This window comes from Malaclemys terrapin, chromosome 13 (assembly GCF_027887155.1).
Source record: "Malaclemys terrapin pileata isolate rMalTer1 chromosome 13, rMalTer1.hap1, whole genome shotgun sequence".
Taxonomy (NCBI): Eukaryota; Metazoa; Chordata; order Testudines; family Emydidae; genus Malaclemys; species Malaclemys terrapin.
Window position 1 is genome coordinate 29246875 of NC_071517.1, and position 138152 is coordinate 29385026.

The following is a 138152-nucleotide window of genomic DNA, read 5'->3' on the forward strand; positions in this document are numbered from 1 at the left end:
AAGGCCTACTTACAGTTTTGCCTCTCGTTGTAATATAAGGCATCCCCCCGATAATAAGACCTCCCCGATAATAAGGCATCCACCGATAATAAGGCATTTTTCATTTCTGAAAAATAAGACATCCCCTGAAAATAAGACCTAGCGCATCTTTGGGAGCAAAAATTAATATAAGACACTGTCTTATTTTCGGGGAAACAGGGTAACACTGACCAGTCCTTGACCGCTTGTTACCTTAAATCCTCGCTTCAGTTGCAACACATACCTCACGTACTCATGTCAAGCACACAGCATTCACACTAGGCCTGCATGGCCTATAGTGTATTACAATATATATGATTTATATCCCACCAGTACCAGTCATCCCTTCCTCTCCACCACTCCTGGCTGACTCACCAAATCTGTTACCCAGGGGTTGCAGAAGCCAAAGCTGTGGTAAATTAACTGTTTCTTTCCAGGTGGTGTCAGGAATACATCAATGGGGACTAAGCTCCTCGAATTGACAAATGATTGATACAGACCAGAGTGCTTTTTAAAAAAAAATTAGGTTTTAAGCATATAAACAGACATATATGCTATAGCAGTAGGTTTAGAGAATTCCAAACATTATAGTTACCCAAAGTCTGAGATGGTTTCGAGTGATTAACAGTCAGCCTTCCGGGGGCCCTCCTTCTGTCCAGTTGCTGGGGAGTTTAGGTGTCAGGTCCTTGCCCGAAGAAAACCTCCCTTGGACTGTCCCAAAGTATATTTTTTGCTTAATTTTTTATAGCTAACTTAAACAAAGCACATAACTCATAGTGATGCCTAGTGGATCACCATAGGAACCCCTAGTGGGTCACTAATTCTTCTAGTTTTAGCAAATTTATTATTTTTTATTAAAGCATTTTTAGTTATAATAAAAGTTATATGTTAGGAGCACTTAAACCCAAGGTCAGCTGTTTAAACACACCTTTTATGGTACATTAACTTTTTGTCCTATTCTGATTAGCAAAACTGTAAAAACGCAGCTATAAATTATTCCTAGCTATGTAATATTTGGTTTTCCACTACCAATGGCTGGACACACAAAATAGCTAATTCCAGTAATGTCAAGTTTAATTCTCCCCACAACACCATGACTGCTTACTTTGCTTAAGAGCGTTTAAGTGAGGGACCTTATCAAAGGCGTTTTGAAAGTGTAAGTTTACTGTATCCACTGGATCATGCTTGTCTACATGTTTATTGACCCCATCAAAAAAATCTAATAGATTGGTGAGGCATCATTTCTCTTTATAAAAGACAAGTTGATTCTTCTCCAAAAAATCATGTTCATCTATGTGTCTGGTAACTCTGTTCTTTTATGGTTTTAACCAATTTCCCTGGTCCTGATGTTAGGCTTGCCTATGTGTAATGTCTGAGATTGCCTCTGGAGCCTTTTTAAAAAATTGGCATCATGGTAGCCGTTCTCCAGTCATCTGTTACAGAACCTGATTTCAATGATAGGTTCCATACGGCAGTTAGTAATTCTGCAATTTCATATTTTAGTTCCTTCAGAACTCTTGATCAGGAGTGTGATTTACTCAAAGTTGGTGGGCACAAACAAAGATCTCTGAAGTAATTGCCAGTTTTGAGAGAATGCAGTCTCCAAACTACACAGGGACCACAGATAGGCTGCAAGGAGCACATGAGTACGTAAATTGCAAAGGGTACTACCCCATTGTTATGCAGGCCTTTGTTAACCACAGAGGCTGATTTATGGATGCCAATGTGGACTGCTGCAGAGCACAGCTCTACCAGTCAGTATTATTTGCAGTACAACTGTATAGGGGGATTCAAACACTATGTTCTGGGTACTGGCTGGGCGTTGCCATGTTGGATGGATCAAGCCTCTCTACACCTGCTCTGCTTTCCCTACCCTGCCATACAGCATGCTCAAAATGGCATCGACACCAGAGACTTTTAATGGGTTTATTTCCCTAAAAGTATCAAATCCCACAACCATCATCAACGTGCCACCCAAGATTCTGGTCTGCCTGGTGCTCTCTCTCCCACCTGGTCCACTGGTGTCCTCCCTCCTCCCCTTTCCAAGAAAATGGCATTGTAGTATTTCAGAAAAAAAAAAAAAGATTGCAGATACAGAAAGAATAAAGGCAATAGAAAATGTCCTTTGGCTCACAATGTGATCAGCCACCTGCATATCTTCCAGATGTGTCCACTACCTTTTTATACAAGGCACTTCTGTGCCTATTGGAGACTGCTTCAGGGTAACATCCTCCTTGCTTCAGGGTAACAGCCTGTAGAGTTGCACCCATAGTTACTATCCTAACCCCTGCTCCCAAGGAAAAGCATAGAAAAAGGAAAGGACATGCAGGAAAGGAAAGGACATGCTGCAGAGGTCGTGCTGAAGAACATGCGACAAGGAGCCAAATTTGCATGTGTGCAAGTGATATGCTGAGGCATCTTTATCTTGATGCAACTTGCATCGACCAAAGTTTGTACTGTAAACATGGCCCTAGTATCAAATACTTCACTGAATTTATACTTGGTTAACTCGATTTAAAACTCTAACTTGACTTGATATTAAAACTTTTAAACAAAAAATGAAACTGGACAAAACTAGATAGAGTGGATGGGACAATGGAATTTAAATCAGTGTCAACTTAACAAAATCTAGCAAAATCATTAATATTCTTAGGCTAAGCCTGATTCTTAAATGAAATTCACAGTCATATGATTACTATAGCTTGAAATTCAGACATCTCTAGCTGAAAATGGTTAGAATAATGCATACAAAAGTTGGGGTACATGAACTACCAATTCTTCCTGGTTCAAAGCAAGAAAGTCACAAATAAACCATTGTCCTGGCTCAGTGCCCAGAGCCAAGTTGGGACATCACATTGACAACCACAGTCAGAGCAGTAGAAGTGTTTCTCTCTTGTGTGGATTCTCCTATGTCTAACAAGGTCTGAGCTCTGACTGAAGCTTTTCCTGCAGTCAGGGCAGTTATAGAATCTCGCTCTTGTATGTAGTATCTGATGTTTTATAAAGTATGAGCTCCAACTGAACCTTTTCCTGCTGTCAGAGCAGTTATAGGATTTCTGTCCTACGTGAAGTCTCTGGTGTGAATTGAGGTGTGAGCATTCACTGAAGCTTCTCTCGCAGTCAGAGCAGTTGAAGGGTTTTTCTCCTGGTTGGATTATATGATATCTGTTAAGATTTGAGCGCTGACTGAACCTTTTCCCACAGTCAAGGCAGTTAAAGGGCTTCTCGCCTGTGTGCGATCTCTGATGTTCAATAAGGTATCAACTCTGATTAAACTTTGTTCCGCAGTCAGAGCAGCTATTGGCAATGTTCCTTCTAATATTTTACATCCATGTGGGGAATGAATTTTGTTATATGCACCAATATGGAGGTGATGTGTGGTGGGGGTGGGGTCCGAGCGGTTCAGAGAGTGTGTGTGTGTGTGTGGGGTGGGGCTCAGGGCTACGGCAGAGAGTTGTGGTGCATGGGAGTGAGGGGTCTGGCTGGAGATGCGGGCTTTAGGGTGGGGCTGTGGATAAGGGGTTTGGGATGCAGGAGGGGGCTCAAGGCTAGGGCAGAGGGTTGGGGTGTAGGGGGTGAGGGCTCTGGCTGGGGTGCAGGCTTTGGTGTGGGGCCAGAGATGAGGGGTTTGGCATGCAGGCTGCCCCAAGGAAAAAGGACTCCCCCAGCCCTCTCTTGCCGCACCAGCCTGGGTCCAGGGGAGAGTGCCTCTCCGTCTCTCCCCATCCGCGATCGCTCTGGGGTGGAGGGAGAGGCACCTCTCAACCATCCACGATAGCTCCTGGGGTTGGGGCCGGGGGAGAGGGGCCTCTCCCCACCTGGGCAGCCCTTGATAGCCTGCTGCGCAGCCCTGCAGCTTAGAGGGAACTTAGGTTATAGGGTGTCTCTCTTGTATGTAGTATCTGATGTTTAATAAGGTATGAGTTTCGACTGAACCTTTTCCCGCAGTCAGAGCAGTTATAGGGTGTCTCTCTTGTATGTATTATCTGATGTTTAACAAGGTATGAGTGCCGAGTGAACCTTTTCCTGCAGTCAGAGCAGTTATACGGTTTCTTTCCTGTGTGGATTGTACGATGACTGTTAAGATTTGAGCGCCGACTGAAGCTTTTCCCACAGTCAGAGCAGTTGAAGGGGTTCTCACCTGTGTGGATTCTCCTATGTCTACCAAGGTCTGAGATCTGACTGAAGCTTTTCCTGCAGTCAGGGCAGTTATAGGGTTTCTCTCCTGTGTGGATTCTCCTATGTCTAACAAGGTCTGAGCTCTGACTGAAGCTTTTCCCACAGTCAGGGCAGATATAGGGTTTCTCTCTTGTATGTCGTCTCTGATGTTTAATAAGGTATGAGCTCCGACTGAAGCTTTTCCCACAGTCAGAGCAGTTGAAGAGCATCTCTCCTGTGTGGGTTCTCTGATGTTCAATAAGACTTGAGTGCTGATGGAAGCTTTTCCCGCAGTCACTGCAAGTGGAATGTCCCTCTTGATGGGGGATTTTCTGTTGATCAGTTTCTTTGTTTCTTTTCATCCCTCTGCTCCTGTGAGAGGCTTTACCCCGTCCCTCCCCTGGATGGTTTCCCTGCTGCCTTTCTGGCTTGCGCTGACTCTTACAGGTTTCTCGCTGCTCAGGACTCTGGGAAATATGCCCCTCAGATCTTCCCAATAACATCCCACATGGTACCACTTGCTCAGGACCTTCCTGCTGAAGACTTTCCTCACTGTTCTCATTCACCATCCCCTGCCCTGTGGGACAGAGAGATAATCCAGACAGGAGTCATTCTCTGTGCTGGAGGGAAAGAAAATTCTGAAAGGGGAACAGGAAAAGGGGGGAACACACCCAAATAACAGCTGGGGAGGTTGAAATATCATGAGCTGAGTTCATCCTCCTTCCTCAAAACCCTGCCCCAGAGGAGAGAATCCATCTTTCCTCCACATCCTCTCACTGGAGATGAAGACAGGCTGAAGGGTCACATACACTTGATTAAAATGCACAAGTGACATCTACTATGAGGACACAGTAATTGGTTTCTGAGTCAGTTTAGCTGATTCCTCACCTGTGTGGGTTGCGCTGATGATCTCCCCTTCCTCACAGCCCTGGAGAACCGAGACTCGCAGCTCCTCCCCTCGCTCCACCCAGGAGATCACATTAGGTTTGGAAATTGGAAATTCTGTTGGGAAACAATTAATCAAGTGTTGATTATGTTCATTAAGGTCAGTCCTATTACTACTTCCAGACCCAGTATCTCAGTCACCCACCCAGAGAGGCTCCTTCCCCATCTTACAGAGACTGGGCTATATATCATACAAGATCCCATGACACACTCATCTGGAGTAAAGGTGCATCACCTCTGCCTCGGGAATGCCCCAGCTTATTCCCCGGGGGAGCTGAGCGCTCTGCTACACTCTAGGGTACAACTAAATCTCCATTACGGAACGTTCCATTCCCCATATCCCAGGCCAGAACAGGAACACATTACTTAAAGCTCCTGTGAGGGCTTGTAGGTCTGAAACCGAGGCCCATAGGCAGTGCTCAGACTGCAGCTGCCACCTGGCAGATCACTTAGAACTTGCAGCAAAAGGATCTAGCAGAGTTCTAGCTCCTCAAGGGCTTTGTTCACAAAGCTTCTGACTGAGTGGCATGGCTAGCCCCACTCTTTGGCTTGGATGCACTATTTAATCCAGAAGGAGAGAGAGGAAGTTGTCTGAGGAACTAGGTGAATCCTTGGCTGGCTGCTTCAGACCCTGCCTATGCTCCAGAGTCCTGAACTCCTTACTGCCTGTGCCTGGGTGGGACCCTCCATCTGCCCACAATAGCTGCTGCTCCCGCAGCTGGCCATGGTGGTGTTTGGCTGTGCTGATCCTCCGGGGGGGAGGGAGTGGCTATTGCTGCAGCTGAGCTCTCCCTCTGCTGCCTTGGTTCTACTCTGCCAAGAGCAGCAGCAGCAGTCTCTTTCTGTTGTTTCCCATCCATCCTCTGGTGCCCATTTCCCCACCTCCTTCACCTTTGTCTGGGTGAGGTAGCTCAGTCACACCCCTCTTGGATGGACAGAATCTACCTTGGCTTGGCTGGAATGATTTAATTGGGGACGGTCCTGCTTTGAGCAGGGGATTGGACTAGATGACTTCCTGAGGTCTCTTCCAACCCTAATATTCTATGATTCTACGTTTCACATTTTCATATCTTCTGGGCCCATTCACCCAGACCCCTTCTCAGACCTAAGTTCCCTCTAAGCTGTGCGGCCACACAGCTGCCTATTAAGCCCTGCGCATGGGCTCAGGGCTGCAGAGGGGAGAGGCACCCCTCCTCGCCGGCCCCAACGCAGACCTTCCCCGGACTTGCCACGGCCAGGGGAGAGGAGCCCCTCCCTCGGCTAGCCCAGGCCTGCCGGAGTGAGGAGCCCCTCCCTCGGTCCAGCCCAGCCCTGCCAGAGCTGCTGCAACTGAGGATAGACACCTCTGCCCCCAAGCTGCTGCAGCGAGAGAGGGCTGGGAGGAGTCCTCTCTCCCCACCACAGCCCCGGGGCAGCCTGCACCCCAAATCCCTCATCCCTGGCCCCAATCCAGAGTCCACCCCCCTACACCCCAACCCTCTGCCCCAGCCCTGAGTCCCCTCCCGAACCCCAAACCCTTCATCCCCATCCCCACCCCAGAGCCCGCAGCCCCAGACAGAGCCCTCATCCCCCCACATCCCAATCCTCTGCCCCAGCCCTGAGCCCCCTCCCACACTCCAAACCCTTCGGCCTCACCCCCACCACATGAATTTTGTTATGTGCACCAATATGAAGGTTCTGTGTCACACATCACCTCTATATTGGTGCACATAACAAAATTCATTCTGCACATGGATGTAAAAAATTAGAGGGAGCAATGTCTCGGACCATCATTTAGTCCTTGGGAAGGTCCCCCTGTGACATTATATGATTAAATTATGACCATGTAAATCATTCTTGCTACCACTGTTATACAACTGCAACAAATCTTGTGCAAAGTATGTCATGTGAGGTGTCAATGGAAAAGTTATGATTTGCGGACTATGATTATCCTGTTTGTATGTGTATATCATTTTTGTATCTCAAGTTATAATATTGTCTATGTACTTCTATTTCAAATGTGTTTGCTCTTGTGGTAACACCCACAAGGTAGTTTACATCTAGTCTAGCCCGCACATTGTGAATAGAGTATTTAGGTTGATGGCCTATCAACAAAAAACATGGACCATGGAAAAAGCTCATCCACACCTGATGGACTTTCCTATGGACGTTTCAGACAAACTATGGGTAATGCCTGCCATGACTCATCGAAGCATGCAAGGGCATTTGACCAGTTCATGAGATACTAACTACCATCTTGTGCCTGTACTTTTCAACTCACTACACTGGGGGCTTTGCTTGAAACAATGAGTTTCACTCCACATGGCAGAAGCTACAAAAGGCCCTAGAAACATCTTCATTTTTCTGCTTTCCTGCTCTGATCTCTGGACTATGGACTTACACTAATGGGAGCATTCTAACCAAAGGACTAAATTTAGTGCCTTGCATGGTGTCAAGTATCAGGGGGTAGCCGTGTTAGTCTGTATCTACAAAAACAACAAGGAGTCTGGTGGCACCTTAAAGACTAACAGATTTATTTGGGCATAAGCTTTCGTGAGTAAAAACCTCACTTCTCACGAAAGCTTATGCCCAAATAAATCTGTTAGTCTTTAAGGTGCCACCAGACTCCTTGTTGTTTTTAACCAAAGGACTGAGGACCTTCCAATCTTTTGGAAGGAAGCAGAGACTTAAACAAGCCAGCAGTTTATGCCATCACTGCTTCAAACCTGATACAAGAACTTTGCAACGTGTGTATGTATTTGATTCCGTTAACCGATTTTAATTCTCACCTCTTTCTCATATAAATAAACCTTTAGATATTAGATACTAAAGCATTGGCAGCAATGTGATTATGTGTAAGATCTGAGTTATATATTGACCAGGGTACATGGCTGGTCCTTTGGGATCGGAAGAATCCTTTGATTGATGAAATTGGTTTTAAATAGCCACTCGTCATCATTAAGTCTAGCGTCGTTTGGGTGTTGAAACAAGGACTGGAATATCTAAGGAGGCTGCCTTTCTGACTTCTTGTTAGCCAGTGTGGTGAGACAGAAGTTTGTTTTTGTTGCTGGTGTGGTATATGTTATGGAAGAACCACCATCAGTTTTGTGGTGTGTCTCTCCTACTTCTTAGCAGTTCGTCCTGAATTTGGTATTCTCAGTTGTGACCCACGGAGGCACAGTTTTGGTAGAATCCATGGAACCAAGTCAATTAAACTTTGGATCAGAACCCCATGCTATTCAAAAATTTGAAATTTTATATTGAGAGTTTTGGTGGTTAAAGAGTAATTACAATGAGTAAGCAACGATCATATGAGGGGCCTGACAAAAAAACCCTAGAAGATTTGTGCTCCCGAAAAGCTTTATCCTTTAAGAAGAAAGCCACAGATCAAGAACTGAAAAATCTGCTAAAGGACTTTGACCAGAAAGAGGGTAACCAACACTGCCACCTTTTATGTAAATGCTGTTACTGTGAGCTCAGAAGGAGGTAACCATAAATTGTTCCAATGGTATGTATGTGGGTGGCAATAGGAAATTCCTAAAGAGTGTAAAAATCAATGGTAAAAGCTGTTTAGGGCAAGTTACAGCTTCTAACATCACTCTAGTTTAAGCAGATCTTGTCAAAGAGGAAGATTATTTACCAGATAAGAGTGTAAATATTGTAATCCTCTATGAGTTTAATGTGAGTGTGCCTTTAGCCAGAACCCTCCTGAAATGGAATGGTAGTAAACATGAAGTTATAGTTGGTGTAAGGAATTTATTGCCTACAGATCTTTTAACTTGGGATGACATTAAAGCTTTATTCAAATCAAGTTAATATCATGAACCAGTCACAGAAGAAGTATTAAGGTATGCCCTGTGCCTTACCTGCTACCAGTGTGGAGAGTTGTGACTAGGAAGGGAATGATCCTAAGCATGTGTCGATTGGTTTGTGGGTGCAGAAGCGGCAGAAGATAGAGAGACTCACCTGTGCCCTATTACATGTGCGGGCTTGTCTCGGATCCTGAGCCAACGGACGTGGTTGGCGGCCTGATGGAAGAGCCCCTGCAATGGCTTGTAAAACAGCGAGAACAGATGCAGAAGGCCCTGCAAGGCTTCCAGCAGTCTCACCAAGCCGAGAGACAGGCCTTACTAACCTGGCAGGCAGAAAAGCCTACAGGACTTTACGAGAGAGCATGTCAGTGTGCAGCAGCAACTACTGCAACAAATGATGAGTCGCACGGTAGGGGATGGCACCTGGCCACCAGGCTTGGGACTCTGTAAAATGGGCCCGGCAGATGACCTGGATGCCTTCCTCGGTACGTTCGAGCGGGTAGCCATGGGTGCCAGATGGGATAGGGCAACCTGGGCCCTATGGCTGGCTCCCTACCTGGTGGGAAAAGCTCAAGTGGCTTACATGGCCTTGTGTGAGGAATAGGCCCGGAACTATGAGATGGTGAGGGTGGCCATCCTAGACTGGATGGGCCTGTCGGTGGAGTAATACTTTGCTACAGGGCCTTCCAGAGAATATCCAACTCTGGGTCAGACAACATCAGTCAAGTATGGTCGATGCAGCAGTCAAGCTAACCGAGGAGTACACGGAGGCAGACGTTCCCCGAAGAGCTATGGGGACATCCAGCATAGCTATGGGGACATCCACCCCCTGACCTTGGGGCATGAAGAAAAACCCCAGGAGATGACACAGGTGATTGCCCAAAAGAGGAGGAGAGACTTCCCAGGACGAACCCCACTGGAAGGGGGTGGAGAGGCCGAGGAATGATGAACCTGGTGGTTCATAAGGGGGGAGATGTGTGACAGGGTGCTGGCTAGGAAACCCTAAGCCAGACCTCTGTCACACCAGCTCCAATCAGGAAAGTGAATTGGAGCTGGCTGAGTAAGCTCAGGCCTAAGTGGCAAATAGGGAAGAGCTGCCAGCCTCGTTAGCAAGGGGCTACATAAAGGCTGGCAGAAAGGAAGCCAGGGAGGACGAAAGGGAGGAGCCAGGGAGTTAGAGGCCAATCTCCCCTGCTGGCTGCAGAAGCTTGGGTTCCTGAGGCTGTAGGCCTGACGCTGTCTGTAGCTACAAGGTGGTGGGAACTTGTACTGTAAATAAAGAGCACGGGTGATTGCACTAAAGCAGATGTCTCTGGCTGGTTTGTTGGTGCAGAAGCGACAGAAGATAGAAAGGCCCACCTGCACTCTGTTACACTTGGAAACTTGCTGAAGACTTACAACATCGATATCCTCATATTGCAAGAGACCCATGTTGGCAACAACCAACAGGCTAGGCGCTACTGTATCTATGGATACAACCTAACAACTAGCCATTATCATCCTAAATATGGCTTGGCAATATACATCAGGGACACCATTACAGATTTTAATATTATCCCATCGAAGAGGAGACCACCTTTACCACAACTATCAAAGTAGGTGAGCTCCACATTACCAACATCTATAAAGCCCCTAGCACAAGATGGCCAAAACCAGCGCTACCCAGTATTCCTATTCCATGCATCTATTTAGATGATTTTAATAGTCACCACACTATGTGGGGCTATAAAACAAATGAAACTGATGGCAAAAATCACATGGACTGGATATCTGCACAAGACTTATAACTAATCTATGAACTAAAACAACAATCAGCATTCCATTCAAGCTGCTGGCAACATGGGTACAACCCAGACCTAATATTTGTGTCTAAAGACCAAAGTGGTAACACTCTCATCATAACACATGAAGTATGATCGGCATTTCCAAACAGTCAACACAGGCCTATAATGATCTACGTAGGCATTGAAATCCCTGTGTTCTTTCCAAAACAGGTACCATGATGGAATTTTGCTAAAGCTGATTGGAATGTGTATACACAAACTGTTGAGAAAACTGTTGCAAGGATTTCAGCAAGACCAGAATGCTATCAACAGTTTGCAGGACTCCTGAAAGTAGCAGGAAAGAAGAACATTCCCTGAGGCTTCTGGAAAAAGCACACTCCCTACTGGATGAGAGAGACTCATAGACTTTAAGATCAGAAGGGACCATTATGGACATCTAGTCTGACCTCCTGCACAATGAAGGCCACAGAATCTCACCCCACCCACTCCTGTAACAAACCCCTAACCTATGTTTGAGTTACTGAAGTCCTCAAATCATGGTTTAAAGACCTCAAGGTGCAGAGTTCCTCCAACAAGTGACCCGTGCCCCACGCTGCAGAGGAAGGCGAAAAACCTCCAGGGCCTCTGCCAATCTGCCCTGGAGGAAAATTCCTTCCGACCCCAAATATGGCGATCAGTTAAACCCTGAGAATGTGGGCAAGACTCACCAGCCAGGAGTTGCTCCAGCAATACAATCAGACCAGGAGCTCTCATACCGCAAAAGCCCTGCTACACTCCCTTGACACAGCAAGATGCCAGTGATGGCTTGAGTGTGTGCAAAACCAAGTTCAAATCATGGAGCCTGGACACTACTATGTCTTGGTGCCACTAATCCCACAGAGTACCGGCCACCAAAAATCCAGCCAAACTCAATAGCCTCCAAACTGGTGGAGAACACAAAATGACCACTTGATAAACACACAAGAAGAGAAGTGTATCAACAACTTTACCGAACACTTGCATCAATCCCTGAAATATGGCGTGAGGCATGAGGTGTGGTGCTCCTGTCATGCAGGTGGGCTGTGCTAGTAGTATAAGGGGCCTACCATCAATCAAACATAGGCCCTGCCCCCTGACCCCTCAGGCCCCACCCCGGGGTCAAGACGAACACATGACTGGAAACAAAAGGTGTCATGTGACCCCTCTAAGAACTCCTCCCACCACCCACTACCAATCAGGATGGGTTTTTCCCTGAAGGACCGCCCCAAGAGGAGATTTGACCAATCAGGGGGAGTTCCGGGGTGGGGTGACCCACTCAGAAGATGGTCATGTGACCCCTCTAAGATCTTCCCCCTACTGCCCTCTACCAATCAGATCACAGCACCACCCCGGGAAGTCCCAGTGCCGTGCAGAAGACACCATTTCGTTCCAAGAACGTGTGTTTTAGAAATCATGGAAAGGCTGAGAGGAAACATGGACTCCTTCCCCACACCCATGAGAACTTCAGACTTTGTTTTAGCTCTGAGGCCTTCAACCGCCTGTGGAGGAAGCGCTACATCAGCGACAGTTCCAAGGAGGAGGAGGGACTCGCCATGGGGAGCCCTTTGGCCCACCTCTTGATGGATACACGGGAACCCAACCCCGAAACCCAAGCACTCGCAAGGAAGACCAACAACCGTGATGGCCTCTCGTCGTCCACCCCCCTAGAGGAGGAAGGCAACCATGGCTCGCAGGAATCACCGATGGACAAGGTGAACAGAGTATCAGAGGGGTAGCCATGTTAGTCTGAATCTGTAAAAAGCAACAGAGGGTCCTGTGGCACCTTTAAGACTAACAGAAGTATTGGGAGCATAAGCTTTCGTGGGTAAGAACCTCACTTCTTCAGATGCAAGTAATGGAAATCTCCAGAGGCAGGTATAAATCAGTATGGAGATAATGAGGTTAGTTCAATCAGGGAGGGTGAGGTGCTCTGTTAACAGTTGAGGTGTGAACACCAAGGGAGGAGAAACTGCTTCTGTAGTTGGATAGCCATTCACAGTCTTTGTTTAATCCTGATCTGATGGTGTCAAATTTGCAAATGAACTGGAGCTCAGCAGTTTCTCTTTGGAGTCTGGTCCTGAAGTTTTTTTGCTGTAAGATGGCTACCTTTACATCTGCTATTGTGTGGCCAGGGAGGTTGAAGTGTTCTCCTACAGGTTTTTGTATATTACCATTCCTGATATCTGACTTGTGTCCATTTATCCTCTTGCGTAGTGACTGTCCAGTTTGGCCAATGTACATAGCAGAGGGGCATTGCTGGCATATGATGGCATATATAACATTGGTGGACGTGCAGGTGAATGAGCCGGTGATGTTGTAGCTGATCTGGTTAGGTCCTGTGATGGTGTCGCTGGTGTAGATATGTGGGCAGAGTTGGCATCGAGGTTTGTTGCATGGGTTGGTTCCTGAGTTAGAGTTGTTATGGTGCGGTGCGTGGTTGCTGGTGAGAATATGCTTAAGGTTGGCAGGTTGTCTGTGAGCGAGGACTGTCCTGCCTCCCAAGGTCTGTGAAAGTGAGGGATCATTGTCCAGGATGGGTTGTAGATCACTGATGATGCGTTGGAGAGGTTTAAGCTGAGGACTGTAGGCGATGGCCAGTGGGGTTCTGTTGGTTTCTCTTCTGGGCCTGTCTTGTAGCAGGAGGCTTCTGGGTACACGTCTGGCTCTGTTGATTTGTTTCTTTATTTCCTTGTGTGGGTATCGTAGTTTTGAGAATGCTTGGTGAAGATCTTGTAGGTGTTGGTCTCTGTCTGAGGGGTTGGAGCAGATGCGATTGTACCTCAGTGCTTGGCTGTAGACGATGGATCGTGTGGTGTGACCGGGGTGGAAGCTGGAGGCATGAAGGTAGGTGTAGCGGTCAGTGGGTTTTCGGTATAGGGTGGTGTTAATGTGGCCATCACTTATTTGTACGGTGGTGTCTAGGAAGTGGACCTCCCGTGTAGATTGGTCCAGGCTGAGGTTGATGGTGGGGTGAAAGTTGTTGAAATCATGCTGGAATTCTTCCAGGGTCTCCTTCCCATGGGTCCAGATGATGAAGATGTCATCAATATAGCATAGGTAGAGAAGGGGCATGAGTGGACGAGAGCTGAGGAAGCGTTGTTCCAGGTCAGCCATAAAAATGTTGGCATATTGTGAGGCCATGCGGGTGCGCATAGCGGTGCCATTGGTCTGGAGGTATATATTGTCACCAAATTTGAAATAATTGTGCGTGAGGATAAAGTCACAGAGCTCAGCAATAAGTTGTGTGGTGTCATCATCAGGGATACTGTTCCTGATAGCTTGTATTCCATCTGTGTGTGGGATGTTTGTGTAAAGAGCCTCTACATCCATGGTGGCTAGGATGGTGTTTTCTGGGAGGTCACCAATGCATTGTAGTTTTCTCAGGAAATCTGTGGTGTCACGGAGATAGTTGGTGAACAGAAAAGACGTCGCTCGATGATGCCTTTCTAGAGGCTCTGGAGTCCCCGGACAGCATTACATCAGACAGCGAAGACGAACCGGGCGCGCCTTGTTTTTGCTCACACTGATGCAACTCATTGATGAGGATGCTGAGGATGACGGCTATGTGGAGTTTAGGAGAAGGCTTCACATGGAACTAACTGAGCCAGTGCCACATCGTGAGCATAAAAAAGTCTATTGTACGTGTTGCTGTTTATGCTGTCCTTAATCACTGCCTTAGGGAGAAGCTTTTAGAAGATTGTAAGGGCTGTGTCATAGACGCGCCGGCCAACAGCACCATGACTATGTGAGTTGGACTTCAGAGGATATAAACTGCAAACTGCACCTATGTTCTGAACTGTGTTTGGAAAGCTTATTAAACGTTCTTATTGTCACAGGTTATGCTATGCAATGTCTGTGCTTAACTCAAGAACATTTAGCATAAGGGTGACCTTGGTAAATGCTGTGCAATTTGGTCGAGATCCTGACAGTGTTTTAAAGAAAATAACCAAACTGGAGGATGCCTGCTTAGAGCGTTATATTGACTGTCTGATCCACACAAAAAGTTACAGAACCCTGCTTAAGAAAAAGACTATTTGCAAGATATCTAAAAGGATTAAGTTAGAGAATGGTGAGGGGACAAACGTGATATAAAACTTGGTAGCTGTAAATAAAAATATCTATTGAAAAGGACCTGTGTTTCTGTTAGAAGGTCTGTGTGGCCCTTAAGTAAGATAAAAGTTTTGATGGAGCATCTTGGTTTGTTTGCAAGGGCTGTATGTCTTTTAAATAAAAAAATTAGTTTGTGAGAACCCAGCTATTGTGTCTTTGTGGAAAGAGCCCTATTTACAGCAAAAAGCTGAAATGCATGTAGTAAAATCCTGAGGGAAAAATAAAAAATGTGTTTAAAATAAAGCAAAAAAAAAAATCCTATATTGTGTATAAAACAGGGATGTTTGAGACATGTGTTTGACTACAATAGAGCTGACTCACCCTGTTGAGCTGATGGTTTAACCACACCCTCACTGAATAGCCAGGGTGACTCTATTGAGTCTATAGGTCTAGATGTGATTACCCACCCTTGTTTCCATCAGAGTTAAACGTATTAGTGATCAGTAATTAAGTTTGATGGAGGAACACCCACAGTAAGGGAGGTGGATAGGTGAGGATGGTGAGCTCTGATTAATATTAAATGAAATAAAACCTCAGGAGTTTGTAGAACACTAAAGGACAATTTAAACATAACCTCAGGAGTTTGTAGACGCTATTGGACAGTTTAAATAAAACCTCAGGAATTCGTTGACTGTCTTTCTAGTAACTCAAAGTCATTAAAAGTTTAAAATAATATATTTACATACATAAACCCAAAACTGAAATGTTTCAAGGGTTCACAAACCTCCACCATTCTTTTATAAAATAAGCATTTGCTGTAAGAACAATCAAACATTTAAAAGCTATGAAAAAAACCCTAAGAATCAAACATTTAAAAGCTATGGGTATTTGTAGAGTGTTTACTATGGATGTGCTATATCCATTTTATATCAAAACAAATAAAAACTTTAAGCATGAAACATGTTTAAACCCCCCCCCCCCCAAGACATTCATTGATATCTGCAAGATCCCCCCAGTCAGGAAAGGGTACAGTAACATTAAGGATTGTTGTGTATGGTGATTTACTGTTTAATACTGTAAGAAGGCCCTACAATGCTGTTTTTTCATTGAAACAGGAAAATGTATTTTAACTTAAAAAAAAAAAATCCCAGTTGTGCAGATGACAAAAGGGGGATGTTTGGAGAAGGGTGCCTAAAATTCTTAAGTATCTATTAATTAAGAGTTGTAGTGATCAAATCAACCTGCTAACTACAGACTTTAAAGTTTGTTTGAAACAAAGAGTTAGAATGGTATAAAAACCCTCAGCTTTTTGGAGACTGTCCTTTTTTTATCTTGAACAAAACAGCTGCTGGACTACGAGACTAGGTATGTTGCTTGTTTTTTAACTCTGGAAATATATAATGTTACTTTTTGCCCAGGCCGTCCTTACTAATAACACCGGTCTACAATTTTTGAGAAGTCGTCTGCTTCAGAGATAAAATGTGCTATTTATTATGTATTTTGATGTGCTGAATTCAAATATGACAATTAAAACAACTGATTGGCTACTGTTTCTAAGCTATTTAAGTTTTTACATTTTATGTCTATGTATATTGTGTATATAGTAGAGTTTTAATCATAACTTGTAAACCTAGCTCTTTTCACGTGTTTATGGTTGCTTTACATGATAATATTCCACCTATCTTGTTTATGTAACACTTTAAAAATCAGCAAAAGGGTTATATAAATAAAATTTATTATGAAACAAAAGGCAAAAAACTATTATGTACATAGTTTAGTCCTATTCAGTGTCTACTCGGCGCTTCTTGGATTGTCTCTTGTATTCATTAAATGGAGCATCTCTTGTCACTGTCCAGCAATAGTCTGCAAGCATTGATGGGCTCCATTTGCCTTGATAGCGTTTCTCCATTGTTGCAAGGTCCTGGTGAAATCGCTCGCCGTGCTCGTCGCTCACAGCTCCGCAGTTCGGTGGAAAAAAATCTAGATGAGAGTGCAAAAAATGTATCTTTAGTGACATGTTGCAACCAAGGCTTTTGTATGCCTTGAGGAGGTTTTCCACCAACAACCTGTAGTTGTCTGCCTTGTTGTTTCCGAGAAAATTTATTGGCACTAACTGGAAGGCTTTCCATGTCGTCTTTTCCTTGCCACGCAGTGCATAGAATCATAGAATATCAGAGTTGGATGGGACCTCAAGAGGTCATCTAGTCCAACCCCCTGCTCAAAGCAGGACCAATTCCCAGCTAAATCATCCCAGCCAGGGCTTTGTCAAGCCGGGCCTTAAAAACCTCCAAGGAAGGAGACTCCACCACCTCCCTAGGTAACGCATTCCAGTGTTTCACCACCCTCCTAGTGAAATAGTTTTTCCTGATATCCAACCTGGACCTCCCCCACTGAAACTTGAGACCATTGCTCCTTGTTCTGTCATCTGCCACCACTGAGAACAGCCGAGCTCCATCCTCTTTGGAACCCCCCTTCAGGTAGTTGAAGGCTGCTATCAAATCCCCCCTCATTCTTCTCTGGTCAAATGCATCATCTCGAAGAAGTTCACGAATCTGAGGACCAACAAAGACACCTTCCTTTATCTTAGCTTCACTTAACCTTGGAAATTTTCCACGGAGGTACTTGAAAGCTGCTTCTGTTTTGTCAATGGCCTTGACAAAGTTCTTCATCAGACCCAGCTTGATGTGTAAGGGTGGTAACAAAATCTTCCTTGATTCAACAAGTGGTGGATGCTGAACACTTTTCCTCCCAGGCTCCAATGACTGTCGGAGTGGCTAATCTTTCTTGATGTAGTGGAAATCTCTTGCACGACTATCCCATTCACAGAGAAAACAGCAGTACTTTGTGTATCCAGTCTGCAGACCAAGCAAGAGAGCAACAACCTTCAAATCGCCACAAAGCGGCCACTGATGTTGGTCATAGTTTATGCACCTCAAAAGTTGTTTCATGTTGTCATAGGTTTCTTTCATATGGACTGCATGACCAACTGGAATTGATGGCAAAACATTGCCATTATGCAGTAAAACAGCTTTAAGACTCGTCTTCGATGAATCAATGAACAGTCTCCACTCATCTGGATCGTGAACGATGTTGAGGGCTGCCATCACACCATCGATGTTGCTGCAGTCTACATGATCACCTTCCATGAAGAAGAATGGGACAAGATCCTTTTGACGGTCACGGAACATGGATACCCTAACATCACCTGCCAGGAGATTCCACTGCTGTAGTCTGGAGCCCAACAGCTCTGCCTTACTCTTGGGTAGTTCCAAATCCTTGACAAGGTCAGTCAGTTCACCTTGTGTTATGAGGTGTGGTTCAGAGGAGGAGGATGGGAGAAAATGTGGGTCCTGTGACATTGATGGTTCAGGACCAGAAGTTTCATCCTCTTCCTCTTCCTCGTCTGACTCAAGTGAGAATGATTCTGGTGCATCAGGAACCGGCAGTCCTTCTCCGTGGGGTACTGGGCATATAGCTGATGGAATGTTTGGATAATGTACAGTCCACTTTTTCTTCTTTGACACACCTTTCCCAACTGGAGGCACCATGCAGAAGTAACAATTGCTGGTATGATCTGTTGGCTCTCTCCAAATCATTGGCACTGCAAAAGGCATAGATTTCCTTTTCCTGTTCAACCACTGGCAAAGATTTGTTGCACAAGTGTTGCAGCATATGTGTGGGGCCCACCTCTTGTCCTGATCTCCAATTTTGCAGCCAAAATAAAGGTGATAGGCTTTCTTAACCATAGTGGTTATACTGCGCTTTTGTGATGCAAAAGTCACTTCACCACAAACATAGCAGAAGTTATCTGCACTGTTCACACAAGTACGAGGCATCTCTGCTCACTTTGGCTAAACAGAAATGTGTCCCTTTGCAAAATCAATCACTGACAAATAAGAGAGCATGACACTATGATTTCTAGAGCTGATATAGGGCAATTTGTTCAGCAGAGTGATGTAAGCTTCATTATGATTGCATCATCCATGACTTCTAGGAATAACCTGATGCAATTCATATCATGTATGACGCAATACCAGCTTCAGATTGCATCATTCATTGTTTTGCCTAAAAAGCAAGTACTGTCCAAATCCAATCATAGATTTATTCATATATCCAGTCAAAGATGTATTTTAGTCATTTCTGGTTTAAATTGAGATCCCTTCCCTTTATAACTCACTCATCCTCTGCCATTCCCAAGTCAAGGGTCGTATATACTGTCCCAATAGCATATCTTGAAAACTAGAGCCAATGAACAATTTTAACCATCATTTTCGTTCTCAGTGACCCAGAATTTGTAAAGTTTGACTACATTTATTTCAGAAGCATTTTGGCTGTAGAGCAGTGAATTGAGCACCGATTCTATAAAGGCCCTGTAAGGGTAACAGTTGTTGCTTTGGCTTATGAGGCTGTCTCCCAGCGTGACATTGAACTGACTGAAAATAGAGGCCACGGGGAATTCACCAGGCATCCCTGGCGAGTTCAGTTCCGTCTCCTTTTACAATCTTGCAATATAGGTACAGCAGTGTATTGTTTAAATCATATAATGTGCCATTCCCTGCTATTAAAAAGTCGATGATGGCAGCCTCCGTAACGGCTGATAGAGGCGGCACCTCGATGTAGATGATTTTCTTGATGCTGGTCTGCATAGGGGCTATTTGGAACAAGTCTACTTCAGATTTGGTGCACTCTTCAAACCCGCAGTGAACAAAAGCCATGTTGATTAAAATATCTCTCTTTTACCAGGCAGAGAGCATCTCCTATTTCATCCAGGCTTCCTCTTGGACTTTTGCTTATGGCTGGCCCTGTGTGTCAAAGCCCTTCTTTTAAAGGATTTTGGGGGATCCGTGTGTCGCAGGTATGACGCATTTCTCTTTCTCTTCCTCCTTTTAATGTACATCAGCCCTGATCCCTCCTGTGCAGTTGGATCACCCACCTTCTCCAAAACAGCACTAGCTATGTTATGAATGGTGGTTTTTACGTGGGGTTTAATAATCTATAGCTCCCTTCTCAAAAGCGGTACAGCTTTTTGAAAGAGGCTACAGAATATTCTGCCCATGCCAGTCCTGTACATCACGGGGCCCCATGATATCTAGGAAGGGCGTATCCAGCCTGGGCTTTGTAATAGTTCCTTTAGACAGTGGGGTCGCCATAATTTTTTAGGGTCACCATAGTGCTTTGTTTTTTAGAAACCTCTCTCTCTCCAAGGACGCAGGTGCAGCTTGTTGATCACCCTGCCGAAGTGAAATGAGATGCGTCTGTTCTGATCTGTCTTTATTTCAGCGGTGATGGTGTCGACGTAGTGTTTACTGACAGGGACGTAAGGAGGTCTATCATAGGTGATGGTGACAAACTCATTGTTCCTTCCTCGGACGGGGATGCAGCGTAACAGGAACGGAAAAGTTTAAATGGAAAAGTCCACAAACTGGTGTTCTACAATATCTGTATACAGATACAAGGAGTTGAAACCCCCTGTGATGTCTGCCGAGAAGGGGATTTTTTGGATGCTGTGCTTGGGGCCCAAACCCAGAATGTTAGCTAGCTCCCCGCCGGTAGAAAACACATAAGTAAAATCGGCAGATTTAAGTCCAACTTTTCTACCCACAGGGTCGCAGTTCATGACCACCTCAGTTGGTCCGGAATGACAAGCTACGGTAATGTTCATATGATCCAGTAATTTGGGTATGGATGAGTAATAATCTCGTTGTAGGATGAAACTCCACGCCACATCTCCAAAGGTGATTTCAAAAGGGGTGTCTTCGTTGATAGTGTTCCAGCTGTGTGGGTATTGTATTTCCACTAACCCCACCTCCCAGGGACCCGGAGATCCAAGTGCTTAATTAGCCATATTGTAAAGTTTGAGCTGTTGTTTTGGGGGAAAACCGCAGAGCTGGTGTTGCTGGGCAAAGTAATGTAAAACCCGCCATCGCTCATGTCTCTCTCTCTCTCTCTCTTTGCTGGAGGAATAGTTTTTGCTTGTGTCTAAATGTCACAGCTGTTAAACTTATCAGGCCACTCCAACCATTTCACCAGTAGCTGCTTTTTTCTCCCTTTTCCTTTCTCCACTAGAACTTTTTCAATCCTATAAATCCTGTCTTGTTTGGGCTTTACATTTTGTAATTTTTCAGGGTAAAAAGATCCAGTAACTGTCTCACCCTCATAATCTTTTAATAGGTATATAGGTCTCTGGCCCCTGGTTAAGGTTTCACCCACTATGAATATCTCACGGTAAATGTTTGTTCATAACCTTTTTCAAAAGCTCCTTTGGTTTTAGATAGTCTCATGTGGTTGCCTTTTCTAAAAGGAGCAACAACCTTGATTGAACTGCCCAAGAACACCACAGACTCAGGTCAGGGGACGGTGCTCAGCCAGGTTTATTGCCAACCAAGCATGGTAGTAGTGCCCCAGCTCAATGGTTACAGGTATACCAATACATGTATGCCCGTGACAACGGACCAGCTCAGTGAGTGGTGGGATTTTCTGCTCTCCCCTTGGCCAAAGATAGCCCTTCTATCACCCCTCTCTTATACACCGTTACAAACAAGTTACATATTGCCCCTCTCTCTTTGCAGGAGGAATCATTTTCCAGGTAAGTCTGGGGAGTGGCCAAACCAGTTCCTCAGGGACAAAGAGCAAGCTTATTCCTCAGTCAGGTGAAAACAAGGCTGATGGACCATTACCTGCTAAGTGGCCGTTCTTTGGCAAGAAATGGGGTGGGACAAAAATCTACATCCTAGCAAAGAAAAAGCATGGAGTTTCCATCCATACAGACTGCCTGTCGCCTTGCCCCCAGGTGGAAATGCTTCTCAAAGGGAGGACAGGACTATAAAAAGGGGAAACGCCCCAAGACACCCCCTCCCTGTCTGTCTCTGGCATTGCACCTAAGAAGACAAAACAGCTGTTGGACTCTGGGAGAGGGGTCCTGACCTAAAGAGTTTGGTCTGTAAGACTGCTGAAAGCATGTGATGAGAAATTTTGCTTGAACAGAATATAGTTTGTTAAGAGAGGAGTGTGTTGGGGTCACCCTGAAGTAATCTTTAAGGCTGGCAAAAGCCAGGGTGTGGCAGGCTAGCTGACTGTAACACATATAGATATAGGTGGGAGTGCTTACATGTTTTTGTAAAGAGAAATCATGCCTCACTAATCTATTAGAATTCTTGGAGGGGGTCAACAAGCAAGTGGACAAGGGAGATCCAGTGGATATAATGAACTTGGACTTTCAGAAAGTGCTTAACAAGGTCTCTCACCAAAGGCTCTGAAGCAAAGTAAGCAGTCATGGGATAAGAGGGAAGGTCCTCTCATGGATCAATAACTGGTTAAAAGACGGGAAACAATGGATAGGAATAAATGGTCAGTTTCAGAATGGAGAGAGGTAAATAGTGGTGTCCCAGAGGGCCATTCTTATAGTTTTGAGGTCTTATCCCTTCCTCCACTGACTGCTCTGATATGACCAGCAACTTGCTTTCCTCCATCTGACATGTCTCCTCCAAAATCTCTGTGAACTGACAAAGATCTCCTCAGGCCCCGCAAGTTGTTCTCTGCAATCAGATCTTTCGCGGCTGCCGATGGTGAACACTTCCTTCCAGATCTCCTATTGCACAATCCACATCTTGTGGCACAGGGGGTGGCAGTTCCCTGGGTGCACCAAAGGCTAGTTTTGGCTGGTGTCACCAAAGTCAGTGAGCCTCTCAGCCACATCACAAGAGAAGCTATACACACACACACTCACCCCAGTTCATTTCCTAGCACTTGTGTCCTGCCCAGATACAAAATGGCTGGACATTTTATCACCTATTGAGGAGGAGGAACCCTAGTGGGCCAGCCTGTATTCCACCTTGATTCCACGGCCCACCAGGAATATAAGTTGGTTGGGCTATTTCATGGAGCATAGACATGTTGTTGACACAATTTTCAGACTTCCCTGGCACTTGTTCATTCTGTGGGAGAAGGAGACCCTGGCATATGTGTATCTGGAGTGTGACAGGTGGCAGCCCCTTTTCCGCATCCTCTGTAACCCCTTGTGCAGGGAAAAGTGCAGCAAGAATCTCAACATTTTTATTTACTCCCTGCCCATCTCGGGGCCTCCTCATTGGCCAACGCCTCACCCTGGTCAAGAATGCCATATATTTATCCAGGAGGAGGACATTGGATGGGGTGTCTTTTGTGACGTGCGGTCAGTGACACGGCATCCTAACTGAGGCACATGTTATTCAAAACCATCTTGTTCAGTGTCTGGTAACCAACTCTCAATCCTGACAAAGCAATATTTTATAATTAAAAAAAAAACTGGAGGGGGAAAAAAAAAAAAAAACCTGTCCACAGGTCATATGAGAGAATGTGGAGAAACACTGGACACATGGGGCATGAATGTATAGATGGGTAAGTGAAATGGCCAAGAAACAGTGTTTAGCCCACTGAGTATTTTCAGTTCATACAGTATGCTTTTCCGGGATGATGGGTAAACATCTTCCCATGAAAAGACAAAAAAAAGGGGAATGTAGGCCTTGCTGGAGCCTTAGGCATAACTAACCATGTGAACCAATGGCTGGGAACCAGAATAGACCTGGCCTTGGCAGAATGGTAGCATACTAGGTGTCAGCTAAGCAAGTAAGCACATTCCTGACTAGTAAGGAGGGTATAAAAACCACACAGATCTCTCAAGTAACTACATAAACACATTGCTAAGAGATGGTAGAGGATCACACTGACCCCTTGTAAAAATAAGGAGGGGATGACATGATAACGCATAAGGATGTTTTGTTCAAACTAACTGGTACAAGGATAAGGATGGTAGCTATAGTTGGAGTGTGAGATGTATATTGTTTGCATCAACGTATAAAAGGAAAAGTCACAGGAGGGGATATTTGTGATAGCTCAGGGGACAGCATCTTGGTTTTCTAATTGAGCCGGTACCATTGTCGGGGGGTGGGGGGGGGGGAAGAGGAGAATAAAACACGTGTTACTGTACCTGTGCCCATTGAGCTGGGACACTAGTACAGTACTTCATCGCCAATAAACCTGGCCAAGTGTTTTAGCCACCGAACTGAGCCTGTGGTCTTTTTTTATGATCAAGACTGAGGTCTGCTGAATGGGCAAGCTGCCCTCTCTGCTAGTACAGCTTACTCAGAGCTCCAGAAACAGCAGCACTGAGCAGCCATAATAACACTCTGTGGCGCTAACAACAAATCATACATCACTGCAGACACTACGGGAAGCAAAGATTATTAATAACAGCCGCACCTGGAATCTCCAGTCTAAATCAGGAACACATTGTGCTATCAGTGGTGCTCGTATGGGCCCCCATGATCACAGTATCTGAGCATCTCACAGATTTAATACATTTATCCTTACATAGCACTGTGAAGTAGGGACATACTATAATACCCATTGCAGAGACAGGGGACTGAGGCACAGATAGTCTCAGTGACTTGCCCCAGGTTACACAGGAAGTCTGTGGCAGAGCAGGGAATTGAACGGAGGTCTCCTGAGACCAAGTGCAGTGTCTGAAAAGAAGAAGAGCTCTCCTCACTTTTATCTATTACAGTGATACACCCCACAGAACGCTTGCAGAGCATTAACTACTTCATAAGCCCTCACTCAGCCCCAGAACCCAGCCCCTCTCACTGGGAGGAACTGGCATTTCACAGAGATCAGCCATAGCCAGGACAGGACTCCAGGAACTGCACCCTCCTTCCCAGGGTTCAGCACACTGGCACAAAAGGTAGGCCTGGAGACACTAACAGCAGCCAGACCCAGCCCCAGAATTCTGGTACATGCCATTCCTGACTGGGCCCTTCCACTCACACCTTTGGCCAAGGCAGAACATGGACAAGATGGTGGTGAAGCACATTGAAACCTTGGTTGTGGAAAGAGTAGCACCATTGTTATGTCCCTGAATCTGCTGTCGCTTGGGAGGGGACGTGGAGGGGACAGTCTCTCATGCAGGAGCCAGGGATTATTGGGGCTGATCCCTCTGACATATGTGGGGCCAATGAAGAATTTTGAGCCAAACTCAACCCAGCTACTCCAGATCCCACACAGCTTCTGATAGCTGAGGAGACAGAAGTCCTTACCCAGAGAGATCACAGTCTCATAATTCTCCTGCATCACATCCCTGTAGAGGGCCCTCTGACCCGGGTCAAGCAGAGCCCATTCGTCCTCGGAGAAATACACAGCCACCTCCTCGAAGGTCACCGGCTCCGCTGCAGCCATTTCCTTTCCCTGTCTCTGGAGGGCATGGGATGATCTGCAGCAAGTCATGGATGTTCTGCAGCCTGTCAGGGTGAGAAGGGCAATTGGAAACATTTCAGGAAGGGCTTTAATCCTTTCCACACCCCTATTCCCCCCAGAATCTTTCCCTGTTGACAGACATTCTAGACTCTGATGTTTTGGGCAAATGCTTGAGTCTAGATATTACACAAACAACACACAAAAGTTAGATCCCAAATCCATATTCATTTTTCTCAATACGTGGCTTGAGTTTCCAAATTACTGCGCCTGCAACAATGGGATTCAGTTCTGAGTGTCCACTGTTTCTGATTAACAAGATGCTTATTCAGCTGCCTGAATATGGATTTAGGTGTCTAAATTTAGGCTCCTTTATTTAAAGCCCCTAGTCTTCATCAATCTATCTGTAGCATAGAGCTAGGCCCTCTAACCAGGACTAAAAAACCCAGACTTTTTAAACCCTCTTCACAACAGAGATTAGGTGAAGTCAATGGGACCATTCAGATGCTTAATATTAAACATGTGTGGTGAGTGTTTGCAGGATGAGATCCTAAGATCCATAGATTCAGGGCCAGCCCACAACATTTTGGCACCTGAGGCGGGGAGCTCAAATGACGCCCCCATGCCCACTTGCTTGGAACAAAACTTTGAAAGGACTCAATTCTGCCTTCTTCCTGTTCTACTCCTCTCATGGTACTGCTCTGCTACCTACCCCACTAAAGGAGAACTAACAACTTAAAATGCCTTGTTCAAAAATGTTAAGTAACACTTAACTTTCAAATACCAGAACAGCAAATGTAACTTTTCTTGTCTGCATAGTAAACACTGACATTTTTATCTTTTTGAATAATCAAAGTGGTGCTGTCCGTGCCTTCTTGGTTGCAAAGATTTGAACTGCTTCCTGCTGAAGGCCCACAGTCTGGGCCAGCTCATGCTCTATTGAGATGGTTGCAAGGATGACCAGCCTCTCCTGTGTCATTGTGGAGCATAGATGTGTTTTTATTAACTTCAGCTTGGAGAAGCTGCGTTCTCCACTGGCAACTGTTACAGGAAGTGTAGGAAGTATGCACAGAGCAACAAAAGCATTTGGAAAGAGGGTGGGGATCTTATCTGTGCACATATATTCCAGAACAGCCTTTGGAGTTGATCTTGCTGAAATGTATCTTGAAAGAGCTTTTAGTTCATCACCTAAATCACTCACATCAATATCGCGCCTGTCATTATGTGTCAACACTGTCTCTAGTGCCCTGCATTGCTGTATAGTGAGGAGTTTTGGAATATCATACAACATCCCAAATATATTGCTGTGTTCCTTGAAATGCATGAAATGTTCTTCAACTGACTGTATTGCACAATCTAGCACCTGGTTAAAGATTCAACTTTGAATTGTTGTTTGGGGTCTCTTATGGGATTATCCCGTGTCTCATAATCAAAATGTCGTCTTCTTCAGTGACTCTTGTATTCTTGAACGGGTGGGAAAATAGCTTCAGTGTGAAGTTCCTCTGCCTACTTCAGTGCACTCTTCAGAACGTTTTGAAATCCCTCATCAGACCAGTAAGACTGTAGGTATTACTTTGCTTTGTCCAGTTGTTCCACTGTTCCAGATATATCAAGGTCAACACGTTGGAGTCTCTTACTTACAACATTTATTTCAAACAGTATGTCATGCCACAACACTAAGCCACACGGAAATTTTACGTTATGTATGTTTCTGGTGATTCCATTTCCCTCTGCCACTGTTCTCCCATGAACAGTTCCTGTCATAGCATTATCCTCCATAATGGCAACTATGGCGCCATCTATCATCCCAATTTGGTGTTTCATAGGCTTTAACGCCTCCATTTGACTTTCCCATCACATGGCACTCAGTGGTTTCAGTGTCAGAGAGGATGGTCCCAGATGTTGCTTCAAAATTTGCCATCGATGAGTTGATGCAGAGAAAAATACATAGATGCTTCAAATTACATTAAAATATTCAGCAACCTCACTAGAAGCCTATGCTGCATCACCCACCACCAAGTTCAATGAATGAGAACTGCATGGGACAAAAAAAGGTCGAGGGTTTAACTTTTAGATCCGTGTCTGCACTCCTCTGTTCTTTCCTCTCATGTTGGCACCATTATCGTAGCCCTGACCTCTCATGTCAGCTATCGCAATTCCCATATCTTCCAGCATTTTAAGAAGCACATTTGTCATACCAACTCCTGCAGTATCATCGATGTTAATAAATTCTAAAAGATGCTCTCTGACAGTAACTATTGCAGGGACATTTTCACTAGGTTCTGGTGTTACAAAACACACCATTCAAGTCATTTGTTCAGTATGGCTCATGTCAGGTGTGTAGTTCAGAATAACAGAGTAATATCTTGCTGATTTCAGATCTGCCACAATCTTCTGTTTGACTTTTGTTGCCAGTAACTGTATGATCTCATTTTGAATTGTTTTTCAAAGGTAGTGGTGTGTGTACGTTTCTTAGGTGGTGACTTAGACTTAGATGCTCCTGGAGTACAGCCAAACTCAGCCATCAGCTCCACAATTTCAAGGAAGTTTCCATTGTTTGGCACATACAGCTGATCTGAAGTGCCGTGCAGTGCTAGGTTTTGGGTAGCAAGCATTCTCACAATGGCAATGAGTCTTTTCAGAACATTTTGCCAGTAAAGAGACTCTGATGCAATCTTCTCGTGATGCTGATCATATATGGTGACCTTTAACCTTAGTCTCATCTCAAGCTCTTTCCACCTATGGAATCCTCTCTGGTGATTTGCTGCCTTCCAAATCTGAGCTGGCTTTTGTAGGTGACAAATCTGAGGAACTGTCACAGATTGAAGTGTCACGAGAGGAGGTTTTGGAATTAGTTGATAAACTTAATATTAACAAGTCACCGGGACCAGATGGCATTCACCCAAGAGTTCTGAAAGAACTCAAATGTGAAGTTGCGGAACTGTTAACTAAGGTTTGTAATCTGTCCTTTAAATCGGCTTCTGTACCCAATGACTGGAAGTTAGCTAATGTAACGCCATTATTTAAAAAGGGCTCTAGAGGTGATCCCGGCAATTACAGACCGGTAAGTCTAACGTCTGTACTGGGCAAATTAGTCGAAACAATAGTTAAGAATAAAATTGTCCGACACATAGAAAAACATAAACTGTTGAGCAATAGTCAACATGGTTTCTGTAAAGGGAAATTGTGTCTTACTAATCTATTAGAATTCTTTGAAGGGGTCAGCAAACACGTGGACAAGGGGGATCCAGTGGACATCGTGTACTTAGATTTCCAGAAAGCCTTTGACAAGGTCCCTCACCAAAGGCTCTTATGTAAATTAAGCTGCCATGGGATAAAAGGGAAGGTCCTTTCATGGATTGAGAACTGGTTAAAAGACAGGGAACAAAGGGTAGGAATTAATGGTAAATTCTCAGAATGGAGAGGGGTAACTAGTGGTGTTCCCCAAGGGTCAGTCCTTGGACCGATCCTATTCAACTTATTCATAAATGATCTGGAGAAAGGGGTAAAAAGTGAGGTGACAAAGTTTGCAGATGATACTAAACTGCTAAAGATAGTTAAGTCCAAAGCAGACTGTGAAGAACTTCAAAAAGATCTCACAAAACTAAGTGATTGGGCAACAAAATGGCGAATGAAATTTAATGTGGATAAATGTCAAGTAATGCACATTGGAAAAAATAACCCCAACTATACATACAATATGATGGGGGCTAATTTAGCTACAACAAGTCAGGAAAAAGATCTTGGAGTCATCGTGGATAGTTCTCTGAAAATGTCCACGCAGTGTGCAGAGGCGGTCAAAAAAGCAAACAGGATGTTAGGAATCATTAAAAAGGGGATAGAGAATAAGACTGAGAATATATTATTGTCCTTATATAAATCGATGGTACGCCCTCATCTTGAATATTGCGTACAGATATGGTCTCCTCAATTCAAAACAGATATACTGGCACTAGAAAAGGTTCAGAAAAGGGCAACTAAAATGATTAAGGGTTTGGAATGGGTCTCATATTAGGAGAGATTAAAGAGGCTAGGACTCTTCAGCTTGGAAAAGAAGAGACTAAGGGGGGATATGATAGAGGTATATAAAATCATGAGTGATGTGGAGATCGTGGATAAGGAAAAGTTATTTACTTATTCCCATAATACAAGAACTAGAGTCATCAAATGAAATTAATAGGCAGCGGTTTAAAACAAATAAAAGGAAGTTCTTCACGCAGCGCACAGTCAACTTGTGGAACTCCTTACCTGAGGAGGTTGTGAAGGCTAGGACTATAACAGAGTTTAAAAGAGAATTGGATAAATTCATGGTGGTTAAGTCCATTAATGGCTATTAGCCAGGACGGGTAAGGAATGGTGTCCCTAGCCTCTGTCTGTCAGAGGGTGGAGATGGATGGCAGGAGAGAGATCACTTGATCATTGCCTGTTAGGTTCACTCCCTCTGGGGCACCTGGCATTGGCCACTGTTGGTAGACAGGATACTGGGCTAGATGGACCTTTGGTCTGACCCAGTACGGCCTTTCTTATGTTCTTATGTTCTTCTCATAGCATGCCAGATTTCTAGCCAGATTTTTCCAGTCCTTTGTTCCTGTAGAACCCAATGTGGCTGGAACATTAGACTGGAAGAGTTTGCAACAAAAACAGTATGCAGCATTCTGGGTTTTGGAGTACATAAACCATGGCCTCTCCACTTTGTCACCATTGGGAATTTCACGCCAGTAACATGTTGGATGGAAACTTCTATTTTCATTGTCTTTGGGGAACATTAAGTTTTTCACTCGCTGTGGCCGTGCAGTACAAGGAAGTCCCTCGGGCTACTGCTTAAGTGGGTCCACAGTCCTGGATCATCTAGACTTAAGGAACTAAACCCAGCAGCAGCTGTTTCTTGTGCCTCCACCACACTCTTCTCTGATCTACACTTTTCTTCAGGAATGTGCCTTTGAGATGGAGATATGGATGCTGCAGTAGCTGCCAGGTCACCTGCATTCTGACTAACTGGACGATCAGGCATCTCCTCACCACTCACATCCTCACTGGGGGCAGAAGGCTCACCATGAACATTTGTGTCTATGTATCTCAGGAGAGCTCCTTCCTGCTTAGATAGAAAAGCTTCCTTTGCTTGCTTTCTTTTTCTGAATGCTACCCCAGAGGGGCCTTTTCTTCTTTCACTCATGACTGCTGTTCTGTGCCATCTATAGTTGCTCTCAACACTCAATTGAAGGGGACAAATAAGCAGGCTGATAGCAGGGCCTGAGTGAGGGAAGATATCAGTGTCTTAAGGGTCTAACCGGCTCCTACTACTTCAGTTGACTGCCTGTTCTCCTCAAGTGGGTTCAGGGAAGCAGCAGGAAACAGGAAGCTCCCTGAGAAGCTGGTGTTAATCAGTCCAGGCTCCAAGGGGTGCTAGAGAGGTACATAAGAGGCTTCTCCTCCTCTCTCTCCCTGCAGCTCCCACTGCTTTCTATTATTCCCTCTCACCTTTTCTCCTGCCTGCCTGTTATGTCTCTTGTGCCCTCCTTCCTCCAGCACAGCACTCCACCATCTCTGTGTATCTAGAGCAGAGAGAATACATATGCATCAGCAGCAGACACAATTTTCTACACTCTGGGTCCTAGTAATGCCCCCCTACAGTTTGGCACCTGAGGCGCCGCCTCAGTTCGCCTCATGGTAAGGCCAGCCCTGTTCACAGTATCAGAAGGGATCGTTAGTCATGTAATCTGACCTACTATTTGTCACAAGCCATTACACTTAACCCAGTTACCAAACCTGTATTTCCCAAAAACATATTTTCTAGAAAGTCATCCAGTCTTGATTTGAAGACATCAAGAGATGGAGAATCCAGCACTTCCGTTGGTCATTTGTTTCACTGGCTAATCACCTTCACTATCAAACATTTGTGCCTACCCTCTAATCTGAATTTATCTGGCTTCTGCTTTCAGTTGTTTGTTCACAGTAAGCCTTTATCCACTATATCACGGGTTCTCAAACTTCATTGCACTGCGACCCGCTTCTGACAACAAAAATTACTACATGACCCCAAGAGGATGGATTGAAACCAGAGCTTGCCTGAGCACTGCCATCCCAGGTCGGGGGGCCAAAGCCTGAGCCCCACCGCCCCAGGCAGGGAGGAGGGCAAAGCCAAAGCCCAAAGGTGTCAGCTCCAGCCAGGGAACCTGTAACCACCATCCCTGAGCCCCCTCCCAGAGCCAATGCCCCATACCCCCTAATGCACCCCAAGCCGCAGCTCTGACCCCCTCCCAGAGCCAGCACCCCATACCTCCTCCTGCACCCCAACCCCCTGCCCCAACCTGGAGGTTCCTCTTGCACCCAAACTCCCCCCTAGAGTTTGCACCCCTCATCCCCTCCTGCACCCCAACCCCTGCCCCAGGCTCAGCCCAGAGCCCCCTCTCACACTGCGAACCCCTCGGCCCCAGTCCAGAGCCTGCACCCCCTCCTGAACCCCAACCCCCTGCCCCAGCCCAGTGAAAGTGAAGGAGGATGGGGAAAAGCGAGCGACGGAGAGAGGAGGGATGGAGTGAGCTGGGTCAGGCCTTGGGGAAGGGGTGGGGCCTCATGGAAGGGGCAGGGTAGATCCTGAGTTGCCCTTAGATTCAAAAAGTTATCTTGGGTGTAAAAAGGTTGGAGACTACTGCACTATACTATATTTTCAATTTTATGTAGCTAATTCAAATGTAGTGCCTTTAGGGGCCAGCATACCCTAAGAAAGGTTTAAAGGATTAACTGTTCCAAAGTAGCTAACAATGAGTACCTTAAAGTCACTGTGCATTAAACATTTCCTGTTAAATTTCAAGAAATTGTATTAATTTCATAGTTTACAGAATCTTTAAAAAAACTGCTGGCTATTTAATGAGTTCCATTTATTTGAAATATCACTTCTGATGAAAGTATTTCAAAGTTTTATATTGCTTAGGAAGGGACATTATTTCATGCAAATGTTTATGTATTTGTGGGTCCAATAAAAGATATTATCTAACTTTATGAAATATTGAAGATGAAAACATGCGTAGCATAACATAGAATTAAGTTGTAATTAGTAATTTACAAATCGTATGATTCTTATTCACTTGTATCCATAGAAAAGTTAGGAAGGAGGTACTTACTATTAACACTGTTAATAGTTTTTATGCTGTGATTTACTGAGATCTGTTGGACTCCTTTTCATCACTTTGGTTTAAATTGAAAAACAGTATTATTTCAGACAAATAACTTCCTGAAACTCAGGGCCGGCTGCAGGCACCTGCTCAACAAGCAGGTGCTTGGGGCGGCCATGGGGAAGGGGCGGCACGTCTGGCTCTTCGGGGGTAATTCGGTGGCGGGTCCCTCGGTCCCTTTCAGAGGGAAGGACCTGCCGCCAAAAATGCCACCAAAGAAGAAAGTGGCGCGGTGGAGCTACCGCTGAATTGCCGCCAATCACGATCGTGGCTTTTTTTTTTTTTTTTCGCTGCTTGGGGTGGCAAAAACCCTGGAGCCAGCCCTGCTGAAACTGTTTTCCAGTACTAAGAGCCTAAATACTTTATTGATGTAATTGGCCTAGTTGCCATCTTGGTAACAGGTAAAGGCCTTTTATGTAACCAAGGTGAATATCTGATTGATTTTTATAATTCACAGGAAATAAAAGGATTTGGAAAAACTTCAGGTAAATTTTCTTGGAGGTAAATTTGTGTTTGAATTGAGTGATGTCCCATGTGAAGAGCTATATTTGAAAGGTGTGCTTGAAGGGCTCAGGGATGTTTCATTGTTAACTACAAATATGTTCACATTTGTTATACTTTTTGCAGATGTGATCTTTTTGTCTAGGTTGTGTTTTTGTGTGTGAATTTATTTGGTTTAAGGAAAGGAGGGAGTTAACCCTTCTTGGATATGTAAGGTAATTTTTGATTTCTTAACTAAAAATGACAATAATATTCTGTCACTGGCTCGAAACTGGAGAAAATGATGATGACAATCTGATTGCTGTGCATCTAGAATTACTAACTTTGTAAAAGTAGGTAACTTAATTTTTCCTTTTTTTGTTGCTTTTAAAAGTGGCAAAGTAGTTTGTTCACTTAACGTGTCAAATACTTACAAAGCTTGTGGTATTTGCTTTTTTTTGTTTTTAGTTTGGAATTTTTTTTTTGTTAGATTAAATTTTATTATTGGAAGAACTGAATTTCAAAGCTACATAGGCACAAAGAGTCACCAGACCAACAACTCCTTTTGCCCCATATGATTACATAGTAAAAAAAATTAGTATGAGAGTAGAGTTACCAGCATTGTGTTAATCAAACAACCCTGGAGTTTAAACTCTTTAGGGGAAGGAATTGTCTTTTAGTAAGTGTGTGTACAGTATTCAACATAATAAGGGCCTGATCCCTGATTTGGACCCGTAGGTGCTACGGTACAATAAATAATAACTCCCTTATTTATTTTATTTGTGAGAGTGCCCAAAAAGATTCCAAAAGGTTTTCACAGCTGTTTTCTATAACTCAAATCCTGATTATTTGTATTTAAAACTTTATTTTAAAACAAATTATGATTCCAGCTGGAATCTTGCATGCCCAGTTTCTTTCTGGAGAAGGAGTTATTAGCACAAAGTTTATAAATCCTGAAAATAGGAGTTTTTAATGAACACCTTCAACCATAGTTATATAAATATCGCAGCATAAGATCAGTAATATAGTCCCCTCTCATTTTATGTGTTGGGGTAGATTGCATAGTGACTAATGAACCAGTGTTTCAAAAGATCGGGTGTCAAATTCTAGTGTGGTGATGATTAAAATGAATACACTGGTTTCATCTTAGTCTCTAGAGGACATTTGTCTGCTTCATAAAAAGCACTTTAATTTGTACCAAATTTAGCATGCATGTCGCTGACTATTGAGGAGAGGCCCACAATTTAATCAGGTTGTGATGATGTAGGTTTCAGGTTGCAATGATGTAGGTTGGATTTGAGTTGCATTGGCATAGCATTTACTGTGTGCTATGCTGATTCTAACTTACTATCATGTTCAAGAATTTCCCCCCTCTCCTGCAGGAAAAACAGAAGGGGGGAAGTAATAGACATGTGGGCCAGATTATCATAGATACATACAGTTCCTCAGATATATTTGCGTGTGCCTGGTTTATGCATTTAAATACTTCGGGTTTGTGGACAGTTGCCTTGTGTGTGCACATATGTGATGTCTGTGCTTTTGCTTCAGGTATTTGTACATGCGTGTGAGTTATACAAATGTCGGTTAGATACATGCAAATTTTTGGTACCTAGCTTTGAAAGTCTGGCTCTTTTTCCTTATGTCAGCATAATTATGATTTGTATTTCAGTATATTTATAAATATGTTGTTCCATTTTATAGCATACTGAAAATGTATTAAGAAATTAAACCTTTTTAGAAATATATATTATGTATTTATTGCATTTACTTCACTTGGAAATTACTTCCATTAGTTATCAACAATCCCAGATAAATTCATTGTAATTGATATTGTGACAGACCCAGACCAGTGGAGTACAGGAATCTGGTAGAGGGCAAATATACTGGTCACTGGATGAGTAGTTTTCTGTTCCCTGAGTGACCAGAGTAGGGGCTGCACTAGAGTAATCAGGAACCTGCTAGAACCAGTTAAGGCAGGTAGACTAATTAGGACACCTGGAGCCAATTAAGAAGGAGCTGCTAGAATCAATTAAGGCAGGCTAATCAGGGCACCTGGGTTTTAAAAGGAGCTCACTTCAGTTTGTGGTGTGAGTGTGAGGAACTGGGAGCAAGAGGCGCAAGGCGCTGAGAGCGAGAGGGTGTGCTGCTGGAGGACTGAGGAGCACAAGCGTTATCAGACACCAGGAGGAAGGTCCTGTGGTCAGAATAAGGAAGGTTTTGGAGGAGGCCATGGGGAAGTAGCCCAGGGTGTTGTAGCTGTCATGCAGCTGTTACAGGAGGCACTATAGACAGCTGCAGTCCATAAGGCCCTGGGCTGGAACCTGGAGTAGAGGGCGGGCATGGGTTCCCCCCAAACCTCCCAATTGACCTGGACCGTGGGTTCTTCCAGAGGGGAAGGTCTCTGGGCTGTTCCCCAACCCACATGGTGAATCTCTGAGGCAAGAAAATCTGCCAATAAGTGCAGGACCCACCAAGATAGAGGAGGAACTTTGTCACAATATGTACAGCTACACACATTTGGAATGGAGACATAAAATGGATAAAAAGTTAGACAAAACACTTTTTTTATATATAATGGAGATATCCTATCTCCTGGAACTGGAAGGGACCTTGAAAGGTCATTGAGTCCAGCACCCTGCCTTCACTAGCAGGACCAAGTACTGATTTTGCCCCAGATCCCTAAGTGGCCACCTCAAGGATTGAACTCACAACCCTGGGGTAACGTGTGAAGCCATGTGCCCTCCCCCACCCCAGGAGCTGCAGGGGCACGTTGGCCCCCTCCGGGAGCGGTGTAGGGCCTGGGTGGGCAGGGAGCTTGCCTTAGCCTCGCTGCACCTGCTGTCAACTGGGAGCCACCCGAGGTAAGTGCTGCCTGGTTGGAGGCCGCACCCTAATCCCCATCCCTGAGCCCCTTTCTGGAGCCAGCACCCTGTACCCCCTCCTGAACCTCAATACTGTGCCCCAGCCTGGAGCCCTTTCCTGCACCCAACTCCCGCCCAGACCCCACACACTTCACCCTCTCCTGCACCCCAACACTCTGCCCCAGGCTGGAGCCCTTCCTGCTCCAATCTCCCTCCTAGAGTTTGCACCCCTCACCACCCCTCCTGCACCCCAACCACCTGCCCCAGGCTCAGTCCAGAGCCCCCTCTCACACTGGGAACCCCTTGGCCCCAGCCCAGAGCCTGCACCCCCTCCCAAACCCCAATCCCGTCCCCCAGCTTGGCAAAAGTGAGTGAGGGTGTGGGAGAGTGAGCGATGGAGAGTGGGGGGGGGGATGGAGTGAGAGGGGCAGGGCTTTGGAGAAGGGGCAGGGCCTTGAAGAAGGGGCGGGGTAGATCCTGAGTTGCCCTTAGATTCAAAAAGTTATCTTGGGCACAAAAAGGTTGGAGACGACTGAACTAAAGGAATTAACATAGAGATTTTACCTTCAATTCCTGTTATTCTGTAATACATGGTGTGACACTAAAGAGGTGAAGTTAAAGCACATAAATTGCAGCACCTTAAATTTGAGAGACTTAAATATTTAATCTGTTCAGTTTAAATATAGCGGTAGTTTAAACAAATAAATATGTTGAAAGATTGAAAGCTGACTTGCTTACACTGCATAAGTATGTTCATGGAGAGAAACTAATGGATCCCCATGGACTCTTCAGTCTAGTGCAGCGGTTCTCAAACTGTGGGTTGGGACCCCAAAGTGGGTCTCAACCCCATTTTAATGGGGTCACCAGGACTGGCTTAAACTTGCTGGAACCCGGGGCTGGAGCCAAAGATGAATCCTGAGGTGGTGGGGCTCAGGTTACATGCTCCCTGGCTAGGGCTGACACCTTTGGGCTTTGGCTTTGCCCTCCTCCTCCCTGCCTGGGGCTCAGGCTTTGGCACCCCAACCTGGGGTGGCAGTGCTCAGGCAAGCTCGGGTTTCAATCCCTCCTCCTGGGTTGTGTAGTAATTTTTGTTGTCAGAAGGGGGTCGCAGTGCAATGAAGTTTGAGAACTCCTGGTCTAGTGGATAAAGGCTTACTGTGAACAAACAACTGAAAGCAGAAGCCAGATAAATTCAGATTAGAGGGTAGGCACAAATGTTTGATAGTGAAGGTGATTAGCCAGTGAAACAAATGACCAACGGAAGTGCTGGATTCTCCATCTCTTGATGTCTTCAAATCAAGACTGGATGACTTTCTAGAAAATATGTTTTTGGGAAATACAGGTTTGGTAACTGGGTTAAGTGTAATGGCTTGTGACAAATAGTAGGTCAGATTACATGACTAACGATCCCTTCTGATACTGTGAACAGGGCTGGCCTTACCATGAGGCGAACTGAGGCGGCGCCTCAGGTGCCAAACTGTAGGGGGGCATTACTAGGACCCAGAGTGTAGAAAATTGTGTCTGCTGCTGATGCATATGTATTCTCTCTGCTCTAGATACACAGAGATGGTGGAGTGCTGTGCTGGAGGAAGGAGGGCACAAGAGACATAACAGGCAGGCAGGAGAAAAGGTGAGAGGGAATAATAGAAAGCAGTGGGAGCTGCAGGGAGAGAGAGGAGGAGAAGCCTCTTATGTACCTCTCTAGCACCCCTTGGAGCCTGGACTGATTAACACCAGCTTCTCAGGGAGCTTCCTGTTTCCTGCTGCTTCCCTGAACCCACTTGAGGAGAACAGGCAGTCAACTGAAGTAGTAGGAGCCGGTTAGACCCTTAAGACACTGATATCTTCCCTCACTCAGGCCCTGCTATCAGCCTGCTTATTTGTCCCCTTCAATTGAGTGTTGAGAGCAACTATAGATGGCACAGAACAGCAGTCATGAGTGAAAGAAGAAAAGGCCCCTCTGGGGTAGCATTCAGAAAAAGAAAGCAAGCAAAGGAAGCTTTCCTATCTAAGCAGGAAGGAGCTCTCCTGAGATACATAGACACAAATGTTCATGGTGAGCCTTCTGCCCCCAGTGAGGATGTGAGTGGTGAGGAGATGCCTGATCGTCCAGTTAGTCAGAATGCAGGTGACCTGGCAGCTACTGCAGCATCCATATCTCCATCTCAAAGGCACATTCCTGAAGAAAAGTGTAGATCAGAGAAGAGTGTGGTGGAGGCGCAAGAAACAGCTGCTGCTGGGTTTAGTTCCTTAAGTCTAGATGATCCAGGACTGTGGACCCACTTAAGCAGCAGCCCGAGGGACTTCCTTGTACTGCACGGCCACAGCGAGTGAAAAACTTAATGTTCCCCAAAGACAATGAAAATAGAAGTTTCCATCCAACATGTTACTGGCGTGAAATTCCCAATGGTGACAAAGTGGAGAGGCCATGGCTTATGTACTCCAAAACCCAGAATGCTGCATACTGTTTTTGTTGCAAACTCTTCCAGTCTAATGTTCCAGCCACATTGGGTTCTACAGGAACAAAGGACTGGAAAAATCTGGCTAGAAATCTGGCATGCTATGAGAAGAACATAAGAACATAAGAAAGGCCGTACCGGGTCAGACCAAAGGTCCATCTAGCCCAGTATCCTGTCTACCAACAGTGCCAGGTGCCCCAGAGGGAGTGAACCTAACAGGCAATGATCAAGTGATCTCTCTCCTGCCATCCATCTCCACCCTCTGACAGACAGAGGCTAGGGACACCATTCCTTACCCGTCCTGGCTAATAGCCATTAATGGACTTAACCACCATGAATTTATCCAATTCTCTTTTAAACTCTGTTATAGTCCTAGCCTTCACAACCTCCTCAGGTAAGGAGTTCCACAAGTTGACTGTGCGCTGCGTGAAGAACTTCCTTTTATTTGTTTTAAACCGCTGCCTATTAATTTCATTTGATGACTCTAGTTCTTGTATTATGGGAATAAGTAAATAACTTTTCCTTATCCACGATCTCCACATCACTCATGATTTTATATACCTCTATCATATCCCCCCTTAGTCTCTTCTTTTCCAAGCTGAAGAGTCCTAGCCTCTTTAATCTCTCCTAATATGAGACCCATTCCAAACCCTTAATCATTTTAGTTGCCCTTTTCTGAACCTTTTCTAGTGCCAGTATATCTGTTTTGAATTGAGGAGACCATATCTGTACGCAATATTCAAGATGAGGGCGTACCATCGATTTATATAAGGACAATAATATATTCTCAGTCTTATTCTCTATCCCCTTTTTAATGATTCCTAACATCCTGTTTGCTTTTTTGACCGCCTCTGCACACTGCGTGGACATTTTCAGAGAACTATCCACGATGACTCCAAGATCTTTTTCCTGACTTGTTGTAGCTAAATTAGCCCCCATCATATTGTATGTATAGTTGGGGTTATTTTTTCCAATGTGCATTACTTGACATTTATCCACATTAAATTTCATTCGCCATTTTGTTGCCCAATCACTTAGTTTTGTGAGATCTTTTTGAAGTTCTTCACAGTCTGCTTTGGACTTAACTATCTTTAGCAGTTTAGTATCATCTGCAAACTTTGTCACCTCACTTTTTACCCCTTTCTCCAGATCATTTATGAATAAGTTGAATAGAGAACCCCTGATATAGTGGATAAAGGCTTACTGTGAACAAACAACTGAAAGCAGAAGCCAGATAAATTCAGATTAGAGGGTAGGCACAAATGTTTGATAGTGAAGATGATTAGCCAGTGAAACAAATGACCAACGGAAGTGCTGGATCTCTTGATGTCTTCAAATCAAGACTAGATGACTTTCTAGAAAATATGCTTTTGGGAAATACAGGTTTGGTAACTGGGTTAAGTGTAATGGCTTGTGACAAATAGTAGGTCAGACTACATGATTAATGATCCCTTCTGATACTGTGCAGTATCAGAGCTATCAAGATATTAATAATAATTTTTAATTTTGCATCTGAGTGAACATTATAGTCTGTGTCCTCAGTACTAAGAAAATGTGTGTTTACGGCCATGGACTAAGTAACATGCATTAGCTATTCCCCTGTAGAAACACAGGGGAAAAACCAAATCTGGTGATGTCAGCACTATGCCCCAAACCCAACCAATGCAAACAAGAATAATTCATTTTAAAATTCCTGGATTTTGGCAACACAGAAAAGTGAGCTTGTCAAAATGAAGAACATCACTGAAATGTGTCATAACCATAGATGTAGCATACATAAAAAGGTATGAAATTTAAATATGCAATTAGAAGTATAAACAAATGAGTAAAAAAACCTAATCAGATCAGCCATGCCATCAGGGGCTCGTTCACCTGCACATCTACCAATGTGATATATGCCATCATGTGCCAGCAATGCCCCTCTGCCATGTACATTGGCCAAACCGGGCAGTCTACGCAAAAGAATTAATGGACACAAATCTGACATCAGGAATCATAACATTCAAAAACCAGTAGGAGAACACTTTAACCTGTCTGGTCATTCAATGACAGACCTACGGGTGGCAATTTTGCAACAAAAAAGCTTTAAAAACAGACTCCAACGACAAACTGCTGAGCTTGAATTGATATGCAAATTAGATACAATCAACTTGGGCTTAAATAGAAACTGAGAATGGCTGAGCCATTACAAACATTGAATCTATCTCCCCATGCAAGTACTCTCACACTTCTTATCAAACTGTCTGTACTGGGCTATCTTGATTATCACTTCAAAAGTTTTTTTTCCTCTTACTTAATTGGCCTCTCAGAGTTGGTAAGACAACTCCCACCTTTTCATGCTCTCTGTATGTGTATATATATCTCCTCAATATATGTTCCATTCTATGCATCCGAAGAAGTGGGCTGTAGTCCACGAAAGCTTATGCTCAAATAAATTTGTTAGTCTCTAAGGTGCCACAAGTACTCCTGTTCTTTTTGCGGATACAGACTAACACAGCTGCTACTCTGAAACATTTATATGTGCAATAAAGTGTTTTCAGGATGGAGAGTTACTTACAGAAATAAGGATTTTTAATAAGTTTTCAATTACAAAAGGATTTTCAAAAACATCTAGGTGCTTTCATATTTAAAAATCTGGCCAGTAGTGAATATTTGGGAACCAAGATATACAGAAGTGATGACATGTGAAAAAGCACAAGGGTGCTGGGTAGAGAGGCAAAACAACAGCTGACAAAGGCAATCTGCATTGGAGGATTAAAGGAAACTGATGGGGAGTTCTGACACCAGCTCAGGAAATCTGTCAGCCTTGATACCACATGGTCCCAAAGAATAAACTTGTGTGGGAAGGAAAAGAACAAACATTTAGAATTAAAAACTAAGGTTGCCGTACAAACAGGAAGTGCTACACTAGAAACAGTGTGCAATGGGATTGCTGAAACTACCAGCACCAGAATATTTTCAAAGCCCTCTGCACAATGTTATTGAAGGTAAATGATGAAGTGCTAAAAGTAATAAAAATAACATTTTAAAAAGGTAAATGACTTAAAGGAGCGAAATGACATTACAAGAAAAAGGCAGACTAATTCAGGCAATGAGAACATTTGTGAACTATGAGGTTTTATGCAGACACAGAAACTGATAAGGGATTCTTTTAAACCCTAAAAACATGTCTGACAATTATAATGTTTGGAAGGGGCTGTATCTAAAATAGTCACTGAATCTAGTCCCCTTTATCAGGTGAATCCATCGTATCAGATAGGGAAGAGCTGCCTTGTCCAGGCAGTGGGTGACATTTGTGCCGTTCAGATCACAGCCCTGGGAAGCGGGCTCTGGGATGCCCCCTCCTGGAAGTGGGGAAAAAGCCTCGCTGTCCCTACCCTCCATTTCTGCAAACACTACAGATGGCTCCCCCCTCCCCTGATCTAGGGTCGCTTCTATGTCCTCTGCCCCTCCCCAGGGCCGGCTCCAGGCACCAGCTTACCAAGCAAGTGCTTGGGGCGGCCACTTCAGAGAGGGGCAGCACGTCCAGCTGTTTGGTGGCAATTCAGCAGACGGTCCCTCACTTTTGCTCGGAGCGAAGGACCTCCCGTTGAATTGCCGCCGCAGATCGCGATCGCGGCTTGTTTTGTTTTGTTTTGTTTTTGTTTGGCTGCTTGGAGCCGGCCCTGCCCCTCCCTACCCTGGGATTTCCCCTGTGCCACCGGCTGGCAGCAGGCCCTCTCAGAGGTCCGGAGAGGCCCGGGCCACTTCCAACTTCTGAGGTCCCTAGCCATAATAAAAATAAAAAATGATGATACATGAAAACAAAATAAGGCACCAAAAAAGACATAATTTTAATATTTTTTTATTTAACAAATGCTTTTCTAGCCTTTTTCTGTTCAAATGCACTAATTATTGAAGAAAAATCTAGCTTTCATGCAATGTCATAGTTGATATTAAGCATGGCGAGCCAATTCAAATGCTTTTGTCCCATAGTTGAACAGGGATAGTTCTTTACCTGCTTCAACACGTTGAAGGTGCGTTCACCTGAAGCCACTGATGCAGGCAAACTGACAAAAATACGCAATGCAATTGTGATATTAGGAAACACCCAAGAGAGTCCAAGTTTGAGTATTTCTTGAAGCAATTCCTTTGGCTTGCAATCCAATTTAAAGTTCGTGGAATATATTTGTTTGAGGAAGATGACCTCGTCACTGAGATCTTTTGAGATTTCTTTGTTGTACTGTTGCTGAAATTGTTCAGCTGCAGAAAGTAGATCTTCGTTATTCAGTCTGCTGAAATGCCAAAGAAACCGAAAAAGGGTACAAATTAGTCTCAGTAACTCAAGTCAATGTGTAAGACCTGATTGAATAAAGTCAATGATAACAAGGAAGACATTGACCCTATAAAGCTGCTTGGCATCAGATTCAGTAGGTAAGTTGTGATTGGTGGACAACTCAGATGAAATGCCAATATTCTGTGCTACTAATTTGGACTCAGTCAGGATTGCATCCCATTGTTCATGAATCTGCTGAATGTCACTGATAAGTCTTATCAATGTTCAATGTTATCCCTCTCAACATCAAGTGTAGCATTGTGTGCTTCAATTACCAGATTAGTTTGGTGGATCATTATAAGTAACTTCATCCACAAAGATGACATCAGAATGCATTCAAATTTGGACATGTGCTTCTGAATAGACTGAAGTTCAGTTCAAGCCTGTGCAGTGAGATTGAGATTCAAGCTCATTTAAAGCCTTTCTCGCTAAATTCAAATGCTGCACAACTGGTTGAACACCATCAATCCGTGCAGACCATGAACATCCCATGGAGTGAAATAGGAAGATATTGCTTCAAAATTTCCCACCTTTGTGGACTGCTACTGAAGAGACTGTACATTTGTTGAACAGTTCCAAAGTAATTGCCTCCTTGCATGATTCAGCACAGTCAACACCTACAAGGTTTACCGTGTGCTTTCCACAGCTGGAGAAAATACAGTTTGAATTATGCTCAAGCAGAACTACTTGTACACCTTTAAAAAAACAACAAGGAGTTAGTTAAAGACTAACAGATTTATTTGGGCATAAGCTTTCGTGGGTAAAAACCTTACTTCTTCAGATGCATAGAGTGAAAGTTACAGATGCAGACATTATATACTGACACATGGAGAGCAGGGAGTTACTTTGCAAGTGGAGAACTAGTGTTGACAGGGCCAATTCAATCAGGGTGGATGTAGTCCACTCCCAATACACCTTTTTACACCTTTGTACTTCCCAGCCATATTAGATCCATTGTCATAGGCTTAACCAATGCAGACTTGAAAATCTAACTTAAAACCTTCTAGAATTGTTAGTACTCAAGCAGCAATTTCTTTTCCAGTTTTTCTTGTGAAATTATCAAACAAAATAAACCTTTCTTCCACTGAAAATGTTGAGCTGTCTACAACCTTAACATACCGAATAACTATAGTAGTCTGTTCCTTGTGAGAACAATCTGGAGTGGCATCAACAATGCTTGAAAAATACTTGGCATTTTGACAGGGCCGGCTCCAGGGTTTTTGCAGCCCCAAGTGGCGGGGGGAAAAAAAAAAAGCCGCAATCGGCTCCACCGCACCGCTTTCTTCTTCAGCAGCAATTCGGTGGCAGGTCCTTCCCTCTGAGAGGGACCGAAGGACCCGCCGCTGAATTGCCGCTGAAGAGCCCGACATGCTGCCCCTTCCCCTTGGCCGCCCCAAGCACCTGCTTCCTGGGCTGGTGCCTGGAGCCGGCCCTGCATTTTGAATATCATCCAGAAATCTTGTTTGTACGAATGACCAACAGAGCTCAATAAACTCGTTTTGTATGCGTGTGGAGAGATAATGGACTTGCATGCACTTTTGACTCTCTTGTGATTCTCGAACATGTTTAACATGCTCTGATAAAAGTGGGTCATATTTGCTGAGGAGCTCAACTATGCCTAGAAAGTTTCCATTTGCATGATCACCAATACGTTGACTGGAACCAAAGAAAGCCTAGAAAGTTTCCATTTGCATGATCACCAATACGTTGACTGGAACCAAAGAAAGCCAATACCCACTCAGAAAGAAAAAGTATGATATTCAGGATGTGCTCAAGAAGTTTTTTCCAGTTATTAGTTTCTGTAGAGAGTTCAGTCAAGAGTAAATTCTTGAAGGGCCATAATCCATTTAATGTGGATGTAAGATCTTAACTGCAGTTTCTGCTAAAAACTTTTCATATAGGCCCAGAGTCCACAGCTTGGCCTGGGCCATGGGGGCTGGCTAACAGAGAACAATACATAGCTAAGAGAAAGCTGGGGTAAACAGATAACTGGTGTGTTTCAAGTCAGTGAGCGGAGTCAGCATAACTCCAAATGTAATTGGGCGTCCTTATCATGAGTTATAGACACATGAAGCACCGAGAAAGGCCTCACGGTTACTCCCTAATGCAGGGAGGAGATAGTGGTACAATACCCCTCAGATCCCAGACAGAGTTCGGGGAGAGGCTTAATATGTTTGACATGAGTTATGACACCCTCCCCTCACAAATGTATGACAATCCTAGCCCACAGAAATGCAAGGGTAAACTTATAAACTATTGTGTACTAATTACTGCTTTTTTGCTTAAATCTCCAGGAATGTACCTGTTGGTCAACTGGGAGAGCTGCTACCTCATTCCCCTGGACCCCAAAATTAGGATTTAACCTATACACTTTAATAGACATAGTTTGAGGGTAATTACCTGTGTGTCAGCAATATGTTAATTTGAGCCTTGGGCGGAGCCATTATATAATCTTTTAGACCATTGGCTTATTGTGCTTATCTTGTCTTGCTGCTAGAACCTATCCAAGGGCTTGGGAAAACCCATCCCCGTTACTTCTCTCCACCCAATGGGCACCTATATAATCTATTGTAATTAATTGTTCTGCAGTGTCTCTGAGCCTGATAAGCAAAGTGACACTCCACCAGCGCTGTGCGTAATAAGCTCCTTTGCTTGACTCTATACAGTGTGGATTTATGTTCCTTCAATTCTCAACTGAACTTTTAGCTGATGCTGCCCTACTGGCTGATTTGCATGCAACATAGTTTTCTTTCAGAGTAGCAGCCGTGTTAGTCTGTATCCGCAAAAAGAAGAACAGGAGTACTTGTGGCACCTCTAAGGTGCCACAAGTACTATAGTTTTCTTTGTGTGACGTTGAACTCTCATATAATGGTATTCAGCCTTTCAACTTCTTCCAACCTCTGTTGATGCTCCATCCTGATTGATCAGAGAGTACTGATGCATTTGCAGCACTTTTGTTCAAAATGAAGCAGGGTGCACAATACAGAGATTGTTCTTCCGCACTCCAGCATAACCAGTCTCTTGTGTAGGTCTCACCATTTGGAAGAGTTTTTGAATGTCAGCAGACAAGTAGGGAAAGCAAGATTATCAATATCTCATGGAATGTTACTTGGAACTAATTTGAAGAAAAGACTACATTTGGGCAGCATTGCTCATCAATAATTCCAATGTCAGTCACAGTCAAACCTGTAGTAATCATGAATTGCTCTTGCTGCGTAAGATCTGCATCTTCCTGTTGCTGCTGAGTTTCTTGATCGTACACAGGATCTTCTGCTGTATCTGTTACTGTTGGCACATCTCCTTCTTGACTACTGTCCTCATGTTCAGGTATTGGCATTGAAATATCACCTGTTGCAGTTGCGGAGTTTTCATTATCTGTAGCGTTGTTTGTTGGGTAAGGTGTGTTTTCCAGTGGTTTGAGAAATGAAGTTATTGGCTTTGAGCTCTTAGCTGCTGCTTCACTCTCTTGTTTTCGCCGTCTCTTGCTTGCACCACTTTCAAATGTCCTTTTCATAGTGATCTATCTGGTCAATATGTAGCCTATCCACACTTGAAATATTCTGCTGTAAATAAGTAGCTTATCTACGCTTGAAATCTTCCACTGTAAACATGTACACAAATGCTGAAAAGACTTAAAACGAAGGAATACTAATGAAGAACACAAAATGAAACAGACAGGTTATTATCCTTATCACTGAATCAAAACTCAAGCACGCAAGGTATAATATAACAGGCTGAGCTGAAGACAAAGGGATGACATATAAATAGTAAACACAGAAACGGATACAGACAGAGGAATAATGTCCAAAAATTTCAAACGTGTGTCCTGACGGAACTCACTGTACAAGATTGTCCTCACAAATTTTCACCTTGAATCTGGGCCCATAGACTACGAAAGCCTAGGATGATGGCCAAGCTACCAAGCTAGGCTCAACCAACCAACCAGTCACCTCTTTTAGCTACCATATAAAGATAATAATGAGGAATTCTCACACATAAATAATTCCTTAGTCAACTAGATGTAAAACTATAAAGACACTAAAATGTAACAAGTATCAGAAGGTAGCCGTGTTAGTCTGTATCCACAAAAACAACAAGGAGTCCGGTGGCACCTTAAAGATTAACAGATTTATTTGGCATAAGCTTTCGTGGGTAAAAAGCATCTTTCAACACTCACTTGATCCAGCACCAGCAACTAGTAGTGGTTTGTTTATATAATCAGCTGATCTGAGATATTTATGAACGTTTTTAACTCTTTAATATGACAAAATCTATATCAGTTAACAAAAAAATTATGTCTTTTATCAAATCACATCTCTTATTTGCTTAAATTTGCAGCTCTAAGCTGAGAGTGTGTGTCACATTTTGGACTGATAGGGATGTGCATAAAAAAAAGTTTTGAAACTTATCAAATGCCAAAAAAATTAACAAGTGTCTAAATTTGAGGCTCGCTTTGAGCTTGAGGCCCAGGCCAAATGGCCTTCCTGGCCCCCCACTCTAATTGGCCCCGGCTGGCAGTGCCTGTATCCTGTTCTTAACTCTGGTGCCTACCCCCTGCCCTGATGGGACTGAGCAGCCTCGGTTTGCATGAGGCTGCTGAGGAGCAGCAAAGCAGCAGATGGTGCCATTGCCCCGGCCCCAGCCCTTCCCCCGGGTCTCTCCCCTCACCTGCAGGCTCCGGCTCAGGGGCTGGTGTCGGCAGAGCCCGGGGCTGCCCCAGGGCACAGAGGGGCGCTAGGGAAGGGCTCTCCCCGCACACCCAGCTGGGGAGCAGCCGCGGCTCAGCCCGGGCTCCCGGCTCACAATGGAGGCGGCAGCAGCCTGTGACCCGGGTAGTTCAGCCCCGGATCTGCGGAGCAGCAAGAGCCAGAGCAACTTCCCCTCCCTTAGCAACGAGCAGCGCGCGCTAGCGCCCCAGGGTTAACCCCTCCGCTGCCAGAGACCCCCGGAGTGAATGAACCCGAGAGCGAATCCCCGAGAAACGGGCCTCTGGCACTGCTGGGGCGGCTTGTTCCAGGTATAGTGTAGGAAACTGTTCCCTGTAGGAATGTGCTACCTGTAGCAGTTACTGATAGGCAATGGTTTGTAAAAAACTGTTATTGTAAAAAACTGCTACCTGCTGTTCCTACAGGGAGCAGTTTCCCATACTACACCGGCAATGGGCAAAGTCCCCAGTCTCTTCCCGATGTGACCCGCAGAAGCCGCCCCAGCAGTGCCAGGGGCCCGTTTCTTGGGGATTCGCTCTCGGGTTCAGTCACTCCGGGGGTGTCACTGGGCTACGGATGGGGAGCAGGACGAGGATTGTGGCTGGTCTCTGGCAGCGGCGGGGTTAACCCTGCTAAGGGAGGGGAAGTTGCTCTGGTTCTTGCTGCTCCGCAGATCCGGGGCTGAACTACCCGGGTCACAGGCTGCTGCCGCCTCCATTGTGAGCCGGGAGCCCGGGCTGAGCCGCGGCTGCTCCCCAGCGGGATGTGTGCGGGGAGAGCCCTTCCCTAGCGCCCCTCTGTGCCCAGCCGGGGGGACTTTCTCCGGGGGCTGGAACCAGCCCCTGGGGCAGCCGCAGCCTCTGCCGACACCAGCCCCTGAGCCGCAGACTCCAGGTAAGGGGAGAGACCCGGGGGAAAGGGGATGGGACCAGGGCAACGGCACCATCGGCTGCTCCTGAGCAGCGTCCTGCGAACCGAGGCTGCTCAGTCCCACCTGCTAGTGCCCCGGTTCCCACCTTGCACAACGCAATCGAGGGGGTAAATCCAGGGCCAGCTCCAGGCACCAGCACAACAAGCAGGTGCTTGGGGCGGCCAACGGAAAGGGGTGGCACGTCGGTGTACAGTGGCTACAACGAAGGTTACTGGGCATGCTCAGTTCACCCAAAGTAGCAAAACGGGAGCGAGAGCACTTTGTGCTGATACACCTGCTCTTCGGTGGCAATTTGGCAGAAGAACGAAGTGGCGCGTTGGAGCTGCCACCGAAGTGCCGCCGATCGCAGCTTCCCTCCCCCCGGCTGCTTGGGGCAGCTATAACACTGGAGCCGGCCCTGGGTAAATCGGAGGGGTGGGTGAGACCGAGTCTGTGCAGGGGCCAGACTGACTGCACAGGGGGCAAGGGTGTGTCACAGCTCGAGGCAGGGCCAGAAGGGCAAAGGGGTCCAGGAGAGTTGGCTGTATTTTAAAGAATCCTTATTGCAGTTGCAGGAACAAACCATCCCGATGTATAGAAAGAATAGTAAATATGGCAGGCGACCAGCTTGGCTAAACAGTGAAATCCTTGCTGATCTTAAACGCAAAAAAGAAGCTTACAAGAAGTGGAAGATTGGACAAATGACCAGGGAGGAGTATAAAAATATTGCTCAGGCATGCAGGAGTGAAATCAGGAAGGCCAAATCACACTTGGAGTTGCAGCTAGCAAGAGATGTTAAGAGTAACAAGAAGGATTTCTTCAGGTATGTTAGCAACAAGAAGAAAGTCAAGGAAAGTGTGGGCCCCTTACTGAATGAGGGAGGCAACCTAGTGACTGAGGATGTGGAAAAAGCTAATGTACTCAATGCTTTTTTTGCCTCTGTCTTCACGCACAAGGTCAGCTCCCAGACTGCTGCACTGGGCAGCACAATATGGGGAGAAGGTGACCAGCCCTCCGTGGAGAAAGAAGTGGTTCGGGACGATTTAGAAAAACTGGACATGCACAAGTCCATGGGGCCGGATGCGCTACATCCGAGGGTGCTAAAGGAGTTGGCGGATGAGATTGCAGAGCCATTAGCCATGATTTTTGAAAACTCATGGTGATCGGGGGGAGGTCCCGGATGACTGGAAAAAGGCTAATGTAGTGCCCATCTTTAAAAAAGGGAAGAAGGAGGATCTAGGGAACTACAGGCCAGTCAGCCTCACCTCAGTCCCTGGAAAAATCATGGAGCAGGTCCTCAAGGAGTCAATTATGAAACACTTAGAGGAGAGGAAAGTGATCAGGAACAGTCAGCATGGATTCACCAAGGGGAAGTCGTGCCTGACTAACCTAATTGCCTTCTATGATGAGATAACTGGCTCTGTGGATGAGGGGAAAGCAGTGGATGTGTTATTCCTTGACTTTAGCAAAGCTTTTGATACGGTCTCCCACAGTATTCTTGCCGCCAAGTTAAGGAAGTATGGGCTGGATGAATGGACTGTAACGTGGATAGAAAGCTGGCTAGATCGTCGGGCTCAACGGGTAGTGATCAATGGCTCCATGTCTAGTTGGCAGCCGGTTTCAAGTGGAGTGCCCCAAGGGTTGGTCCTTGGCCGGTTTTGTTTAATATCTTTATTAATGATCTGGAGGATGGTGTGGACTGCACTCTCAGCAAGATGCAGATGACACTAAACTAGGAGGCGTGGTAGATACACTAGAGGGTAGGGATCGGATACAGAGGGACCTAGACAAATTAGAGGATTGGGCCAAAAAAAACCTGATGAGGTTTAACAAGGACAAGTGCAGAGTCCTGCACTTAGGATGGAAGAATCCCATGCACTGCTACAGACTAGGGACAGAATGGCTAGGTAGCAGTTCTGCAGAAAAGGACCTAGGGGTCACAGTGGACGAGAAGCTGGATATGAGTCAACTGTGTGCTCTTGTTGCCAAGAAGGCTAATGGCATTTTGGGCTGTATAAGTAGGGGCATTGCCAGCAGATCGAGGGACGTGATCGTTCCCCTTTATTCGACATTGGTGAGGCCTCATCTGGAATACTGTGTCCAGTTTTGGGCCCCACACTACAAGAAGGATGTGGAAAAATTGGAAAGAGTCCAGCGGAGGGCAACAAAAATGATTAGGGAGCTGGAGCACATGACTTATGAGGAGAGGCTGAGGGAACTGGGATTGTTTAGTCTCCAGAAGAGAAGAATGAGGGGGGATTTGATAGCAGCCTTCAACTACCTGAAGGGGGGTTCCAAAAAGGATGGAGCTCAGCTGTTCTCAGTGGTGGCAGATGACAGAACAAGGAGCAATGGTCTCAAGTTGCAGTGGGGGAGGTCCAGGTTGGATATTAGGAAACACTATTTCACTAGGAGGGTGGTGAAGCACTGGAATGCGTTACCTAGGGAGGTGGTGGAGTCTCCTTCCTTGGAGGTTTTTAAGGCACAGCTTGACAGAGCCCTGGCTGGGATGATTTAGTTGGGAATTGGTCCTGCTTTGAGCAGGGGGTTGGACTAGATGACCTCTTGAGGTCCCTTCCAACCCTGATATTCTATGATTCTATGATTCTGGGAGAGGGGCCAAGGGGCAAAATCAGGGCAAGGGGTATGCAGTGGGCAGTGGTTTCCCTACACCCCCCCTGAATTTTCCCAACACCCTTCCCCCCAGTTTTGTGAACTAGTTACATGCCAATTTAGTGACTGTTTGGAAATTGATATTGAAAGATTAATACACACTTTAAAAGCATATACATTGTATGATAAAATACATGTATCTGAAAAAGTATAATAGATTTGAAAAGTATGAACATAGACTAGCTTCCTTATACAGCTGTTGTTTCTTATGACAATGTCAGTGCATTCATTTCGATGATGTTGGCCAACCTAATAATTTCAAATGATGATTTGTAAGCAAAGTCTAAATGAGCTCTCCCTGATAGCTAGTGATGATATGGGGCTGGGGGGAAAGGCTTCAGGACCAGATTGTATTTACAGTCACATCTAATCTACCTAGGTATCCAGCAAACAGAGCTGTGTTGCCCAAGTGATAGATTTTGATTGGTGTTGGATTACAAATCACTTGAATGCGGGAGTGGGGGGATGAAATGTTGTTGTTCTTATTGTATGAGTAAAGGGCAGTAGAACTGTACTTAACCTGTGCTGATTGAGGGCATCAAGAGAGAGGGTGGGGACCTGTCCCTTCCACTGTTTAAAGACAGAACTGATTAGGCTCCATAGATAGTCTTTTGTTCTGTTCAGTGACCACTGCAGCTGAAATCACTGATAATCAGGTCTAAGTGCTTAGTCGTGCTTTGGGGACAGTGTTTCTGTGGAAGAGACAGCCCAGACTGCACTAGCAGCAAGGTTCCCCCACTGAGAGCTCAGCTGAAATCACTGAGAGCTGGGTGGAACCTCAAGAGACCAACTCGCAGAGGTCACAGTGGCAGGTGGCAGCAGAAGGTAACTGCGCAGGGCCATTGGCAACAGAGTGGTGGGGTGAATGGTGGCACAACAAACAGCAGTGGCCAGAGCAAACAGTGAGCAGCTGGAGGAATGAGCAAGATGCCTTCTTGCCCCCCACCTGGGAGGTGTACTCACGTGAAAGCACTTCTGAACTCTGAGTCTCCACTGACCAAGGACAACACCGGTGAGTGGGGTGCGGTGGAAGGAAAAGTGAGGGACACGTTAAATAAACATTTGTTTGTTGGACTATATTTTAGTGACTTTGCTCCAGAATGCTAGATTTGTGACTGGGAATGGAAACTTATATAAATATGTTTCCTAGTAGACCAAGATTTTTAAAATGCATTATTTGCCAAGATTGTTATCTCACATCATTGCTATCTTGAGAGGTCATTATGTTGGGGAGTTCCTGTAGTAAACATTTTTATTATTATAATTAATTTTTACATAAGAATGGTCATACTGGGTCAGACCAATGGGCCATGTAGCCCAGTATCCTGTCTTCCGACAGTGGTCAAGGCCAGGTGCTTCAGAGGGAATGAACAGAACAGGGAATCATCAAGTGATCCATCCCCTGTTGCCCATTCCCAGCTTCTGGCAAACAGGCTAGGGACACTCAGAGCATGGTGTTGCTTCCCTCCCCATCCTGGCTAATAGTCACTGATGGACCTATTCTCCAGGAATTTATCTAGTTCTTTTTTTAATCCTGTTATAGTTTTGGTCTTCACAGCATCCCCTGGCAAAGAGTTCTACGGTTTGACCTATGTTGTGTGAAGAAGTACTTCCTTTTGTTTTTTTAAAACCTGCTGCTTATTAGTTTCATTGGGTGACTGCTAGTTCTTGTTTTATGTGAAGGATTAAATAACATTTCCTTATTCACATTCTTCACACCAGTCAAAATTTTATAGACCTCTGTCATATCCCCCCTTAGTCGTCTCTTTTCTAAGCTGAAAATTCCCAGTCATTTTAAGCTCTCCTCCTGTTTCATATCCCTAATCATTTTAAAAAAAGAACAGGAGTACTTGTGGCACCTTAGAGACTAACAAATTTATTAGAGCATAAGCTTTCGTGGACAACAGCCCACTTCTTCGGATGCATATAGAATGGAACATATATTGAGGAGATATATATACACACATACAGAGAGCATGAACAGGTTGGAGTTGTCCATTCTATATGCATCCGAAGAAGTGGGCTGTAGTCCACGAAAGCTTATGCTCTAATAAATCTGTTAGTCTCTAAGGTGCCACAAGTACTCCTGTTCTTTTTGCGGATACAGACTAACACGGCTGCTACTCTGAAAACTAATCATTTTAGTTGCCCATCTCTATACCTTTTCCAATTCCAATATATCTTTTTTGGGATGGGGTGACCAGATCTGCACACTGTATTCAAGGTGTGCACATACCATGGATTTACATAGAAAATATCATATTGCCTCTGTCTTATTATAAAAAGAAGAACAGGAGTTCTTGTGGCACCTTAGAGACTAACAAATTTATTAGAGCATAAGCTTTCGTGGACTACAGCCCACTTCTTCGGATGCATATAGAATGGAACATATATTGAGGAGATATACATACACACATACAGAGAGCATAAACAGGTGGGAGTTGTCTTACCAACTCTGAGAGGCCAATTAATTAAGAGAAAAAAACCTTTTGAAGTGATAATCAAGCTAGCCCAGTACAGACTGTCTGAGCGGCGAACAGCAGAGGCTAACAGCGGGAGTTTGCCTGGGAGCTGTCCGAGAGGAGGTACGCTAAGTGCTGCATTAGGGGGGCTGTGTTGGTGAGTATCTGAGTGTCTGCTGCTGGGACAGTTGGTCAGTTTGACCGTGTGCTTGATTGCTTGCTTGTTTGTTTGAAAAGTGTGAATTGGGAGTGCTTTGTTCCAGCTGGGCCTTGAGTGGGCCTGACTGGTATATAAGGGCAGTCAGCAGCGAACCAGCTGAGCGGCGAACAGCAGAGGCTAACAGCGGGAGTTTGCCTGGGAGCTGTCCGAGAGGAGGTACGCTAAGTGCTGCATTAGGGGGGCTGTGTTGGTGAGTATCTGAGTGTCTGCTGCTGGGACAGTTGGTCAGTTTGACCGTGTGCTTGATTGCTTGCTTGTTTGTTTGAAAAGTGTGAATTGGGAGTGCTTTGTTCCAGCTGGGCCTTGAGTGGGCCTGACTGGTATATAAGGGCAGTCAGCAGCGAACCAGCTGAGCGGCGAACAGCAGAGGCTAACAGCGGGAGTTTGCCTGGGAGCTGTCCGAGAGGAGGTACGCTAAGTGCTGCATTAGGGGGGCTGTGTTGGTGAGTATCTGAGTGTCTGCTGCTGGGACAGTTGGTCAGTTTGACCGTGTGCTTGATTGCTTGCTTGTTTGTTTGAAAAGTGTGAATTGGGAGTGCTTTGTTCCAGCTGGGCCTTGAGTGGGCCTGACTGGTATATAAGGGCAGTCAGCAGCGAACCAGCTGAGCGGCGAACAGCAGAGGCTAACAGCGGGAGTTTGCCTGGGAGCTGTCCGAGAGGAGGTACGCTAAGTGCTGCATTAGGGGGGCTGTGTTGGTGAGTATCTGAGTGTCTGCTGCTGGGACAGTTGGTCAGTTTGACCGTGTGCTTGATTGCTTGCTTGTTTGTTTGAAAAGTGTGAATTGGGAGTGCTTTGTTCCAGCTGGGCCTTGAGTGGGCCTGACTGGTATATAAGGGCAGTCAGCAGCGAACCAGCTGAGCGGCGAACAGCAGAGGCTAACAGCGGGAGTTTGCCTGGGAGCTGTCCGAGAGGAGGTACGCTAAGTGCTGCATTAGGGGGGCTGTGTTGGTGAGTATCTGAGTGTCTGCTGCTGGGACAGTTGGTCAGTTTGACCGTGTGCTTGATTGCTTGCTTGTTTGTTTGAAAAGTGTGAATTGGGAGTGCTTTGTTCCAGCTGGGCCTTGAGTGGGCCTGACTGGTATATAAGGGCAGTCAGCAGCGAACCAGCTGAGCGGCGAACAGCAGAGGCTAACAGCGGGAGTTTGCCTGGGAGCTGTCCGAGAGGAGGTACGCTAAGTGCTGCATTAGGGGGGCTGTGTTGGTGAGTATCTGAGTGTCTGCTGCTGGGACAGTTGGTCAGTTTGACCGTGTGCTTGATTGCTTGCTTGTTTGTTTGAAAAGTGTGAATTGGGAGTGCTTTGTTCCAGCTGGGCCTTGAGTGGGCCTGACTGGTATATAAGGGCAGTCAGCAGCGAACCAGCTGAGCGGCGAACAGCAGAGGCTAACAGCGGGAGTTTGCCTGGGAGCTCGCTTGGGGAGAGAGCACTGAGGCTTTCATCTGCAGGTTTCTCCGAGTAGTTCCTGCAACAGTTGAGGAAGTTCTTAAGAGGACGGAGATATGGAAGGTGAGCGATCAGCTATTGTAACCTGCACAGGTTGTGCCATGTTTGTCTTTCTTCCGCAGGACAGAAGCGACTTTGTCTGCACAAAGTGCAAGCTGGTCTCCATATTGGAGGAGAAGGTTCGAGGGCTGGAGAAACAAGTATCAACTCTGCGTTGCATAAGGGAAAATGAAGATTTCCTGGACAGACGTCAGGAGATGCTTCTACGGCCACAATGTTCTGAAGATTCAGAGCAGGCGCAGCAGGGACAGAAGGATTGTGAGGAGGTTTGGCAGCATGTGACCTCCAGAAGAAGAAAGAGGAGCGTCCATGCACCAGCAATGGAGATACAGGTGAGGAATCGTTTCCATGTTCTCTCTACAGGTGCTAATGCGGAGAGTGGACTAGATGGCCCATCTGAGGGAAGGGAGCAGAAGGAGACTCCACCGATTGGAAGGCAAAAGATGCACTGTCCTAGGGATGGGGGTTCCACGACCACCACTCCCAAGAGGAGGAGGAGGGTGGTGGTGGTCGGGGACTCCCTCCTCAGGGGGACTGAGTCATCTATCTGCCGCCCTGACCGGGAAAACCGAGAGGTCTGCTGCTTGCCAGGAGCTAGGATACACGATGTGACGGAGAGACTGCCGAGACTCATCAAGCCCTCGGATCGCTACCCCTTCCTGCTTCTCCACGTGGGCACCAATGATACTGCCAAGAATGACCTTGAGCGGATCACTGCAGACTACGTGGCTCTGGGAAGAAGGATAAAGGAGTTTGAGGCGCAAGTGGTGTTCTCGTCCATCCTCCCTGTGCAAGGAAAAGGCCGGGGTAGAGACCGTCGAATCGTGGAAGTCAACGAATGGCTACGCAGGTGGTGTCGGAGAGAAGGCTTTGGATTCTTCGACCATGGGATGGTGTTCCAAGAAGAAGGAGTGCTAGGCAGAGACGGGCTCCACCTAACGAAGACAGGGAAGAGCATCTTCGCCAGCAGGCTGGCTAACCTAGTGAGGAGGGCTTTAAACTAGGTTTACCGGGGGAAGGAGACCAAAGCCCTGAGGTAAGTGGGGAAATGGGATCCTGGGAGGAAGCACAAGCAGGAGAGCGCAAGAGGGGAGGACTCCTGTCTCATGCTGAGAAAGAGGGACGATCGTTGAGTTATCTTAAGTGCCTATACACAAATGCAAGAAGCCTGGGAAACAAGCAGGGAGAACTGGAAGTCCTGGCACAGTCAGGGAACTATGATGTGATTGGAATAACAGAGACTTGGTGGGATAACTCACATGACTGGAGTACGGTCATGGATGGATATAAACTGTTCAGGAAGGACAGGCAGGGCAGAAAAGGTGGGGGAGTTGCGTTGTATGTAAGAGAGGAGTATGACTGCTCAGAGCTCCGGTATGATACTGCAGAAAAACCTGAGAGTCTCTGGATAAAGTTGAGAAGTGTGAGCAACAAGGGTGATGTCGTGGTTGGAGTCTGCTATAGACCACCAGACCAGGGGGATGAGGTGGACGAGGCTTTCTTCTGGCAACTAGCAGAAGTTGCTAGATCACAGGCCCTGGTTCTCATGGGAGACTTTAATCACCCTGATATCTGCTGGGAGAGCAATACAGCGGTGCACAGGCAATCCAGGAAATTTTTGGAAAGTGTAGGGGACAATTTCCTGGTGCAAGTGCTGGAGGAACCAACTAGGGGCAAAGCTTTTCTTGACCTGCTGCTCACAAACAGGGAAGAACTAGTAGGGGAAGCAAAAGTGGATGGGAACCTGGGAGGCAGTGACCATGAGATGGTCGAGTTCAGGATCCTGACACAAGGAAGAAAGGAGAGCAGCAGAATACGGACCCTGGACTTCAGAAAAGCAGACTTTGACTCCCTCAGGGAACAGATGGGCAGGATCCCCTGGGAGAATAACATGAAGGGCAAAGGGGTCCAGGAGAGCTGGCTGTATTTTAAAGAATCCTTATTGAGGTTGCAGGAACAAACCATCCCGATGTGTAGAAAGAATAGTAAATATGGCAGGCGACCAGCTTGGCTAAACAGTGAAATCCTTGCTGATCTTAAACGCAAAAAAGAGGCTTATAAGGAGTGGAAGATTGGACAAATGACCAGGGAGGAGTATAAAAATATTGCTCAGGCGTGCAGGAGTGAAATCAGGAAGGCCAAATCACACTTGGAGTTGCAGTTAGCAAGAGATGTTAAGAGTAACAAGAAGGGTTTCTTCAGGTATGTTAGCAACAAGAAGAAAATCAAGGAAAGTGTGGGCCCCTTACTGAATGAGGGAGGCAACCTAGTGACCCAGGATGTGGAAAAAGCTAATGTACTCAATGATTTTTTTGCCTCTGTCTTCACGCACAAGGTCAGCTCCCAGATTGCTGCACTGGGCAGTACAGCATGGGGAGAAGGTGACCAACCCTCTGTGGAGAAAGAAGTGGTTCGGGACTATTTAGAAAAACTGGACGTGCACAAGTCCATGGGGCCGGATGCGCTGCATCCGAGGGTGCTAAAGGAGTTGGCGGGTGAGATTGCAGAGCCATTAGCCATGATTTTTGAAAACTCATGGCGATCGGGGGAGGTCCCAGATGACTGGAAAAAGGCTAATGTAGTGCCCATCTTTAAAAAAGGGAAGAAGGAGGATCCGGGGAACTACAGGCCAGTCAGCCTCACCTCAGTCCCTGGAAAAATCATGGAGCAGGTCCTCAAGGAATCAATTATGAAACATTTAGAGGAGAGGAAAGTGATCAGGAACAGTCAGCATGGATTCACGAAGGGGAAGTCATGCCTGACTAACCTAATTGCCTTCTATGATGAGATAACTGGCTCTGTGGATGAGGGGAAAGCAGTGGATGTGTTATTTCTTGACTTTAGCAAAGCTTTTGATACTGTCTCCCACAGTATTCTTGCCACCAAGTTAAAGAAGTATGGGCTGGATGAATGGACTGTAAGGTGGATAGAAAGCTGGCTAGATCGTCGGGCTCAACGGGTAGTGATCAATGGCTCCATGTCTAGTTGGCAGCCGGTTTCAAGTGGAGTGCCCCAAGGGTCGGTCCTGGGGCCGGTTTTGTTTAATATCTTTATTAATGATCTGGAGGATGGTGTGGACTGCACTCTCAGCAAGTTTGCAGATGACACTAAACTAGGAGGCGTGGTAGATACACTAGAGGGTAGGGATCGGATACAGAGGGACCTAGACAAATTAGAGGATTGGGCAGAAAAAAACCTGATGAGGTTCAACAAGGACAAGTGCAGAGTCCTGCACTTGGGACGGAAGAATCCCATGCACTGCTACAGACTAGGGACCGAATGGCTAGGTAGCAGTTCTGCTGAAAAGGACCTAGGGGTCACAGTGGATAAGAAGCTGGATATGAGTCAACAGTGTGCTCTTGTTGCCAAGAAGGCTAACGGCATTTTGGGCTGTATAAGTAGGGGCATTGCCAGCAGATCGAGGAACGTGATCGTTCCCCTTTATTCGACATTGGTGAGGCCTCATCTGGAATACTGTGTCCAGTTTTGGTCCCCACACTACAAGAAGGATGTGGAAAAATTGGAAAGAGTCCAGCGGAGGGCAACAAAAATGATTAGGGGTCTGGAGCACATGACTTATGAGGAGAGGCTGAGAGAACTGGGATTGTTTAGTCTCCAGAAGAGAAGAATGAGGGGGGATTTGATAGCAGCCTTCAACTACCTGAAGGGGGGTTCCAAAGAGGATGGAGCTCGGCTGTTCTCAGTGGTGGCAGATGACAGAACAAGGAGCAATGGTCTCAAGTTGCAGTGGGGGAGGTCCAGGTTGGATATCAGGAAAAACTATTTCACTAGGAGGGTGGTGAAACACTGGAATGCGTTACCTAGGGAGGTGGTGGAGTCTCCTTCCTTGGAGGTTTTTAAGGCCCGGCTTGACAAAGCCCTGGCTGGGATGATTTAGTTGGGGATTGGTCCTGCTTTGAGCAGGGGGTTGGACTAGATGACCTCTTGAGGTCCCTTCCAACTCTGATATTCTATGATTCTATGATTCTACTGGGCTAGCTTGATTATCACTTCAAAAGTTTTTTTTCTCTTAATTAATTGGCCTCTCAGAGTTGGTAAGACAACTCCCACCTGTTTATGCTCTCTGTATGTGTGTAAGCTGCTACTCTGAAATCTGTTTTATTATCTATCCCTTTCTTAATGATTCCCAACATTCTCTTTGCTTTTTTGACTGCCGCTGCACATTGAGTGGATGTTTTCAGAGAACTATCCACAATGACTCCAAGATCTCTTTCTTGAGTGTTAACAGCTAATTCAGACTCCATCATTTTGTATGTATAGTTGAGATTGTTTTCCAACGTGCATTACTTTGCATTTATCAACATTGAATTTCATCTGCCATTTTTTTGCCCAGTCACCCAGTTTTGTGAGATCCCTTTGTAACACTTTGCAGTCTGCCTGGGACTTAACTATCTTGAATAGTTTTGTATCATCTGCAAATTTTGCCATCTCACTGTTTACCCATTTTTCCAGATCATTTATGAATATGTTGAATAGTAATGGTCCCAGTACTGACCCCTCAGGGATACCACTATTTATCTCTCTCCATTCTGAAAACTGATTCCTACCCTTTGTTTCCCATCTTTTAACTAGTTACTGATCCATAAGAGGACTTCCCTCTTATCCCATGATGGCTTACTTTTCAAAAGACAATTTAAATTAAATAATTTTTTTTTTAAATTTATATTTTTATAGAAATCTAGACCTGTTATGTATTTTGGTGTAACTTGCATTATCCTTATGTTAAATTTGTATTATCCTAACAAAACATTTACTTTATTCATATCTCTTTTATATGTTGCAGGTCAAAGTGAAAATGAAAAAAGACAAAAAAAAATACAAAATTTTTTCCCCTCAAAGGCTTCAAAAACTAACCAAGGTGAAGAACACATCAAGAACTAAGAGTATATCAACATGTCATCTGAAGGTTCAAGTGGTATATCTACATCCGACCAGCCCGAAGCACAAATACAGCTACCTACTGAAGGAACAGTTCTCCAAAACCTAAAGGCAGTTCCCGATGTTTGTCGGTCAAAGTGTTCCCATTTATTGAAATTACAAAAGATGGCTACTGGTACACCGCTTGCAAAAAAGCTTATGAAGAAGAAAAGCTTCCCAATACTATAATTGGTAAAAGGGGAGGATCTTGGTTTGTCAAACCAATCAGCAAAGCCAATGCTGACAAACTATGTGAAAAGGCTGCAAAACACCAGGCCTCTGGAGTGTATCAACATGCAGAAAGCCTTATAAGCCCACTATCAAAGCCAATTTTAGAAGTACTTAATGAGGCTGTTAAGAATGCTGGAGACACAACACAGTTCATGCAAACAAACATGGCTGTGGCATCCTACTTTCTATTTAAGCAAGAGATACCACACACTACAAACTGGAGGCCAATGTTAAGTGCATTGTCACTTGTTCATCCTGAAGTTGAACACTGGTTCCAAACAAGACCAGCAAATGCTCACTATCTTTCAGCAAGAAACTCAACTGACTGGCTAGAAGCATGTGGTGCAACAGTGAAAGACTCAACGGTTGAAAAAGTGAAGAACTCTCTCACCACATTCGAAAAATGTGCATACATGGCTGATGAATGCACCGATGCAAATGGGCATCAAGTATTAAGTCATTGTGTACGTTATCTTGATGTCAGGGGTAGGCCAGTAGATGGATTTCTAGATGTTCCAGTTATAGAAGACACATTGGCTGCATCTGTGACAACCCACATCTTAGAAGAGTTAAATGCTTGTCAATTGGACCCCAAACAGATGGCTGCTTGTGCATTTGATGGAGTTGCAAACTTCTCTGGAAGACATGATGGAGTACATTAAAAAAGCTATAAATTTAATGTCTTCATTATATTCTTTTTTCAGCAAGAGTCCAAAAAGACTGAATATCTTGGAAAATATAGAAGATACACTGGGACTGAAGTTCAAATTAGTCCAACCTGGGAAAACCCGCTGGTTTTCTCATGAGTGATCCTTGGCTGTTGTCTTAAAATTACTCCAGCCGTTATTACTGGCTTTGGAAAGTATCTACCAAGATGGGATGGATCTAAGTAATGAGGGTGGTGGATTACTTTTGCTACTATGTTCAGAGAAGACTATTGCCATTCTCTCTCTCTCGTAAGTCTACTACTGAAACCACTTGGGTCATTAAACAATGCCATCCAGGCATCTGCTACAACAGTAGTAGATCTTTGTCCAGCAATAGAAGCTACATTTGGAACAATCAGAGACCTATCTATTGAAAAAAGTACTGGAAGAAGCAAAGACTTCAGTCCAGAAGTTGACTAATGAAGGCATTGGACACTTGCAATGGTGGTGGCCACACACCTCCAGGCTTTGGATGGTGAAACCCTTCTTCCCAGCATCAGCCCCCCATCGGGTTAAGATCCCCCTCCCAGCCTGGCCTGCAAGGACCCTTGGCTAGGGGTGTCTTTCTGCACAGGGCTTTTTGCCCAAGGTCCCCCCTTGGCTGGCCCCAGTTGCTCACCACACCTGGCTCTTTGGCAGCAGCTCTGCTCCCAGCACAGGCTCTGCTCTCCCTGGGCTGTGTCTCTGGTTCTGTGGCTTCAGCTCTGCTCCCAGCACTGACCTGCTTCCTGGGCTGCTTTTCTGGCCCCTCTGGATCTGGCAGGGCTCTGCTCCCCAGCTCAGCTTGGGCCCCTGATTTCTCCTTAGCTCGGCCCCTCTCTGTCTGATCCAGGCAATTCCAGGTCACATGGAGGACGGGACCTCCCTGGCCTCCTGGCTCCCTGATTAGCCTGCCTGCCTAGCGCTGTCATTCAGGCTGACCTGGAGCATTGGCCTCTCCCCATTGTTCCTGGGGACTGTCAGTCCCGACCTCCCGTCGACCCTTCCCCTTTTAGTACTGGGAGCTAGCCAACCAAAACACCCCCACTGAATGTCAGTAAGGGGGCAACAGTCCCCTTACATTAAGAACAGAATACAGGCACTGCCAGCCGGGGCAGAGGGGAAACCCCGCAATAGGGAGTGGCAGAGGGGATAGGAGTGACACCAGAGGTGGGGGAGCCATCTGCAGTCTTTGCAAAAATAAGAGTGTGGGGGCAGAGGGGCTTTTTTCACATTTCCAGGGTGGGACAACCCAGTGTCAGCTTCCCAGGGCTGTGATCTGAATGGCACAGTGTTACCCAATGCCTGGACAGGGAACTTCTTCTCTATCTTATATGATGGATTTTAGGAGACTAGATTCAATGAAATATTTTAAATACAGTCCCTTCCAAATGTTATAATTGTCAGGCATATTTTTAGGGTTTACAAGAATCCCTTATCAGTTTCTGTGTCTGCGTAAGACCTCATAGGAGTTCACAAATAACTCCTAGCTGCTGTTCTATTGCCTGAATTCCTCTGCCTTTTTCTTGTAATGTTGTTTCATTCCTTTAAGTCATTTACCTTTTTAAACTGTTACTTTTATTATTCTGAGCACTTTATCATACATTGTGCAGAGGACTGTTGTTATGTGTCCTTGTGTGTATTTTTAATAGCAAGAGATCACTGAAAGTATTCTGTTGCTGGTCGTTTCAGCAATTCCATTGCACAGTGTTTCTAGTGTAGCTCTTCCTGTTTGTACGGCAACATGGTTTTTTAATTCTGAATTTTTGTTGTTGTTTTTTTCTATTCAAGTTTATTCTTTCGGACCACATGATATCAAGGGTGACAGATTTCCTGGGTTTGTATCAAAACTCCTTCAGTTTCCTTTAATCTTCCAATGGGGATTGCTTTGTCAACTGTTTTTTTGCCTCTCTATCCTAATGCTCTCTACCCTAGTACCTTTTCATATGTCCCCATGTAGACCTTGGTTCCCAAATATTCACTACAAGCCAGATTTTTAAATGTGAAAGCATCTAAAATGCTTTCAAAAATCCTTTTGTAATAGAAAACTTACTTACAGAAATAAGGATTTTTAATATTTCCCTATCCTGCAAACTCTGTAATGCACACTTTACTCTTCTATTAGTTTATTTATTACATATATAAATGTCTTTTCTACTCATTTGTTTATACTTCTAATTGCATATTTTAATTTCATAGTTTTGTATGTATGCTAATACAATGAAGTGATGTTGTCATTCTGACAATCTTATTGTTCTGTGCTGCCAAAATTCAGGATTTTTAAATTGAATTCTCTCTCTCTTTTTTTTTTTTTTTTGCATTGGTTGGATTTTGGGCATAGTGCTGACTGCCCCAGAATTGGCTTTCCCCCCCATGTTTTTACAGGGGAATAGCTAATGCATGTTAGTCCATGGTAAAACAGACATTTTCTTAGTACTGAGGACACAGACTATAATGCTGACTCAGATGCAAAATGAAACATGATTATTAATATCCTGACAACTCTGATACTGATTGTGGGGCCAACGCTGCTGCTTTGCCATCACAGATAATTTGCGTCTGAATGTCTGCAGCCCCCGTTTCTGTGGATGTTATGGAAAAGCAGTTAAAACATTTTAAACTAGACTAATTAACATAGGGTTTTTATCCTCATTTTCCCTTATTCCCTTCCCTTATTAAGGGCTTGTCTACATAGTGTGATGCTAAAAGTGTGAAGTTAAAGCACACAAGTTACAGTGCCTTAAATTTGAGAGATTTAAATGTTCAGTCTGTTCAGTTTAAATATAGTGGTGGTTAAAAAGTAAATATATTGAAAGACTGAAAAGACGGTTACTCACCGTTGTAACTGTTGTTCTTCGAGATGTGTTGCTCATATCCATTCCATTAGGTGTGTGCGCGCCGCGTGCACGATCGTCGGAAGATTTTCTACCCTAGCAACACCGGCGGGTCGGCTGTGGAGCCCCCTAGAGTGGCGCCTTCATGGCGCTGAATATATACCCCAGCCGACCCGGCGCCCCCTCAGTTCCTTCTTGCCGGCTACTCCGACAGTGGGGACGGGGGGCGGGTTTGGAATGGATATGAGCAACACATCTCGAAGAACAACAGTTACAACGGTGAGTAACCGTCTTTTCTTCTTCGAGTGCTTGCTCATATCCATTCCATTAGGTGACTCCCAAGCCCAACTTAGGTGGTGGGGTCGGAGTGAGACATTGCTGTGTGCAAAACCGCTGATCCGAAAGCAGCATCGTCTCTGGACTGCTGCACTAGTGCATAGTGAGCTGTAAATGTGTGGACTGATGACCAAACCGCTGCTCTACAAATGTCCTGGATCGGAACTTGTGCCAGGAAAGCCGTCGAGGAAGCCTGGGCCCTCGTGGAGTGAGCGGTGAGGTGCGGTGCTGAGACACCTGCCAGGTCATAGCAAGTCCGGATGCAAGACGTAATCCAGGAGGATAGGCGTTGTGAGGAGACCGGTGAGCCTTTCATTCGGTTGGCCACTGCAACGAAGAGTTGCGTCGTCTTTCTAAAGTGCTTTGTGCGGTCAATATAGAAGGCCAGGGCCCTTCGTACGTCCAGGGAATGCAAACGTTGATCCTGGCGAGTGGCATGTGGTTTGGGATGAAAGACCGGGAGAAAGATGTCCTGGTTGATATGAAAAGGAGAAACCACCTTAGGGAGAAAGGCAGGATGTGGACGAAGCTGCACTTTATCCTTATGGAAAACTGTATAAGGGGGCTCGGATGTAAGCGCCCTGAGTTCAGAAACGCGCCTTGCTGAGGTGATGGCTACAAGGAAGGCTGTCTTCCAGGATAGGTACAAAAGTGAACAGGTGGCCAGTGGCTCGAATGGAGGACCTGTGAGCTTGGAGAGAACCAGGTTGAGGTCCCACGTCTGAACGGGCTGACGTTGTTGTGGGTACATCCGGTCTAAGCCCTTGAGGAATCTAACGACCATCGGGTTAGAGAATACCGAGGACGCGAGTTCCCCTGGGTGAAAGGCCGATATAGCGGCCAGGTGAACTCTAATTGAAGATATCGCCAACCCCTGCTGTTTTAGGGAGAGAAGATATTCCAAAATGAGAGGAATGGGTGCCTGCAACGGGGACATGGCTCGTTGTTCGCACCAACAGGAGAACCGCTTCCACTTGGCCAGGTACGTGGTGCGTGTTGAGGGCTTCCTACTGCTCAGCAGAATCTGTTGGACAGAGTGCGAGCATTGCTGCTCTGCCTGGGTGAACCATGGAGCAGCCACGCCGTGAGGTGGAGTGATTGCAGGTCGGGGTGACGCAGCCGGCCGTGGTCCTGAGAGATGAGATCCGGACACAACGGAAGCGGGATCGGTGTCTGAACCGAGAGTTCCAACAGTGTGGTGTACCAATGTTGTCTCGGCCACGCTGGAGCGACCAGAATTACCTGTGCCTGGTCTCTGCGCAATTTGAGCAGTACCTTGTGGACCAGAGGAAACGGAGGGAAGGCATAAAACAGGTGGTCTTTCCAGGGAAGGAGAAACGCATCCGAGAGGGAGCCCGGAGCTCGACCTTGTAGGGAGCAGAACACGTGGCACTTCCTGTTGTCTCGAGATGCAAACAGGTCTATCTGGGGAAACCCCCACTTTTGGAAGATGGAATGTATGATGTCCGGACGGATAGACCACTCGTGCGTCTGGAAGGACCTGCTGAGTCGGTCCGCTAGAGTGTTCTGGACTCCAGGGAGGAACGATGCCGTGAGATGGATTGAGTGGGCGATGCAGAAGTCCCACAGGCGAATGGCCTCTTGGCATAGAATTGACGAACGTGCTCCTCCTTGCTTGTTGATGTAAAACATGGCCGTGGTGTTGTCGATGAGAACTAACACACATCGGCCACGTAGGAGGTTGAGAAATGCCTGGCACGCCAGGCGCACCGCCATCAGTTCCCGAACATTGATGTGCAGGGCTAGCTGGGGTGCAGTCCACAGGCCCTGGGTATGGTGTTCGTTGAGATGGGCGCCCCAACCCAGAGATGAAGCGTCTGTGACCAGGTGCAGAGAGGGTTGTGGGGCGTGAAATGGCATCCCCTCGCAGACCACATTGTGATCTAGCCACCAGGTGAGGGAGGTCAGGACCGAGATCGGGACCGTGACCACCATGTTCAGGCTGTCCCGATGTGGTCGATATATTGACGACACCCAGGTCTGGAGTGGGCGAAGCCGAAGTCTGGCATGCCTGGTTACGTACGTGCAGGAAGCCATGTGACCCAGCAGGGTAAGGCACGACCTCACCGTGGTGGTTGGGAACGCCTGGAGCCCTTGAATGAGGCTCGTGATGGTGCCAAATCGGTTGTCTGGCAGGATGGCTTGTGCACGTCTGGAGTCTAGAACTGCGCCTATGAATTCTATTCTCTGGGTAGGTTCTAGACTGGATTTGTCCTTGTTGAGTAGGATGCCCAACTCGTTGAATGTGTGCACTATTATGTGGACGTGAGCTTGAACTTGCTCCTTGGTGCGACCGCGTACCAGCCAGTCGTCTAGGTACGGGAACACCTGTATCCCTTGCCGACGAAGGTACGCTGCCACGACAGCCATACATTTCGTGAACACTCTTGGGGCCGAGGATAGGCCGAAGGGAAGGACTGCAAATTGGTAGTGCACCGCGTTTACCACGAATCGCAGGAAGCGTCTGTGAGGTGGGTAAATTGAGATGTGAAAGTATGCGTCTTTCATGTCGAGGGCGGCGAACCAGTCTCCAGGATCGAGGGAAGGGATAATGGCCCCCAGAGAGACCATGCGGAACTTCAACTTTACTACGAATTTGTTGAGTCCGCGCAAGTCCAAGATGGGCCGCAGACCTCCTTTGGACTTGGGGATCAGGAAGTAACGGGAATAAAATCCCCTGCCCCTTAACTCTATCGGAACCTCCTCTATGGCCCCCATGGCCAGGAGCGTAGAAACCTCCTGTATAAGAAGTTGCTCGTGAGAAGGGTCCCTGAAGAGGGACGGGGAAGGGGGGTGGGAGGGGGGGATAGAAGAAAACTGGATAGCGTATCCCCTCTCCACCGTGCGGAGGACCCAACAGTCCGAAGTTATAAGGGACCAAGCGCGGTGGAAGTGGGAGAGACGATCCTGAAAGGAGGGGGCTGGATCCTGGGGGATGACTGGGGCGCCGTCCTCGACCGCACCTTCAAAAGTTCTGTCTAGGACCTGAAGGTGGTCTTGGTGGCCCCTGGTTCTGACCGGGTTGAGGGCCAGCCCATCTTCTCCTACCACCTCGCCCTCGCCTCCGGGCCGAGTCTTGTCTCTGACGAGGCGGGGGGGGGGTAGAAGCGCTGAGGCTGCGGCCTAAATGGTCTGCGCTGAGGGCCCACAACATGCATCCCCAGGGAGCGCATGATTGTTCTCGAGTCCTTGAGGCTCTGCAGGCGAGAGTCCGTCTTGTCCGAGAACAATCCATGTCCCTCAAAGGGCAGATCCTGTAGGGTTTGCTGCAGCTCCGGAGGCAAACCCGAAACCTGAAGCCAGGAGATCCTGCGCATAGCGATACCCGAAGCCAGGGTCCTCGCAGCTGAGTCTGCTATGTCCAAGGAGGCCTGCAAGGAGGTCCGAGCCACCTTCTTGCCCTCCTCTACCATGGCCCCAAACTCTTCCCTGGACTCTTGGGGAATCAACTCCTTAAACTTTCCCATAGAGTTCCAGGAGTTGAAATTGTAGCGGCTCAGTAGCGCCTGTTGGTTTGCCGCTCTAAGTTGTAGCCCTCCGGCTGAGTATACCTTACGGCCAAACAAATCGAGCCGCTTAGCCTCTTTTGATTTAGGCGCTGCAGCCTGCTGGCCGTGGCGCTCTCGTGCGTTCACTGATTCCACCACCAGTGAACACGGTTGGGGGTGGGTATACAAGTACCCATAGTCCTTAGATGGGACAAAGTACTTCCTTTCCACCCCTCTCGCTGTGGGTGGGATAGAGGCAGGAGTTTGCCATATCGTATCCGCATTGATTTGTATCGTGCGGATCAGGGGTAACGCTACCCTCGATGGGGCATCCGCTCCAAGGATATTCACGATCGGGTCGTGCACCTCCACTATCTCCTCCGCCTGCAGGTCCATATTACGGGCCATCCTGCGCAGAAGATCCTGGTGAGCCCGAAGATCTATTGGATGTGGGCCTGTGCACGATGTGCCCGCCACTGCCTCATCCGGAGAAGAAGAGGAAGATGCCTCCGGTGGAACAGGATCCAAGGGCTGGTCCTGGTCTCTCTGTTCCTGGGCTGGAGCATCACCTGCGCCTGGGTCCAGGGCGTCAGGTGGTGCGGACACAGAAGCCTCCATGCCCCCTGGCGGAGGCCGCGAAATGGTGGACTCCGGGGCCCCTCTGATGGAGTGACCGGAGCGAGAGGTCGAAGCAATTGGAGCCCCTTGCGCCTGATGGTACACCCACGGGGTCCAAAACGACCAGTGAGATGGGCCATGAGAATGGTCCTCTGCCATCTCCTGCCAATGGCCCAAGTCCTGTTCCTCGGCTTGCCCCTGAGGGGGGTATGCCGATCTCGAGAGGTCCTCCGAGGAGTGGGACTCCGATCTCGATGGCCACGGCGGTGCCGAGAGCGTCGAGATGATTCCGATTGGCTGCGGTGCCGCACGGTGCCGGTCCGGAGATGATCTATCTCTACGCGGTGCCGGCGATCGGTGCCGGGACCGCGACCGGTGCCGATGACCTCGTCGGTGCCGGGAGTCGGATCTGGACCTCGACGAGGACCTGGAGTATGCCCGGTGCCGGGAGCGGCCTCTCGGCGTCGACCGTAGCGGTGCTGAGAACTACGTCTCGACGTTGATCGGTGCCGACGATCATAGCGGTGCCGAGACGTAGAGCGGTGCCGCGAAGAAGATCTTGGCCGCGAGTACGACCGGTGCCGAGGCGATATTCGGTGCCGGGACTGCGAGCGGCGTGGGGACCTGCTTCGGGACCTGGATCGGTGCCGAGGTTCCAGCCCTTGCGATGGAGGGCGCATCAAGGCAGGTTTCCCCCTCGACTGGACCGGGCGAGTCAACGGTGGAGTCGGTGCCGGTGGTTGAGGCGGTGCCGGCTCCATGAGAGCTATTAAGTCTCTCGCCGCCGCGAAGGTCTCTGGAGTCGACGGGAGGCACTGTATCACCGCCGGTCTCGGTGGAGACGCTATCTGCACCGGACTCAACGGCCTCGGCGCCGGAGTCGACGGTGCTGGAGGCACCTGTTTCCGGTGCTCCACCGGCGGACGCGGCTCTACCCCCGGCACTGGGGGAGCCGGCGTCTTCGGCACGGATGTCCCCGTCTTATGGGCTTTTTTATGCCCCGGGGATAATGACCGGCGCCGAGGCACTGCTTGCGGTGCCGACGAGGTCCGGTGCCGGGGAGGCTTGTCTGACGCCACTCGCGTGGTCGTCATAGCCGGTGCCGCCGGGGCACTGCGCACCGAGGTGCTAGGTGCCGGGGCCTGACTTGTAGATGGAGCGTCCAGACTAAGTGCCGCCTCCATCAGGAGTTGCCGGAGCCGAAAGTCCCGCTCCTTCTTGGTCCTTGGTCTGAAGGCCTTACAGATCTTGCACTTGTCTGTTTGATGGGACTCTCCCAGGCACTTCAGACAGGAGTCGTGCGGGTCGCTCGTGGGCATAGGCTTAGCGCAGGAGGCGCACTGCTTGAAGCCGGGAGCGTTGGGCATGAGCCCGGCCCCGCGGCCGGGGGAGAAAGGGGGAGACGACCCCCTTAATCCCCTGAACTACTTAGAACAACTAGAACAACTTTTAAACTATTTAACTATTTAACTATAAACACTAGAACTAGAACTATAACTATAACTGTGATACAACAAACTAAGCTAGGGAGAGTGGAGAACAGCTAAGCAGCGCTCCACAGTTCCAACGACCGTCAGGGGCGGTAAGAAGGAACTGAGGGGGCGCCGGGTCGGCTGGGGTATATATTCAGCGCCATGAAGGCGCCACTCTAGGGGGCTCCACAGCCGACCCGCCGGTGTTGCTAGGATAGAAAATCTTCCGACGATCGTGCACGCGGCGCGCACACACCTAATGGAATGGATATGAGCAAGCACTCGAAGAAGAAAGCTGACTTGCTTACACTGTATAAGTATGTTCATTGAGAGAAACTCATGGATCCCCAAGGGCTCTTCATTCTAGTGGATAAAGGCTTAGTGTGAACAAATAACTGATAGCTGAAGCCAGACAAATTCAGATTAGAGAGTAGGAACAAATATTTAATAGCCACTGAAACAAATAACCAAAGGAAGTGGTAGATTCTCCATCTCTTAACGTCTTCAAATCAAGACTGGATGACTTTCTAGAAAATATGCTTTTGGGAAATAAATGTTTGTGCCAGGGTAATTCAGTTAAGTGTAATGGCTTGTGACACACAGTAGGTCAGACTACATGATCTTATGATACTGTAATCTATGGATCTTAGGATCTCATCCTGCAAATACTTATCACACATGTTTAATATTAAGCCTCTAAGTGGTCCCATTGACTTCACCTAATCTCTGTTATGAAGAGGGTTTAAAAAGTCTTTGTTTCTTTAGTCCTGGAGAGAGGTCTGTGCTACAAATAGATTGATGAAGACTAGGGCTTTAAATACAGGAGCCTAAATTTAGATACCTAAATCCATATTCAGGCAGCTGAATAAGCGGCTTGTTTATCAAAAACACTGGACACTCTTCAACAATGGGATTCAGTTCTGACAAAGTAATATGGAAACTCAAGCCACATATTGAGAGAAATTAATATAGATTTGGGATCTAACGCTTGTGTGTTGTTTATGTAATATCCAGACTCGAGCATTTGCCCAAAATATCAGAGTCTAGAATGTCTGTCAACAGGGAAACAGTCTGGAGGGAACGGGGGTATGGAAAGGATTAAAGCCCCTCCTGAAATGTCTCCAATTGCCCTTCTCACCTTGACAGGCTGCAGAACATCCATGTCTTGCTCCAGATCATTCCATGCCCTCCAGAGACAGGGAAAGGAAATGGCTGCAGCGGAGCTGGTGACCTTCGAGGAGGTAGCTGTGTATTTCTCTGAGGAGGAATGGGTTCTGCTGGACCCAGGTCAGAGAGCCCTCTACAGGGATGTGATGCAGGAGAATTATGAGACTGTGACCTCTTTGGGTAAGGTTTCCTGTCCCCTCAATTATCAGAGCAGCTGGGTTGGCTGTGGTTCAGGATTCTTCATTGGCCCCCTATATGTCAGTGGGATCAGCCCCAATAATCCCTGGCTCCTGCGTGAGAGACTGTCCCCTCCACATACCCTCCCATATGACAGTGGATTCAGGGACATAAGAATGGTGCTACTCTTCGCACAACCAAGGTTTCAATGTGCTTCATCACCATCTTGTCCATGTTCTGCCTTGGCCAAAGGTGTGAGTGGAAGGGCCAAGTCAGGAACAGCATGTACCAGAGTTCTGGGGCTGGGGCTGGCTGCTGTTAGTGCTTCCAGGGCTACCTCTTGTGCCAGTGTGCTGAACCCTGGGAAGCAGGGTGCGGTTCCTGGAGTCCTCTCCTGGCTATGGCTGATCTCTGTGAAATGCCAGTTCCTCCCAGTGAGAGGGGCTGGGTTCTGGGGCTGAGTGAGGGCTTATGAAGTAGTTAATGCTCTGCGAGCCTCTGTGGGGTGTATCACTAGAGTAGAAAAAAATCAGGAGGGCTCCTTTTGTTCTTCAGGTACTGCCCTGGGACTCAGGAGACCTGGTTTCAATTCCAGGTTCTGTCACAGGCTTCCTGTGCGAGCTCTTGTAAGTTACTGAGGCTGTGGCTTTCAAAGGCACCCAAGAAAGTTACGCATTCAATCCCATTGACTTGGGGCCTGGTTCCCTTTGAAAATTCTGGCTGTATTCTCTCTGTGAAATGGAGATAATCACTTTGTCTCGTCTTTTTAGATTGAAATATCTTTGAGTCAGGGACTTTCTCTTCCTATGTGAATGTTTGGCTTGAAACTCAGGAGACCTGCGTTCAATTCTCTGCTCTGTCGCAGTCTTCCTGTGTGAACTTGGGCAAGTCACTTAGGGTATGTCTACACTACGAAATTAGGTCGAATTTATAGAAGCCGGTTTTATAGATATCGGTTTTATACAATCGATTGCATGTGTCCCCACATAAAATGCTCTAAGTGCATTAAGTCGGCGGACCGCGTCCACAGTACCAAGGCTAGCGTCGACTTCCGGAGCGTTGCACTGTGGGTAGCTATCCCACAGTTCCCACAGTCTCCGCCGCCCATTGGAATTCTGGGTTGAGATCCCAATGCCTGATCATGCAAAACAGTGTCGCGGGGGGTTCTGGGTATATGTCATCAGGCCCCTCCCCCGCCGTCAGAGCAATGGCAGACAATCGATTCGCGCCTTTTTACCTGGGTTATCTGTGCAGACAACATACCACGGCAAGCATGGAGCCCGCTCAGCTCAGCTCGGCTCACCGTCACCATATGTCATCTGGGTGCCGGCAGACGTGGCACTGCATTGCTACACAGCAGCAGCTAATTGCCTTTTGGCAGTAGACAGTGCAGTATGACTGGTAGCCGTCATCGGCTATCTGGGTGCTGGCAGACGTGGGGCTGCATTGCTACACAGCAGCAGCTCCTTGCCTTTTGGCAGTGGATGGTGTATTACGACTGGTATCCGTCATCGTCGTATTCCTCAGTGAGTTCAATCAGAGGCACCTGGGCAGACATATTTTGTCTCCTGGCCTATTGAACCGTCTTGACGATGATGGCTAGCATTCGTAGTACATCATTTTCTGCCAAGCACCCAGAAGATGCCGATGGCTATCAGTCATGCTGCACTGTCTGCTGCCAGCTTAAAATGTAAAAAATAGATGGACCAGATTTGTTTTGTATTCATTTGCTTCCCCCTCCCTCCGTGAAATCAACGGCCTGCTAAACCCAGGGTTTTGAGTTCAATCTTTGGGGGGGCCATTCTGTGTGACAGTTGTTTGTGTTTCTCCCTGATGCACAGCCACCTTTGTTGATTTTAATTCCCTGTACCTGAACGCCATGTCGTCAGTCGCCCCTCCTTCCCTCCATCAGTTTCGTGCCTTTTTTCAGCCCAGATGCCATAGCACTGGGATCATGGAGCCCGCTCACATCACCGCAGCAATTATGAGCACTATGAACACCATGTGCATTGTCCTGGAGTATATGCAGAGCCAGGACATGCCAAAGCAAAACCAGGACCAGCCGAGGAGGCGATTGCAGCGCAGCAACGAGAGTGATGAGGAAATTGACATGGACATAGACCTCTCACAAGGTACGGGCCCCAGCAATGTGCAAATCATGGTGTTACTGGGGCAGGTTCATGGCGTGGAATGCCGATTCTGGGCCCGGGAAACAAGCACAGACTGGTGGGACCGCATCGTGTTGCAGGTGTGGGACGATTCCCAGTGGCTGCGAAACTTTTGCATGCGTAAGGGCACTTTCATGGAACTTTGTGACTTGCTTTCCCCTGCCCTGAAGTGCCAGAATACCAGGATGAGAGCAGCCCTCACAGTTGAGAAGCGAGTGGCGATAGCCCTGTGGAAGCTTGCAACGCCAGACAGCTACCGGTCAGTCGGGAATCAGTTTGGAGTGGGCAAATCTAGTGTGAGGGCTGCTGTGATCCAAGTTGCCAGGGCAATCAAAGACCTCCTGATATCAAGGGTAATGACTCTGGGAAACATGCAGGTCATAGTGGATGGCTTTGCTGCAATGGGATTCCCAAATTGTGGTGGGGCGATAGACGGAACCCATATCCCTGTCTTGGCACCTGAGCACAAAGTACATAAACCGCAAGGTGTACTTTTCAATGCTGCTGCAAGCCCTGGTGGATCACAAGGGATGTTTCACCAACATCAACGTGGGATGGCCGGGAAAGGTACATGATGCTCGCGTCTTCAAGCACTCTGGTCTGTTTTGAAAGCTGGAGGAAGGGACTTTCTTCCCGGACCAGAAAATAACTGTTGGAGATGTTGAAATGCCTATCGTTATCCTTGGGGACCCAGCCTACCCCTTAATGCCATGGCTCATGAACCCGTGCACAGGCAGCCTGGACAGTAGTCAGGACCTGTTCAACTATAGGCTGAGCAAGTGCCGAATGGTGGTGGAATGTGCATTTGGATGTTGAAAAGCGTGCTGGCGCAGCTTACTGACTCGGATAGACCTCAGCGAAACCAATATTCGAATTGTTATTGCTGCTTGCTGTGCACTCCACAATATCTGTGAGAGTAAGGGGGAGACATTTATGGTGGGGTGGGAGGTTGAGGCAAATTGCCTGGCCGCTGATTACGCGCAGCCAGACACCGGGGCGGTTAGAAGAGTACAGCGGGGCGCGGTGTGCATCAGAGAAGCTTTGAAAACCAGTTTTGTGACTGGCCAGGCTATGGTGTGAAACTTCTGTTTGTTTCTCCTTGATGAACCCTCCATGCCACCTCCCCCCCCCGGTTCACTCTACTTCCCTGTAAACCAACCAACCCACCCTCCCCTCCCCCCCTTTGAGCACCGCTTGCAGAGGCAATAAAGTCATTGTTACTTCTCATTCATGCATTCTTTATTAATTCATCACACAAGTAGGGGGATAATTGCCAAGGTAGCCTGGGATGGGTGGGGGAGGAGGGAAGGAAAAGGACACATTGTAGTTTAAAACTTTAAAACTTTAACACTTATTGAAGGCCAGCCTTCCGATGCTCGGGCAATCATCTGGGGTGGAGTGACTGGGTGGCCGGAGGCCCCCCCACCGTATTCTTGGGCGTCTGGGTGAGGAGGCAGTGGGACTTGGGGAGGGGGGCTGTTGGTTACACAGGGGCTGTAGTGGCGGTCTCTGCTCCTACTGTCTTTCCTGCAGCTCAACCATACACTGGAGCATATCAGTTTGATGCTCCAGCAGCCAGAGCATCGACTCTTGCCTTCTGTCTGCAAGCTGACGCCACCTATCATCTTCAGCCCGCCACTTGCTCTGTTCAGCCTGCGATTCAGCCCGCCACTTCTCCTGTCGTTCATATTGTGCTTTTTTGCACTCTGACATTGACTGCCTCCATGCATTCTGCTGTGCTCTGTCAGCGTGGGAGGACATCTGGAGCTCCGTGAACATATCATCCGGAGTCCGCCGTTTTCTCCTTCTAATCTTTGCTAGCCTCTGTGAAGGAGAAACATTTGCAGCTGGGGAGGAGAAGGGAGAGGTGGTTAAAAAAGAGAACAATGGGTACACTCTTTCACGTTAAATTTTGCTGTTCACATTACACAGCACATTTTCTTTCGTTACAAGGTCGCATTTTTCCTCTTATATTGAGGGCCTGCCGGTTTGGTGTGAGAGATCACTCACGCAGTGCCAGGCAACAGAATTTGGCTTGCAGGCAGCCAGTGTAAGCCACAGTCTTTTGGCTTTTTTCACCTTCTTAACATGTGGGAATGGTTTCAAACAGTAGCACCCTCATTTCCCATACCAAGGACCCATTGGGTTGGCCATTTAAAATGGGTTTGCAATGTAAAAGGAGGGGCTGCGGTTTCCGGGTTAACATGCAGCACAAACCCAACTACCCCCCCCACACACACACACACAAACAATTCTCTGGGATGATCACTTCACCCCTCCCCCCCACTGCGTGGCTAACAGCGGGGAACATTTCTGTTCAGCCGAGCAGGAATGGGCACCTCTGAATGCCCCCTTAATAAAATCACCCCATGTCAACCAGGTGACCGTGAATGATATCACTCTCCTGAGGATAACAAAGAAAGATAAGGAATGGATGTTGTCTGCATGCCAGCAAACACCGGGAGCATACGCTGCCATGCTTTGTTATGCAATGATTCCAGACTACGTGCTACTGGCCTGGCATGGTAAAGTGTCCTACCATGGTGGATGGGATAAGGCAGCCCTCCCCAGAAACCTTTTGCAAAGGCTTTGGGAGTACATGAAGGAGAGCTTTCTGGAGATGTCCCTGGAGGATTTCCACTCCATCCCCATACACGTTAACAGAGTTTTCCAGTAGCTGTACTGGCCGCGATTGCCAGGGCAAATTAATCATTAAACACGTTTGCTTTTAAACCATGTGTAATATTTACAAAGGTACACTCACCAGAGGTCTCTTGTGTGCCCTCAGGGTCTGGGAGCAAGCCTTGGGTGAGTTCGGGGGTTACTGGTTCCAGGTCCAGGGTGATAAACATATCCTGGCTGTTGGGGAAACCGGTTTCTCCACTTCCTTGCTGTGAGCTATCTTCATTGTCTTCATTATCATCATCTTCCGTGGACCCCGAACCCACTTCCCTGTTGCGTGTTTCTCCATTGACGGAGTCAAAGCACACGGTTGGGGTAGTGGTGGCTGCACCCCCTAGAATGGCATGCAGCTCCATGTAGAAGCGGCATATTTGCAGCTCTGCCCCAGACCTTCCGTTTGCCTCTCTGGCTTTGTGGTAGGCTTGCCTTAGCTCCTTAATTTTCATGCGGCACTGCTGTGCGTCCCTGTTATGGCCTCTGTCCTTCATGGCCTTTGAGACTTTTTCTAATATTTTGCCATTTCGTTTACTGCTACGGAGTTCAACTAGCACTGATTTGTCTCCTCATATGGCGAGCAGATTCTGTACCTCCCGTTCGGTCCATGCTGGAGCTCTTTTCCGATCCTGGGACTCCATCATGGTTATGTGTGATGAGCTCTGCGTGGTCACCTGTGCTCTCCACGCTGGGCAAACAGGAAATGAAATTCAAAAGTTCACAGGGCTTTCCCTGTCTACCTGGTCAGTGCATCTGAGTTGAGAGTGCTGTCCAGAGCGGTCACAATGAAGCACTGTGGGATAGCTCCCGGAGGCCAATAACGTCGAATTCCATCCACACTATCCCAAATCCGACCCGCAAAGGCCGATTTTAGCGCTAATCCCCTCGTCGGAGGTGGAGTAAAGAAACCGGTTTAAAGGGCCCTTTAAGTCGAAAAAAAGGGCTTCGTCGTGTGCACATGTCCGGGCTTAATTCGATTTAACGCTGCTAAAGTCGACCTAAACTCATAGTGTAGACCAGGCCTTAGACTGTCTGTGCGTCAGGCCCCTGTCTATAATACCTATTTGCAGAGTATGTCCCTATTTCACAGGGCTGTGTAAGAATAAATACATTAAAACCGAGAGGTGCTTAGGTACAGTGATCATGGGGGCCCCTGTAAGTACCCGGATAGCACAGTGAGGTCCTGATTTACACTGGAGATTGCAGGTGCTGCTGTAATTAATAATCTTTGCTTCCTGTAGTAGCTACAGTGACGTATGATTTGTTGTTAGTGCCACAGTGTGTTGTTACGATTGCTCGGTGCTGCTGTTTCTGGAGTTCTGATGTCAGCTGCTGGCAAGGCTGATTCCCCACTCTGGCACTTCAAGTGCAGAAGGTGGGGGCCGCAAGGATTCTAAAAGTTAATACTGGCCACTCCAGGCTTGTATTAAACTCCCAAGGTTACAGTTTCCGCCTGACCTTGGATGGGCAGATGCTGTTAACACCCAAATGCAAAATCCCTTGGAACGCAGGAAGGCGCACTTGGGAATTCCTTCCTGTTGGGTACCCTCAAGCTCTTTCACTCCCCGTCCGGAGAGAGCTGAGAAAGGAAAATAAAGAAATCAGCTGTTGCCACCAGCTAACTAAAAAACATGTGCACAAACCTCTTAAGACACAAAAATCCAAATCCTGTTCTTAAAAAAAGTGAATTTTATTAAAAACAAAAAGAAAAAAAATACATCTGAAAACTCAGGCTATTGCTAGATTATAAAAAGAGCAATTCCAAAATTTAAGCACCCAAAATAGTTTTGTAGGGGTTTAGCTTAAAGGTTACATGCAATAAAAGCATCTGGGGTTAGCCCAGAGGAATTCGCAAGCCATAAGAAAATAAACAAAATAAACCTAATCATGTCTTTCTACATATTTTCTGATCTACTTACATATCTGGATTCCAAATAAGCAATTCCAGATCTGATTCTGATTATTTTCATACCTGACTTCAGCTTCTCACAGCATAACTGCTGCCCTATTCCCCTCTTCTCCGGAGAGCCACAACAGACAGACAAAGGGAAGTTTTTTTTCCAATTTTAAAAAGTTGTAGCCCTCCCATTGTCTCTTTTGGTCAGGTGCCGACTCACTTCCCTTTACCTATGCATGCAGTCAGACTTTTTAACCCTTTACAGGTAAAGCAAGTAGAGAACAGCTACCACGAGGGATTCTATAGCTAACTGGCTGGCTGGGTGTCCACAAAAGGGAGCTCCCCCTTTCCCTGCCTATTTATCACAGCTGCACTAGCAGAGAGGGCAGCTTGTCCATTCAGCAGACCTCAATGTTTTTTATAAAGAAAGACCAGAGGCTTGATTTGGTGCAGGTACTAGTGTGCTAAGTGAATGGGCACAGGTACACTAACGCATGTTTTCCTCCCCTCTATTCCCCCCAACAATGGTACCAGCTCAGTCAGCACATCAGGATGCTGTCCCCTGAGCTAGCACAAAGATGCCCCTCTTGTGCCTTCTCCTTTTATACATTGACACAAACAAGGTCACATCTCCTTCCATGTGTTGCTATCATCCTTACCCTTGTACCTGTTAGTTTGAACAAAACATCCTTATCCATTATCCTGTCATCCACCCCTTATTTGTAGAAGGGCTCAGTGTGGTCCTACCATCTCTTAGGAATGTGTTTATGTAGTTACTTGAGAGATCTGTGTGTTTTTGTATCATCCTTACCAGTCAGGAATGTTAGCTGACAGCTAGTGTGTTACCATTCTGGCAAGGCCTACATTCCCCTCCTTTTTGTCTTTTCCATCATCCTGGAAAAGCATAATGTATGAACTGAAAATACCTAGTGGGCTAAACACTGTTTCTTGGCCATTTTGCTTTACCCCTACATACATTCATGCCCCCTGTGTCCAGTGGTCACCACATTCCCTCATAGACGTGTGGACAGTTTTTTCCCCCCCTCCAATTGTTTTCAGTTATCAAATATTGCTTTGTCAGGATTCCATGTTGGTTAGCAGACACTGAAGAAGATGGTTTTGAATATTATGTGCCTCAGTTAGGATGCCGTGTCACTGACCGCACGTCACAAAATACACCCCATCCAATGTCCTCATCATGCATTGATATATGGCCCTCTTGACTAGGGTGAGAAAGAGACCAACAAGGAGGTCCCAAGACTTGTGGGACCATATATGGGCAGTGAGTAAATAAAAATGTGAAGGAAAAAATGCAGAAGAATCTTATCAAGGGGTTCTGAAAGAGACAGAAAAGGAGCTGTACCTGGCACACTCCAAATATGCATGGGCCAGGGTCTCCCTCTCCCATAGAATGAACAAGTACCAGGGACGTCTGAAAATTGTGTCAGGAACATGCCTGTGCTCCATGAAAGAGCCCAACCAACTATTATTCCTGGTGGGCCATGGAATCAAGGTGGAATAGAGGCTGGCCCACCAGGGCTCCTCAACCTCAAGAGGTGGCAAAATGTCCAGCCATTTTGTATCTGGGCAGAAATACAAGGAAATGAGTAGGGGTGAGTGTGTATAGTTTCTCTTGCGATGTGGCTGAGAGGCTCACTGACTGGATCAATATGAGTCAGCTGAAATGGGAGATTCAAAGTGATGGGTGGGAGCTAATGCGGCAGGGGCCTGACATCATGCTCCAGAGAGCCAGGGGATATGGGCAGGTGGGGAACACCTTGCCCGAGAACAGCCACAGAGGCGGGCACAGAGCAGCTTTTAGCTCCCAGAGTACATAGTGCGTGACGTGGGGTCGGCTGTGCTATATACTGGGCAAGCATACTGGGGTCCACTCAATTCTGCGAGCCATAGTTGAGAAGGTCAGTGAAGACCAGCCTCTTGTGCACCAAAGGGGCTTCCCACCTCCCCCGTGCCACAAGATGTGGATTGTGCAACAGGAGTTCAGGATGGAGGTCTCTACCCTTGGCAGATGTGACAGGTCTGGTTGCAGAGACCAACTTGCAGGGCCTGAGGAGATCACTGTCAGTTCACAGAGATTTTGGAGGAGACATCTCAGATGGAGGAAGCAGGCTGCTGTTCATATCATATCGGAGGCAGCGGATGAAGGCATAAGACCACAAGACTATAAAAATCGCCCTGGGGCACACCACTATTTGCCTCTCTCCATTCTAAAACTGACCATTTATTCCTACCCTTGTTTCCCCTCCATGAGATGACCGTCTGTGATGCACAGACAGTCTGTGAATCGAAACTCCATGCTTTTGCTTTGCTAGAATGTAAATTTTTGCCCCACACTGTTTTTTGCCAAAGAATGGCTACTTAGCAGGTAATGGTCCATCTGCCTTGTTTTCACCTGACTGAGGCATCAGCTTGCTCTTTGTCTCTGAGGAACTGGTTTAGCCACTTCCCAGACTTAGGGTATGTCTACACTTGGAGAGTGTTTCACTGTAAGTTTCACTGGTGATAGGGAACCAGTGAAAGTAAAGCACTGGTTTCTGTACTCACTTAATTCCTCAGGCATCAGAGGCCTTCGCACACTTGCGAGTTACAGCGCTGTAAAGCCGCCCCCAGCGCTGTAACTCACTCCCCGTCCACACTGGCAAGGCATTTGCAGCGTTGTATCTCCGTGGTTGCAGCGCTGCATGTACTCCACCTCCCCGAGAGGAATAGCAAGTATTGCGCTGCCGCTGCAGCGCTGTGGCGCCAGTGTGGCCGCCCAATGCACTGTGAATGGCCTCCAGAATTATTCGGCAGTATCCCACAATGCCTGTTCTAGCCACTCTGGTCATCAGTTCAAACTCTACTGCCCTGGCCTCAGGTAACCAACCATGTGACCCACCCTTTACATTCCCCGGGAATTTAAAAAATCCCCTTCCTCTTTGCTCAGCCCGGCATGGCGTGGAGTGCTATAAGCGAATCTTTCCAGGTGACCATGCCTCCACCTGCCAAGCGAGCCCCAGCATGAAGCAATGGCGAGTTGCTGGACCTCATCAGTGTTTGTGGGGAGGAAGCTGTCCAGTCCCAGCTGCGCTCTAGCCGAAGGAATTATGATACCTTTGGGAAGGTATCAAAGGACATGATGGAAAGGGGCCATGACCAGGACGCCCTGCAGTGCAGGATTAAAATGAAGGAGCTGCGGAGTGCCTACCACAAAGCCCACGACGCAAACGGCTGCTTGGGTGCTCCCCCTGCGACCTGCCGATTCTACAAAGAGCCGGATGCGATACTTGGGGTTAACCCCACCTCCACTCCGAGCACCACCATGGACACTTCAGAGCCAGTGTGAGGAGGGAGGAAGAAGAGGAGGAGGAGAAGGAGGAGGAAAACGAGAGTGATGGTGGTGGGCCGGATGGAGACACCCCGGAATCCCTGGAACCATGCAGCTAGGAGCTCTTCTCGAGCCAGGAGGAAGGTAGCCAGTCACAGCGGCCGGTACTTGGTGGAGGACAAACAGAAGAGCAGGTTCCTGGTAAGCGTTTTTTTTTTTCGGGAAGGAATTTTTTCGGTGCGGGCTCTTTGGGAGAGGAGGGTTAGGCATGCATGCCTAGATGTGGAATAGCGCATTGATGTGGTTTATCACATCGCGGTAATTGGCCTCGGTAATCTCCTCGAATGTCTCATCCAGAACGTGTGCAATGCGCTTGCGCAGGTTTATCGGGAGAGCCACCATGGTCCTTGTCCCAGCCAGGCTAATGTGTCCGCGCCACTGTGCCGTGAGGGGCGGGGGGACCATTGCTGCACACAGGCAAGCTGCATATGGGCCAGGGCAGAAGTCGCATTGCAGTAGAAGACCCTCCCTTGCTTCCCAGGTCACCCTCAGCAGCGCGATATCATCCAGGACAAATTCCTCTGGAAAATATTGGGACAGTGTTCAGTGTAGGTGCCCTCTGAAGCTGTTGGCTCTCCCCAAGGCACAGAAACCCAGAGGACAGTGCAGCCCCCCTTACTCACCATTTTGAGGCTCCCTTGGGATATGTGTGCTCTGTTTCAGACGGGAAAATTATGTTATTGTATAGACCCTGTGTGTTTTCTACTCCTTAAGTGCGGGGGGAATCATTACTCTGTCTGGTATAAACAATGCTGTCTCTGTTAAATGTTTCATTTTGCCTATACAGCAGCATCAACCTTGAGACCTCAGCCATCCCTCTTATCGCCTACTCAGAGACTGCAAAGACTCAGGAAGAGACTGCGAAAAAGCGAAGAAGACATGCTGCAAGAAGTGATGTGGCAATCTATTAAAGAGAATGAGAAAGCACAGAACTGGAGGGAGAGAGAAAGCAGGATCCGCCAGGAAAACGCAGCGCACCTGTGGCAAAACACAGAACACCGGCAGCAAAGCACGGATCAGCTCATAAGCATCCTGGAGCGCCAAGCAGACGCTATCCAGGAGCTTGTAGCCATGCAGAAAGAGGAGCAGTACCGCAAACGCAAACACCGCCCCCCCCCTACAGCCCTTGTCCCAAAACTCTTTCTGTTGTGCCCCACTGTCACCTCCAACCCACTTTCCCCAACTTCCGTGTCCTTCATGCCACCCGCTGCCTCCAACACCAGTATCTTCACCACCCAGCCCTGAAAACCACGACCCTTGCCCTCTGCACTCAACCCCCATCACCATGCAGTAGAGCTATCCTGAAGTGCAGCACTCACTGCACAGCACACCAGACAGGACATACGCGAATCTGTGATTGTATCGTTCCCCACTCCACCCCCTTTTTTCTTTTCAATAAATAATTTTTTTTTCTTTTCAATAAATGGATTCTTTGGCTTTGAAAACATTCTTTATTATTGCATAAAGTAAAAGACTCCTTAGCCCAGGAAGTAAACAGGCACTGCAAGTCTGCTTGTCTGCTTAGCAGACACTGATTCCTAAAGATTGGAACTACTGCACTTCACTCCCGTGCAGAGCACCAGATATCACTGCTGGTTTTCAGCCTCAAATTGCTCCCTCAAGGCATCCCTAATCCTTGCAACCCCGCGCTGGGCCCCTGTAATAGCTCTGCTCTCTGGCTGTGCAAATTCAGTCTCCAGGTGTTGAACCTCGGAGGTCCATGCCTGAGTGAAGCTTTCACCCTTCCCTTCACAAATATTATGGAGGGCACAGCACGTGGATATAACCGCGGGGATGCTGTTTTCGGCCAAGTCCAGCTTCCCATACAGAGATCACCAGCGGCCCTTTAAACGGCCAAAGGCACACTCCACAGTCATTCGGCACCGGCTCAGCCTGTAGTTGAACCATTCCTTGCTGCTGTCAAGGCTCCCAGTGTAGGGTTTCATGAGCCACAGCATTAACGGATAAGCGGGATCTCCAAGGATCACAATGGGCATTTCAACTTCCCCTACCGTGATCTTCCACTCTGGGAAAAAAGTCCCGGCCTGCATCTTCCTGAACAGCCAAGTTTCCAGGCCATGCACCTTTCCAGGCCAGCCTGTGTTAATGTCAATGAAATGCCCACGGTGATCCACAAGCGCCTGGAGAACCATAGAGAAATACCCCTTCCGATTAACGTACTCGGATCCTAGGTGGGGTGGTGTCAGAATAGGAATGTGCGTCCCATCTATCGTCCCTCCACAGTTAGGGAACCCCATTTGTGCAAAGCCATCCACTATTTCCTGCACGTTACCCAGAGTCACAGTTCTTCTGAGTAGGATGCGATTAATGGCCTTGCAAACTTGCATCAACACGATTTCAACGGTCGACTTTCACACTCCAAACTGGTTTGTGACTGACCGGTAGCTGTCTGGAGTTGCCAGCTTCCAGATTGCAATAGCCACCCGCTTCCCCACTGGCAGGGCAGCTCTCAGTCTCATGTCCTTGCACCGCAGGGTGGGGGCAAGCTCCTCACACAGTCCCATGAAAGTGGCTTTTCTCATCCGAAAGTTCTGCAGCCACTGCTCGTCATCCCAGACTTCCATGACGATGTGATCCCACCACTCGGTGCTTGTTTCCCGAGCTCAAAAGCGGCGTTCCATGGTGCTGAGCATGTCCGTGAATGCCACAAGCAATGCGGCTCGATAGCATCGTCGGACTCCTCACTCTCACTGTCACTTTGGATCTTAAGGAATAGTTCGACAACCAAACGTGACGTGCTGGCGAGATAAGTCAGCATACACCTCAGCAGTTCGGGCTCCATTTCCCGCACACAGATCGCGCTGCACAGAAACCGTTGAAAGATGGCGCCAAAGGTGAACGGAAACAAAGGGATTTCTGGGATGCGAAGCGGTGCATCACGGGGCGTTGGGACAGGACCCAGAATGCCCCGCACCCACGCCCCCTTCCCACAACCCACGGCGCCAGAATGGGAAAAGGTGCTCTGTGGGATAGCTGCCCATAATGCACTGCTCCCAATAACGCTGCAATTGCCGCAAATGTGGCCATGACAGTGCGCTGGGCAGCTGTCAGTGTGGACAGACTGCAGTGCTTTCCCTACTCAGCTGCATGAAGTCAGGTTTAACTCACAGCGCTGTACATCTGCAAGTGTAGCCAAGGCCAGAGAGTGTTTACACTACCAGAACTTCCATCGCCAATGAGAGCAGTGCTGTAGGGCAGCTATTCCACAGTGCAGCTCTCTCGATAGGTCTTTTGGGAAGGGGGGGATTAGCGGAAGGCATTCTCGGTCCCTGATCAGTGCCCTGTGATGCACTGCTTCATGTCCCAGCCCCATTACTTCCTTGTTTCTTTCGCAGCATTTTTTTAAAAAAACCTGCTGTCTGGCTGCTTTCCCCACCACATCTACAAGCAGGAATGGATCCTGCACTGCTGACCACTACTCTGATAGCTGTCACTTGCACATCGCGCTTGGCAGTGCAGTTCTTCTTAAACTTTCAAAGAGAGCTGCAGTCAGAGATGCCTGATGAGCTGCCTGAAATGGAAATAAGAAACATTTGATTGCTTATGGCATTAACTGAGGAGCTGTACACTGTGGAACGGCGTTTTGGGACTAGGGAAACTATCTCAGAGTGGTGGGATCGTATCGTTATGCATGTCTGGGATGACGACCAGTGGCTTCAAAACTTTTGGATGCGGAGAGCCACCTTCATGGAACTGTGTGCTGAGCTTTCCCCAGACCTGCTTCACAAGGACACCAGACTGAGAGCTGCAATCACTGTCGAGAAGCGTGTAGCAGTCACATTGTGGAAGCTGGTGACTCCAGACAGCTACCGGTTGGTTGCGAACCAGTTTGGAGTGGGGAGATCGACTGTTGGTGCCTTGGTAACTCAAGTGTGCAAGGCCATTAATCGTATCCTATTGCGCAAGACTGTGACTCTTGGTAATGGGCATTACATTTTGGATGGCTTTGCAGAAATGGGCTTCCCTAACTGTGGTGGGGCGATAGATGGTACGCACATCCCTATTGTTGCCCTGGCCCACCTTGGCACCGAGAATATAAATCATGGTTTTGCAGGTGCTAGTGGATCACCGTAGGCGTTTCACTGATATTAATGCGGGATGGTCCAGAAAGGTGCATGTATCTTTAAAAACACTGGGCTGTACAGAAAGCTGCAAGCGGAGATTTTCTTTCCAGACCCAGCAGATCACCATCGGGGAAGTGGAAATGCCCATTGAGACCCAGCTTACTCATTGATGCCATGGCTCATGAAGCCATACACTGGAAACCTAGCTGTGAGTAAGGAACATTTCAACAAGAGGCTGAGTAGGTGCAGAATGGCTGTCGAATGTGCATTTGGCCGTTCGAAAGCGCGTTGGAGATGTTTGTAGAGTAGACTGTAAATGAGTGAGGAAAATATTCTAATGGTTATTGCAGTACGCTGTATTTTACATAACATTTGTGAGAGGAAGGGCAAAAGGTTTACTCATACATGGAGCGTGGAGGCCGAGTTTCTGCAGCCAAATACCAGGGCCATTAGAGGGGCACAACATGTGGCAGTTAGGATCCAGGATGCCTTGAGGGAAAAGTTTGCAAATGAAAATCATTAAACTTTGCTGCTGTGCTTGGGAAAGGAAGTGTTAACAGCATGTGCTGTGCTACATGGCGGTTCTGTATGTAATTTCAGTGAAGACGAAGTGCCAGTTGTCTTGTAGCTGTGATGACATGTACAGAAATGTGAACACACAAATAAAGCTTGCTTCTTTTTGAAAAATTTCTGCTTTTATTTTAAAAACGCCACATGCACATATATCTATCCTGAGTGATGGTGGGGAATGGGGCGTGGGTGGGGGGCCCGTATACCTTTTTGAAAAAATTGTGCTTTTATTTTAAAAACAGAGAAAACACCTGTATACCTCACAGCTGTATATAACTCCAGCTGTCGTTTGACAAGCTGTCTGGGGGTCTGGATTGTTGAGGAATGGAAAAATTTGCAGTGAGCCTATAAGAATGTGCAGTGGGAGTTTGGGGAGTGCATGGGAAAGAATTCTGCATTTGCTGCAATGGGGGAAGGGGGGGGCAGGCACGAATCAGGTCACTCTGCAGTCTAATGAGAGAATGCAACATACAGTATCTGTCTGATGCTCCAGAACATTGAATAGCCTCTCCATGGCTTCCCTACGGAAAGCATTATTCTCTTTTCGGTCTCGGTTCTCTCCCTCTTTCCACTTTGTCATGGTTTCTCTCCATTTATTTTTATCATGGGTCTCTGCTTGGGAGTGCTGAATCACCTCACGAAATTTGTCTGCCCTAGTGCATCTTGGCTGCTTTCTTATACGTCGCAGACGATCTGCTACAGTGTGGGGTAGGTCTTCCACCGTCTTTTCTGGGGAGACAAAAGCAACACAGTGCTGTGAAACATACATACTGTGTACTTTGCAATACACCACTGGTAAAAAATCACTGTCTTGGTGACAAAAGTCAAGCATCCATGGTGCACAAGAACCCAGCAATGGTGAGGGAATGCAGGGTTAGAGGGTTTATTGCATACACCCATTCTGGAAAGGGCTAGCATGAAGGGAGGGCACCCAGCACACAAACACAGCCACCTTAGTACTTTTCTGTGCCCTCAACCTGCTTTCATAGAATCATAGAATCATAGAATATCAGAGTTGGAAGGGACCTCAAGAGGTCATCTAGTCCAACCCCCTGCTCAAAGCAGGACCAATCCCCAACTAAATCATCCCAGCCAGGGCTTTGTCAAGCCGGGCCTTAAAAACCTCCAAGGAAGGAGACTCCACCACCTCCCTAGGTAACGCATTCCAGTGTTTCACCACCCTCCTAGTGAAATAGTTTTTCCTGATATCCAACCTGGACCTCCCCCACTGCAACTTGAGACCATTGCTCCTTGTTCTGTCATCTGCCACCACTGAGAACAGCCGAGCTCCATCCTCTTTGGAACCCCCCTTCAGGTAGTTGAAGGCTGCTATCAAATCCTCCCTCATTCTTCTCTTCTGGAGACTAAACAATCCCAGTTCTCTCAGCCTCTCCTCATAAGTCATGTGCTCCAGACCCCTAATCATTTTTGTTGCCCTCCGCTGGACTCTTTCCAATTTTTCCACATCCTTCTTGTAGTGTGGGGACCAAAACTGGACACAGTATTCCAGATGAGGCCTCACCAATGTCGAATAAAGGGGAACGATCACGTTCCTCGATCTGCTGGCAATGCCCCTACTTATACAGCCCAAAATGCCATTAGCCTTCTTGGCAACAAGAGCACACAGTTGACTCATATCCAGCTTCTCGTCCACTGTGACCCCTAGGTCCTTTTCTGCAGAACTGCTACCTAGCCATTCGGTTCCTAGTCTGTAGCAGTGCATGGGATTCTTCCGTCCTAAGTGCAGGACTCTGCACTTGTCCTTGTTGAACCTCATCAGGTTTTTTTCTGCCCAATCCTCTAATTTGTCTAGGTCCCTCTGTATCCGATCCCTACCCTCTAGTGTATCTACCACGCCTCCTAGTTTAGTGTCATCTGCAAACTTGCTGAGAGTGCAGTCCACACCATCCTCCAGATCATTAATAAAGATATTAAACAAAACCGGCCCCAGGACCGACCCTTGGGGCACTCCACTTGAAACCGGCTGCCAACTAGACATGGAGCCATTGATCACTACCCGTTGAGCCCGACGATCTAGCCAGCTTTCTATCCACCTTACAGTCCATTCATCCAGCCCATACTTCTTTAACTTGGTGGCAAGAATACTGTGGGAGACAGTATCAAAAGCTTTGCTAAAGTCAAGAAATAACACATCCACTGCTTTCCCCTCATCCACAGAGCCAGTTATCTCATCATAGAAGGCAATTAGGTTAGTCAGGCACGACTTTATGCATAGTTAAAGCAAAGCAACTTACCAGAGCTCTGGTCTCCTGCCTCTGCCTCAACCTCAGCAGACAGTGGCCGCTCACATTGGCTAGACACCTCCAGAGCAGAGAAGGGGTCCTGAGTGCATGCAGCAATGGGCTCCACAGCTTCCTCAGCCCCCTCCTCTTCATCTATGACCTCCTCCTCCTGGCTAGGGACACTTTCCACTGACTCCAGACATGAAGTATCCACTGGGCTCTTTGCAATGGAGGTGGGGTCACCACTTAGGATTGCATCCAACTCACTGTAAAAACGGCAGCTTTGGGTTCAGCACCAGACTGATGGTTTGCCTCCCTCACCTTGTGGTATATGTTCCTCAGCGCCTTCACCTTCGCTGTGCACTGCAGTGTGTCCCTGTTATGCCCCTTCTCTGGCAAGCTGCGTGCAATTTGCTTGTAGGTATTGAAATTCCTATAGCTGGAACACAGCTGGCACTGCACAGCCTCCTCTCCCCAAACACTGATCAGGTCCAGTAGCTGGGCATTGCTCCAAGCAGGGGATCGTTTGCTACATGGAGCAACCGTGGTCACCTGGGCAGATGAGCACTCACAACTGGAAAGGGAGTTTCAAACTTCCCAGGGCTTACAGGGGAAAGGGTGGACATCCCTTTACCTGGCGTCAGAGCAGTGGAGATCTAGCCAGAGTGGTCACTTTTGGAACAGTGGGATATCCTCTGGAGGCCAAAAGGTGTTTACACAGGTAGAACGTGTCTTCACTTTCACAACAGCGCAAAAAGAACAGTGGAAAGAACTGTATGCTTCTCGTGAAGGTGGTTTTCTTTTTGTGGTGAAACTTCTGAGTTTCACCGCAAAAAATCATTAACAAGTGTAGACGCTCCTACGGTTTTAGCACAATAAAGGAACTTTTTGCACTTTAAATGGCAAGTGTAGACATAGCTTTACCTGGAAAACATATTTTTAGTTATGACTGCAGCTTATGTTTATAACTTCACATACAATGCTGCTACGTGCATTTTGCCATGATATTATTGATCAGGAAATTATGAGTTTTTAAATGATACCTCACAAGGTATGTCTTGTGTCGTTAGTTGTTGGCTGCACATGTGTTTTCTCTATGTGCTGCACCAGCTCTGCGCAGATAGCTGACACAGGAGACCTCGTTCGAACTGCCCAAGAAGACCACATACTCAATCAGTGGAAGGTACTCGGCCAGATTTATTGCCGACAAAGCATGGTACTACTGCCCTATCTTAGTGGTTACAGGTACACCAATATGTATATGCCTGTGACAATGGACCAGCTCAGTGAGTGGTGGGACTTTCTGCCCCACCCCCACAGCCAAAGACACCCCTTGTGTGACTCCTCTTTTATACACTGAGACAAACAAGTTACGTATTGCCCCTCCGATGTGGTTAGTTACCATCCTTTACCTTGCATCTGTAGGTTCAATCAAAATATCTCTATCCATCACCTTGTGATGGTGACCTTATCCTCAAGAGGGGTCATTGTGTCTCTGTATCATCTTCTGGGAGTGTGTTTACACAATAACTTTGTATCAGGGTGTTCTGATACGATCTTTCTGGAAGATGTTTACATGAATGCTTTGAATCATAGAATTGTAGAACTGGACCTTGAGAGGTCATCTAGTCCAGACCCCTGTACTCATGACACGACTAAGTATTAACCAGACCATCACTGACAGGTGTCTGTCTAACCTGCTCTTAAAAATCTCCAACTCCTTAATGCCTAGGAGTGCATGTTTTTTTTTTTTAACACAAGCCCTATTCTTGCCAAGTTCATGTATTGGACAGTGAACCTGCAAATAGGCATGTTTTGTCACAGGGTCTGATTTTTTGCTCATAGCCAGACTCTTGCTTTCTTTCCTTTTACAGCAGCAGGGCCTGACTTTACTTCAGGCCTTATGCCTCATACCAGGCCCTTTATACCAGGCCTCATGTCTCAGGCTCTCTTTCTACTATACCTTGTACAAAAATTATTACTTTAGTGTGTAGACTGTGAATATAGCTTCTGTGACAGAATACACACCTATGGACACCTTCAGAGACCCAGTGCTTCCTAGGGCAAAAAACCTCCAAGACCTTCCTGGGGAGGTTGGTCAGAGTCCCCCAATGGCAGGCTGACGGTGTTGAGCTGGTACTAGAGTACGGAGAAGACCAGCTGGTTGCTGACCAGTGCCCTCCACTGAAGGGAAAGGCACCAGAGAAGCCCTGTTATTGACTGTCCCAATTCACCGCACTCACTGGCAGGAAACGGAAGCAGCGGCCCTGCCTGCTCCGCGCTGCTCTGCCGGCTCCCGGAGGGATCGAAAGCCAGAAAGAGGCAGGGCTTGGGGGAAGGGGTAGAATGAGGGTGGGGCAGGTGAGGAGCAGGGGTGGGGGCTTGGGGGAAGTGGTGGAGTGGGAGAAGGGCCTTGGACGGAGGGCAGGGAGTTGTCTCAGGCCCCACATCCCCTTAAGGATGGCCCTAAACCAATCAGACACCAAAGTCAGTCCAATTTTCCAGTGGGGAAAGATCAGTGGCAGACAGCTAGTAGAGCAGACTTGTGACTCATTGGCTGGTACAGATCATGGGGAAGAGGGAGCCAAACTACCACCCATCCCTGACCAACAGACCAGAACTCTTGACCAGGTTGAACTCTGGGTCAGAGGAGTCCACTGCGTAGTTGGTTTGGCAATCCTCCACCTGCACCAGGGCTTTCTGATGAGAGCCTCATCATCATACACTGACAGCATCATGGCAGAGTCACTGAGCACAGCCATGTCAATCATTTGTACAAAAGACAAAGGAAAGGCTTGACAATGACAGCATACAAGTGGCCAGACAAAGGGCAGCGCTGATGCTCTCCCTGACTGAGAGTGACAGGTTCAGTCAAGGCCCAGCTGAGCTTCACTGTAAACTCTGCAGAGCCGTACTGTACCTGGAGGGAGCCTAAAAAAGGGGCTGAAGCCAAATTCCTGCAGTTTTTCTCCAAGATACCTGTGATCGACTCTTTTAAATGGCTTTTCCTAGCCAAGGGAGAGGAAGGCAAGAGACCAATCATTTATACAAGCTAGATGGAGAAATTCCTGTGCCTGAGAGAAGTCATCGAGGATAGTCCTTCCTGGGATAGAGGAGGTGTGGTCAGGCTGGATCACATCTGCCAGCACAGACTTCAGTCACAGTGAGTTGTCTTTTGCTATGACTTTATAGTCCATGCCAAGTAATGATACTGAGCACCAATTCCTCAGGGCTTCTCCACCAGTAGGCACACAGCCCTCCTGCATGACAGGACGAGCACCATGCTGCCCAGGGGCTCTGCCCAGATGATGGCAAAGTGCAAGCCAAGGCCATCCCAGAATATGCGGTAGAACTGCATGGTCAGCCATCGATGCCTGCAGTTTTTGTTAATGGGCATGAAACAGAGGCCTTCTGAGAGCTTGGCCAGAGTGAGAGGAAACCAGCCGGTCTCGGTCACCCATGCTGACCATCAGGAGTTCATTCCACAGGGCCACTCAGATGTCAGCATCGGTCGATCCGGGCGGAAAAGGTTCATGTAGAAAGCTCTTGCCCTTTATCACATCTGCTCCATATCCACAGGAGGGGTGCTAGTAGACAGGTGATGTGGTTTTGTGCCTCATCTCCTCTTCTCTAGAGCACAGAAAAAGCAGGAGCCAAAGTACATCTCCTAAAGGGGTTCGATACATGACTAAACAAAAGCAAGTTGGGCCCAGTGTTCATCAAGGACCCAAAGCTCATCCCATTTTTCTCAACACTCTCTGCGGAGGGACAGTTTCTCAGGGTTGATAGTCATGCATCTCTCCACCTCCATGACTTTCTGTTTGAACTACTCCATCTCTGCTTCCATCACTGCTCCATCCCTCCTCTGGCTGCTTGTCAATGGACCAAGTCATAGGCAGTCAGTCCTTGTGGTCAGAGCGAGAGTCAGGCCTAGTGGTTGGAGTCTGAATGCCTGTGCCAAAGGTCGAGATGGTTGAAGTGAGGAGTCAGAGCCGAGGGTTGGAACTGGATTACCAGGAGTCAGGGAAGGCAGGACCAGGGCTGGTTCTGGACAGAAGAGGAACAAGACTGGGTGCAGGGTAGGAGCTGGACTGGAGCTGTGGAAGAGCCAAGCAGGAGCAGGGCTTGGAGAGATGAGCACAATGAGGGAGACAGTCCATGGCCATGTGCATTGAACAGCTAGTGAGCTACTACTCTCCTGGGCTTAAGAATAGACCTTCTAGCTTCCTCAGCCAATCAGGCAGGGCAGGTCATCAGGCAGCCTAGCTGACTTGTTAGGGTGGCTAGAGTATTGAGCAGGTGCAGCTGCAGGGTCCTACTCCTGATACTGAGTGTAGTCAGCGTAGTACAGGTGTAGTCTCAGCGGAGCAGCCTGACAACTTCCCCACTTCTCACCATCCCTGTGTCAAGTGAAAGGTGTGCCTCTACCCTTGCCTGGCCAGCCAAACTTCCCAGAAGGACTCCATAAAGCCAACATCCTCTTACAAGCTATTATTACAATGCCACTAAGCTGGTCACAGCTGCTCAGCTATAAGGGGGGCCTTCAGAAGGACTCAGTGATGGCCCGAGAAGGGGTCTGGCTGAATGTGTGAAGAATGGGCCCACAAGATATGAAAACATGAAAAGTAGATTATGTCCAGCCCAGAGGGACGTGACTGAACCACCTCACCCCAGAAAAAGGTGAAGGAGGTGGCATCGTCTGAGTGTTAGTCACACCAAATGTCAACCAGGGAGAGATGTTCAATATCCACCTGAGAACATTGGCAGCATCTCTGCTTCTCAATGTGGTTCTTTGCTTTAAGGGTGGTGTTAAAATTCCCACCCACGACCAAGCACTCATGTGAGTCCAACATACTGAGGATGGCAGTTGCACACTGATAAAAGCACGCCTCCTCCGGGCCCAGTATCAGCTCCTAAACATTGACAGGTTTAAAAGTGGCTCCTCCACATGGATTAGAGGGGCAGCAAGGAGCCTGGCACAATCTTGGCAATCCCCAACAGGTATTTCTCCAGGTCCAGGGAAAACAGGGTAATCACCCCCATGGCCGGCACTTCCACTAGGCGACCCTAAGCGGTCGCCTAGGGCGGCAGGATTTGGGGGGGTGGCATTTTACCGTCCTTGGCGGCAATTCGGTGGTGGGGGTCCTTCCGCTCCGCGTCTTCGGGGCACTTTGGCGGTGGGTCCTTCACTCGCTCTGGGACCCACTGACGAAGCACTCTGAAGACGTGGAGCGGAAGGACCCCCGCCGCTGAATACTCTGAGGAAAAACCCTGGCGCCGCTCCTGATCACCCCACCTGATGATGCCATGAGGTGGCTAGAATACATCCTGTTCCTCCTTTACAGCTGACAGCTGGCTTCAGCAGCTGGATGTGTGTGTGTCCTTCAGGAAAATTACAGAGTACCGCCCTGCTTCAAGGTAGGAGAGGACCTAGCACCTGCAGATACTCACCCTACAACCGTGGATGTTCAGTGAGGCAAAGATGGTATCCTCAGTGCAGGAGGGGGTTGAAGATCTCACAGACAGAGGTGTCCCATGCACCAGCAGCACCACACAGCAACCCATGCTCCACAGGTGCTGTTTAGAATGCTGCTCCTTTTCCCTCCCATAACAAGGCCCTCTCAGAGTAGAGGATAAGATGGAAATGTCTCCTCAGACCGAGAGCAAGCTGCCCCCTCTCCCAGTGCCACACATAGGCTCCAGGAACCAGCAAAATTTGGCCCATGAGAAAGTGGGTCCCGAGAAGTCCATGGACTTAATGGAGCCTGGAGACTCCTGGTCTGTCTCAGTCAGGCACCCAGTGTCATTCCCACTCTGACTACCAGGGAGGGACAAATCCTCTCCAAACTCCACATCAACCTCCATCAAGCCCCAATGCACCACCTTCTAAACCACATGGTCCATGTGCCTTGATGCAGGAGGAAGGGGATCTAGAGGGCGGGGGAAGGGAAGGTCCAATGAATGCCACCAAAGCCTGCACATATAATGACACGTGGAGCAAGGCAGCCGCCACAGGAGGTAATGATCCCCTTGCCTCCTGGTTAGGCCTGGAAGGAGCAGATGCCATGGGTAGAATTAGCAGAGGCAGTTGGCTTTGATGTAGTAGATGTTGAATTAATTGCAGGCACTTAAGCATATGCCCTGGAGACCTGGGAGTGGGCCCTGCTGGTGGGCAGAGGCCTTACAGAAGGAGAGGAAAATTCACCCAGCAGCCTTCTTCTTGGCAGGGGGCTTGCATTTGCCCTGCAAAGAGGAGGAGCCATTACCATCCAGGGATAACTAGTGGTCACACCTATTGAAGGGACTATTCAGAGACGTGACAAAAATGGTGGCCAGGAAACCCTCTGTCCCTTCCCTTGCCTCACCAATCTCCCTCCACCAGTTGCAGCCTCTGGGAGAGAAGGCTCGTCAAGCAGGGATTGGGCACCTGCATTTGTGGTGACCGAAAAGAAGGGGAGGGATGGTGGTAGGGCAACATGGTAGTCCCTCTCCCTTCTGGGAGGGAAAATCAAGCCCAACTGGAGAAAAACAAACAGAAGCCAAGGGAATTAATCAGGAATCTTCCCCTCCTGGGGGCTCTTAAGTGAAAGGGAAAGACAGGAACTAAGTAAACAAAAATTCAGACAACTTCCTCTGCCTCCTTCTGGTTTACAATGCATCTGAGCCAAAGAATTAGGCTAGCCATGCCCCCCAAGAGTGCAAGGGACAAACATCAAACAAAGCAAACAAGGGAAAGGAGCAGCAAAGAGGAAGTTTGGGAAACAGCATAAAGAGGCTTCTGCTACTGTCAGAATAGAACCAAGGCAGCCGAGAGGGAGCTCAGCTGCAATCACAGCCACACACCCTCAGAGGAGCAGCAGACCCAAATGCCACCATTGCCAGCCGCAGGAGCAGCAGCTATTGTGGGCAGCTGGAAAGCCCACCCAGGCACAGGCAGTAAGGGGTCACGGTCAGGAACATAGGCAGGGTCTGAAGCAGCCAACCAAGGATTCACCTAGTTGCTCAGACAACTTCCTCTGCCTCCTTCTGATTTACGTAGTGCATACGAGCCAAAGAATTGGGCTAGCCATGCCCCCCAGTCAGGAGCCTTTTGGACAGAGCCGTTGGGGAGCTAGCGCTCTGCTAAGTCCTTTCCCTTCAAGCCCTAAGTGATCTGCCATGGGGCAGGTGCAGTCTCAATACTGCCTGTGGGCCTCGGTTTCAGACCTACAAGCCCTCACAAGAGCTCATATTTTAAGTAATGTGTTTCTGTTGTGGCCTGAGATGGGGAAATGTAACGGGCCATGATGGAGAATAAGCTGGGCTATTCCCGAGGCAGAGGGGAGGCACCTTTACTTCAGATGAGTGTGTCATGGGATTTTGTACGATCTATAGTCCAGTCTCTGTAAGATGGAGAAGAAGCCTCTCTGGGTGGGTGACTGAGATCCTGAGTCTGGAAGTAGTAAGAGCACTGACTTTAATGAATAAGATCAACACTTGATAAATTGTTTCCTAAGCAGGATTTCCAATTTCCAAACCTAATGTGAACTCCTGGGTAGAGCGAGAGGAGGAGCTGCGGATCCCAGATCTCCAGGGTTCTGAGGAAGGGGAGATCATCAGCGACACCCACACAGGTGAGGAATCAGCAAAACTGACTCAGAAACCAATTACTGTATCCTCATAGCAGATGTCACTTGTGCATTTTCATCAAGTCTATCTGACCCTTCAGCCTGTCTTCAGCTCCAGTCAGAGGATGTGGAAAGAGGGTGGTTTCTTTCCTCTGGGGAAGGGTTTTGAGGATGGATGAATTCAGCTCATGTTATTTCAACCTCCCCAGCAGTTATTTGGGTGTCTTGCCCCCCTTTTCCTGTTCCCCTTTCAGAGTTTTCCTTTCAGCTCAGCACAGAGAATGACTCCTGTCTGGATTATATCTCTATCTCACAGGGGAGAGGACAGTGAGTGAGAACAATGAGGAGAGTCTTCAACAGGAAGGTCCTGAGCAAGTGGCACCGTGTGGGATGTTATTGGGAAGATCTGAAGGGCCTGTTTCCCAGAGTCCTGAGCAGGGAGAAACCTGTGAGAGTCAGTGCAGGCCAGAAAGGCAGCAGGGAAACCATCCAGGTGAGCGCTGTGGTAAATCTACTCACAGGAGCAGAAGGGTGAAAAGAAACAAAGAAACCGATCAACAGAAAATCCCCCATCAAGAGGGACTCTACACTTGCAATGACTGTGGGAAAAGCTTCCAGTGGAGACAGGCCCTTATTTTACATCAGAGAATGCACACAGGTGAGAAACCCTTCAACTGCTCTGACTGCGGGAAAATCTTTAGTTGGTGCTCAAGTCTTATTGAACATCAGAGAACCCACACAGGAGAGAAGCCCTTCAACTGCTCTTACTGCGAGAAAAGCTTCAGTCGGTACTCCTACCTTATTAAACATCAGATACTACATACAAGAGAGACACCCTATAACTGCCCTGACTGTGGGAAAAGCTTCAGTCAGAGCTCAGACCTTCTTAGGCATAGAAGAACCCACACAGGCTAAAAGCCCTTTAACTGCTCTGACTGCGGGAAAAGCTTCAGTCGGAGTGCAAGTCTTACTGAACATCAGAGAATTCACACAGGACAGAAACACTTCAACTGCTCTGACTGTGGGAAAAAGTTCAGTCGGAGCTCAAACCTTATTGAACATCAGAGAACCCACACAGGAGAGAAGCCCTTTAACTGTCTTGACTGTGCGTAAAGCTTCAGTCAGCGCTCAAATCTTGACAGGCATCATACAATCCACACAGGAGAGAAACTCTTCAACTGCTCTGACTGCAGGAAAAGCTTCAGGGAATGCTCATACCTTATTGCACATCAGAGTATTCACACAGGACAGAAACCTTATAACTGCTCTGACTGCGGGAAAAGCTTCAATTGGAACTCATATCATACAAGAAAGACATCCTATAACAGCCCTGACATCAGGAAAAGCTTCAGTCAGAGCTCAGACCTTGTGAGACATAGGAGAATCCTCACAGGAGAGAAACCCTTCAACTGCTCTGATTGTGGGAAAAGCTTCCATCAGAACTCAAACCTAATTGAAAACCAGAGAATCCACACAGGAGAGAACCCCCATGACTGCCATGGCTGTGGGAAAAGGTTCAGTCGGAGCTCAAGCCTCATTGAACATCAGAGAACTCACACAGGACAGAAGCCCTTTAACTGTCATGACTGTGGGAAAAGCTTCAGTCGGCTCTCAAATCTTAACAGGCATTGTACAATCCACACAAGGGAGAAACCCTTCAATTGCTCTGACTGAGAGAAAAGCTTCAGTGAATGCCCACACCTTATTGCACCTTAGAGAATTCACACAGCGCAGAAACCCTATAACTGCTCTAACTGCGGGAAAAGCTTCAGTCAGAGCTCAAGCCTTACTGAACAGCAGAGAACCCACACAGGAGAGAAATCCTACAGACGCAGTGCAAGAAAAAAAAGCTCTGTCAGGTATCACACGTTCTATCACATCAGAGAACCCAAAGGTGAGAGAGACCCTATGAATTCCCAAGTGCAGGAAAAGCCTCAGCTGGAGGTCAATCTTTGTTGCCCACCAGAGAATCCACACAGAAAGAACTCTTTAAATGCCCTGAATCTGGGAAATATTCTGTGAGAGCTCAGCCCTTAATAAACCTCTGAGAACCTACAGGGAAGAGTGCCCTGACTGCGGGAAAGCCTTCTAGCACAACTCATCTCTTGTTAGATGTAAGAGAATCCACCCAGGACACACATTGTAAAAGGGTGCTGGCTAGGGATGGGCCAATTGAATAACATCTTTGTTTATTCCCACATATATGAGAGGATCTGGCATGACTGTAGTGAGGACATGCAACATTATCAAAGCAGAAATGTCCTTCCTAGAACAGAACCATGCAGAGCAAGAGGCTGAGATAAGATTCCCACATTATGATGGGACTTGATTATGACTTTTTGGGAAATCTGAATGTTTTATGTTCAGCTACTTCATTTAAGTTTGATGTTATACACCTAAACCCATCTTTTTCTTGTCTGCTGTGACTTCTCATTCATCCTTGATAGAGTTTTTAGGCTGGAATCCACCAAAGAACTTAGGCATTGTGACACTCAGTGTTGCAAATTTCTAACTTTTGTGTACCTAGAATATCAGAGAAACAGCAGTGCGATCCACAAAGTCTGAGTTATGTGACCAAGTCCCTTATAAAAGGTTGCCTTAGAATGGGATCCCCAAATCCCCGCAGATTATGTGGGGAGCCATGTAAACTAGCTAGTGTGGCATGCTGATGAGTGGTATGTCCTAAGCCCCGCCCCTTTTATGGAAATACGTACATATCTCTACTTCCAATTCATGAGCCGTGGAAGCGATCCTCTGACAATAGGGCCCAGTCCAGTAGACGTTTTCAGAGGCCGCCTAACTCCACAGTGGGCGAATCTCCCTCAGAACCTTTTGGCCAGTGGTTAGGGTATTCACTAAGGATGTGGGAGACCAGGTCAAGTCCCCTCTCCACATAATAAAGCCAAAGTTTTAGAACATGGATCTCCCACCTCTCAGGTGAGTGCCCTAGCCTAGCCTAGATATTCTGATGTGGGTTTCTCAATCGGTCCTAGTGAAGTGGTTCCACTGTGTATAAATACCAAGAGTCGTTAAGCCAGACAGAGAGTGAAAATGACCCTATAGTCCTGTGCTTAGAGCACCCACCCACCCCTTGCTCCAATGATTCTAAGTTTCCCTCAAGATAAAATCCTAAATCCTGCCATGAAGAAGATTACAGAAATTCCAGCTACTGAAAAGTTCACAAAAGTTTAGGAAATCAATTGTTATTGCTAAAATTCCATAGGGAATTTCTGTGCTTCATGGAAGTTGGTCTTGGCGAGCATAATTATTGCTTTCCTAGAACATTAACCCATTGGAGTTCAGTTCTGTTCCCTAAAACCCAACTCTTGGGGGCTGGTAGGTGTTGTTAACTGAAAAGTACCCAGGTCATATAACACCAACAACTTCCATCCAACTATGAAAAAGATCCTAATTTCATATGGTACAAAAGAAAATAATTATGCTAGAAATAGTAAAAGTAGTACAGCCTTAAAACTGCTTCAGACTGGGGAAAATTCTTCTAAAAACAAAACTGGAATGGATTATAGGATTTGAATGTAACACCACTGTAACAAAACTGTTTTGGTGCTGATTTAAACTGCATGCTTTCACATGTAACTGCCAGAGTTATTGTTCACATGGCGCATGTGTAGTGCTGATCTCATTTTACTTGGCTTACTAAATTACCTGGCTTATTGCTTAGAAGAGCTTCCTAGCTTCACATTACTGGTTTGATGAGAACATAACTAAGTACTTATGGTATGAATGAAAACATCCAAACTAAATGATATGTTGTAAAACAATTGAATTTCATAATCTAATTAATTTAACTGCTCACATACAGTTTAATTTTGTAATTTACCTATTTAATGCTCGGTAAATATAGCTATATTTAGAACAATCTTTAAACCTAAGATTGATCTTTATGAGTTTTATATTAAAAACTGTGTGCCACATCCTGGCTCTGGTAAAGGCTTCTTCATTCATTCACTCTCCATTCTCAGAGTGTAAAATAGCTTCAGCACCATCTTAACTGTCAATTTGGAGTCCTCCTAACATACAGGAATCTCTGGGGGGCATACAGCCCTCATTGTCTGCTCTCCTCCACCTACTCTAGACAACATTGATTAGGGGGACTGGTTAAGGAAGAGGAGGCAGAGCTAAAGTACTGTTGTGCTTCAGTGAGCACTGGCTATCAGAATAGCCCCTTGAGGAACAACACTGCTCACACAATTTAGAGAAGACCTGCGGCTGCTCCTAATTGATCCTCAGGAATAGTCTGGTTAGAATGGTAGCCCTCCTCACCTCCAAACATTGGTTGCAGCAGGTACCAAACAGACATTACTTAGGAGATGGACCTGCATTCCATTTTAGTTAACATTGCAAGGGACTCATGCTCCCCTGGATGACAAGCCATTAACATTGATGGGAATTACATACAAGGACCAAAAGATGAACTGGTGTCTTAAAAAATGGAATGGAACTCTCCCTATCAATCCCCTTTTCTCCCTCAACAGCAAACTCCTTTCAAGCTACTATTCCTGCAGCTATCACCCCAGAAAGGGTAATTGCCCCCTTTCTAGAGACCTGTAAGGCAAGTGCGTCCAGCCATAAGGGGGAAGAATGCTCAGAGAGGGATGGTGCCTCCTACTCAAGACTATGGCTGAATGCCAAAATCTAGTCCTTCCTCAGGAAAGTTTCTAGTAATATGTATATAAAAGTGAATTTCATGCAGGTTATTAGCAGGTTATGAATATTTATTTATTTCTACAAAATGGAACAGTGCCACAACATCTTGATATTTCTGAATCTAAACTCAGAATTTCTGTTCCATTAAAATTTCAGTTTGTCCCTTTTCATGATGAAAACAAGTGTTAAAGTGTTGGAATTTCCCCCCAGGATAGAAAGTTCAAATGTGCTCATTTCCACTGAATACATTATATTTTCAAGCATTTATCTGTGAAAAAAATAATTAGCAATTTAAATATTGTAAAAGATTTGGTGAAACTCAAAGCTGTGAAAGATACTAGTATGGCATAGAGCAGTGTGGTGACAAAACCAGCTGGAATGCTTGTTGATGAAACCTAGGTTGCCCATACAGACTTGGTTTACTAATCAAATTGCCACAACGTGTCTACATGGACTATAAGGTGGATAGAAAACTGGCTAGATCGTTGGGCTCAACAGGTAGTGATCAATGGCTCCATGTCTAGTTGGCAGCCGGTATCAAGCGGAGTGCCCCAAGGGTTGGTCCTGGGGCCAGTTTTGTTCAGTATCTTCATTAATGATCTTGAGGATGGCGTCGACTGCACACTCAGCAAGTTTGCAGATGACACTAAACTGGGAGGACTGGTAGATACGCTGCAGGGTAGGGATAGGATACAGAGGGACCTAGACAAATTAGAGGATTGGGCCAAAAGAAATCTGATGAGGTTCAACAAGGACAAGTGCAGAGTCCTGCACTTAGGACGGAAGAATCCCATGCACCCCTACAGACAAGGGACCGAATCACTAGGCAGCAGTTCTGCAGAAAAGGACCTAGGGGTTACAGTGAACGAGAAGCTGGATATTAGTCAACAGTGTGCCCTTGCTGCCAAGAAGGCTAACGGCATTTTGGGTTGTATAAGTAGGGGCATTGCCAGCAGATCGAGGGACATGATTGTTCCCCTCTATTCGACATTGGTGAGGCCTCATCTGGAGTACTGTGTTCAGTTTTAGGCCCCACACTACAAGAAGGTTGTGGAAAAATTGGAAAAAGTCCAGTGGAGGGCAACAAAAATGATTAGGGGTCTGGAGCACGTGACTTATGAGGAGAGGCTGAGGGAACTGGGATTGTTTAGTCTGCAGAAGAGAAGAATGAGGCGGGATTTGATAGCTGCTTTCAACTACCTAAAAGGGGGCTCCAAAGAGGATGGATCTAGACTGTTCTCAGTGGTACCTGATGACAGAACAAGGAGCAATGGTCTCAAGTTACAGTGGGGGAGGTTTAGGTTGGCTGTTAGGAAAAACTTTTTCACTAGGAGGGTGGTGAAGCACTGGAATGGTTTATCTAGGGAGGTGGTGCAATCTCCTTCCTTAGAGGTTTTTAAGGTCAGGCTTGACAACGCCCTGGCTGGGATGCTTTAGTTGGGGATTGGTCCTGCTTTGAGCAGGGGGTTGGACTAGATGACCTCCTGAGGTCTCTTCCAACCCTGATATTCTATGATCATATCTATGTGGAAATTCATTGTTTAATGGTTTTCTGTTGTTGTCTTGCTTCAACTCTACTCCTCATGTTAAGTACTACTCAGAACTACCAACTTTGTTAAATTACTGTTCTGCCCTGTACCTTTGACTGTGTCTACACTGCTCACCTTACAATGGTGCTGCTGTGCCGCTGCAGCCACGCCATTGTAATCACCTCCAATGACGGGCGGTAGGTTCATCGCCAGAAGCGTGGCTCCCACCAGCGAAGCACTGTTCACACCAGTGCTTTTCATCGTTAAGACTTTTGTCATTCATGGGAGTGTTTTTTCACACCTCTGAGCAACAAAACTTTTAATGATAAAAATGCCAATGTAGACAAAGCCTTACACTTATCTCCTGCAGTTCTGCTGTCTTTGTATGTTTGTGAGTGAGAATTATCTGCCAGCAAGAGGATCATTCTTAGATCTCTCTCCCTTGTAACATTACACTGTGTGTGTGTGTGAATGAGAAGAGCTATTGTCTAACTTCAAAATCTCACTTCAGTCTTTATTATGTGTGTTCTAAACTTTAGAATATTTTAAAGTTTTTAACTACATTGTTATTTAATGTGCTAAAGACTTACACTCCACACTAGCCTCATTCCAGTCTTTGTTTAGGAACTTCACTAGTTACTATTTTACCTTTGTTTACTTTAAATACAAAAGCAGGGTACTTTGTGTTATTTCTTTCACTAGTTGAATGTTATACTGTTTACCCATTGGTGTATGGAATTATTTTTAATAATCTCTCTCTTTCTTCCAATTAACTCAAACACCAAGATCTCCAAACAGTACACTGCCTTCCTATCAACTTTCTAAGAAAACTCCCTCAACCTGCTTCATTAAATTTAATTTGAGTATCTTGGTTAATCAAACTGATTTCTGAACTTGCAGTTGTGAAATTGACTATTAACAGTAGTATAAGAGTCCTACCGTCAATCAAACCCTAACCCCGCCCCTTGACCCCCCCTTAAGCCCTGCCCCTTGACCCCTTGGTCCCTCCCGCTTGTCACCGGAAGTCGCACCCCATGGGTGTATTACTTCCGGGGTCAAGGTGCCACCTGACCGGAAGCAAGGTTTGTCATGTGACCCCTCTAAGAACTCCTCCCACCACCCTCTACCAATCAGGAGGGGTTTTGTCCCAAGAGGATCTCCCCAAGAGGAGATTTTGACCAATCAGGGTGACTTCCTGGGCAGGGGTGAACCATCCGGAAGTGGGTCGTGTGACCCCTCTAAGAACTTCCCCCACCACCCTCTACCAATTAGGAGGGGTTTCGTCCTGACAGGACCTCCCCGAGAGGAGATTTTGACCAATCAGGGTCACTTCCGGGGTGGGGGTGACCCCTCCAGAAGTGAGTCGTGTGACCCCACTAAGAACTCCTCTGAAGGCCCTCCACCAATCAGAGTGCAGCACCATTACCCCATAAATCCCAGCGCCAGACAGAGGAGGCGGCCATCTCTTACCAAGCTTTTTGAAATTGCGAAAAGGCTGCTGAGAGGAAACATGGACTCCTTCACCACCCCCAGGAGAACTTCGGACTTTGTTTTAGCCCCGAGGGTCTTTGACCATCCACGGAGAAAGTGCTACATCAGTGACAGTTCTGAGGAGGAGGAGGGAGCGACCGAGGGGAGCCCTTTGGCCCCGCCGTTGCTGGATACACCGGAACCCGACCCCGAAACCCTCGTGAGAGACCCCGATGAGCATGGCGGTCTCTCTTTGTCCACCCCCTCAGAGGTGGAAGGCGATTGCGGTTCGGGGGAGTCACCGGCGGACAAGGCGAATGGAAAAGACGGTGCTCAGGTAAATGAATAATTAAGACGCGGTGGTCGAGGAGGGGTGGGTAATGGGTTAGGAACCGGGGGCTGTGTAAATTAAAAAACAAGCAGTGGGGGTGCTTACACGGTTTCTTTTCTGAAAATTTCTCAACAGCTCGACAATGCCTTTCTAGAGGACCCAGAGGCCCTGGACAGTGTTGCATCAAGCAGCAAAGATGAACCGGGTCCACCATGTTTTTGCTCAACGCTGATACAAGTTGTTGAAGAGGACTCTGAGGATGATGGCTATGAGGAGTTTAGGAGGCGGCTTGGGATAGAACTAACTGAGCCAGTGCCATGTCATGAGCGTAAAAAAGTCATGCGGACTATTGTACGCGTTGCTGTTTATGCTATCCTTAAACACTGCCTTAGGGAAAAGTTTTTTGAAGATTGTGAGGGCTGTGTCATAGATGCACCAGGGCAAAGGCACCATGACTGTGTGACTTGGACTTCAGTGGATATAAACTGCAAGCTCCAGGGCCTATGTGCCGAGCTGTGTTTGGAAAGCTTATTAAACACTATTATTGCCATAGGTTATGGTATGCAATGTCTGTGCCTAACCCAAGAACATTTAGCGCAAGGGGTGACCTTGATAAATGCTGTACAATTCAGTGCAGACCCTGACCTTGTTCTAAAGAAAATGACCAAACCGGAAAATGCCTGCTTACAGCGTTATATTGACCGTCTAGTCCGCACAGAGAGTTACAGAACCCTGCTTAAGAAAAAGACTATTTGTAAGAAATCTAAAAGGACTAAGTTAGAGAATGGTGAGGGGACAAACATGCGATATAAAACTTGGTAGCTGTAAAAAAATTTTTAAGAAAGAGGGGGTTTGTGACTATCTGTGTTTTGTTAGAAGGCCTTTGGCCCTTAAGTGAGCTAAAAAGTTTTAATGAAGCAGTTTGGTTTGTTTTCAAGGAGCTGTACGTTTTTTAAAATAAAAAAATAAATTGCTTGTGAGAATTAGCTCTTTTGTTTTTGTGTGCATATAGCAAAAAGCTTAAATGTATGTTGTGGTGGGGGAAGGGAAAAAATCCTAAAAATGTGCTTACAATAAAACAAACAAGGCTAGTTCAGACAATAGAGTTAATATGGAGATATACCTATCCCATAGAACTGCTTTTACTAGTAGGACCAAGTATTGGTTTTGCCCCAGATCGCTAAGTGCCTTTCTCAAGGCTTGAACTCACAACCCTGGACTTAGCAGGCCAATGCTTAAACCACCAAGCTATCCTTAGTCTGTTGAACCAAATGGGTTTAACCACACACACATCCCTCACTGAATAGCCAGGGTGCCTGCAATTACTTACCCTTGTTGCTATAGGGTTACATTTGATGGGTGTGTACCCATAGTAAGGGGTGAGTGGGGGTGGATGGTGAGTTCTGCTTGATATGAAATGAAATTAAACCTCAGGAATTCACAGATGCTATTGGACAGTTTAAATATAACCCTGGGGTTGGTAGAGCACTATTGGACAGTTTAAAGGACCCAGGAGTTGGTGGGACACTATTGGACAGTTTAAATATGGCCCAGGAGTTGGTTGAATGCTATGGGTCATTCTTTCTAGGCAACAACCCCACCCCCAAACTTTAAGCATGAAAGAAACATGTTTTAAAAAACAACTGTGAAAGTTACTAGTGACCCCCCTTAATAGAGCAGTCCTTATGTCAGCCAGCGGCCATTAGGGGAAAGCAGACACCTTAAGGACACAGTAGCCTGAACTTTTCAACTGTCTTCCCCTCAAGGCCTTAAGGTAGTTGGAGCTGGTCCCAAGCCAGTTTTCACTGACCAGATAGCAAAAGCACGGGTCTGACAACCACCAATCAAGTGTTAACATTGCAAGGACCTTTGTCTGAATGTGTATAAAGGATCTGTAAAATGTGTGTAAGACAGAGTTTTTGTACCAAGGTGCAAAGCTCTCCTTTCTTCTGCAGAATAAAGCAACTCCTCCTTATCCCTGTCTGGCTGTTATTGGCTCTCAGCTAGGTGGACCCGATAGTTCGGTGACACAACCAAGCACCAAGACATTCATTGATGTCTGCAAAGGGCCCCCACTTGGAAATGGATAATGTTTAATACTGTAAGAAAGCCACAAATGTATTTTAACTTAAACGGGGGAGGGGGGGAAGCCCTGTTGTGCAGACAAAATGGTTTCACTACCCTAGATCACAAAAGGGAATGCTATGGAAGGGGTGATTAAATTAACCTGTTAGCAACTGTGTTGAAGTCTGTTTGAAACAATGGGCTAAGATGGTATAAAAACCTCAGGTATGCTGGAGCTTGTCCTTTTCAACAGAAAACTTTCTTGGATAGCTGCTGGACTGCAAAAAGAGTTAAGACTTGCTGTCTTTAACTCTGAAACTATATATTATATAAGGCCACTCTTTGCCCATGCTGTCTTAGTAAATAATGGTGCCTATGTTTATTGCAGTGTGATCTGTTTAGCATGGAACCAGTAACTTTGAACTGCATTTCACCACCAGGCCAAGGTAAAAACCATTTTAACTATAGTTGTGCTTAATACTGTTGAATTAAAAACAAACAAACAAAGTATTATACAGGCTGCATAGGGATTTGGTGGTAATACTAACATTTTTGCTCCTTCTTGAACCTGAAGGCCCAAACACACATGAGGGGGAACAGAACAACCTGCAACACTTTATCCCATAGTGAAAGGTAACATTATTATTATTATTATTTATTTGCAACTGGCTTTTAAATGCATGTGGGTTTTTGAAAAGTATATGGCTGCAAACTTGGTTTGGTGTGTTTTATAAAGCTGCTGTTTTGTGTGTGTGAGAGGGGTCTGTGCAAGGCATAGGTTTTTTTTTTTTAAGTACTTGGTTTGTTTCAAACTAACAGGGTTTTTTACTGTGCATAATGTCATGGGTTTTTAAAAATGGGGTTTGAGGCACTTGGGGAGAGGGAATGCTACTAACTAAACCAAAGCCACATGGCTGGGGGACAGAACAACCATGTGGCTTTTAAATGCATGTGGGGTTTTGAAAAGTATTTGGTTGCAAACTGTGGGTTTTAAACTGGTGGTATGTGTGTTTCAAACTAACAAGGGTTTCTGTGCAAAATGGATTTTAAAAGCAGTTTTGGTTTTTATTCTGCAAAATGAGATGTATTTAAAAACCTGTGTTTGTTGTACAGCCTGAAATGGATTATTTTGTTGTAAAGCTATGACTTTTTAAATAGAAAAACACCCTAATTAAGTAAGTGTGTGTGTGTGTAATATGTATATGTATGTTTACAAGATGGTTTCATGTGTTTTATAATAATGTTGTTGTTTGCTCCACAGTACAGTCAAAATATGAGAGATCCTTAGACCAGAGAGAAAACAAGCTGAAAAGAAAAAGGAAAGAGACAGCTGAAAAGGAAAATTCACCAGCATCAGTGGCTGATGGATGGATGAAGCCCTGTAAATATATTTTGCTTATTGGTTTGGTTGTTCTATGAGGTTTTCTATTTTAAGTAAATACATAGGTGTGGGTGAGAGAGATGGTAAAGTTCAGTTTTTGTAAAATGTTGTTGTTGTTTTTTCCCCCCTCATAGGCCTGGGCAACTTTTCTGACAATGCTGTAGTCAAAGCTACAAGGACATCTCCTCCAGAACTGCCAACAAACCAGGAATCTGCTTTGAGACCTTTAACAATGCAAAACAGCACAAGAGTGCAGCTGAAGCATCCAGGCAGTCCAAACCTCATATACGTCCAAATCCAAGGACAAAACAAAAGACTCTGGTAAAAAACAACCATGCCACCACAACTCCAGTTCCTCAGTGGCCACCACCACACCAAGCCCTGAGGAAACTGTGAGCGAAAACACCCACATTCACAAACCCGGCGCATGCGCTCTAGGGGTTGTGAATAAAAAACCAAGAACTGACAAACCATTCTCCCAAAACCATAAGCTCGTCACAGCTCCTCCATATTCTAGTTTTTGGGAAGGGTTTGAGGCTTCCCTCAGAAAAGTGATGGAGGCTGTATCCTCGGGTAGTCTAAAAGAACGGGATTCTAGAAAGAAATGGGAAAAATATGATGCTTTGTTCAGAACCATGCTGAAAAATGTAAGGGCTGGAAAGGGTGGCTCTGAGCAGGCATGACTAGTCATGAAAAGGGGCCTGGGTAAAAGGGGCACCCTCCAGGGTACACATCAGCTCATGTGTAAACAAAAGGGGGGACAGCACTTGGGGGATAAACAGATGGCTGCCAAAAAGTTCCAGGCTCGGGTTGTTGTAAAAATTTTTTAAAGGGCTAAAGAGGTAATGAGGAAAAAAATACAAAAACAAAAAGAGATGCCCCTTACTGGAGGCTCTCAAACTGGCTTGTCTGAAAATGGGGAGGCGGAATCAGACTCTGGTTTAGCAAATTCCCCAGATGGCTCTCTAGACGGGTCCTGTTCTACTCCCAATGACCCTCATGGAGGCGCCTCAGAGTCTGACTCTCAAATAGCCTCTGATGTAGAAGATGCCGCTAATGATCCCGTAGAGGAACCCCCAAGTAACCCCGAAAATGCTGAGGTGTATATGGAGAGAGTGAGATGTTGGCAACGTGAATTATCCAGTTTTGGGGGGTCGGTGTATTGTGAAGAATTTCGTTTTGTGAATCTTGAGCAAATAAATTCAGCTCAGCAGGTTGTTGAAGCCATACACCAGGGAATACAGTTAGTGCTCGATGACATTAATGGTAGGATAGGTCCTGATGATTATGTTCAGTTACATTTAGAGAGCCGTAATTTAACTAACTCTTTGTTTTCGGTCAAAAGAACTAGGGATGAGCTGTCTGCTGAGGATTTCTTAAATCAGACCTCAAAACTGCTACAGAGCAATAGAGAGTTGCATGTCGATGGGACATTGCGCCTCGTTGTGACGGTTGTAAAAAACGGGTGGGGGCGCTCGTAGAGTTTTAAATTCTATCCTTAATAGTCAAATTATTCATAAAAAGAGACCGTGTTTAGTAGACCTGACTTACACCGGTACCAATTTGTGTTTTGCGGGTGGGCTCTTGGCCGTCATGTCCGATCGTAAACCTACGGACGCGGAATTTGTTAGCGGAGGTGAGAAAGTTACATGAGAAACTGGGGTGGTCAGATCAAAAAAAGGTTATGCTCAATGATGTAGCAAAGTTTGAACAGCATTTAGGAGTTAATATACAGGTGGTGCTGTATACAGTGAAAGGTGCCTGGGACTTTTTTAAAATGCGGGGCACAGTGTACCCAAGACTTATTTTATCCTGTTGCACGATGAGCATTACTATGGGGTTTTGGATGTAAAAAAGTTGTTCGGAGCGAAAAATTATTGTGAGTTTTGCCACACGGTGTACAGCCACGACCACTCTTGCAGGTATCTTTGTCGCCTCTGCTTGAGCGTAATGTGCTCAGACAGCGTGGGCGTGCAGCAGCGGTGTCCTAGCTGTAGACTGTATTGTCAGTCCAAAGAGTGTTTAGACAGACATATTGACTGTGCATCAAAAAACCAAGTTGAATGCCTGTCTAAAACTTTGTGTGAGAAGTGTCAGTCTTACGTGGACAAGCGGCATAGGTGTAAAGGGAGACGGTGTAAACAGTGTCAGGGTTTGATCGTTGGTGATGTAGACGGTCACCTCTGTTTTATGGACAGCCTTAGAAAGCCTGAATCTTCAAAAAAGTATATTTTTTTATTATTTCGAATGCACTCAGGACACCGGGTTGCACACTCCCAATTACATTTTTGCTAAGTCCCTAAAGTCAGAAAAATCCTGGGAATTTAAGGGCGATGAGTATCTTTCTGTGTTTGTTAAGACCTTTATTGGCAAAGTTTCGGGCACACAATTCCTAGACACGTTCCTAGCACACAATTCTAAAGGTTATGATGCGTACTTCATTGTTAGACAGTTACTCAAGGAAAAGATGGGCCTAGAACTGATCACTCAGGGTAGTAAACTAATGTGCGTGGAAATTAAGGCCCTGGGCATTCGTTTTATAGACTCTTTAAACTTCTTGCCCATGAAGCTTAGCAAGCTACCACAGGTGATGGTGTTTGAAGGGTGCAAAGGGTATTTTCCACACTTTTTTAACACATTAGAAAATCAAAATTACGTGGGGCCTATTCCCGGTATGGAGCACTATGGTGTAGAAAGCATGATGCCCAGAGAAAAAGCAGAGTTTCTCAACTGGTATCGGGACCACAGCTCTGAGGCGTTTTACTTGCAGAAAGAGCTCGCGTATTACTGTCAGCAGGATGTAAAAATTGAGACAGGCCTGTATCCTATACAGAAAAGCGATTATGAAAATGACGGAGAAGGGAGATGTAGTAGAGAAAGAACCTGGTAAATTCACCGAGATAAAACTGTGGATAGATCCAGTCCGGTACATAGCCATGCAGACAGATGCCAGTGTTATATACAGGTTTATGTTTTTGGAGCCGAACACAGTAGCTCTTCTCCCTCCAGACAACTATCACAGGCAGAAAAAGAGATATTTGACCCCATCTATTCAGTGGCTGTTGTATATCTCTCACAAAGAAAATATACAAATACGGCACGCTTTACAGGGTGGGGAACTACAGGTAGGCCCCTACTTTTTAGATGGTTATGCCGATGTTGATGGGGTACGCGCAGCCTTTGAGTTTAACAGGTGTTTTTTCCATGGCTGTGTCACCAGTTATTGTGAAAAAGCACAAAATCCTATGACGGGGACATCTTTTGGGTTTCTTTATTACAAGACGCAGCTCAAGACTGACTATCTGAAACGACTTGGTTTTGTAGTGAGGACTCTTTGGGAGCACCAGTGGGAGGTGATGAAAAAAACAGACAGGGAGCTTGCAGACTTTTTAAACCGAGCCTAGTTACCCCAGCCTCTTATGCCTAGGGATGCTCTTTTTGGGGGGAGGACAAACGCTATCCGCCTATATTACAAGCCTAACCCCAGGGAAGAAATCCACTATTATGATTTTACCAGCCTGTACCCTTTCGTAAACAAAACCAAAGAATACCCTATCGGACACCCTGATATAGTCTATGACAAATTTGGACCCCTTGCAAATTATTTTGGAATTGCAAAAGTTAAAGTGTACCCCCCACAAGGCCTCTTTTTCCCATTGTTACCTGTCAGAGTGGGTGGCAAGTTTATGTTCTCGCTATGCTGAACCTGTGCGGAAACTGAGCAGCGGGAGACATGCACCCATACTGATGAGGAGCGGGTCATCCTGGGGACTTGGTGCACGGTGGAATTGAACGCGGCCATAGCGAAGGGGTACGCGGTGGTTAAGATCTATGAAATCTGGCATTTTAATGAAAAATCTGACAAACTCTTTTCAGAGTACATAAAATTACACCTCCGTCAGAAACAAGAGGCTTCAGGGTATCCCAGTTGGTGCACAGACGAGGAAAAACAAAATAAGTACGTTAGTGATTTCTACCAGAAAGAAGGAGTGCATTTACGCCAACACGAGATCAGATCAAACCCTGCTAAACGCCAAATTGCTAAACTGTTTTTTAAATTCTCTGTGGGGTAAATTTGGCCAAAGATCCAACCAACCCAACACCAGCATCGTGAGAGACCCTGACGAACTCTTGCAGTACCTGTTCTCCCCCAGTTATGAGGTTTCATCCTGCGAGTTTATCGATGATGAAACAGCATGCGTGTCATGGAAGCACGCAAAAGAACGGTACTCTGTCTCTGGCAATACCAATGTTTTCATAGCTTGTTTCACCACCGCTTATGCCCGCTTAGAATTATACAGCCTCCTAGACGGTTTGCAAGAGCGGTGCCTGTACCACGACACTGACTCGGTGATATTTGTGAAAAGGGAAGGTGACTGGAATCCCTCTCTGGGGGATTATTTAGGGGACCTTTGTGTCGGCAGGCCCGAAAACCTATGGGTATAAGCTGTCGGGTGGAAAGGCCTGTATGAAAGTCAAAGGTATTACCCTAAATGTAGTGGTGGTGTAGCAAATTGCGAAAAGATCAATTTCAACAGTTTGAAAGATCTAGTACTGGACTATTGCATGGGTCTGCAAGAAAACACTTCAAAAAAGATAGAGGTGCAGCAGCCCTCTATCGTAAGAAACAAAAACCAGTGGCAAATTAAAAAGACACAAAAAGTGGTTTACAACAAGAGGGTCCGAGGAGAAGGTTTTAAAACCCTGCCCTACGGCTTTTGAAAAAATGGATACGAGGTGGAAACACCCCTTTTCTGCAATTCTCGCGGGGCCTAGCAACTGCGGGAAAAGTTACTTTATAAAAAACATGTTGGATAATGCCAAACACACACTGTCTGTTATGCCTGAGAATATCGTGTGGTGTTACAGTTGTTGGCAACCTCTGTATAAAGAACTGCTTTGTAAATATCCCTTTATCAATTTTGTGGAGGGGCTGCCTGATGCTTTTGACGATGACTGTTTGTTTCCTACTAATAAAGTAAATATGATTATCATAGAAGATCTGATGAACTCTGCCTGTGAAAGCGATGAAATCGAGAAAGCCTTTACCAAGTATGTGCATCACGGAAACCTGAGCATTATGTATATAGTTCAAAACATATTTTGTCAGGGAAAAAAGACTCACACGATTAACCTAAACACAAAGTACATGGTTCTGTTCAAAAACCCCAGAGATAAATTACAAATTGCTACGCTCGCTAGGCAAATGTACCCCGGCAAAGCTCAATTCTTTCTAGAAGCTTTTGAGGATGCTACCAAAAGACCTTATGGCTACCTGGTGATGGATTTAAATGCTTCCACACCAGAAGCTTATAGACTAAGAACTGGTCTTTTCCCTCCAGACTGGCCGGCGGTTTATACTTTGAAAAGAACAACAGCCGGGTATAAAAAGAGATGACTTATCGGCAGGCCCTTTTTTAACAGCCGGGGCTGCTGACCAAAAACATGTTTAGCTGCGTGAAGAGAAACCTAGGCCTTTTAAAATTACTTAGCAAATCGTCCCCACAGCAAAGGAGGGCTATACAGTGTTCGGCCTCTGACGATCTAGTAGCGGCCATCTCAGAAATAGCGCTCAATACCTTAAAAGGAAACGTACCTTTAACACAGAATCAAGTGTGTGTGCTGAAAAAGAAACGCACGCTTATAAAAACTTTGTGTAATAAAAGGGTTTCACTTAAAAGAAAAAAGCATCTGGTAAAGCAGTCTGGGGGGTTTATCGGACCTCTGTTAAGTTTTGCTATCCCTCTGATAACGGGGCTTTTAACTAATCGATAATGGAGTATGCAGAAAAAATGTTTCTGGTGCCCGGCCACCAGTTGGAGCAATTAAGGGCTCCCCCTCCGGTAGAGGAAAATATCAGAACAACCGCAACTCGCTTACTGGATGCTGAAATGAAGTCTGTTCTTCAAAGAACTGACTTGGCCGAATACGAAAAGGCTAAACTTTACAGCGCTGTGCTTCAAAGGTACCTAATGTACGTGAAGCAGAGCGATGCGGATAAAGGGAAAATAAGTCTGTTTCTACTGGAACAGGAACAAAGTGTGACTGCCAAACCCCCAGAAACACCAAAGAACTCAGACTCTGTTGCTCAGGAGGCGTTGGATAAGGTGAATAAGCATTATAAGAAAAATGCAATAGTATTGCTAAATAAGCTGGGCCAGGATAAAAATCTCTCTTCATGGAACGATACAGGGTCTTTTGTGTATAAAGGCTCTGTGGTTAATGGTTCTAACATGCTCGACTTAGTCAGGGCCATCACCCAGACTCACTCTGTTCCTAGCAGACATGTACCTAAAGGATGGGATGTGTTTATGAATGCCATGGTGGAACTGGACGTACCATCTTCCATCATGGGCAATGCGGCCAACAGAGATCTTTTGGAACGCCTCAAGGCCTCGACTGCTGACACCGGGGTGGATCGAGAAACCGTGACCCCTTTTTTGCCATCTAAAAAACAAAAATTGGCTAAAAGAGCCAAATGGCTCAGTGTGTAACGTTTTTCACATTCTAAATTTAAAAAAAAAAAAAATGGTAATGTTTTGCTTTAAATAAAACATTTCTATAATTTAAAAAAAAATCTGTGTACTTTTTTCTCAATTGTGTTTGGTGGGTTTTAAAAAAAAAAATCAATTGTTTTTAAACCCCTCACCTGGGGTGCTTTATTGGGTAACATGGCTATGAAAATCATTGCAAGATACACATGTCTGGGCTTGTTAAAACATGGTTTGAGTAAGGCTAGGCATGCCCAAGAATTTAAATTTATTTTTTTACAAAATTCATCACCATCCAGTTGTTTTGCACTAAGTCGTTAGAATACAATTTTAAAATCCGGTCAAAAGATAAACCCTTGCTACGATGATGTAAGAAAAACACGCAGTGATAGCCGCAGGCGACGGAGCGGTGGTCTTGTAATTGTCTATTGTGAAACACCATGTCTGTGGCATTTTTGTTTAAAAATTTCATAATGCTTTTAGGAAACAACACACTGTTCAGGGGGTGCCCATATGAGTCAAAAAACTCTCCACGGTTACGCTCCGCCAGATACAAGGCGAGCCAGTGTTCACCCGGTTGGTTGTGTGGATGCATGTTCACCACCAAGCCTAGGGGCCTCTGAGACAGCTTGCCTCCTGGGAGCCAATCGCAAGGGAACACATCCAAGAAATTCTTTTTTGTGTAAGGGTCCGTTGATAAGACATGTGAGAGCTGCACGGTGTCCATGTTCACATGTAGTCAAACAGAACGTTTCTCTTCTGATTTATTTCTATGACATTGTCAAAAACCCCATACACAATCATATTGACAGTAACCGTTAAAGCCTTCCCAAAACGTATTTCTGCTCTCAGGTTCCTGGTTTTAATCAGGGAATAGTGATCAGCGCATTCCTGGTTGGGAAATAGGTCAAAGGCAAACAAGGTGTAACCCTGTGCAAACTCCTCACGGTCGATTAACAGAGAACGATCTTTCATGTGTTTACCAGCTGTCTGCACCAAATTCATGTATTCTCTCATGCAGCGTCCTGCCTCGAAGTCCGGTTGCAGAGGCTTGGTCGGTATCTGTTCACCATCCACATACAAGGCCACAAAATTAATATCGTAATGTTTAAAATGAAAGGGATTTTTAGCGTAACTTCCGCTAAAGGCATAGTTATCCACAAACCCTAGGACAAGCATTTTGGGTAACTGTCCCAAGAACAGGTTCTCGTGGTTACTGACCCTGCTGCCCGCGGGGATGCTAAACATCTTCATTCCCACACGGTCCACGGGGTATTTAGCATTAGCGGTAAGCAGGGCCTCCACGTGCCCCAGACGGACTCCCGGGGCCACCCCCCGTACTTTCTTCACAAAAAGGGACGCTGATACAATGCGCAGTTTAAAGCCTTCAGCCGCACTGCCCATTAAACAGAAAGCGTCTTTACTGCGCGTCAGTTTAATTTTCACATCCACTCTGTTTAACAAAAGTTTTTCTTAAAAAAACAGGTCGCTGTGTAAATGGCCCAGCAGCTCTACCGTTCTGCTCGCGGTCGTCAGCTTTGCACGCCTCACAAACCCTAAATTCCCTCCATCCAACTCTGTTTCTTCATGTTGTCCAGCAGTTTCTTTGTAAAACAGGCCGGCGGAAAATTGTGTGGCGAGGGTGTCGTTGCTGTAATTGAGCACCGATTCTATAAAGGACCTGTAAGGGTAACAGTTGTTGCTTTGGCTTATGAGGTGGTCTCCCAGCATGACATCCAACTGACTGAAAATAGAGGCCATGGGGTAATTCACCAGGCCCACTTCGGTGTCCATGGCGAGTTCAGTTCCGTCTCCTTTTACAACCTTGCAACACAGGTACAGCAGCGTGTTGTTTAAATCCATATAATCTATGCCATTCCCTGCTATAAAAAAGTCAATGGGGGCAGACTCTGTAATGGCCAATAGAGGTGGCACCTCGATGTAGATGCTTTTCTCGCTGCTGGTCTGCGTAGGGGCTATTTGAAACAAGTCTAGTTCGGATTTGGTGCACTCTTCAGACCCGCAGTGAACAAAAGCCATGTTGATTAAAATATGTCTCTTTTACCAGGCAGAGCGCGTCTCCTCTTTCGCCCAGGCTTCCTCTTGGACTTTCGCTTATGGCCGGCCCTGCATGTCAAAGCCCTTCTTTTAAAGGGTTTCGGGGGACCTGTGCGTCGCGGGTATGACGTATTTCTCTTTTTCTTCCTCCTTTTAATGTACATCAGCCCTGATCCTTCCTGTGAAGCTGTATTCCCCACCTTCTCCAGAACAGCACAGGAGACATGACCTACCACATCTTTAGCTATGTTTTGAGCGGCGGTTTTTACGTGGGGCTTAATAATCTCTAGCCCCCTCCTCAAAAGCAGTACGGCTTTTCGAAAGAGGCTACGAAATATTCCACCCACGCCCACCCCGTACATCACGGGGGCCCCATGATATCCAGGAAGGGCGTATCCAGCCTGGGCTTTGTAATAGTTCCTGTAGATGGTGGGGTCGCCATAATTTTTTGCGATCGCCATAATAGGGTTTTGCTTTTTTAGAAACCTCACTCTCTCTGCGGCTGCAGATGCAGCTTGACGATCACCTTGCGGAAGCGAAATGAGACATGTCTGTTCTGATCTGTCTTTATTTCAATGGTGATGGTGTCGATGTGGTGTTTACTGACAGGGACGTAATGAGGTTTGTCATAGGTGATGGTAACAAACTCGTTGTTCCTTCCTCGGACAGGGACGCAGCGTAACAGGGGAACACAAAAGTCCCCCACAAACTGGTGTTCTACAATACCGGGTATAGATACAAGGAGTTAAAACCTCCTGTGATGTCTGCTGAGAAGGGGAATTTTTGGACGTTGCGTTTGTGGCCCAAACCCAGAATGTTAGCTAGCTCCCCGCCAGTAGAAAACACATACATAAAATCGGTAGATTTAAGTCTCACTTTTCTACCCACAGGGTCGTAGTTCATGACCACCTCAGGTGGTCTGGGATGACGAGCCACGTTGCTGTTCATATGCTCCAGTAATTCAGGTATGGTCGAGTAATAACCTCGTCGTAGGATGAAATTCCACGTTGTAGCTCCAAAGGTGATTTCGAAAGGGGTGTCTTCGTTGATAGTATTCCAGCTGTGCGGGTATTGTATTTCCACTAATCCCACCTCCCAGGCATCCAGGAGATCCAAGGGCTTAATTAGCCGTATTGTAAAGTTCGAGATGGTGTTTTGGGGAAAAACTGCAGAGCTGGTATTGCTGGGCAAAGTAATGTAAAACCCGCTGTCGCTCATTTCTCTCTCTCTCTCTCTCTGTCTTTGCAGAAGGAATCTTTTTTGTTCGTGTCTAGATGTCACAGAGTTGAGAAGCTTCCACTCAGCTGTTAAACTTATCGGGCCACCCCAACCATTTCACCAGTAGCTGCTTTTTTCTCCCTTTTCCTTTCTCTGCTAGAACTTTTTCAATCCTGTAAATCCTGTCTCGTTTGGGGTTTACTTTTTGTAATTCTTCAGGGTAAAAAGATCCAGTAACTGCCTCACCCTTGTAATCTTTTAATCAGTATACAGGTCTCTGGCCCCTGGTTAAGGCTTCATCCACTATGAATATCTCATCGGTAAACGTCTGTTCATAACCTTTTTCAAAAGTGCCTTTGGTCACCTTTTCTAAAAGGGGCAACAACCGGTTTTATTTTAAAACCATCTCCGTAAACCGTTTTCCATACCTTCAGAGAATTTGAAGGGTTAGCATCAACGGGTCTGGTACGTATAGTTCTGTGAAAGCTCTGGTTGTAACTCTTTATAAAGTCAGGTAAAACGTCCATGTAGCGAAAGGTGTTATGGGCTGTCAAATATCTCCACATCCTAGTTTTTAAAGTTCTGTTAAATCACTCCACAACCCCTGCTTTGACTTCATTATTGATAACAAAATGGTGAACCAGGATTGGGGACTTCAACAGCAGAGTCCAGGGAAGGGGTAGGGACGGTTTTATGGCCTGCAGCATGCAGGGGGTCAGACCAGATGATCATAATGGTCCCTTCTGACCTTAAAGTCTATGAGTCTATGCCGCTTTAACAATCCACTTAAAGGTTTGTTTAAAAATTCTTTCACCTGATAGGTTTGTAATTTTTGAGGCACGCGACCTTCACTGAAAATAGCATTAAAGGCCTTGGATACCTCACCACTCGTCTTGTCTTTTAGGCCTAAGCATCCTGGTCTGAAAGCCATGCTGTTACCTGTCTTCTGTTTAAAGTTTTACTATGCTTTCTGGCCACTTGAAAAAGAGGGTTGACCCCGCCGAAGCTCCCAACTTCCCCGGGGGGCATAATATATTTTCTTTAACAGAGCCGTCTATGTAGACATGACTGTTACTGGTACCGTCTTTTACTACCACGAGTATGAAAGGAGACACATTCATATTGACACATTTAAATAAGTTTTATTAATCTCCTGGTTTAACGCGACCTTTTACAGCCGCCTGTAAAAATGGATGCCATGACCCCTACCATAAGGGAGTCTCAGATGGTTCATTCTTCCATTTTGTCCTTTTCAGCTTGAGATCTGTGTCTCAGACATGAGCAAAACAGCTGATGCACGATATATTTACTCCCACAGGGTTTCCAATGTGTCAGTTCTTAAAGGCCTCTAAAAAGGCATTGTTGACCTGTTGAGAGATTTTCAGAAAAGAAACTGTGTAAGCACCCCCACTGCTTGTTTTTTAATTTACGTAACCCCCGGTTCCTACCCCATTACCCACCCCTCCTTGACTGCCGCTTCTTAATCATTCATTTTACCTGAGCGCCGTCTTTTCTGTTTGATTTGTCTGCCGGTGCCTCCCCCGAGCCGCGATCGCCTTCCACCTCTGAGGGGGTGGACAAAGAGAGGCCGTCACGCTCATTGGGCTGCCTCACGAGGGTTTCAGGGTCGGGTTCCGATGTATCCATCAACAGCTGGGTCAAAGGGTCCTCCTCGGAACTGTCACTGATGTAGCACATTCTCCACACAAGTCCAAAGGTGGTTGGGGCTAAAACAAAATCTGAAGTTCTCACAGGGGTGGTGAAGGAGTCCATGTTTCCTCTCAGCAGCCTTTCCACGATTTCGAAAACACGTGTTCTTGGTAAGAGAGGGCCGCCTCCTCTGTCTGGCGCTGGGGCTTATGGGGTAATGGTGCTGCATGCTGATTGGCGGAGGGCCTTGGGAGGAGTTCTTAGTGGGGTCACATGACTCACTTCCGGAGGGGTCACCCCCGCCCCAGAAGTGACCCTGATTGGTCAAAATCTCCTCTCGGGGCGGTCCTATCGGCACAAAACCCCTCCTGATTGGTAGAGGGTAGTGGGAGGAGTTCTTAGAGGGGTCACATGACACACCTTGCTTCCAGTCAAGTGGCACATTGACGCCGGAAGTAATACCCCCATGGGGTGGGACTTCCGGTGACAGGCGGGAGGGACCAAGGGATCAAGGGGCGGGGCTTAAGGGGTCGAGGGGCGAAGTTAGGGTTTGATTGATGGTAGGGCCCTTATACTACTATTAACTCCACCATATCAGAGTTAATCCTCTTGCTCTGCACTGTTGTATAAAAATCAAATTGGGTGATTCTTTTACCCCAGCTTTTGCACATGTTATTGTAACCATTTCCAGTCAACACATGTCTAAATACTGCCTAATTTTGATCTGTCATAATTGTATGACTCTCAATTTACTTGAGGGATCATGGTTAGGCTCAGAATACCAACTTCTCAAAACATAAGTATAAGTAGTAGTATTGTTATTGCAAGCTTTTGTTAAGATGGCCCTCCTTTCACTTCTGTTGTCCTCTTCAACCTCTCTCATTTCATCCAAATTCATTTTTAGTTTAAAATTGTAATATCAAGTTGAATTATAGGTTGTTGTGATCTATTTACTTAATTGAGTTTATTTATCTGATACTATTTCTTTAAGTTTAGCTGTTGAATTCTGTCAATAATGCTTAGTTACTAATTAATTTTATTTAGGAGAAACAACTTGTGGATGTTATTAGTATCCTAAGTAGTTTAAGTGAATAACATTGTGATTAATGCTCATAGCTTTTTCAATTGTATACTCAGTTTTATAACACTTATCCATACGATATAGTTAAACAATCTTGGGGGGGGGGGAGTTACTTTCTCTTTTAGAATTTTGTTTAGTTAAGAGATTTTTTTTAAAAGAGTTGGTATATTATCTTACGCCTTTTATTTGCCTTTTTTTACTTGGTGTATCTTATTTGCATAATCTTTGTTGATTTAATTGTTTATCAATTTCTTCTGTCATTTTGGCTTACTAGATAAATGTTTCTTTATTTCAAAGTCAACTTCAATGTTCCTCAATCTATAGGAGAAAGAATCCATGGTAAATTATTGTGTGTTTACCCCTAATGGAATCACATTGTTGACCAAATTAAACCACAAGTCCATAACACTTCATTTGACTGTGACCTAACTAAATCAAAATATCCATGATGTTTAATGGCCAGACAAAAGGAAAAGTGGAAAAATACAGCTTGTGAAACCATAGCAACTGTTTTGCAATGACACCTACCATATAAGAAATGGAATTTTAGTAGGACTGTCAATCGCAGTTAATGCCTATGATTAACTGAAAAGAAAATTAAAGTGTTATTTTTTAACATGTTAATCACATACCTCTGGGTGGGGAGGGAGGCACCAGTGGGGGGGCTGAAGCCAGTGGCGTAGCCAGGTTCTAACATCAGGGGGAGTGAATACATTAAAAAAAGGCGCCACCCGACATATCAAATTACTAATTACATACTTTTAAACTTGTTATACATATTTATTTGTACTTAAAATAAAAACACTTGCTGACCTTTCCTTGTTCATCCCTCCCATCATCCATTCCTTGTAGGCATTCTCCAATCACCTGTTTGAGATGCTTGCTCTTCCAGCTTGGTCTGCAACCCTTCCCTACGAATATTTCCCCCTTGCTTGGGACATAGGCTTCAGAGAGCTTCTGCAGCTTTGATTTAAAGTAATTCTGAGCCACCTCCACCTTCAGATCCTTGAGTTCTTCAGTCCAGTCCACTTGGCGCTTCCCTAACTAATTCCCTTCTTTTTTCAAGTTTGCCCCTTTGAAATCAAGGCCCCTAGTTGCAGAGCTCTTTTTGTTTATCCTTCAATTTAATTTAAACAGAATTAGCTCATGATCACTCGAGCCAAGGTTGTCCCCTACAACCAGCTCTTCTCTGAGGTCCTCACTGCTCACCAAAGGCAATTCTAAATGGCTCCACCTCTTGTTGGTTCAGCACCTATTTGGTAAAGAAAGCTGTGTCATCCAGGAAAATCTGGGCCCTTCTATTATTAGTAGCACTTGTCCTCCACTCTGTATCTGGGAAGTTAAAGTCTCCCACAATCACACAATTCTGAGCAGTATTTTATTTAATTAAAAGCATTACAAAGGTTTCTCTCCCTCTCCATATCCAGATCAGATCCTGGGGGCTTTAGCACATGCCAGTCACTAGCCCAGGGGAACCCCTCTGGTAGCTTTCTTCCCCCAACTGATTTTCGCCCAGACTCTGTCTTATCCATTCCATCACTTCTCATTTCTGTACAGTCTGCCTCCTCATCAATACACATTGCTACTCCAGTGCATCATTCTCATCTTCGCCCCTTCTTTCACAAACAGCCCCTTGGCCTCAGCGCTGCCTCCTTCATTTGCAGCTCCTCCACCTTCCACTCCTCCCTGCCCAGGCTGTTTCTGTGAAGCCTTCCAGCAATGACCTTGGTTCTGCTCCACCTCAGGCTTGGATCAGCCTCTCTGGCTGAACTCTAAGGATATGTCTACACTGCATGATTCCCAGGCTGAGCAGAAGGACTCATGCTCGCTTAGCTTAAGCTAATGGGTGCAGACATTTGGTGTGGGCAGCAGTTCGGGCTAGTGCCCCTGTTTGCCCACTGGGATCCAAGCTCAGATGGCTAGGCAGAGCTACACCATCCACAGAACTGTTCTTAATGCTAGATCAGCTTGAGCTAACACGAGTCTCCCTGCTGCAGTGGCTAGATGCTCCCTGCACTTCTTGGGGCAGAGACCTGCCTCTAGCCCTCCAGCTCTGTTGGTTACAAAGAGGTTGGGGGTTCAGTGTGTGTCCCCCTCCTAAGTATTTAGCTCAAGCCTGGATGCTGCTAACTGGCAAACTCACAAGGCAAGTGGTACAACTCAATTTGTATTTTTTTATAATTTCAACAGATAAATTGATTTTAAAAAAAGCATAAAAATAAGTTTTCGTGGTTGTGCAAAATGATAGGGGAAAAATGCTTAAAACCATTTTTATCTTCACAGTTGCAGGAAATTTCAGGGGGGAGTCAGGCAATATTTATTTAACAGTCGGTGCTGACATTGAACAAGTGAAAGCTTCATAAACCGTTAAAACACCCGTTGGCAACATCACCTGTCAAACTACACAGAATGTCAAGAGCCTTAAATCAAACTCTGAGAAGTAATCAAGCTACCTTGCCTGTCAATTTCAGTTATCAGCAATGGGGGGGTTTTGGTCAGTTTGTGCATGTGTGATGAAATCTACGATTACTGACATTTACCAATTTGAGAAAAAAAATCTAATTTTTCCAAACCTCCTCATGAGCAAGAGCCTAGAAGCATCATGGACAAACATCTCTAGGAAGCTGGTTTTCCTATTGGCCAGAAAGCCAGAGTCCAGCCCAGCCCAAAGACCAGGTTGAAAATTACTGCTGAGAGAAAACGTGTCTGCAACATTTTTAAACAGTAGAGTGCCACCCCTCCCTCCCTGGGCTGTGGCTGCTGCAAACTCTCACACGTCCTCCCTAGGAAAACTATAGGAAGGTTTGTCTAACACCTAGGGTTAAGGGGATCTGCCGGGAGCCTCCGGGATCTGCCGGGAGCCTCCTCCTCCTCATCCCCGGGGAGCCAGGCAACCAGCTGAAGCTGCCTGCAGCCCCAGAGTGAGCGAGCGGGGCTGGGGATGGGGGAGGAGGGTGGTGCGGAGCCGAGAGCAAGCCGACGGCCGCACGCAAAACCCAGCTCCAGACTCCGAGTCCGGAGCCCAGTGCTGGCTGCGCAGAAAGGCGCAGCTTTTGGAAAATGTCCTCAGGGGAAGCGGCTGCTTCCCCATACCCCCCTTAGCTACGCTACTGGCTGAAGCCCCAGCCTGCAGCTCCAGAGCTGGATGGGGGAGCAGGCTGAAGACACCTGCCCCAAGAGGGGCTGAAGCCCCAGAGCATCTGAAGCCTGGCACCCCAAGCGGGGCTGAAGCCTGGAGACCTGAGCTCAGAGAGGAATTGGAGCTCCAGAGCACCTGAAGCTTGGCACCCCAAGGGGGGCTGAAGCCTGGCACCCCAAGGGAGGCTGAAGCCCTGAGCCCTGTGCCCCGAGAGAGGGGCTGGAGCCCAGAACCCCATGCCCCAAAGGAGGCTGAAGTCCCAAGCCCCAAGCAGGACTGAAACCTAGACGCCCCAGCCCCGAGCCTATATTTGAAAATATAGAAAACTTCAAAAAATATTTAAATAAATGGTATTCTGTTATTATTTAACAGTGCAATTAAAACTGTGATTAATCACAATTAATTTTTTTTAATCACTTGACAGCCCTACATTTTAGTAAAATCTGTGCTCTCACAAACAGAACTGTAAGCCAGGAGTGTAAATTGCTTTTTTATTAACTACCAGTTTGTGTGAATAGAATGTATTGGGATATCAGTTCTTATAAGTAAAATGTTAAAAGGTATTAATTAAAGTATGGGCACAGGTTATTGTAGCAACTATAAATATAAATCGAAAAGCAGTGTTATGTATCCAAAATAAGTAAGCACTCAATTGTGAATAAGTAAAGTATATTATATTTGCGGTCCTTTATATTTTATGTTAAATTCTCTAAGCTGTATGATAGGTAAGTGTTATTGGTTTTGTATAAACTTCTGTTTTGTTTCTGTGCTAAAGAATGAAAACTTAGCAAAAGTTAAAATACAGGAACCTTGTGAAACACAACAACCTCTAGATATTGTACTGTACCTAGCTACTGCAATATATGTGGAGGTAGATGTGAAAAAGTCTGTAAGGTCTATATTGTTAACCAATTGTGACAGACCCAGACCAGTGGGGTACAGGAGTCAGGTAGAGGGCAAATATACTGGTCACTGGATGAGTAGTTTTCTGTTCTCTGAGTGACCAGAGAGGGGGCTGCACTAGAGTAATCAAGAACCTGCTAGAACCAGTTAAGACAGGCAGGCTAATTAGGACACCTGGAGCCAATTAAGAAGAAGCTGCTAGAATCAATTAAGGCAGGCTAATCAGGGCACCTGAGTTTTAAAAAGAACTCACTTCAGTTTATGGTGAGAGTGTGAGGAGCTGGGAGCAAGGAGCTGAGAATGAGGGGGTGTACTGCTGGAGGACTGAGGAGCACAAGCTTTATCAGACACCAGTAGGAAGGTCCTGTGGTGAGACTAAGGAAGGTGTTTGGAGGAGGCCATGGCGAAGTAGCCCAGGGAGTTGTAGCTGTCATGCAGCTGTTACAGGAGGCACTATAGACAGCTGGGGCCCTGGGCTGGAACCCGGAGTAGAGGGCGGGCCTGGGTTCCCCCCAAACCTCCCAATTGACCTGGACTGTGGGTTCTTCCAGAGGGGAAGGTCTCTGGGCTGTTCCCCAACCCACATGGTGAATCTCTGAGGCAAGAAAATCCACCAGTAAGCGCAGGACCCACCAAGATAGAGGAGGAACTTTGTCACACAATATTAATAATATTTACAATATTAACATTATATCTAATATTGTACATACTCCTTACACTGTTTTCATGTGATGATCTTCCCAAAATGTTTTCACTTGTGTTAATCAGAGAGAGAGCTGAAGTGTTTTAATTCCAGAATGAAACACAATATACCAAGAAAAGGGATTCCTTTAAACTTTTCTGATTTCTGAAATGCTATGATTGGAATGTTCAAAACAATTTTTTGGTCTTTTGTACATGCATCTCAGTGTTCCTGTGTTGTGCATGGTCTGTATAACTGTCCAAATGTAAAAAGTATGCCATGCTGAAACTTACAGCTTATCTCCCACATACCAGGTGTAGCAATTATTGATGTCTTACTGTCCGTGAGAAACATGTCAATGAAAATTCATATAAAAGATGTATTCGATAAAGTGTTGTAAGGAAAATTGTGAAACTCCTCCCAGTCAGATATAAATACAGGAGGGGACAGCACAGAATCTTTTAGATGGTTTGACAGCTACAACTGTTCCCTTTTCGAGGGTCAGTAATGTATGTACTCTTTTTTTCTGTATTGTGCTGTATTAATCTTTGACTAATAATTTTTGGTCAAGCCTATCCATTTGACATATCACACCTGCAACAGCATTAATAACCATAATCAATAATTCTATTTTTTCATTTGGTTTTCCTGAACTAGTCATATAAGAAGCAATTTATAAATAAGTCCAATTGTCACCTTTGATCATTGTTTGGTACTTTTGATAATTTTACTTTGAAACTTACCTGGCATCCACCCCCTTTCTACCCCACACTCCTGTGATTCTGAGAGACAGCTTCACCTCTGCATCCTGAGCTTGTGAACCATTTTGCTGGACACTCGGACAGGAGAAAGGAGCTGTTTAACTATCACCTGAGTAGCTGAAGAATGACAGTGGAGTGGGTGTTAGGAAGACTGAAGGGAAGGAGGAAGAACCATCTCACAAGGCTGGAGGCTGCTGAACAATATCTGCCTTTTGTCATAGGTGTTTGCTACGTTTTGCACAACACCTGTCAGAGCAAAGGGGAGATGCTCAGTGATGACTGGGAGTTGGAGAGACTTTGTGTATATTATGAACAGTCACAGAAGGGGCCTCTGCAAGATGTCCCAGCTGATCAGAATACAGAGTCAGGGATGTGATGTGCTCCAAAATTGATGTCCGAGTGTAGTGGTAGAATATGAATGTCCTGTAACAAAGGGAAAGAATGCAGTGAGTTTGGGTAACGATTTTATTAAGAATTGATATTATTAGACAGGGCTTTGGAGCGGAGCCTAGAGCTGGACTGCGGAGCAGTGGAGCTGCAAGTTTTTGCCTGGAGCTGGAGCGGAGCCGGAGCACAGCTCCAAAGCCCTGTTGTTAGAAAAAATCTGTACCTAGGTGAAATTTTTCAGCTGAGTTATACATGATCAAACCTTTGATTTAACACGATACAGTGCAAACCTAAAGTCAATGGACATGTGGCAGAACATGCCCAAAGTGATGAACATACACATGGCAGTGCTAATGGTCTCACAAAAATGTGTAGATGGCAACTGTTCTCCCTGTCTTGGTGGGTGGAATGGTGCGGGCAGGGCTTGCCATTTGGGGGAGTGAAAGGTGGCTCCCACTGTCCTGTGTCCTCCACAGGCTGCAGGACATGGCTAGGTTGGGGTGCTGGCCATGAACATAGCACCACAATGTGGTTCAGCACAACTATTTGCCCCTTCACCACATCCAGCATCCTTTCCTGCATGTCCTTTCCCTTGTCCACAAGCTCTCTTGAGAGGAGGGGCCATGAGAGTAATTGAAAGTACATCTCTTCAGGCTGCCTTTCTATAGGATGTTATCTTGAAGCTAATTCCCAAGAGGGAGAAGTATCTCATTCAAAAAGGCATTTGACACAATGGGAAGATATGCAGCATTGCTCTTAACCAGGATGGTGATCTTCCCCCTTCCCAGCTGCTGTAGTAGTGAAAGGGAAACACCACCTATATTGCAGCCCTGGGAAGGCTGCATTGCCTTACAAGGTGCGTGCCAAAATACAGCAGTCCCTCTGCCTTAAATTCTCGTTCACATCTCTTATTACACCTACAGATAAGTATAAAGAACACTGCAAAATAAAGAGACTTGTGCAGTTATTGGTCTGAACCCAAGATCTTTACACAATTGCCTTATTTTGTATGTCTGATGAAATAGCTATGTAACCTCATTTGTGCCATTTATCCTCATAATATGTTGCCCTGGAATTGAGGGGAATGTTACCCTGGAATTTGATCAAGCTAATTGCAACCTTTGATATAGAACCATATTATGATTAAGATTGTTAGGAATGTTTTGTTGATAAATATTTTATTGAAGTTAAATGAGATGATGACCAGTAGGGGTCACAATGAGCTGTGTGTTTTGTAAAAGTCAGTTAAAAAAAGACTAGATAATACAGTGTACTTTGGAATAGTTCTTTGAAGCTATCCTGAGGGTATGTCTACACTACGAAATTAGTTCGAATTTATAGAAGCCGGTTTTATTGAAATCGGTTGTATACAGCCGATTGTGTGTGTCCCCACATAAAATGCTCTAGGTGCTCTAGTCGGCGGACTGCGTCCACAGTACGAGGCTAGCGTCGACTTCCGGAGCATTGCACTATGGGTAGCTATCCCACAGCTATCCCACAGTTCCCGCAGTCTCCGCCGCCCCTTGGAATTCTGGGTTGAGATCCCAATGCCCGGATGATGCAAAACAGTGTCGCGGGCGGTTCTGGGTACATGTCGTCAGGCCCCTCCCCCCCCGTCACAGCAACGGCAGACAATAGATTCGCGCCTTTTTACCTGGGTTACCTGTGCAGACAACATACTACAGCAAGCATGGAGCCCGCTCAGCTCAGCTGAGCTCACCGTCACCATATGTCCTCTGGGTGCCGGCAGACGTGGGACTGCATTGCTACACAGCAGCAGCTGCTAACTGCCTTTTGGCGGTAGACGGTGCAGTAGACTGGTAGCCTTCATCGGCGATCTGGGTGCTGGCAGCCGTGGGGCTTGCCTTTTGGCAGTAGATGGTGTATTACGACTGTTAACCGTCCTATTACAAGTTGGCTCATCGCACATTAGCAGAGTCTTCCCCGAGCAGCCGATGGTGCAATAGGCCTGAAGACCATTGTCATACACTAACTGCCAAGCGCCCAGTATTTGCTGCCAAGCACCCAGAAAGATGCCGAGGGCTATCAGTCACGCTGCACCGTCGTCTTAAGATGTAAAAAATAGATTTGCTCTGTATTCATTTGCTTCCCCCTCCCTCCGTCAAATCAATGGCCTGCTAAACCCAGGGTTTTAAGTTTAATCTTTGGGGGGACCATTCTGTGTGACAGTTGTTTCTGTTTCTCCCTGATGCACAGCCACCTTCCTTGATTTTAATTCCCTGTTCCTGTACCTGTAGGCCATGTCGTCACTCGGCCCTCCCTCCCGCCCTCCCTCCTTCTCCTGGTCCATCAGATACTAGTTTCGTGCCTTTTTTCTGACCAGGTGCCATAGCTAGCACTGGGATCATGGAGCCCGCTCAGATCACCGCAGCAATTATGAGCACTATGAACACCACGCGCATTGTCCTGGAGTATATGCAGAGCCAGGACATGCCAAGGCGAAACCCGGACCAGCCGAGGAGGCGATTTTAGAGAACAATGGGTACACTCTTTCATTACAAGGTCGCATATTTCGGCTTGCAGGCAGCCATGGTAGGCCACAGTGTTTTGGCTTTTTTAACCTTCTTAACATGCGGGAAAGGTTGCAAACAGCAGCGCATTTCCCATATCAAGGATGAATTGGATTGTCCATTTAAAATGGGTTTTCAATGTAAAAGGAGGGGCTGCGGTTTCCCGGTTAACATGCGGCACAAACACAAGTAAACCACCCTCCCCACACACACACACATGATTCTCTGGGATGATCACTTCACCCCTCCCCTCCACCGCGTGGTTAACAGCGGGGAACATTTCTGTTCAGAAGAGCAGGAACGGGCGCCTCTGAATGTCCCCTTAATAAAATCACCCCATTTCAACCAGGTGACCGTGAATGATATCACTCTCCTGAGGATAACAAAGAGAGATAAGGAATGGATATTGTCTGCATGCCAGCAAACACCGGGACCATACGCTGCCATGCTTTGTTATGCAATGATTCCAGACTACGTGCTACTGGCCTGGCGTGGTAAAGTGTCCTACCATGGCGGACGAGATAAGGCAGCCCTCCCCAGAAACCTTTTGCAAACACTTTGGGAGTACATAAAGGAGAGCTTTCTGGAGATGTCCCTGGAGGATTTCCGCTCCATCCCCATACACTTTAACAGACTTTTCCAGTAGATGTACTGGCCGCGATTGCCAGGGCAAATTAATCATTAAACACGTTTGCTTTTAAACCATGTGTAATGTTTACAAATATTTACAAAGGTACACTCACCAGAGGTCTCCTGTGTGCCCTGAGGGTCTTGGGTGAGTTTGGGGGTTACTGGTTCCAGGTCCAGGGTCACAAACAGATCCTGGCTGTTGGGGAAACCGGTTTTTCCGCTTCCTTGCTGCTGTGAGCTACCTACAGTACCTCCATCCTCATCTTCCTCGTTCCCCGAACCATCTTCCCTGTGTGTTTCTCCAGTGAGAGAGTCATAGCACACGGTTGGGGTAGTGGTGGCTGCACCCCCTAGGATCACATGCAGCTCCACGTAGTAGCGGCAAGTTTGCGGCTCTGCCCCGGACCTTCCGTTTGCTTCTCTGGCTTTGTGGTAAGCTTGCCGTAGCTCCTTAATTTTCACGCGGCACTGCTGTGTGTCCCTGTTATGGCCTCGGTCCTTCATGGCCTTGGAGATCTTTTCTAATACTTTGCCATTTCTTTTACTGCTACGGAGTTCAGCTATCACTGCTTCATCTCCCCATATGGCGAGCAGATCCCGTACCTCCCGTTCGGTCCATGCTGGAGCTCTTTTGCGATCCTGGGACTCCATCACGGTTACCTGTGCTGATGAGCTCTGCGTGGTCACCTGTGCTCTCCACGCTGAGCAAACAGGATATGGAATTCAAACATTCGCGAGTCTTTTCCTGTCTACCTGGTCAGTGCATCTGAGTTGAGAGTGCTGTCCAGAGCGGTCACAATGAAGCACTGTGGGATAGCTCCCGGAGGCCAATAACGTCGAATTCCATCCACACTACCCCAATTCTGACCCGCAAAGGCCGGTTTTATCGCTAATCCCCTCGTCGGAGGTGGTGTAAAGAAACCGGTTTAAAGGACCCTTTAAGTCGAAAGAAAGGGCTTCGTTGTGTGGACGTGTCCAGGCTTAATTCGATTTAACGCTGCTAAAGTTGACCTAAACCCGTAGTGTAGACCAGGCCTCAGTGAGAGCTGCAGGCTCCGGCAGAGCAGAGTAGAGACAGTGTGAGCTGCAGGCTCCGGGCGGTCAGGGGACAGCAAGTGAGGCCGGGGGACACTCGGGGGGAGGTGCGTGGGGGGGCAGGCAGGGCCGGGGGAGAGACCCTGCCCCAAACATTGGGGAGCACAGCGTGGGGAGCTTAGCAGGCACGGAAAATAACTGAGGGGGGGGTGACAGGAAGTAACTGAGGGGGGGGGCGTGGGGAGCTTGGCGGGCCGCAGGGAAGAGCTCCGCGGGCTGCGTGTTTGAGACCCCTGGTCTAAACCCAAGCTGTTTGCACTGTAGCCACAAATACCTTATTTTCTATGCCTTATGCATATGCTTGACTGAATTCTTTTATATATATAGTTTTGAAGGGTAATATCAATGTTTAATTTTATGCATTTTATTTTGTTTTAAATTTTCACATTTGCTTGAAATTATGAGGGGCTGTGAGCGGGGTGGGACTCCCTGCCTAGGGGGTACAGTCTGTGGCTGCAGCCCTGCCTAGTGGTTATGGGGTAGGGGAACCCGGGCCCTACCTCTCCACCAGGTTTTAGCCCAGGGGCCATCTTGAGTACTATAATGCAGGAGTCCATTACATGCAGCCTGGCTAGTTCTCTGCCCCTCTCCCTAGGACATGTCATGGTTAGCAATTGTCCCTGGTGAGCTAGTCCACACATTTCAGCAGGGTAGGGAGTCCTGGCTCCCCCTAGCCACCCTCTCCTTGGGAATGCCTTGACCCAGTCCATCTGCAGCACTGAGGGCAGGTCTGTTTCTCTCCACCTGCTTGGCTGCAGAGAATCCCTTTTAAGTCCCTCCTCTAACTGGAGCATGCCCAGTTGTCCTGTCAGGGCAGGGCTTCCTGGGCCCAGAGTTGTTCCTGTACTCTTAACTGTTCATTGTGCGGTCTATTCACCCCATCACACACACTCCCCCTTAAATTGTGTGCTGGGGGGTCTGAGACCAAACGTTGCCATCCTCCAGCCCCAGAGAAGAAGTTCTTATGTTGGTGTTTGCTCCCTGGCCTTTGGCAAATACAGGGGAAATATCACCTCCTAATCTGGGGGTCTATATCTTTCCTGGAATTGAGCCAGCGGATGGGTGTGTGATCCATTATCATGAGGAAGGGGTTTCCCAGTGGGTAATTTCACAATGCCTTTGTGGCTCACTTCACCAAGAAAGCTTATTCAACTGTAGAAAAAGAGGCTTTCTCCCAGAGAACAATTTTTGACTGATAGAAAAGATCAGGTGTTCTGCCCCCTCAAAGTCCTGCGACAATACTGCCCCAGCCCTATGTTGGAAATATTAGTATCGAGTATGAACCTTCACATGGAGGCTGGGTGGAAGAGGACTGGTTCACTGCTCAAGAGGTCTTTCAAGGTGTTGAAGGCTTGGATGGAGGATTAAGACAAGGAAATTTTCTTGGGGCTGGAGTTCTTCACCAGGTCTGTGAGGGGTGTGGCTAGTGTGGTGAAGCTGGGTATGCATCTTCTATAGTAGCTGGCCAGACCCCAAAATCATCTTACTTGCCTCTTTGTTGAGGGGCTAAGGCAATTCTTCAAGGCCTGAACCTTCCTGTTTAAAGGCCTAAGTTTGCCCCTTCCAATGGTGTATCCCAGATACATCACCTCATGAAACCCTAATCAGCACTTTGCTAGGTTCACGGTGATGCTGGCATACTCAACAGCCAGCAGATTGTGCTCATGGTGTTTGTCCCAATCACAACTGTAAAGGACTATATAATGCATCTAGGCCACTGCATATCATCCTTGTGGTTGCAGGATTGCATCCATCAATGTTTGGAAGGTGGCTGCAGCCTCATGGAGGCTGAGGGGCATAGTTTCGAAGTGGTGTGGGCCAAAAGGTGTTGCAAAGGCCTTTTTCTCGTGAGACCTCCTTGTTAGAGGGATCTGACAGTAGCCCTTGGTCAGATATAGAGTAGATATGTATTTCATGCCTCCAATTGCTCTAACAACTCATCAACTCAGGACAAAGGATATGCAACAAATGTGGATATTGCATTCACCTTCCTAAAGTTGATACAAAACCAAGTCATCCATCTGTTGGGTACCAGGCCAATGGGACTTTGCCACCTACATTGAGATTCATCTACCACCCTCTGTTCCAATTTCATATGTAGCTCCTGGTGTACTGTGCCCCACATCTTTCTAGGCAAGGGGTGGCTGCTTTCCCAGACCTTCTGTCTGGGCTCTGTGGTGATATGGTTACAAATCACCTGGGTTCACTGGGGGTCATACCAAGAACACAGAAAGTAAAGCTTGGACCAAATGCAACATCTGGATCCCTTCGTAACACCAGAACCCTTCCTCCAGAGAGGAACTGCATCGGAGTCCTGGGTACTGGAGCCTGGTGTCCCAGCATGGGATCAGAAGGGAAGGGTGTTATGAACAAACTCTAATGGTCCTGCCAGGCCTCTAGAAAGTTTGTGATGAACCTGGGTCTTTTTCCTCTCCCTTTGTTGCTGAATCTTGTAATCTACTGTTCCCATCACTTTGATGGGCCCTTGCCATCGAGCCCTTAATTTTAACTCCAAGATGGGCAGTAGCAGCAGGACTCTGTTGCCAGGTTGAAATGCACATGGGTGGAAGTCTTTGGCATAAGCTTGCTTTTTATACTCATGGGCCCTTAACAGGTTTTCCTTTGCAGAGGGCCCTAGTGTCTTCAGCGTCTCTCATAGCTGAACAACGTACTGTATTACCTTGGTGCCTCTGTGCTCTTGTTCCTCCCAGACTTCCTGAACTAGGTCTAGGATTCCCCAAGGTTGCCTCCCATACAACAACTACTCAAAGATGTAATAGAGAGAGTGACCCTGGGGCACTGGACCTGGTGCAAGATCTGAGACCTGAACCAGAGGCTGTGAACCAAAGTCAGATCATGTATTAAGGCAGATGCTCACAAGTTCACTGCCTTTTACATGAACTTGGCAAAGTTGCTGCTACTGTACTATTTACATAAATATATCCCAGCTAGTACAGATACATCCCAATCTAATATAATATGGTTTGACAAAAATAATGAATAGGGATGTTTTGTCCAAGGTATCAGGAATAAGGGGAGGTAACAGATGTCATGACACACGTAAGGTGGTGTGTAAGTTGTTTATCTCAGTCTATAAATGTTGGGGTACCTCGCCTTAAGCCTTTGTGTGGCTTAGGGGACAGCAGAAACTCCTGCTGCTGACTGAGTCACTCTTGGCCTCTGGGCACTCATGTGTCAATGTATGTGTAACCATGGAGCCAGGGCATTAGTACTGTGCCCTGCGGGCAATAAACTGGCCAAGTGCCTTTGTCACTGAACTATGCCTGTGGTCTTTCGTTATGAGTAACATTGAGGTCTGCTGAATTAGCAGGCTGCACTATCTTCAGTGCTTCTGTACTAACAGAGCAGCCTGAACAGCGTTACTAAGGCAACGACATCCCAGCCTTCAGCACTTAGCAACAGAAGGGTGAGAACCCATCCAGGCTTGTGGGACCTTCCCTACTGCAAATAGGAGAGGTGGTAACAGGCAGTCCCAGTGGCAGAGTCCTTCAGCCATAAACTTTCTTAACAGCCATTTCAGAGTCCCATTGAAACTTTTGATTAGTCCAGCTGTTTGGGGATGGCAGACAGAAGTCCTCAGAGATTCAATTTCAGCAGCTCGCACAAGTTCAGTTTTCATAGAATCTTAGAATATCAGGGTTGGAAGGTACCTCAGGAGGTCATCTAGTCCACCCCCTGCTCAAAGCAGGACCAATTCCCAACTAAATCATACCAGCCAGGGCTTTGTCAAGCCTGACCTTAAAAACCTCTAAGGAAGGAGATTCCACCACCTCCTTAGGTAACCCATTCCAGTGCTTCACCACCCTCCTAGTGAAAAAGTTTTTCCTAATATCCAACCTAAATCTCCCACACTGCAACTTGAGACCATTACTCCTTGTTCTGTCATCTTCTACCACTGAGAACAGTCTAGATCCATCCTCTTTGGAACCCCCTTTCAGGTAGTTGAAAACAGCTATCAAATCCCCCCTCATTCTTCTCTTCTGCAGACTAAACAATCCCACTTCCCTCAGCTCTCCTCATAAGTCATGTGCTCCAGCCCCATGATCATTTTTGTTGCCCTCCACTGGACTCTTTCCAATTTATCCACATCCTCCTTGTAGTGTGGGGCCCAAAACTGGACACAGTACTCCAGATGAGGCCTCACCATTGTCGAATAGAGGGGAATGATCACGTCCCTCGATCTGCTGGCAATGCCCCTACTTATACAGCCCAAAATGCCGTTAGCCTTCTTGGCAGCAAGGGCACACTGTTGACTCATATCCAGCTTCTCGGCCACTGTAACCCTAGGTCCTTTTCTGTAGAACTGCTTCCTAGCCATTCGGTTCCTAGTCTGTAACAGTGAAGGGGATTCTTCCATCCTAAGTGCAGGACTCTGCACTTGTCCTTGTTGAAACTCATCAGATTTCTTTTGGCCCAATCCTCTAATTTGTCTAGGTCCCTCTGTATCCTATCCCTACCCTGCAGCATATCTACCACTCCTCCCAGTTTAATGTCATCTTCAAACTTGCTGAGGGTGCAATCCACGCCATCCTCTAGATCATTAATGAAGATATTGAACTAAACCAGCCCCAGGATCGACCCTTGGGGCACTCTGCTTAATACTGGCTGCCAACTAGACGTGGAGCCATTGGTCACTACCCGTTGAGCCCAATTATCTAGCCAGCTTTCTATCCACCTTATAGCCCATTCATCCAGCCCATACATCTTTAACTTGCTGGCAAGAATACTGTGGGTGACCGTGTCAAGGAATAACACTTCCACTGCTTTCCCCTCATTCACAGAGCCAGTTATCTCATCATAGAAGGCAATGAGGTTAGTCGGGTATGACTTGCCCTTGGTGAATCCATGCTGACTATTCCTGATCACTTTCCTCTCCTCTAAGTGTTTCAAAATTCATTCCTTCTTATTATTCTGATTCTCTTATTATTTCCTTGTGGATCCCCACCTTCGTGAACACCTTCATGAGTTCCATTGCTATAGTCATTGCATCCACCATCCAGATGTGCTGTAGTCATTGCATCCACCACTCCTTTAAGTCTGCTGTCCAACTGGAGCATGGCCAGCTGGCTTGTCAGGATGGGGCTTCCTGGGCCTAAAGTTGTTTCTTCACTGTAAACTCTCCGGTGTGGGGTTTATCCAGCCCAGCACAGGGCCTCTGACTATTATTTAATGGCTTCAGAATTGAGAATCAAAAATGTAAAGCTTCAAAAACTGTTAAAATATGAGCTGTCAGCATCCCGTGTCAAACTATGCAAAGTAGATATCAAATCAACAAAGCATCTCTGTTTTTAGTATTCATACACTAGCTGATTTGTAACAAGCCTAATTCAAAACTCTAAATCACTGAACTTTGATTCTAATAAGCTCTCAAGCAGCATTTTTCTTACTTACCTTGCCTATCTGTACAATTTAGCTATTAGTGATGGAGATTGGTACACAGAAACGGATGAAAAAACTATGTTTATGATAAAACTTTAATCCGTCCAAGCCTCATTATGTAATATCACTGTAGACTCATTTGGGCAATTAATCTGGTATGATAAACATGCCAGAGAGCGTTCCTTCAAAGTAGGTGACCAAGTCATGGTCCTGAAAGCGCTCCAGGCCAATAAGATGGAAGCACCGTGGGAGGGGCCATTTATAGTCTGAGAGTGCCTAGAAGCTGTTAATTACTCATTTTGTTCCCAGACCCTACCCTAAAACTTAAAGTATACCATGTTAATTCTCTAAAGCCCTTTTATTCCCAAGAATTCAATGTTCTCCAGTTTACAGCCCAGGAGAGAGATGACTCTGAGTGGCCTGAAGGAGTCTACTATGAAGGAAAAAGCCATGGTGGCATAGAAGAGGTGAGCTTTTCCATCACCCTTCAGCATAAACAGTGACAGCAAATCCAGGAGCTGTGAACCAGTTTTGCACCAATGTTTTCAGCCACCCCAGGATGGACAGAACGGGCGTACCACTCCATTGACACAGGTGATGCTCGCCCAATTAGAGCCCACCAGCTGGCTCCTCAAGCAAAAACCACAATAGAACGGGAGATCAAGGACATGTTACAGAAGGGTGTAATCTGCCCCTCTGAGAGTGCATGGGCTTCTCCAGTGGTTCTGGTTCCCAAACCAGATGGGGAAATCCACTTTTGTGTGGACTACCATAAGCTAAATGCTGTAACTTGTCCAGAAAACTATCCAATGCCATGCACAGATGAGCTATTGGAGAAACTGGGACATGCCCAGTTCATCTCCACTTTAGACTTAACTAAGGGGTACTGGCAAGTCCCGCTAGATAAACCAGCTAAGGAAATGTCAGCCTTCATCACCTATGTAGGGCTGTATGAATTTAATGTGCTCCCTTTTGGACTGCGAAATGCACCTGCCACCTTCCAGAGACTGATAGATAACATTCTGGCTGGATTTGGGGAATTTGCAGTTGCATACCTTGATGATGTGGCTATATTCTCAGATTCATGGGCAGAACACCTGGAAAAACCTCCAAGATGTTTTCCAGCGCATAAGGGAGGCAGGATTAACCATTAAGGCCAAAAAATATCAAATAGGCCTAAACAGGGTAATGTACCTTGGACACCAGGTGGGTCAAGGTACTATCAACCCTCTACAGGATAAGGTAAATGCTATCCAAAATTGGCCTGTCCCTAAGTCAAAGAAGCAGGTCCAATCCTTCTTGGGCTTGGCCGGGTATTACCAACTATTTGTACCACACTACAGCCAAATTGCCACCCCACTGACAGACCTGACCAGGAAAAAACAGCCAAATGCAGTTCAGTGGACTAAGAAGTGTCAAAAAGCCTCCAACCAGCTTAAGGCGGCCCTTACATCTGACCCTGTACTGAGGGCCCCAGACTTCAACCAACCGTTCGTCGTAACCACAGATGTGTCTGAACATGGTGTAGGCGCAGTTTTGTTGCAGAAAGGACCAGATCAACAATTCCATCCTGTCGTGTTTCTCAGCAAAATACTTTCTGAGAGGGAAAGTCACTGGTCAGTCTCAGAAAAATAATGTTACGCCATTGTGTATGCTCTGGAGAAACTACGCGCATACATTTGGGGATGGCGTTTCCACCTGCAGACTGATCATGCTGCACTGAAGTGGCTTCACTCAGTCAAAGAGACTAATAAAACTTGTTTGGTGGAGTTTAGCTCTTCAAAACTTTGATTTTGAAATACATCACATTTCAGGAGCCTCTAACAAAGTGGCTGATGCACTCTCCCCAGAAGGTTTCCCAGAATTAGCGAGGGAAAAATGTCCCTGCATTCTAAGTCATTGTAGTCCTTGAAATGTAAAATGTACTGTTTAGTTCTTCATGTAATTATTAGTAAAATTAGAGGTGCATGTATCTTATTAACTCTGTTTCCTAAACTTCCAGGAAGAAATCCCAACCGGTGTGGACCCGACCTGAACCAAAGTGGCCAGCACTGTCTGTGATTTGGGGGCATATGATAAATTAAGGGGCAGGGGGTAGCTCCCTTTTATGGGCACCCAACCAGCCAGTTAGCTATAAAGTCCCTCTTGGTGGCTGTTCTCTGCTTGCTTTACCTGTAAAGGGTTAATGAAGTCCCCCAGGTAAAGGAAAAGGAGTGGGCACCTGACCAAAAGAGCCAATGGGAGGGCTAGAACTTTTTGAAATTGAAAAAAACTTCCCTTTGTCTGTGTGTTGTGGTTCTCTGGGAAAGAGTAGAGACACAGAGCAGCAACGCTGTAAGCAGCTTTAAAACCTGGTATGAAAAAACATCAAATCATACCTCAACCCTATTTATCTGAAACCCCAAATATGTAAGTAATCAGGGAATGTCTAGAAAGACGTGATTAGGGTTATTTTTTTATTTCTTATTGGCTTGTGGACTCCTCTGTGCTAATCCCACAGATGCTTTTGTTTGCTTGTAACCTTTAAGCTGAACCCCAAAGAAAGTTATTTTGGGTGCTTAATTTTTGGAATTGTTCTTTTAAAATCTAGCAGAAGCCTAAAATCCAGATGTATTTTCTTTCTTTTTAAATAAAATTTACTTTTTTCTTTTTTCTTTTATTTTTAAAGAACAGGATTGGATTTTTGGTGTCCTAAGAGGTTTGTGTATATGTTGTTTAATTAGCTGGTAGCAACAGCTAATTTTCTTTGTTTTCTTTCTCAGTTCTTCCCCAAAGGGGTGGGGGGTGAAAGGGCTTGAGGGTACCCCACAGGAAGGAATTCCCAAGTGTGTCTTCCTGGGTTCCAAAAGGGGTTTTGCATTTGGGTGGTGGCAGCATTTACCAAGCCAAGGTCAGAGAGAAGCTGTAACCTTATGAGTTTAATATAAGCCTGGAGTGGCAAGTATTAACTTTTAAAATCCTTGCAGGCCCCCACCTTCTGCACTCAAAGTGCCAGAGTGGGGAATCAGCCATGACACCTACTTACACTGAGAACCTAGGGCCCCAGATCATCGTGGGAAGCCTTTGGGTCTTACCACAGGTTTAACAAACAATTATGACAATTCAGCCACACTTTCTCATTTGTTAATTGCTTTGCCATTGCTCCTCCTGCAATGAGTATAAATTAATTGAGCTGGAACTTCGGGGGCTGTAAATCAGCTGTGGTTCCAATGGTGAAAGGGGATGGATCACTTGATGATTACCTGTTCTGTTCATTCCTTCTGGGGCACTGTCAGAAGACAGGATACGGGGCTAGATGGACTTTTGGTCTGACCCAGGATGGCCATTCTTAT

At 46.4% G+C, this 138152-nt stretch overlaps 4 protein-coding genes and 2 long non-coding RNA genes across 9 annotated transcripts; 3 read left to right on the forward strand and 3 right to left on the reverse strand.

Annotated features, from left to right (window-relative positions):
* Nucleotides 1–2597: 2597 nt before the first annotated feature.
* On the reverse strand, nt 2598–4752 carry LOC128848338 (gastrula zinc finger protein XlCGF7.1-like). Its single transcript, XM_054048314.1, has one exon. It carries the CDS (start codon nt 4743–4745, stop codon nt 3876–3878), a length of 870 nt encoding a protein of 289 aa, XP_053904289.1. The 5' UTR covers nt 4746–4752; the 3' UTR covers nt 2598–3875.
* A 262-nt stretch (nt 4753–5014) lies between these two features.
* Nucleotides 5015–47102, reverse strand: LOC128847898 (zinc finger protein 688-like). The gene is made up of 3 exons (XM_054047628.1): nt 46944–47102; nt 24835–25035; nt 5015–5178 (listed from the first exon to the last, which is right to left on the reverse strand). The coding sequence occupies exons 2-3, from the start codon at nt 25019–25021 to the stop codon at nt 5015–5017; spliced, it is 351 nt and encodes a 116-aa protein (XP_053903603.1). The 5' UTR covers nt 25022–25035; nt 46944–47102.
* A 583-nt stretch (nt 47103–47685) lies between these two features.
* Nucleotides 47686–99266, forward strand: LOC128848328 (zinc finger protein 34-like). Of its 4 annotated transcripts, XM_054048297.1 has the most exons (7): nt 47686–47875; nt 48461–48714; nt 54812–55081; nt 59554–60874; nt 70520–70720; nt 95244–95357; nt 95668–99266. In XM_054048297.1, exons 4-7 carry the CDS (start codon nt 60811–60813, stop codon nt 96264–96266), a joined length of 978 nt encoding a protein of 325 aa, XP_053904272.1. In that variant the 5' UTR covers nt 47686–47875; nt 48461–48714; nt 54812–55081; nt 59554–60810; the 3' UTR covers nt 96267–99266. The 4 variants fall into 4 exon arrangements, with proteins under 4 accessions (XP_053904272.1, XP_053904271.1, XP_053904274.1 ...); XM_054048296.1 differs by lacking the exon at nt 48461–48714; XM_054048299.1 differs by lacking the exons at nt 48461–48714; nt 59554–60874.
* LOC128848386 (uncharacterized) lies at nt 77517–82274 on the forward strand. Its single transcript, XR_008447026.1, has 2 exons — nt 77517–80987; nt 81634–82274. It is a non-coding gene; the product is annotated as an uncharacterized LOC128848386 (long non-coding RNA).
* Nucleotides 99267–105798: 6532 nt separating the features above from the next.
* Nucleotides 105799–107089, forward strand: LOC128848383 (uncharacterized). The gene is made up of 4 exons (XR_008447023.1): nt 105799–105859; nt 105988–106046; nt 106675–106794; nt 106929–107089. It is a non-coding gene; the product is annotated as an uncharacterized LOC128848383 (long non-coding RNA).
* A 6925-nt stretch (nt 107090–114014) lies between these two features.
* LOC128847899 (uncharacterized protein F54H12.2-like) lies at nt 114015–115325 on the reverse strand. Its single transcript, XM_054047630.1, has 2 exons — nt 114841–115325; nt 114015–114681 (listed from the first exon to the last, which is right to left on the reverse strand). The coding sequence occupies exons 1-2, from the start codon at nt 115323–115325 to the stop codon at nt 114015–114017; spliced, it is 1152 nt and encodes a 383-aa protein (XP_053903605.1).
* Nucleotides 115326–138152: the final 22827 nt, after the last annotated feature.

What these genes read in the sequence shown, in the direction of transcription:
- LOC128848338 (XM_054048314.1), bottom strand. Translation starts at nt 4,745, where the DNA reads ATGGTGAATGAGAACAGTGAGGAAAGTCTTCAGCAGGAAGGTCCTGAG.
- LOC128847899 (XM_054047630.1), bottom strand. Translation starts at nt 115,325, where the DNA reads ATGGCTTTTGTTCACTGCGGGTCTGAAGAGTGCACCAAATCCGAACTA. An exon ending in TTGGATGGAGGGAATTTAGG is followed by an intron (nt 114,682 to 114,840) that starts GTTTGTGAGGCG and finishes TTTAATGGGCAG; the next exon opens with TGCGGCTGAAGGCTTTAAAC.
- LOC128847898 (XM_054047628.1), bottom strand. Translation starts at nt 25,021, where the DNA reads ATGACTTGCTGCAGATCATCCCATGCCCTCCAGAGACAGGGAAAGGAA. An exon ending in TGAGACTGTGATCTCTCTGG is followed by an intron (nt 5,179 to 24,834) that starts GTAAGGACTTCT and finishes GTTTCCCAACAG; the next exon opens with AATTTCCAATTTCCAAACCT.
- LOC128848328 (XM_054048297.1), top strand. Translation starts at nt 60,811, where the DNA reads ATGAGGGTGGTGGATTACTTTTGCTACTATGTTCAGAGAAGACTATTG. An exon ending in ATTGCCATTCTCTCTCTCTC is followed by an intron (nt 60,875 to 70,519) that starts GTAAGTCTACTA and finishes TCACCTTGACAG; the next exon opens with GCTGCAGAACATCCATGTCT. An exon ending in CATCAGCGACACCCACACAG is followed by an intron (nt 95,358 to 95,667) that starts GTGAGGAATCAG and finishes TCTATCTCACAG; the next exon opens with GGGAGAGGACAGTGAGTGAG.